Source organism: Falco rusticolus, chromosome 8, assembly GCF_015220075.1.
Source record: "Falco rusticolus isolate bFalRus1 chromosome 8, bFalRus1.pri, whole genome shotgun sequence".
Lineage (NCBI taxonomy): Eukaryota > Metazoa > Chordata > Aves > Falconiformes > Falconidae > Falco > Falco rusticolus.
The window spans coordinates 65,124,022-65,265,771 of NC_051194.1; the positions used below are offsets into that span (position 1 = coordinate 65,124,022).

At 41.2% G+C, this 141,750-nt stretch overlaps 7 protein-coding genes across 34 annotated transcripts in view; 4 read left to right on the forward strand and 3 right to left on the reverse strand.

Moving 5' to 3' along the window:
- The first annotated feature begins 1,832 nt into the window (after positions 1–1,832).
- BZW1 (basic leucine zipper and W2 domains 1) lies at positions 1,833–12,164 on the forward strand. 2 transcript variants are annotated; one of them, XM_037398002.1, is made up of 12 exons: positions 1,833–1,956; positions 2,328–2,401; positions 4,563–4,739; positions 7,115–7,209; positions 7,463–7,528; positions 7,807–7,942; positions 8,527–8,636; positions 8,756–8,926; positions 9,265–9,411; positions 9,710–9,848; positions 10,697–10,819; positions 11,040–12,164. In XM_037398002.1, the coding sequence occupies exons 2-12, from the start codon at positions 2,338–2,340 to the stop codon at positions 11,069–11,071; spliced, it is 1,260 nt and encodes a 419-aa protein (XP_037253899.1). In that variant the 5' UTR covers positions 1,833–1,956; positions 2,328–2,337; the 3' UTR covers positions 11,072–12,164. The 2 variants fall into 2 exon arrangements, with proteins under 2 accessions (XP_037253899.1, XP_037253900.1); XM_037398003.1 differs by lacking the exons at positions 1,833–1,956; positions 2,328–2,401 and having other exon boundaries at positions 4,662–4,739; positions 7,115–7,120.
- Positions 12,165–12,473: 309 nt separating this feature from the next.
- Positions 12,474–22,742, reverse strand: CLK1 (CDC like kinase 1). 8 transcript variants are annotated; one of them, XM_037397996.1, is made up of 14 exons: positions 22,532–22,619; positions 18,994–19,220; positions 17,794–17,951; positions 17,422–17,617; positions 16,191–16,281; positions 15,684–15,750; positions 14,773–14,889; positions 14,471–14,637; positions 14,301–14,395; positions 14,081–14,210; positions 13,866–13,948; positions 13,205–13,284; positions 12,896–12,986; positions 12,474–12,794 (listed from the first exon to the last, which is right to left on the reverse strand). In XM_037397996.1, exons 3-14 carry the CDS (start codon positions 17,949–17,951, stop codon positions 12,582–12,584), a joined length of 1,488 nt encoding a protein of 495 aa, XP_037253893.1. In that variant the 5' UTR covers positions 18,994–19,220; positions 22,532–22,619; the 3' UTR covers positions 12,474–12,581. The 8 variants fall into 8 exon arrangements, with proteins under 8 accessions (XP_037253893.1, XP_037253895.1, XP_037253892.1 ...); XM_037397998.1 differs by lacking the exon at positions 18,994–19,220 and having other exon boundaries at positions 22,532–22,641; XM_037397995.1 differs by lacking the exons at positions 18,994–19,220; positions 22,532–22,619 and adding an exon at positions 18,719–18,813.
- An 81-nt stretch (positions 22,743–22,823) lies between these two features.
- On the reverse strand, positions 22,824–29,140 carry PPIL3 (peptidylprolyl isomerase like 3). 3 transcript variants are annotated; one of them, XM_037398009.1, is made up of 8 exons: positions 29,061–29,135; positions 28,654–28,779; positions 28,269–28,316; positions 26,993–27,067; positions 26,112–26,205; positions 25,380–25,447; positions 24,801–24,919; positions 22,824–23,230 (listed from the first exon to the last, which is right to left on the reverse strand). In XM_037398009.1, exons 3-8 carry the CDS (start codon positions 28,269–28,271, stop codon positions 23,104–23,106), a joined length of 486 nt encoding a protein of 161 aa, XP_037253906.1. In that variant the 5' UTR covers positions 28,272–28,316; positions 28,654–28,779; positions 29,061–29,135; the 3' UTR covers positions 22,824–23,103. The 3 variants fall into 3 exon arrangements, with proteins under 3 accessions (XP_037253906.1, XP_037253907.1, XP_037253905.1); XM_037398010.1 differs by lacking the exon at positions 28,654–28,779 and having other exon boundaries at positions 29,061–29,140; XM_037398008.1 differs by lacking the exon at positions 29,061–29,135 and having other exon boundaries at positions 28,654–28,886.
- A 158-nt stretch (positions 29,141–29,298) lies between these two features.
- Positions 29,299–39,184, forward strand: NIF3L1 (NGG1 interacting factor 3 like 1). Of its 3 annotated transcripts, none has more exons than XM_037398006.1 (6): positions 29,299–29,849; positions 30,574–30,739; positions 31,187–31,313; positions 31,690–31,828; positions 33,168–33,251; positions 39,027–39,184. In XM_037398006.1, the coding sequence occupies exons 1-6, from the start codon at positions 29,426–29,428 to the stop codon at positions 39,122–39,124; spliced, it is 1,038 nt and encodes a 345-aa protein (XP_037253903.1). In that variant the 5' UTR covers positions 29,299–29,425; the 3' UTR covers positions 39,125–39,184. The 3 variants fall into 3 exon arrangements, with proteins under 3 accessions (XP_037253903.1, XP_037253904.1, XP_037253902.1); XM_037398007.1 differs by lacking the exon at positions 39,027–39,184 and adding an exon at positions 33,838–34,233 and having other exon boundaries at positions 29,300–29,849; XM_037398005.1 differs by lacking the exon at positions 39,027–39,184 and adding an exon at positions 34,240–34,631 and having other exon boundaries at positions 29,301–29,849.
- A 1,575-nt stretch (positions 39,185–40,759) lies between these two features.
- On the reverse strand, positions 40,760–114,461 carry LOC119152531 (protein FAM126B-like). 10 transcript variants are annotated; one of them, XM_037397943.1, is made up of 28 exons: positions 114,406–114,461; positions 113,833–113,876; positions 93,075–93,176; positions 90,847–90,925; positions 89,686–89,787; positions 84,015–84,194; positions 81,949–82,029; positions 81,189–81,304; positions 80,322–80,417; positions 78,441–78,557; positions 77,654–77,741; positions 71,974–72,133; positions 70,589–70,756; positions 65,205–65,723; positions 55,987–56,073; positions 54,578–54,667; positions 53,777–53,808; positions 52,472–52,529; positions 51,412–51,596; positions 50,697–50,795; positions 48,969–49,078; positions 47,331–47,463; positions 46,818–46,914; positions 44,529–44,675; positions 43,764–43,935; positions 43,368–43,429; positions 42,538–42,656; positions 40,760–41,899 (listed from the first exon to the last, which is right to left on the reverse strand). In XM_037397943.1, exons 4-28 carry the CDS (start codon positions 90,895–90,897, stop codon positions 41,813–41,815), a joined length of 3,156 nt encoding a protein of 1,051 aa, XP_037253840.1. In that variant the 5' UTR covers positions 90,898–90,925; positions 93,075–93,176; positions 113,833–113,876; positions 114,406–114,461; the 3' UTR covers positions 40,760–41,812. The 10 variants fall into 10 exon arrangements, 9 of the variants coding, with proteins under 9 accessions (XP_037253840.1, XP_037253842.1, XP_037253844.1 ...); XM_037397945.1 differs by having other exon boundaries at positions 113,783–113,876; positions 114,406–114,460; XM_037397947.1 differs by lacking the exon at positions 113,833–113,876.
- Positions 114,462–114,547: 86 nt separating this feature from the next.
- Positions 114,548–119,208, forward strand: NDUFB3 (NADH:ubiquinone oxidoreductase subunit B3). 2 transcript variants are annotated; one of them, XM_037397951.1, is made up of 3 exons: positions 114,548–114,797; positions 116,196–116,331; positions 118,952–119,208. In XM_037397951.1, the coding sequence occupies exons 2-3, from the start codon at positions 116,198–116,200 to the stop codon at positions 119,106–119,108; spliced, it is 291 nt and encodes a 96-aa protein (XP_037253848.1). In that variant the 5' UTR covers positions 114,548–114,797; positions 116,196–116,197; the 3' UTR covers positions 119,109–119,208. The 2 variants fall into 2 exon arrangements, with proteins under 2 accessions (XP_037253848.1, XP_037253849.1); XM_037397952.1 differs by lacking the exon at positions 114,548–114,797 and adding an exon at positions 114,958–115,141.
- Positions 119,209–122,154: 2,946 nt separating this feature from the next.
- CFLAR (CASP8 and FADD like apoptosis regulator) overlaps positions 122,155–141,750 on the forward strand; it is a 22,956-nt gene continuing 3,360 nt past the window's right edge. The window contains exons 1-12 of one of the 6 annotated variants that reach the window (XM_037398175.1): positions 122,159–125,663; positions 126,195–126,601; positions 127,332–128,454; positions 128,536–128,680; positions 131,555–131,986; positions 132,826–132,931; positions 133,367–133,502; positions 133,674–133,771; positions 134,835–134,886; positions 135,639–135,688; positions 136,868–136,946; positions 141,344–141,750. The exon at positions 141,344–141,750 is cut by the window's right edge and continues 107 nt beyond it. In XM_037398175.1, coding sequence (XP_037254072.1) covers positions 131,691–131,986; positions 132,826–132,931; positions 133,367–133,502; positions 133,674–133,771; positions 134,835–134,886; positions 135,639–135,688; positions 136,868–136,946; positions 141,344–141,750 — 1,224 coding nt within the window. In that variant the 5' untranslated portion in view covers positions 122,159–125,663; positions 126,195–126,601; positions 127,332–128,454; positions 128,536–128,680; positions 131,555–131,690. Of the gene's footprint in view, positions 125,664–126,194; positions 126,602–127,331; positions 128,455–128,535; positions 128,681–131,554; positions 131,987–132,814; positions 132,932–133,366; positions 133,503–133,673; positions 133,772–134,834; positions 134,887–135,638; positions 135,689–136,867; positions 136,947–141,343 lie in introns of those variants that run through there. The other 5 variants (XM_037398176.1, XM_037398178.1, XM_037398177.1 and 2 more) reach the window with 5 other exon arrangements.

The window sequence follows — 141,750 nt, forward strand, 5'->3', positions numbered from 1 at the left end:
GTCAGCGTGGAGGGTATAATATTGCACGTTCTCGTATTCAGTCCGATAGACATCACTGGTTACGTGCTGTGTGAGAGTTTGGCACCGTTTATTTTTTAGACAGTAGTTAAAGGACCTATGCTGTCTGCTAATAGACAGACTGCTCTACAGCCTGAAGATAGGATAAGGGCTGTTATTATCATTGCTAGTGAAAGAACTTGTGTTTTAACGGCAGAAGAGAAGGCCTGCACTTCTGGACCCAAGGAACTTTATCCTATGTCAGATGTGAGCAGCTTTTAACTGATAATTCTGTCTGTGCAGACAACGATACTGAAGTATTTATAAGGTTATCATCAGGATCTGAGGAAAGAAGGAATTACTACAACTGTAATAGCAAATCTAGGAGCTAACGGCACAGCAGGTATGGTATTGACAAAGGTGTGAGATTAAAACTGTGAAGCCTCATGAACTTTTATAACTTCCCCAAATAAGAGAAAAAGACACCTAGTAAACATACGGAAGCTCCGACAGTTACTGAAAACCAGGTTTATTTGCAGGAATGCACAAATGAAAGAAGGGTCAAATGTGCCTTTTGGAGTGATCTTTTAATATATATTGTGTATATATATGTGTACAGCACCTAACACAAAGGCTAATCAAGATGATAATAAAACCCAGACATTCTGGGCATAAATTTAACAGAGTCATAATGTTGATGATGTCTCCGATATACATATCAAGTAAATTGTACAAAACGGCTTGTCAAATCTGAATCTGGAATAATCTAATCCATTTGAAAGTGAGAACAGGGTCTGGGCTGGCAGATTTTCTGCCCGTTACTCTGTATTTAAATGAACAAGAATGGCTTGACAGCAGCTTTGTCTAAAGCTGTTCTGTGAGTCTGATTGTTCAAAACTTAATCGATTAAGACATCAGCCCTTCAAAAACAGCCGGTTTACTTCGGCAGGAAGCTGTACAGCTCTCACTAAGTAGCGATGATCGGGGAAGGGATGTAACGTATTGACCGGCGAGTTCCCCTCCAAAAGCCGTGTTTCCTTGCTGAACGAGTGATTCTGAGGCGGGGAGTGAAACCCTACAATACCGAGGCCAGGAGCCACGCTCCCTTCGGTGTCGGCGGGGCCCAGCTCCCACCCCGGATACGGAGCGCGGCCGGCGGTCAGTGCGCCCGGGGCCCGCAGCGCCCGCCTCGGGGAGGCGGGGACGGGCGGCGCCGCTCCCCCGAGCGCCGGGGTGCAGGGGGCCCGGCCGGTCGCGCTTCGCCCGGGCACATCTCACCGCCCGGCGGCGGCGGCAAGCACCTGGCCGGCCCTACCGCGCCGCGGCGGCCTGCGCTAGGGCGGGCGCCGGGAACGCCTTTCCCCTCCGGAGCGGCCTGCGTTCCGTCGCCCGGCTTTTGTGCCCGGGCGGGGCTGAACTCGAGCCCCGCTGAGGGGCTGCGCGCAGCGGGACGGTCCGCGGGCAACCGGCAGCGGCCACAGCACCCCACGCCCCGCCGGAGCAGCGGAGCGGAGCTGGGGTCGCCCCGCCGCCGCCAGAGGGCGCCGCGCTCCCCCGCCGGGTGCACCCACGGGCACCGCCGGCGCGGGGGGGGGCGCCAGGCGGCTACTGGCCCGTGAGGGTAGATGACGAACGCGCCCGCCGGCGGGGAGGCGGATCGGCCGGGCAGCCCCGCCGGCGGGGAGGGGGAGCGCCTCGCCGTGGGCCCGCAGCGCGGGGCCGGCCGCGGGGAGCAAGCGGCACCGGGGAGGGCCGGCCTCCTTCCCCGGCCCCTTTCCCCTCTGTCCTCACGGGCGGGTTGGTGCGTCCCGGGCGGGGCGGAGCGCGCCCTCCCGTCTTCCTCTCGCGTTGGTTCCGCCCGCAGAGCTCTCGTCGTCGCCGCTGCCGCCGCTCCCCGCCGCTGCTCGCGCCCGTCTCCGCTCCGGGCCGCTCGGGCGTTTTCTCTCTGCCTTAAAGTCGGTGAGGAGACGGGCCCCGGGCGGGGGGCGGCTGCGGCGCGCCGCCGGCGGGAGGCGGGGGCTGGCGCGGCCGGATGGGGCCGGCTGCCGCCGGGCCGGGCCTAAGGGCTGCGGCGCGGTCGGGGCGGCGGGGCGCGCTCCCCACCTTCCCCTGCGCGGTCGCGGGGCGCGGCGGCTCCGCGCTGTGCCCGGGCTGGGAGGTGCCGCCGCCGCCCGGGGAGGCCCGTGGCGTTACGGGGGACCGGGACGGGGCGGGCGCCCCCCGCCAGCCGAGCTGTGCCGCGGGGAAGATGGAGGCCGGGGAAGGGGGAGGCCGCGCGGCGGGCGGGCTCCGTCGCCAGCGCCCTGAGGCGTGTTCCTGCTTCCTCGCAGGGTGTCTTTTATGAATAATCAAAAGCCGCAGAAGCCGACGCTATCGGGCCAGCGTTTTAAAACCAGAAAAAGAGGTAAGCGATGGGCGGCGCGCGCCTGCGGCCCCGAGCGCCCTCGGTTTCTGTCGCTAGGCAAGCCGAGGCCTGTATGCTCCCCTGAATCTTTTACCGGAGACCGTGCTAATTGCAAGGGCTTGAGGCTAACTCTGGGTGCCAGAACGTTCTCTGCACTAATAAAAAGTATTTAGCAGTAAGAATTGTAGCTGAATTTACGGTGGTAACCTTGGCCTAATAGATGGTCACGCTAGCACTGTACCGAGTGTGCGCAGCCTGGAGGCAGAAGCTTTTAGTAGCCCCGATGTACGGGCAGCTCCAGCACAGGCTTGTCGCAGGTTAGTACTTGGATCTAAGGAGTATCTAACCTGGTAAGAATTTCAGCCTTAGCCACTGGGTAAAAGTTATATTGTGCCCTTAACGCTCTAAGAATACCTGATTTGAATTTAAAAAACCCTCACAAAACAAGAAACCAAAACCCCACATACCCACCCACTCCTCCATCCGTACAAACAAAAAAAACCCCTTAGTGTGGGATGTGCAAGTGCCTAGCTCTGTATGCACACAGTTATTCCTGTAAGAAGAGTTAATGACTGAAGAGGTGTGATGAGTAATTTGGTTTAGTATCGTGGTGGTGCTTTTCTTAAAGCTAAAGAGGAAGTAGGGACAGCTCTTTACAGTTCTGTTTAACACTGTTTTACTAATATGCTAGCAGTTTTCCAGCTCAAAACTGACAGCATTAAGGATGGCGTACATACCAAATGACTAATGAAGTTGTACAGCAGTACATGTACGTGTTTACCTGCAGAACCTATTATAATGTTAAAGCACAACCACCCTGAGAAACTGTTGAGAGAGTTGGATTTAGTCTGTCCAGCCAATTAAATGTTAGTGTCTCTCTTCTCTGTTTTTGTTTGTTTAAACATTTAACCATAGTTTGGCTTCCAAGCAGCTCTGTGGTAACAGTGAGCTTTGTGGATCTGTCCTGGAAGATAACTGATCGAGTATTTCCAGACTTCCCCCCTTTACCAGCTTGTTGGTACTTGCATTGAGTGTAGTTCCTTACGGAAAGGTTGCTAGCAGATGCTAACCAAGCTGGCTAGGCAATTGTAGACAGCACTCAAAGTAAGGTCAGCAGCCGAGTGCTGTTTCTTTGGAAGTCTTTCTTCTCGTGGCTTACATAGTCCAAGGACAGACTGAGATGAGTGAAGCTGAGGACCTCTTCTATTTAAGGCTTTCTGTTAGTTACATGGGTGGATTTGTTGCGTATTAACTATGCCTTACCTATAGTGAAAACAAGGCTATGAACAACTGATACATCTCAAATGTGAAGAAACGTGTTCTGCTTTAACAACAACAAAGGATGCTAAACAGATCTGTAGTTAATAGTCCATCACTTCATATTTATCTAAAAATAAGAAGTTGGCTCAGATTTCTACTTTTCTTCCAGGCACTTGAGGAAAATCAATTCTTTCAAGCTCATTTTACTCTGTATTTTGAGGAGGGGGTGGTCTTCATAGCCAGAAAGCAAGTAGTGTTGGTTAGCTGTAACATGATGATGGTGTGCAGCCTTTTGGTCAGAATATTTCATCCAAAACAGGGAGAGGCCCAAAGGGCTGGAAAAGGTACATGATTAATGGAGTCAAATGTACAAAACTGTAGGGGCAGGTATTAAGAATTGCCTTCTAGCAATGTAGCTCGGCCTCTGTTTTTGGAGGGAAGGAGTGATCTGACATGTGAACGGGGGTATAAAAATCGAACTGAGAAGTCAGATAAGCTTTATTAGAGCCAACCAATGATCATCACAAACAACTGTTCTCGGTGAAAGTACAGTTAAAAATTTGATTGGAGGTAACTAACAAATGGTTTAGCTTTTGATAGCCTTTCTTCAAGCCTTGAGTGAATAGGGGAGTGAAAGCAGGAAAACTTCTTAATGAATTTCAATGGCCCATATAGCTGTTTCAGCTACACTGTTAAGCCACTGTTTGTGCTCGTTAATACCAGTTGTCAGGCTCGTCAGGGCAAGTTTGGTTTAGGTTGGGGTAGTTTTTGGGGTGGGTTTTTTTTTTTTTTTTGGTTTTGGATGGGGTGTTCTTGGGTTTTTTAGAAGTGAGATTGAAATTACAAACTTTAAAAACTAAACAGCTGTTTATGGCAACTTAATTCAACACTGTCTTTACAGATGAAAAAGAGAGGTTTGACCCTACTCAGTTCCAGGACTGTATTATTCAAGGTTTAACTGAAACTGGCACTGACTTGGAGGCAGTAGCAAAGTTTCTTGATGCTTCTGGTGCAAAACTTGACTATCGCCGCTATGCAGAAACGCTTTTTGACATCCTGGTGGCTGGTGGAATGCTGGGTAAGTCCTGTTGATGGGGTTGCTGTCAGCTTTTATTCACTTGACTCTACAAAAGCTCACTGTTTTCTTTCAGTGCAAATACTCCGCTAAAGAGCCCATTGAGCATGTAGAACAGGGTTTAACTTATCTGTGGTAAAACTACCTGACCATCTTGGTGACTGACTGAGCATTCAGATTCCTGTAAGGAATACTCTGGTGTAGTTTTGCTTGAGTCAGTTTGCATTCTTCGAAGTGTAGACTGTACATATTGGGCTTAAAGGAAAATATATTGGATTTTAGTTTTGTGGGTTTGTTTTTTTTTTTTTTAAACCAGGAGTGGAGCTTGACTCTGTAGTCAGGTTCACTTCTGCTGATGTGAAATGGCTGAGTGCTTGTTTGAGGTGTGAGATCTGTGGTTGGAAGACCAGCAGAGTTGCCCTGAAAGAATCTGACATGATCCTGTGCTTTGTGCACCCTGCCCTGTTATTTTGGAAAGCAGTATTGTTTACAGAAGAATTGGATGCGCTTAGTCTTAGAAATGCTATTACAAATCCTTTGTTGTTGACAATAGTGAAATTGTGGGCTCTAGCAGATATGGGGGAGAGAGAAATGAGAGGGCGGTTGAGTCGGCAGAAAACCGAGGAAGTGAAATGTGTGGTGGAAAGTCTTGTAAACTCACATGCCCGCTGTGTGTAAAGAGCAAAGAGTGGAACAGATGCTCACCAACCAAGTAAGAAGCAGATGAAACTAAACAAGGTAGAAAAGTAAAAAAAAAAAAAAAAAAAAAAAAGTGGTACTTCTAGATTTTAGATTTATACTTTACATTTCCTGCTTGACTAAATGCTGTTTAGTGAGAAGTGGTTCAGATGGCAGGGACCCATTTAAAATGAGGCTGTGAAGAGGACCCTCTGTGGTGTTCGCCTGGACTGGGAGAGGTCTGTCTCAGATTGTAACATTTGTTAGGCAGTAGTTGGGGGTGAGGACTTTAAATGAGAAATTTAGCAGTTGTAGAAGGTTTTCTGTAACCTAGCAGAAATAGAATTCAAATTACCTAAATGCCTGGGGGGAGGAGAGGAAATACCTGACTGTGGGCCACAGTCAGGCTGTGAATGGCAGTTCTGTAGTGGGGGTGGCTGGCTTGGGAGGGTGCATCTGTTGCCTGTTGAGGAGGTTCTTGCACTGATACCATAGAAATGGCAGGGGACTTGCTCAAACAAATGCTGGAAAAGAAGGCTTTCAACATGGTTTAACTTACGTGCCTGCTTATCCCAAAGCTGTGTATTGGAACAGTGTTATGCAGACTGAAGTTAGCTGTGATGTTCCTTTTGGCAAGAGTCTCTTTTGCTGAGCTGGTAGTACAAGTAAGTAAACTTGTCTGACACGTGGAGCATTAGTACTTGAAACTGTCAATGTACAAGTCATTACAATCTGTGGGTTTACATTCAAGAGTCTTAAAGCAGTGCAGACTGTGTTAGGAAGTGTTCCTTCTAGGAGTGAGGCTGAGAAAAAGGGAAAAATGCAATGCTGCACTAATGGAGATACAGAGATCCTTTACTCCATTCCCTGACTGTAACAAGGTAACAAGTAGCTAAGTAACTAGCTTTGATCTTCAGACAAGGCCAAAATAAAAACTGGCATCCTGTTGCCTTACCACCTTTTAATATTATTGCCATTAATGCTTATCTCTATCTTTAAGTTGCATTTCTGGCTAATATATAACAAAAGGATCTCCCTTACATGTAGAATGGCATAGAAATTGGTGATGAGATATTCTGACGCTGGAGTTGGTGACTTGAATTTACCCAAGTTAGTGAAGTAGCCTGGCTACCAGTCAAATGCTTGCATTAAACTAAAGAAGAATGGTGAAATAGCATTTTCTAATTAGCAGCTAAAAAGCTGAAGTGTCTTTCAGGACTAAAGTTTCAAGCTCATCTCTGGGGCACTGAATTTTGAACATGCATGTCTACATGTTTCATCTCTTGTTGTGACTTACTGTTTAAAATACACCTACTAACAAAGCAGCACTATTGCAGCAGGCACTAAAAGGACACTTGCTAGGATTGAGCAGCTTCAGTGGCTTCCTTTAAAAGGGAAGAGGAGCTCATACAGTCATGTTAACTTAATCCATACCTTATACAAGATGTGTTGCCAATCCACTCTAGCAGTAAGTAGGGGAGGCAGGATATTTAAATGTTCATGTCTAAGCTGCTGATTCAAAAGTTCCACTACAGCAGTGGAGCGGATGGAAATGTAGGGTTGTCTTCAGTGATCCAGTCATTCAGTTCACCGCGAAAGGACGATGCATTGCATGTTACAGGTACTGGGATTGTTAATGTGAGGAGCACTCAGTACTCTCACTGGGGAGTAATGCCACTAATGCTGAAACCCTTCTTTAGCCCCAGGTGGTACCCTGGCTGATGACATGACACGCACAAACGTCTGTGTATTTGCAGCACAGGAAGACCTAGAAACCATGCAAGCGTTTGCTCAGGTTAGTTCTGAAATAAGTACTATTTAACTTAAACTCTTCGGTGGTCAAAAATGAAATGTTTGTGTAGTTGGAAGTTTAGATAAAAGTAATGTATGGCTTTAAGCAGCTTACTAGAAGAGGTAGAGTAGCACTGTTGCAAGCTAAAGGTGCTCTAAAGAGTTCACACCAACTTTACTGAACTTGATTTTTTAAAAAAAATTTCTAATGAAATGATAGTTCAGAGCAAAAAATAATATAGTCTGTATCTTTTTAGGTTTTTAACAAGCTAATCAGGCGTTACAAGTACCTGGAGAAAGGCTTTGAAGATGAAGTCAAAAAGGTATGGAGTAGGTTCTTAGCAGCAGACAAAACAAACCTTGAAGTTCTGCTAGTTAATCACTCTGTACAGAAGAATTATATAATACAGTGGGTTATCAAAATACAACGCTTTTAAGGTTGTTAATGGAACAGCAGCTAGCTTGTATGATTAGTGGAGAAGACTACTGTGAACTAGTGCTTCTGCTAGTTGAATAGCTTGCCTGAAAGAAAAGTGTCTTAACATGGAGGCAGTAGCCAGTTTAGTGAGAGGAGGGTGGTTCCTCTTACTTCCTCTTGCAGTTGCTGCTGTTCCTGAAAGGGTTCTCAGAGTCTGAGCGGAACAAGCTGGCCATGCTGACAGGTATTCTGCTAGCCAATGGGACACTCAATGCATCGATTCTCAACAGTCTTTACAACGAGAACTTGGTTAAAGAAGGTAAGTGTTGCCCAGCTCCTCCTTTAGGGAAGGATGGTGGGGGACAGAACTGTGACAAGCGGGTGGAAGATGTGGTGACAGTACATTCTTGCAGCTCAGTAGCTTCATCTCGTGATAGTTACTACAGGATTAGCAGAAGTAAACGTTTTGCCTTGCGGCCTGGAAGGTCTTGCTAAGACTTCAGAGAACTAGCCATTTCCAGAAAGCCTGCGCGTAGGGCTTCTCTGCGTGACACTGGGGGCTGCCATCACTGGCCTTGCCCAGCAGGTACCGTATTTTGGAGAGGTGCCTTGCAGGATGCAGAAGGCGTGTCATGTCTTCAGGCTCCTGCCTAAATTACAGCAAGGAGAGTTGAATTTATTGCCAGGAAGCCTTCGTGATGCTGAGTGGTGGGAAAAGTCCAATGTGCCGGAGTCTGCAGTATCCTCAGGTGGAGGTACCGCAGCTTGTGTCGGGGCTGCCTCTGAGCACAGCTGCTGCTGCTTTGAGCAGGGGTGTGACAAACTAGGTGCCCGGTGCTCTGAGGCCTTATGATTCCCGTTGCTTTGAATTTCAGTAATAATAGTACTGTTCCTGTTACACAGGTGTTTCTGCAGCTTTCGCAGTCAAGCTGTTCAAATCATGGATAAATGAGAAAGATATTAATGCAGTGGCTGTCAGTCTTCGTAAAGTAAACATGGATAACAGGCTGATGGTGAGTACCACCAAAAGCGCTGATTTACTACTTAAGCCAGTTTAGTAAATGGCATTTACCAGGAAAGTACTCAACATGTGTTTCTTTTGTGAAAGAGTTGGTGTAAACTTTGTTTTCAGGAACTCTTCCCAGCCAACAAACAAAGTGTTGAACACTTCTCCAAGTACTTCACTGAAGCAGGACTAAAAGAACTTTCCGAGTATGTTCGAAACCAACAAACCATAGGGGCTCGGAAAGAGCTGCAGAAAGAACTTCAGGAGCAGATGTCACGGGGCGATCCGTTCAAGGATGTAAGTACTTGTAACAAGATGGAGGTGCTTTTTTTTTTTTCTTTTTTTCTGTAGGAATTTGTCTCAAATCATCTGAAATACAATAGCATTTAATACTAATCTGAAGATACATGCCTAATTAAATACTGAACTTAAACACTGAGCTCTCCCTAAGAAGTAAAGTTATGATCAAGGTGTTTCGCTATTGGCTTCATAGTCTTAATGTCGTGAATCCTACTGTATGATCACAGGGGTTGTTTGTGGTTCTGAAGGCTTCTGGGTTACTCTTAGAACAAAGTTTTAATTTGGCTTTGTGTTGTATGTGGTCTGTGTGCTGACTCTTTGGTTCTAACTGCCAGATAATCTTGTACGTGAAGGAGGAGATGAAGAAAAACAACATCTCGGAACAAACTGTGGTAGCCATAATCTGGTCGAGTGTGATGAGCACAGTGGAATGGAACAAAAAGGAGGAGCTGGTAGCAGAGCAAGCCATTAAGCACTTGAAGGTATTGTAACTTGAGTGAGGACTTCAGCACCTGTTGGGTAGGGCTCGGGCTTTCCTCTTGTCGCCAGCTCCCTTTCTGAATGAGTTTGAACATACAGCCCCCCTCACACAGAGACAGCATTAGACAGGGACTACTACTCCTTGTAACGGTGGTATTTATAGTCCATGTTACTGAGGCGAAAGCGGTGTGACTTCTGGAGGGGCGCTCTGAGGGGGGGCAGGCATTGCTACATGAAGCCAGTTTAGGCAGGTGATAAATGTGGTGCTCTGTGTGCGCCAACCTGTCCTTCCTGTTACAGCAATACAGCCCTCTACTCGCTGCCTTTACTACCCAAGGTCAGTCAGAGCTGACTCTTCTGTTGAAGATTCAGGAGTATTGTTATGACAACATTCACTTCATGAAGGCCTTCCAGAAAATAGTGGTGCTCTTCTATAAAGGTAACTTCTGTGTGGGGTTCTGTGGGGTTGCTCTTGTTTGGTCGGGGTTTTTTAAAGCCTGTATTTGCAGAAGGCTTCAGTCCTGCTAAGACCTTTAGGGAAGGTCAGTGCTACACCATTGCACTTCATGGGCTGAAGAATTTTCTACCTCTGGTTTGCAGAGGTGGAGCAGTGGAACACAAAGGTGGATGCAGCTGTCCTTGGCACGTGGGGAAGCACTCCTTTAGACAAGGGTGCTGCCTGTCTCTAGGCTTTAAGAGTTGGGGTAGATCAAAGCTGAACTCGGGTTTTAGAGGCTCTTTGGCCAATCACATAGGGAAAGACGCATGACAGTGTGTTCTTCTTAGTGCGCTCTCTGAACATTGACTGTAAATAGCCAGAGATGGTGGCCACCAAGGTATTGTGGGGTGCTCTAGGCTCTCTTAAATGGCTGTTATAAGGTGTTGGGGCAAAACATGCTGTATGCCGGTGGGAACATCAGGAAACATGTTAAACTGAAGATCATGTTGTACTTGTAAAACTAACCTAAAATGCTTCCTGTGGTGTACTTTGGGCTTCAGAGAATTTGCATCTGTCCTTAACTGTTGCCTGAAGCTTTCCTTACGAGCGTGTTGCTGCAAATGGCTACAAAATACTCGAGCCTGTTAGGGGGCAGTGCTCGGGAAACCCCCAGCAGCCACTCTGAAATGGGTGCCGATTGTATGGGTGCAGGTGTGTCCAGCCGTACCCAGGGAAGGAGCTTGCGGTGCTGCTTCCAGGGGAGGAAGCAGAGGCTGCCAGTCAGGGGCTCTCACCAGCTGGCATTCAGTGGTGCGCTGTGTTAATTCTGCTCTTGGGACATATTACAGCTGAAGTTCTGAGTGAAGAACCCATCCTGAAGTGGTATAAAGATGCACATCTTGCAAAAGGAAAGAGTGTCTTTCTGGAGCAAATGAAGAAGTTTGTTGAATGGCTCAAAAATGCTGAAGAAGGTAAGCAGCAGCTCAGTTTACAAGCTCATTTTGGGAACCTCTGTGTGCTGATGCTTTGTTTTGGGCATGCAGGGTGGGAACTGCCCCTCTGGACTGGGGGGTGGTATCCCCCGCCCCATGCATTGACAGTAGGCGTTGTGCAGGGCAGCAGCTGAGCTGGGGGGGGGGCTGCGGGGGGCTGGGCTGCTGGCTGCCAGTTCCAACCGTCTCTCTGTTCCAGAGTCAGAGTCTGAAGCTGAAGAGGGCGACTGACCTGCAAAGCACTGTCCTCAGTAAAGCAAACAGGAGCTGTAGATAGTGTCATGTCTCACGTGTCCTTCTGATTCTTACATCCTACCTCCCTGTATCAAGCATGATATAAGGGCTCTCATGGCAATTTACATTAACCGTTTTCTATAGTTACTGAAATACTGGGTTTAGTTTTTAAAACTATGTCTTACGTAGCTTACAGGAGCCATTATAGATTTGACTCTTAGTCTGCATTTTGTCCTTTCAGTTATATTCTACCTCCTGTATTTTCTACTGTAATAATGTAATTTAAGGCCTTCCACAAGAAGATTAATTTTACCCTTTGGGTTTTCTATCTATTATTTCAGTAGACATGATATGGTGAATGAGATTTATGGCAGTTCTGTTTGCAAATTAAAACTGTAAAAAGCCTCTGAAGTGAAGAGGCCATGGCTTGTGTGCTAACTTGCTGTGATGCTTGTCTGTGCCACTCGCTCCCCATAACCCCATCCATCGGTGGTTGTCCGTCTCCCCAAGGACTTCATCTCTTACCCTGCTTCCAGCATAAAGCAGTCCTCTCTTCCTCCATTCCAGCTGCCCAGCGAGGCAGCTGCCCTGCTCTAGGGAGCTCTGTGTCCTACCGGAGAGAAGCTGTTCTGGTGGCAGCTAATGGCAATGATGGTGGGGGACAAGGGAGGCATGTCCGAGCCTGCCTTACAGCCAGGGGCAGTTGCGCCACCGCTCTCCTGGAGAGTTCCAGCAGTGCTGCTCCGCAGGCAGCCGCCCAGCAGCTCGCGGGCTGAGCAGCTTGCTTGGGACAGGGCTAGGTGCGTGCTGCTGGGGGCAAGGCAGGCACAATGCCCCCCTCTCCCTGAACTTTACAGGCTCCTTCATGCTGGTAGTTGACACGTCAAACCAAACTGTTTATCTACCCTGAAACTTTTAAGTTCTTAACTGAAATTCTCAGGACAGCTCATAATTCAAGGATAATTCATAATTTGGTAAAAGTAAAGAATATACTGTTGTAAGCTAGTAAATAAGCATTAACTGAATGATGGTAACCAGAATATGCCTACTAAAATTAAAAAAAAAAAACAAAACAAAAACAAAACACACACCCCCCTTGTGATCACAGTGCAATCTGTTCAGTACTACAGTGATCTTCCTTACTTTGTACCTTATTTTTAACCAAATAAAGGCCATCTTTACCCATTAAGGGCTGTGTCTGTTCTCTCACCCAAAAAGGAAGCATCAGCGACACTTAAAAGGGTGTTTGCTATTCCAGTGACAGTTGAATAAAACACAATTGGTAACACTTCCTTGCTGGTAAGTAGGCGTGTTTTCTAGAGGGTGCTCTTTTTCTTCTTTACAAGTGCACATATGCTGAGATCTGTGTTTGCTGAGCAAATGTAACCAGGTGCATCACTACCTTTTTCTTAAATAAGTTTTATGCCAGCAGCTGGATTTAACTTCAGTATCCAAAGAGTTACAATACAAAATAAGGCTCTTACAAAATAAGTGCACAATAAATATTTTAACACTTTTTGTGTTTCTTTGGTGTGCTGACATCTGTGTCAGCCTGTTCCGCTGCAGGAGACAGCGCCCTTTTTCGCTGTTTCAGGGGGGAGAAGAAAGGATGTTTCAGGGCTTCTTCAAGAGTGATGCGCTTGGCTGGATCATACTCAAGCATCTTCTGAATGAGGTCAAAGAGGTTCTCGTGGTCAGAATCATGGCAGGTCATTAATTCCTTCATGAAGAAAACAACAAAATGCATTTATTTTTTAATTTTACCTTTAACTGCACCTAAAGCTCCTCTTCCCCAAAAGCATTTTCCTTCTGTCAGCCTACCTTCAGTGGCTTACAGCGCCTTGCGACGTATCTGCCAGCAGAGCTGTGCTCATCCCAGTCCAGCCGGTCATGACGGAAATACTTGCGTTTCCTTAAACAGACCACAGTTTGTTACTCAGAGATTCTGTTCTGTCCCTTCAATAGAAGTTTATTAGCATGTTCCTTCACAGCTTGGGAACGCTCCTCAAGAGTGGACAGCTTGTTAAATAAAGCAAAAGGATGAATCTGAGCTTATTAAACTTAAAAAATGTGCTACTAAACCAAATCTGAGAGTATTTATAGCAGTCCAGTATGGAAAACCATAATTACCTGGTTTTCTTTATCATATGATTTGGCAAGGGCCCCAGTATTTGCTCCATCATTGCCAGGTGTTCTTTGCTGTCATGGGTCTGCAGGGAAATCAAGACAAAGTTGTAGTAACTTCTAACAGTGAGCAACCACCACACCCTGGCCTTGCTTCATTTTTGACTGTACTCTGCAAAGAGTAATCAATCTCAGATCAAGGAAAGAAGAGAGGCTGTAGTCATCAGTTCCTGAAATAAGTTACAACATACTGGAGGTTTTTTTCCCTTGGCCCTACCTTTTCTTTCTTTGCTAATAAATTTTGAGTTGCAGCAATACGGTCAAGATGACCAAATTCAGGTATTTTGAGTAGTGTTTGCTGGTGGTGACAGATAAAGCTGCATCTGTTACTAGTGTGTAAATTACTGTAAGTTACAAATGCTAACGGGGTGATCCTTCCTGTCAAGCTGCTGCCAAAATGTTTACTGAAATGAACCTGTAGGCACCTGCTGAGAAAGTTCCTTTGGGCCTGCGTCTTCTGTTCTCTTCAACTCAGCATTACAGAGAAATGCAGCTGAATTTCCTGCACAGACCATTCCCCTTAGTCCCCCCCCTCTCCATAGCAGATTTTCACCAACCTGAGGAGCATTACACATGCTGTGTCATTTTGAGGTTCACTGTTACCTACTGGAAATACTGTGAATCCCAGGTAGTACTCTATGAGGATGCATCCTATGCTCCAGACATCGCATGGCTGTGACCATCCCAGTGCTGTGAAAAAGATCCATGTTTGTACTAGACTGCGAACAGTTCAAGCAAGACGCACAACACTTCTGTGGCACGCTTCAATGGCACACAAAAGCATCTCGGGTGAAAAGATCAGCCTAAGAGGCTGCTACTGACCTAGGATCACTTCAGGAGCTCTGTAATGTCTTGTAGACACCAAGGTGCTGTGATACTCGTCATCGTACGTTGCGCTCCCGAAGTCCACAACTTTGATGTCTGGATTTTTTAGTGTGCGTTCATCGCATTTCTGAAATGAAACGCAGTAAGATAGATGCAAGTGACCAAATACACCCAGATAGTGGCTGAGGGGGAGGTGGGGAAGAGGACAGCAATTTACCAGTTTGGGGTTATACTCTTCTACGTAGTCAGATTTCACAAATAAAATGTTTTCTGGTTTGAGATCTGTATGTGTCAGCTTGTTCAAATGCAAAACTGCGAGGTAACAAGAGAAGAGTTAGCCAATTCCACAAAGCGCATTTAACAAAGCAAGGAAAGAAACATACTTACAGTTCACAGATTTGCAGATCTGATACGCCATCTGTCTAATGTGGTCCAGCCGAAACGGCAGAAAGCCATTCTCTTTAATAAAGTCATAGGTGCTGAGCCCCAGTAGCTCAAAAACAATGCAAACATGTCCATAGTACTCAAACCATTCTAACATCTGGACACAGCGACTGCAAAAGCAGGAAAATGCATGAATTGCAACAGGAAGTTGCATAATGCTGAGCTACGTACGACACACGTTACAGAAGGCGATGTCACAGAACTTCTAAAGCCAAAACAAAGTACAGTCAGCTTTATACACTTACTACGTATTGTTGGGATCAGATGCATTTAAATGTGCCAGTACTTGTATTTCTGCATGAGCGGCTTCGGAGTACCTATCAACATTTTTTACAATTTTCACAGCTACATGTCTGCCTTCCCTGCAAAGACAGGTTTCAACAGTCATTAGAACAATGAGTAGTTTTAACTAATGATGTTCAGTAATCACTATATACATTGTTTAAAAGGGCAGCAACCTTACCAGGAAAAGGTCGGGGGGGTGTTTTAAGTACATACTGATGTGATATAACCAAGGTTCGTCAATGCACAAACAGAACTAAAATTTAATCTTTACATTTTTGAAAACATACTTGATGATACCTTATATATATTAGTATTACTCTCACAGGTTAAAAGCCCCATTTACCTCTCCTTTCTATTTACATGTACTGGGCTAATACTGGAGTAACTTCCACACCTCCACACCTCACAGCACAACACGACTGTCAAAAATGACAAGCCGCCTTCAGCCGCTCCAGCAGCACAAACTGAGGTGTCGGATACCCTGTGCAGTGACTACAAAGACAGCCTAGCTTCACACCGTTCTGCACGCAGTGAAACTGCCGTCCAGCACGAAATCCCTTTATTTGCAATATAGTTGCTGCTAGAACCCAAATGGCACAGCACCGTCAGAGATACTTTTAAGGCAAGCCACGGGAGGTCAAGAGACTGTACTGACTGTACAGACTGGGGGTGGTACAGACCCCAGGACCGCCCAGTGTTGGGGGTGCAGCTTCACCCCACGCTGTCTAGGCCACCCCCTCCCCATCAGCCCTTGACCTCTACCAGGCCAGGGGGCACCTGCAAAACCTGATACAATCCAAAAGCACTTCATGAACAACACTATGGTAGCAGCGGTAAGAAGAGTTACACGTGTTTTTAATTAAAGACTTACATTTTGTGATCAATGCATTCCACTACTTTTCCAAAAGCTCCTTCACCCAAAGTAGCAACGATCTCATCTATAAAGACAAGAACTCTCAGTCACAGAAGCTGTGAAGTTACTCAGGTATTTTTTTTTAAAAAAAGCAAACAAACAAAACCAAAACAAACAAAAAGATGAAGGACTATCACTGAAGCTATTCTAGACTGTGCTGCTTTAACTTGTCAATGTCTAGTTTGAGAGGTGTTGCTGGACAACTCTCATCAAGGTACATTTACAGGCATCTCGTTCTAGTAGGTTCATTAACTTCATTTACTACTTGGGGGGGGCAGGGGGGCAGGGCGAGGGAAAAAGAAAAAAGGAGTATGTTTAAGTTCTACAGAAGAAGAGTAACAATCCCCACCCCCAAACAAAACAAGTCAAGACAGAAAGAAAAGACTTCCAAAGCCCCCTCACATCTTATGCTAAAAGAACTTATTCTATCTGAAAAGTTAATAGATTTTGAAAAATATTCTATACATCTTGCACTTAGTACGTCTCCACTCTGACAGATCAGGTGACCCTCCTCATCATCCTCTACACTCCTGGATCTTTTCCTTCGATGACTCTTCTGGAACGGCACCAAGATCGTCCAGCCAATCAATAAACCCGAGTGAATTCAGGTCAGAATACGAAATTCATTCAGCGGGGAGATATTCAGGCATTCAGATACACGCCAGGCCACAAACAGTTGGCAGGAGCAATTTCAAATTCAGTCCCCGGAAATTCACAGGGCACATAGTTTATGTTACAGGAGAAAAACATGGCAAGGAACAGATTTTCAGATGAGATACTCAAAAGTGGCAAGGCAACAAAAAAATTACAACACAATTGTTTTTCTTTTAGAAGATTGGTTCACTGTATTTTACTCTAGGATTTCAGTGCCCGTATTTTCTTTTTTTAAAGCAAAAGGATTTAATAATTATCTTTTTTATATGTATGTATGTATGTATATATATAAAATAGCCTTGTGGCCAAATTAAAATACCCACGTTAAGTAATTGAGATTACATCATTGGTCGGAGTATTTCATACAAATCTTTTTTTTAAAAAATCATAAACAGCTTATACATTTACTTTAGGCTGTCTAAGCCAAAGGTCTTAAAACTATAAACCCTATCTTCAGCTTTTTTAAGAGTTAACATATATTTAACAAAGATCAGAAAAAATGCCCTGTTAGTGGGCAGGTATCATACATAACTGATTCCACAGATTTTTTCAGTGATACTTAACACATCTTACTGTATAAATAAAAAAAATAAGAATAGTAAGAACCTGACACTACCTCCTTGCTATTTCAGTGATACTTAGTCAAAAGCCGGTTTAAAAACTTGTGCTTGAATTTTTCAAGTAGGGCTGAAATAAATGCTTCTTGTAAGAAAAATTTTGAAAGCATCAAAGTGATGCCTGTATTTCAAGTACTCCAATTGATGGTTACGATCGATTGATCTGCTCAAATACACCCAATGAACGTATCACAAGGCTATGTTCTGTGGTACCACAAGCATACCCGCCAACTACGTTTTCACTGAAGGAAATGAAATCCTAGCATAAAGAATTTATCTACTAGTACTAGCTAAAGGAATAAACTATCAATATTATTGACAGAATACCCCAAACCCCCACACTCAATTACTACCACCCAGATAAGAAACTATCTTCTTAAAATAATAATTAAAAAAATTTCCTAAATTAAAATTGGTCACACCACCTGTGAACGATGATGATGACAGGTAGTGTGATGTGTCTTGTATTTCATTTTGTAACTACTCGTCCCACTACGACCTGATGATTTGCTACTGTGATGCCCCATATCGCATCCTTGATTGTACTCGTTTCTGTATTCTTCAACATAGCGTCGTTCACGATGGTCTCTCTCATTTATAGATTTGGTTTCTGAACGTGTACTAGAAACAAAGGACCAAATAAACTTTATTAAAATAATCCTAGTACCCCTATAAGACGGCTTTTTGTTTTAAGCTGTAAGACACCTCCGAATACATTATCAGATGACCTGATGAGAATAACAGAAATCTTAAAAACATGTGTTTGCTGGCATCAGAAATCAAAAAGTTATAGTTACCTGTCAGGAAGCTGGGGAAGATCCCGTTTGCAGTGCCTGTTCTCCTGTGCACGACTGACCGATCTCCTCCGACCCGTATCGGCACTATTGCACCTTCTGTGGTCCGGGCTCTCCCTGTTACCCCAGCCGGGATAGACAGTTCGCCTGGAATGCCGCATCTGTGACAAGGATGTTTTGCTCTTTGAATTATACCCCACAGACAAACGGTTCATTTTCAAAGCCATTAGTTGACAAATTGACACTACAACGAAGGCTGCGTTTTTCCTCAAATACCCGATTGTCGCTTTTCCTCTGCTCGTTCTACCACGCTATTTTTTACACCGCGAGCTTCTCCAGCTCGGTTCCCGCCAAGGGCGCACGGGTCAGCAGCCCGCTCCGTACCGAGGGCCTCACAGCCGCCGCGCCCGGCGCCCCGCGCTCCCGCCTCGTACGGCCCCCGGCCCCGCCCCGTGCGGCGGCCAGCGCCAGGCCGCGGGGCTCCCGCGCGCCCCGCCCCGCCCCGCATCTCGCTCCGCAAGGCACGTAACGTGCTGCGCGCGCCCCCGGGGGCGCCTCCCAGCCCCGCGCCGATCGCAGCTGCTGGGCGCTCCCGTTCCCGCACGCCCCCCGCCCCCCGCCGCAGCCGCGAAGCCATTTTCTCCCCGCGCGCAGCAAGGCGCAGGCAGAGAACATGGCGGCCGCCCGGCGGCAGGAGCGCCCCGGCCGCGCCGCCCGCCTGCTCCGGCGGCGACGGGACGGGACGAGCCGCCGGCCGCCCGGCCACCCCCCACCGGCGGCAGAGAGCGCTCGTGCCCCCGCACCGGGCGGCGCCCCTCGCCCCGCTCCGCTCGGCCCGGCGGCACGGGGCCGCAACAAGCGCGCGGCGCCCCACCTCCACCTCCGCGCCCGGAGGCCGCCGCCGCCGGCCCCGACCGCCGCCCCTCACCCCGCAACCCGCCACAAAATGGCGTTGCCAGGAACGTTCTGGAGCGCGCTGTCGCGTCACAGAGGCGCGTCCGCGGCGTCACCGGGAGGGCGGGGCCGCCAGCGCAGCGCAGCCCTGCCCGCGCCCTGGGGCCCAGCCCTCGGCAGCGGCACCGCACGGCCCTCGCCCCCGGCGCGGCTGCCCCAGCGGGCTGCGCGGGGCTGGGCTGTGTCGGGGGCCAGACGCCGGCCCGCCGTGCCGCCGCTGTTCGCCCTGGGGGGGATGGAGCACCTCACCCCGTGCTTCCCCGCAGGAGCGGCGAGAGGCTTCCAAAGCACGTAGTCGGCTGTAAATCAATAGAGCTTTAAAGGGCCACATGTGACTAAATTTCTTTGTAAATCACCGGCATTAAAAAAATCCAAATGGTTGAATGCCATTTGTCGTGTCATCTCATGTCCTGCCCTCCTGTGTTTTTTCCCCCATGTCTTGTATCTTTTACTAGCTCCCAGTCATGTTTTCAGATCTAAAACAGAACATAAATAAAACCAGACTAAACGCGACTCTTCAACCAAGCGCACATGTTACCAAAACCTCGGAATGAAGAACTTATCGACCCCAATGTGATGTAGATAAGCAGACACTTCTTTATTGACGGCCGGGTGCGTGAGCGAGTCCTCTCAACACACACCAAGCTTCAAAATCAGACACCATATATAGAACTTATTCACGCATATTCAATTAAGTATTCATGCATAATCATAGTATTTCCCGAAAATCATTAACATACTCTCCTCTCGTACCCAATTCTGCGCAGTAAAGGTTAGAAAGGTCCGGAAATGGGTCTGGGGTACGATTTGGGTAGGTGGTATGTGAGTCGGTGGTCGCGATCTCCCCCTGCCGGAATTACCTGCCACTAAAGTTCACGATTTCTTGGCAGGTAACCACAAGCTGTGCCAGTCGACTCTCCCCAGTTCCCATTAATCCTATATTCTGACATTTCAATACACTTCCTACATACGGAAGACTAGTTAACTACAGAGAAACCTTTCAAACCCTAAATTTATTACCTAAGTTTTAAACACTGATTCTAGCCCCTTCTTCTGGCCTTGGTACGGGACTGTACAAAGGATTTCATAATAGCTTTTACTGTGCAACTATAAGTTTCATTAAAATGTTTCTTATCCCTCTATATTTCTATTAAAAATGATTTTATAAAATCAAATAAATTCAATCAATCTTAACTTATTAGCAATCTGTAACACACAGACCAGCCTTCTACACCCACAGAATGAAGAAAAACCAAGCTGCGGACCCTCCCGCAACACTACCGCCCTGCTGCTCACCACCCTGTCGCAGCTGCCCGTGCCACGCCACAGCCACCAGCCACCAGCTCACTCAGATGCAGCTCGAGCCTGCCAGCTGCCTCCAGGCTGTCACCTCTGCCGCCAGCACCACACATTATGCCTGAAGGTCGGCTCCCCAAAAACCCACAGTAAGCAAACATCTCACGTGCACTCCAATTCATGTGGGAAAAGAGCACCCAAGGGTACAGCAGTTCTGAAACACTGCAACAGCCTATACACATCAGTTCCCCCTACAACCCAATGATTTTTTTTTTATTCTGGGAAGGATTAAACCTACTGAAACACTTCCATCCCTGATGAATGACCCTCCTCTCTCTTTGTGCTGTTTTTAAAATCTGTTTCGCCACCTGGCCCTCTGATCAATGTACCTACATTACAACTGCAAGTTTGACACTGCCCATAGATAACGCACCATTATTTTCTTTTTGCCCATTGCTCTCCAGTTGAGATCAAGTACTGCTCCCACCAAAATGTATTTCAAACACTAGCCTTACCTATGTTTTTTCTAATGCCTGCAGAGGTCCGAGAATCTAGAACATACATGACGAGACCCTCCATCGCAGTCATAACGCAGGATTGTTGTGTTAACGTACACAGTTTTCTTTGCATGGGTAGATTTATTTTGCCAGCTCACCTTGTGGCTCTAGTGTTTGTGATAAAGGGCCAAACTGATGGAAGCAAACAGAGGATTTCACCAAGCACAAGCCAACACCACCAAGAGCAGTACTCTGCAACACTTTTGCTACTGGAAGGATTATACACATCACCAGAACTACCTTGCATGTATGCTGTACCCAGTGACTGCCCACAAAAAAAATCACATACTTGTGCAGCTGGGTTACTTCCTACTCTGTTTTGCTTTCTCTTCAACAAGGGCGTGGGACCAACCCCACCATTATTTTTCCTGTTGTATTCCAGGTTGTCAAGGAGATCCTGGGAGAGGTTCAGAGCCACAAACAGGAAAATAGGCATAACAATTTTTAGAAGTTGGGATGTAATCCTGTCCCATAAGATCACTCTCCTTTCATTACACAGCCTTAGATAAAAAAAGAAAGCATCTAAATTTAATGTGTCCTCCAGAGAGCAAATTGCATGGTGTCCCTGTATTTCACACATTGTATGTAATAACCTTCTTTTTGTAGAGAGGAAAAACCCAAATAGACCTGAAACTGTTCCCAGTTCAGTGCTAGATGTCAACATTTAAAAGTATTGGTTCCTTTGCATTGTAGGACAGTTTCCAGTATGTCCTTCTGCACAGAAGTGTCAATGTAACAGTTAAACACGCAGTTGCATGTTTCCGTCTACTTGCTCATTCCACTGGTTATATGGAATAGACAGAAAGCACAGAGATCAAGTAGTTAAATCCTTTACTTAACTGACTGAAGTATTATGGTAAAATGTATTAAGTTTGGAGCAAGGGCTGGGAGCTTTCAGCAACACTCCACGCAGAACACAGAAACTTTGTCCCAGAGAGAGTACTAACTAACTGCTCACTAAAGCCTCAGTAACCTGTACCCGGCGTACCTTCGCCCTTCTCTTGCAAATAAGTTCCCCTCTTTATTTTAAGCAGCGAAGTCTCAAGATGGGAAATATTCGTCTAAAGCAGACGGCAAGTCAGCTGGACCTGGACCTCCCCAGGATTACAAGGCATATATATGAGAACGGACTTCGCTAAGTGATGTTGACAGAGTCCAGAGAGGATTGGGGGAAGAAGTCCAGAATGGTATGAGGTGGATGCAGGAACTGTGGGTACTCTCTCCTGTTTGTCTCTCTCAGGCACAGTTGGGACTAGAAACATATCCTCTCATCTCTACGTATTGTAGTCAAAGTGAACCTCTGTGAAAACGCATAGATTTTTTCCTGCCTTACGAATATAAACTGATACCCAAATGCATTTTTTTCTTAAATTTGCAACAAAGAGAACATTCTTCTTTTCCCAGTACACCCAAAGTGGAGAACGGCTTTTTTGAAGTGTACAAATCACTCTGTTTTCCCTGCCTATGCCAGTTTATTTTATGCTTAGACTTGAGCATAGGATCACACACGTGTATGTAGATATACACGCACGCATTACGTATGCATGCATTCTATTCTTCCTTTTGACCGGTCAATAATCGGTATCTCTGTACCTCCTTGCAAGCTTTCTTATTTGAGTCCAACGATATCTGGTCTCAAACAAAGACCAAACAACGTACCTCTCTCGTTTGTTCAACATCATCGTGGCCACAGTATCTTTTATTATTTTGGGTACACCAGGATATTCTTGATTAGAAGTCTGACCACAGTCTTTTTGTCACTACTTTTTGGTGTGTTTACCCCCTATTGTTTGTGCAATAAAGTGATGAAAAACAACTTACAGTAAAACCATGGTTACCTGGTCTTGATCAACAGCTATGTTAAAGACACAAACACTTACTCTTTCATACCAAAAGCACTGCACCAGTGGCAGAAGCGAGTGTTTCTGACATACCTTTCGGGAAGGCTGAAGAGGTTACCATTCCACCACAGCAGTACAAGAGCAAGCACTCCTCTAAACATGGTCTTTAATCCTCTAGGAGAGAAAGGTTTCATCTATCTATGACACTGCTCCTCTCACCTAGGGGAAAAAATTGTATATCATACTTGGTTTTCTAAAAAACACCCAGGAAAGTAAGGAAGGTTAGGATTTACATGAGAAAGTTCCAGAAAACTGGTAGTATGAAATTGTAGCAAAGGACATTGTTTCAACACAGTATCACTAAGACAGATAAGGCAGAAAAAGATTTGCCAAAACATATGTATTTCTGACTCTCTTCTTATTTTACAAGTATAAAAAACAATGTTAAAAAACCCAAATCCTGGAAGATGCTCTGGAAAAACTGGCTTGTAAAGCACAAGACTCCTCTGTGACAGCTCCCAAACAATGCCAACACCTGAAAATCCTGCATTCAGTGAGCGAAGATATGATCCGGCTCAAGCAATCCTTCTTAACGACACTTTAAACCCCACACCCCAGCAGTTGGTCTGACCAGTCTCTAAAGAATGTGCTGAGGCACTCTGTGGCTACAGAGCAAAAGGGTTGGCATGAATTGTAATATCTTTAATGTGAACATCATTAAGAGGTCGGTAGGTTTTCTCATTCACAGGCAGCTTCTCCAGCTCATCCAGGGTCTCCAAGCCATCAATAACTCTGGAAGAAAAGCAGAAGTGCTAGGAATCTCCTAATAACGACGTAAATTTCACAACTGAGATAGCTCAAAGCTCTTTACCGTTAAGTATCATAGAACGAAGACTTTGCAAGCAAATGATACAAATAAGACAGCCAAAACAATATATACGGTATATAACATGTTTTCAAAGGAAATATTAAGCATCCATTCCAGATTCTGATAGAAAGTACAAATAATTCCCCCTGACCTGACAATACCGTATTTTATACCAGCCATAGCTGTATAAAGACCCTGGCTGCACTTCCTGGCAGGCAGGGCTGACCAGCCATAGGATAGGTGAGATTGTAATTTCTAACCTTCTGACTCAAAGGCAAGACTGGACAGAATAAGTAGTAACTGTGTAAATCTAATGGCACAAACATGTTTAGGCTTTCGGATTTCCTATTCAGGTGGAAGAAGTGGCAAGAGAGATTGTTCTAATGAACCTCTCACTTTTTGTTTAAATAACTAGCTCTGGTAAAACTTGGCAGTTTATTCCCCAGTAACGGACTTGGCAGAAAACATCTGCTGTTCACTGTTCAACTCAGTCACATTCATCAACTCTTTGAATCTAGGATGCCGGGTCGTGGGCCAGAAGGGGCTGCACATGCCATTCTGCTGATTCTGCAACTGAAGCAGGAGTATCTTAAACTGCCACAGAAAAACTGGCAAAGTGCAACTGTCAGAGCCTCTACTCTTTTCTAATAAACATGTCCTAAGAGCCTCCTTTCTATCATATTTGTAAACTAACTCAGAAATGAAAGGCACATCTATACTTAGATGCCTATAAACAATACAATTGCTAGAAAATAGTATTTTCACATTTCGATAGTTTCCTTTGAATATTTAACTTAAAGGCGACTTTTTCTCAGCAGATTCACTTCTACACTAGAGAATTCTTAACAACAAAGTGAAAGAAATTACCATGATTCTGAGATAGAAAAAGCAGCATCCGAAAGACTCAAAATTTAAAACATTTGCTTTAAGGATGATATATTTATTATCAGCAGTAACATAAGAGTGTTTTAAAATACGTGTATTAAACAACTTCATCTGATTTTATAAACTGTCAGTCCCATGAGTTTTATCTGACCAGCAGGAAGGTCCACCCAAACAGAAGCATGACCATGTCAGCACCGCACCCATCTCCATATCCAGTCCCAAATCAGATTCTTGCTTTTCGGTAAATCCTACAACTGTGTATCCAGCTATTCTGGAGTTTGCTTAAAATCGGGCTGCATCTGTTTGGGCATGGATGAAAAGGCAAGCTGGAATAACTGGGCGGGGGGATAAAAAAAGACAGAAAACAGCTCCATTCCTGAGGTGTGACTTTTGCCCGTTTCCACTGAATTCCCCACTAAGAAAAAAGGAGCAGCATTTTGGAGCACCTAATTCTGGTGACAGTGCAAGAGCATACATTTACATATACACATCCAATATTTTAAAGCGTTTTAGAACCAGAAGCTTCTAAATTTGCATTGCATGAGCCCTGAAATATTCAGATCCCTCATACACCAACACTAAAAGGAGGCACGCAGCTGGATCACTTACTTTCCAAACACAGTGTACTTCATGTCTAGGTGCGGTTGCTTGCCATAAGTGATGAAGAACTGCGATCCATTGGTATTCGGACCATTGTTTGCCATTGAAACTACCCCACGGACACTGTGCTGAAAGAGGGGGAAAAACCTCAACCTGAATACACATCTGTGAAAGCAGGACTTTAAACTGTACAAAGTGCTCTGTGACTTAGTACTCTGCCTCAATACCATTATTAAGAACAGATCTTGGTTGCTAATACCTTCCATCACAGTCCATAACTAGCTCCACAGAATTGCTCTTACAGTGAAAAATTACTTCTTTGCCTTCTTCAGTGCATGAAAAATACTTTGTTAAAAATTCTTTCTACTTCAGTTCTCAGTGATGAAAAGCCTCAAACCTAACTTGCCAAGTACAGAAATGCCTGCTCCTATTTGAATAATAATCTTTCTGTCCCTTTACTGCAGCATTATACTTTGCTCACAATTACAAAAGAGATATTCGATACAGTACAGCACAATGCTGGTTTTCTCCAACCTGTAAAGAAAATTCATATGAAAACATAACTGCATACTGAGAGCACAGAAATACCTTTAGGTATTCACTGAATTCATCTTCAAACTTCTTGCCCCAGATGCTGTTACCTCCTTTCCCAGTGCCTGACAAAGAAGTACCACAACAGCTTACTGATTTTTGGACTGAAAAAATCCAGAGATTATGTAGTGTAGCAACATTTTACAACAAAGACCCCAGACAGCCTGTAATTTGTTTGAGGCAGGGATTGGGTTCTCATGTCTTGATACCGAGCAGAGACATAACTCTCTATAAGGTACACCTATTAGGTAGTGTAACAAAACATGACATATCCTCAAATTAAATTCAATACAAGTACAAACAGACACACAGCTGAATAAGATTCTCTCCCAAACAGCTGCCACTGTCTGGGACATTTTCCCCAAATGCTTCAGAGGGAGTGTAGCCTTTCCAGGCAGAAACCAGAGAAACCACAGTAGAAACTGCTACCTGTTCAACAGCTGCTAAGTCAGCAGAACCATTTTACTTAGTGGAAACAGCTGGAAAAACTAAAATTTGCAGAATGCTTTACTGCTGCATGAACTAGGGTAACAGCTGCTCTTCTGCAAGCTCACCACAGAAAACTAATCTCATCACAAAAAACTCTATCAACAATTTCTTTATTTTATTTTTACTTTATTTACGTTTGGGTTTAATATTCAAACTTATAATTTCTTTCTATTTCTATTATATTTATATACTATTTTTACGGACATTTTTCTACAGAGAGTCCTGGAGAGAAGAATTTACCTAATGGATCCCCTGTCTGAACCATGAAGCCTTTTATATTCCGGTGAAATACGCATCCATTGTAGTAGTTACTAGCACAAAGAGCCAGGAAATTCTAAGGAAATGAAGCAAACCATATTAACAAACAATTCAGAAACAGTACCCTTTTACTAAAACGACAGCATCGGCAAGACGAAGACTAACCCTTTTGCCTCTACATTGCACTGTGAGCATGTGAACTCCACAGAGTATTGCCACAAAATAGTCATAAATTATAGTTAATATGCTCCTTTGACACCATCACAGAGACAAAGGATTTTAAATAAAGCTTACAGCACAAAATTGTCTGACATGAGGAACAAACAAGAAGCCTGAGACATGCTCAGAAGTATCACGTCCAGTCAACATTTTTATTTTGTAAATGTAAATTTTTAATCAATAACTTCATGACTCAGCTTTCTTAGTTAAAAAGTAAATTATTTCAATTTAAGCTTAAGTTTACTGCAGAAAGGAAAAACTGGGGCCTCTGACAAACTGGGAGTGATTCTTACTCTTTTAAATTAAAATCAAATCTCTGTGCGTGTGAGCAAACCCAGGGAAATCTAGGAATCCCAGGCCATGTGCCACATTTCTCCTTAGGGGCAAAGGACACTTTGGGAGATGCTGGAACTTGGAGAGAAGTGGCCCCTAACCCTATCTGGTGAGAAACAGGCTGCAGAGCTCTAGGCAGTGTGACAGCGCACAAGCTCCCCAAGCAGAACAGGCACTGTACCAGCTTAACATTAGCATTCCATTATGTGAAAAGAGGAATTGCAAAAGCCACTTCACCCCCTCTGTAGTCTTCACTATTTCTACTCCTTTGTTTCAACGTGAGGCAATACTGCTCCTGTTACTTGACTTACTTCACAAGTCTTTGGTGTACGCTCACAGAACAGTTCAATTTTAATATCTCCTACATCCGTATGCAGTGTGACAGCCTGAGCAGAAGGCAGAAAATAATAAACAAATCAGCAATGATATGCTAACAGAATCAGTTTTATTTCCCAGTCCCACCACGAACATAAGGAAGTTCCCACCATATATAACCACTGTTTCAATACATGGCCATAGGCAAGGCTACTGTCACAACCCTTCCACATATCCTGTGAAATCACCAGAAAGCTCTTGGTTTCATTTAGTTTCAGGACATACAAAGTTTGCTATGGTAATGCAGCAGCTCTGTTTCACACTGTTACACTCCAGAGAGACATTATTCATTTTCAAACTGGACCTACTCAGCCACTTAACTGCAAAGTTGAAGAACCAAGGCTGTATCTGTTTTAGACGACGGCGTGGTGCGCATACCTCACTGGTTTACAACCAGAGGAACAACTGATGCGTGTTACTTGCCTGCTGCCTTTTGAGTGGCAAGGCCAGTTCTGAATGGCACCATACATAATCTGCCTTCACAAACAAGCAAATCTACAAAATCACACACTTCTCTTAAGAACGTATAAATAACCTCCATAAAATTTAAAACTGTAGTTACCCAGCCACCTAAGCAAATCTCTCTCTGTAGGCCAAATATGTCACAGTGCTCCCACGAAAAGTGCTACGTTGCACAAAAACAATTACTGTGAGGCTATACTGGGGATGACTGTATCAGAAAACTAATCAAAATCAGCATCGCATTGATACTGGCATACTGTTCCGTAAGTATACAACTGAAGAAGAGAAGATAGTTGGCTGCGGTGTCCATGAGGATGCTATAAAAGGTGTATGCACGGTTTAAGACACACGGTCTTATCCCTGTTTCCCGATCTGCTAAACTTTCAGAAGCTTGCAAGCATAGGTTACATACACTCAAGCAGAGCTATCTGCTTGCAACTTGAATAATGCTTCTGTGGTAAAAGAATCCAAACTAGATTACGAAATATTTGTCAAGGCAGGATTAAAATTTAGGATCTCAGAACTGAAAGTGTAATTGTATTTTTGACTGATGTAAATGACCTATTTTCCTTTTCAAGGTATCTTGTTAGAAGTTTGAAATGAAAACCTAAACATTTCGTTACAAAGTCTTCACAGCAGAGTAAAACGTGTAACCGTTTGAGATGCAAAGCAGCTATTCACTTTCCATTTCAGTGAATTCTTTCCATTTCAGAAGGGATGAAAATATATAAAAAGGGTTACTGTTCTCACCATGACTGCTTATCAAAAAGCTGAGGTAGATTTGTACACAGCAATTTCCTGCAAAGAAAACATATGAAATTTGTTGGGGTTTTTTCCACAAATTTCCAAATCTTTTCAAAATCTGTTTCTAAAATATTTGTGCGGTTACATGCTTTTGCACCACACAGTTTTACAGTGCCACCCAAGTGACTGCAGATAAAGGTTTCACTCACCTTATCCAACTATGCAGCACGTAAATAACTTGGAAGAGCAAAACAGCTTACAGAAAGGGAGTGGTGACAAAAACCACCATCTTCCCAAGACGAACGGTTATACTAAGCAGTTACAACTTTTCCAAATATTATGGTTTTATAAATGACGGAAATTAACAGGCAAAAAACCCACACGCCCATACCTCCACAGAAGCGAGATCCGGAACCACCTTCTGACAGCTGCCTGCCTGCAACAGCCAGGCACCTGCATCCATGCGCAGAATTAAACTTTTTTTATCTTAGCAACGTTCTCAAGCAAAGCATTCACGCTGAGGAAAACAGAATCGCGGCTGTGTGGGATTGCACAGCGGTACACGCTAGCCCCCTCGCTAGCACCGCCGCCCTCATTCGCGCCCGGGCTGGGCCAGGCCCCTCACTGAAGCCGGGGAAGCCGCCAGCGCCGGCCCGGCCCCGCCCGCTCGAGCGCCCCAGGGGCCGCCTGCGCTCGCTGCCGCCCGCCCGCTCCCGGCAGCCCGGGACCCGCCGCTCCGCCGCGACTTCCACCCCCAACCCCACGGCTGTCGAGCGTGCGCCCCGCCCGCGTACAGACCTGCCGAGGCAGCGGCCTAGCCCCGCCACCGGCCTCGCCCCGCCACCGCGAGGCAGCGCTCCCGCGCCGGCAGGAAGAGGCGGGGCGGCCGCCCCAGCACCGCTCGCGCGGCGGAAGCGGCGCGGCCGCGCGCGGCTCCGCCTTCAGCCCCCGGCGCGGGGCGAGCGCGGCCCGGCCCCGCGGAGGCGCGCGCTTCTCCGGCGGGATCCGGCGGGCGAGGCTGAAGCCGCGTACGGCCCGAGCGGGAGCGCCGGCAGCGCCCCGGGGGAGGCCGGGCCGCGCTCCCCGCCCTGGGCGGGCGGCGCTTCAGCCGGTGAACGCCCGGGCTCGTTCCCGCCTGCTGCCGGCCCCCGGCGGAGTGCCGCATGCTGCGGGGCGCCCGCCGGCCTCTCTGCTGCGTCCGCGCCTGGGGCCGCCTGCCCTCGCGCTCCCTCATGGACCTCGGGGAGCTCGTTACAGCCCTGAACGACTTCGCGTCCCTCTCGCTGGCCGAAAGCTGGGACAACGTGGGGCTGCTGGTGGAACCGAGCCCTCCCCACGCGGTGAGCACCCTTTTCCTCACTAACGATCTCACCGAAGCGGTGATGGAGGAGGCAGTGCAGAAGAAGGCAGACCTCGTTCTTTCCTACCACCCTCCTATATTCGCGCCGCTCAAGCGAGTGACGTGGAAGACCTGGAAGGAACGGCTGGTGGTGCGAGCTCTGGAGCACAGGATCGGGATTTACTCTCCACACACAGCGTACGATGCCGTACCTCACGGAGTCAATAACTGGCTAACGAAGGGACTCGGTGAGATTCTGTTAAACAAACAAAAAAGGTTAAAATTATTCTTAAGTATGTGCTATTTTATGTGGGGACCTTCCCTCATTTCCCTTTCTTCCAGCTTTTACACTTAACGATTTCAGGGCTTTTTCTCTGCCCCCCTCCGTACTTCTAAGTACCCCACAAACACGTCTTTAGGGAATTTATCTTGGCGAGGCATACCGGACACAAACACTAGAGGACAGTTCCAGATGCATGACTGTACAATTGGCTGTAGTCAGAACCGGTGCGGCATATTTATTGGGCATCTTGGATGCAAACTTTAGGCACCTAAGTCACCACCTTTAATTTCTAAAGGGCAAGATCTCATTGTTTGCAAAGGACTTAAGGTATCTGAAAAGCTTTTAGGTTCTTACCCTGTATTGTGGCTCATAAATGAAAACAGCGATGTCTTTTCCAGCCTGATTTACAAACCAGACGCTATTTTGGTTTCATACAATTCTTAGGATAAAACGGATGGCGTTAAGAATGACAAATGTTATGTATCCATCAGCTTCTTTGCTATTTTAGTCTATTTTAGACTGTGCCTAATGGAGACAACAGAGCAGCAAGTCCTCAGTCCTGATAAGGGAAAATGGATTCAAGTGCAGCATTTGCATCTTTTTGTTGCATCTCTTTAGGATATGTGCTAAATCAGTATTAGGACACTTACCAAGCTTTATAAAACTGCAGTCTTGTACTTTTTTCTCAGGTGCCTGTACTTCCGTCCCACTGCATCCATCAATGGCGCCAAGCTATCCAGCTGAGGGCAGTCACCGGGTAGAATTCTGCACAGACAACACTGAGCATCTGGACATGGTGCTGGCCAAAATCAAAGACATCCAAGAGATCTTCTGTCTCACCACTCTCCCTGCCAGGTATCTGCTTCACTCTCTTAATGTTGGATTCTTTCTGTCATTTGACACACTAAGTCGCTGGAATGGTATTTTACTGTTGCAGTCACTTTATTTCTCTGTGTGTTGCTGTTGTTTCTTTTCAGCAACAGATCTAGAAATGCAGGGAATAATCATCCCTTTCTGATCAGTCTTTGTCATACTAAATGGTAACAGGAACTCAGTACAGCATCACGTAGATTAGGGGTAGTAAGGAAGAGTATTAACAGGAAATTTGATGAGGACAGTGGAGTTAAATTCCCCTAGGTTCCTTTCCTCCAAGAACCTAGACTAGACTAGGCTATTACAATGCTTTCTTTTTTCTTTCTCTGTGGTAGAATAGCCACTGGGATGGAATAACTTTGTTTATATTAATACAATGCTGAAATTTTATCTAGTTTCTTAGGAAGCACCAAGCATATCTTTCCTCAGGGTTGATGGTGAGGAGCAAACACGAGTCAGTTTGAATTGCTCTCAGAAAGCACTGTTGGAGGTGGTGGCATTATTGTCCCAGAACAGCCTTCTTTATCGCAAGACCGAGATTCTCCTATTACAAAAGGTAATATAATCATATATTACATCCAGTGAATGTATTGCTTGTGTGACCCAAGTGCCCCAAATGCTGGAATCCAGTAGTCAGTAGCATCACAGGTTTTCTATGCTACCCCATCAGTGCTCTGAAATACTGGCCTGTGGGGATTTGAAGCCACGCACCTTTTCCAGAACAATGCAGCAAATAGCTGTGTGGCCTGTACTAACTTTTGAATCAATTCCAATAGCTAGTATACTTAGTATGTTATATTCGAGATGTATTTTTTTTGTAAAGTTCAGAGCCATTCCTGAATGCCCAGCATACTCATCTTTGTACAGTATGAAAAACAATGCAAACTTCTGGGGTCAGCTTTCTCACAGTAATTTTAAATTTTTTTTTTCAGCCTCTTCTTCCCCATAATGGTATGGGACGTCTGTGCACACTGAGCGAGCCAGTCTCCTTGTCAGACATAATTGAGCGTATCAAAAGCCACCTAAAATTACCCCACATCCGCTTAGCCGTGGGAGCGAGCAAGACACTAGGTAAACAGGCCTTCAAGTGAGACTGTCCATTAGAACTAGTATTCCAGGAAGCCAAGGGGCGTGAGTGGGTACATGAGTGTGTGAAATACTGCTGCCTTGGATGTGTTTACTTCCAGGTAGTGTGAAGCACTGTTAAGAAACAGCATTTTAGAATTTACATGATAAAATCACGCAAAAAGAATCTCATCTTTATTTTTAACTGGAAGTTCTATATTATGCTGGTTATCACTGCGGAGCAGGGAGAGCGTAAGTTGAATATGAGACGTACTTTTTCATAATTTGTGTAACGACTAAGATTCCCCCACCAGATATCAGACACAAATGCGTACCATTTCACTGTACACTCCCTTTTGCAACTGAATGTTAAATTTCAAAGCATCTTAAAACAGTAAGACACTTCATGGTATCCTTATGAACATACAACTAGACATGTTTTGATGCAAGAGAAATAGTGGCAAGGAAGGTGAACTATCCTAGTACAAACAGTGGGTCACTAGTAAAATGTGGAACAAGCATCCTCTTATGCCTGTTACCTATCCTAATGTCCAGGAAGCACAACTATTAGTATTTTTGAGAGCAAATGTTGAGAACTCTTCAGAGCTTATGAGACAGAAGTCTTTTTAGAAGCCTCTGACACTATCAGTTGCACTAAAAAAACCCCCAAACTATTTTGAAGCCTCTCATTGTGGTGCAGGATTGTAGTGGTGTGACTCCACTTAAATTATCAGCAGTAATTACATGGCAATATACTGTAAAACCTTAACAGATATTTGAAACTCTGTTGTGTGTCCCCTCACTAGTGAAGTAATATATATGAAGAATTAAATTTCCTGTCACCATCACATGTGTAATAGCTTAGAATCAGCAATAATAGCAAATGGGCAGATTTTTAATGGCATGGACCAGCTCTCAGCTTGCACCAGGACTGGCCACTTGAGAGCTAAAAGTTAGGAACTAGTGTATCTCAGAGGCAAAACACTGCCTTAAGTGGCATCATTAGTTGGAAAACTGGAACATGAGGGTCCTGGAAAGAGTAGCAGCCTATTAAAGGGTTCAGAAACCTAAGTTAACACCTCACCAGGAGTGACTACCTAGCAGCCAGCCTCTGTGCTGTCGTTTTCTGCAAACCTTCTACCCCTTGAAGAAAAAAAATCTACACGTCTATTTTTGTTATAGGCCTATGACTCTTTCAAACTGACAGATGTGTCTTTTCCTCCAGCAAATTTACACTGAGCCTAAAATCAAGGTAGTAGTTACTGCAAAACAATTTAACAGCAATACTGACACGAGGGCTGAGCACAGGGAAGGGAGTTTAACTGTGGCACCTTGCATCCTGCAGAATCACCAGTGAGGAAAGCTGCTCTGTGTGCTGGTTCTGGGAGCAGCATCCTGAAGGGAACAGAAGCTGACCTCTATCTCACAGGTAAAATACTATGTCGCTGTTTTGTTACCTTTATAAAAATAGTCACTAGGGGGAAAAAAAAGCAGGAGGGGGGGAGAAAGGAGAAAAAAAAAAAAAAAAAGTTGACTGGCTGTTGAAAGATTTGGCCAGAAAGAATTACCTGCCATCATCGAGAAACAAGCAGTTAGTTATTGGAATGATAAAAGAGTAACATTACAGTAGAGAGAACGTGGATCGATGGCTGCATGGCATAGTGAAGGTTATTTGAATGAAAGCATGGCTATACGTGCATTATTCCAGCACAAAATCGGTGTTGATGGCAGGCTATCGCAACCTTCAGTGTGTTTCTCTTTTGGCAAGATAAGAGTTCAGTTCCCTACAGAATTCCTTCATGGAAAATGGAATATAATGTAGTCTACAGAATCTTCCAAAGGAATGCCATGGTGTATCTGACCAAGGAGACACTTGGTTCATTATCCTCTTTCCTGACAATGGGACAGCTACTCCTTACAGCTTGCCAACAATGTGAAGGCTGCCTTGCATTCTGTAATACTTAATTCAGGCAAGTTCTTTGGTAAGGCATGCCCCATCTCCCCCTTGCATACAGCCCTGCAGAGCTGACCCTCAGACAGCTTCTTCGCAAGGCTTCCCAACTGCTATCCTCCGTCACAGCAATGCACGACACCCACGGTCTGCTTCCAAACCACTGCATACTCTTTATTTCCTGCCCAAAGTGGTAGAATCTACCACTATTTGAGGGCAAGGAATTTCTGAGGTTTTGTCTCAAGTTACACATGGGACGTCAGCTGGATGTCCTTCAAGGGGAACGGGAGCAGAAGCATTACATATTCTTATACCAAGCAGATGGTGTTGCATTCTCCCTTATGGGAGATAATCCTGTTACGTCTTCCCAGCTTGTAGCTAAGGTTCTGCATACGTTACAAAAAAACCTGGTTACCTAAACTGTACTGTTGGCGATCTACATGGCGTTTCTTTCTCAAAATGGCAGGAGAGATGTCCCACCATGATGTTCTGGATGCAGTTGCCAATGGGATAAGTGTTATTCTGTGTGAGCACAGCAACACTGAGCGAGGCTTCTTGTCAGAGTTGCGTGACATGCTAGCTGTCCACCTACAGAACAAAATCAACATAATCGTGTCTGAGAAGGATAGAGATCCCCTCCAGGTAGCATAGGAAACAAAAACAGTGGGGAGAGAATTCTGTCAAGAATTTCATGGTATCTTGCACAGACCTATCCAACTGCAAGCTTAATAGAGATGCTCTGAACTGGATCAGTACAGAATGATTGTATTGTATGTTCCCTCAAAGTCTGGGATATGTTTTGTCATCTGCCAGATAAATAAATGCTTGTTTTGGGCTACAGAGGGCCGATGTACTCAATTACTGGGCTGCGCTTAAATAAGTTACTGCGTCTTGTTAGATGACTTCTCTTCTAACAAGAATTTTTGTTAGATAAATTCAGTAACCGTGATACTCAAGGATTGGTTTGGGTAAAATATAAAATCTCGATTTATCTCCAGATTTAAGCTTACACAGCAGTTCCACCTACTGCAGTTATGTTGAATCACGTCCGTACAAGTCACTGATATTTTAGCTAATAAACCTCCTGATAACAGTTTATGAAAGGGTGTGGAGCATCCATTTGCCTTAACAGTTTTATTAAAGACACCACTGGTATGCAAATAGAGACCACAATTCAGGTACTCGGTTCTAGTACTCAACTGCACAATCTACCATTAATGCAGCTTTATGGCTTGTTAATAGAGGGACTCTCAATTAAATAAAAGCTTTGGAAGGTTAAAACTCAAAACAAAGCTGTAAATGAATTTAATGTGCTTTTATTACTTTCCTTTTTAAAACAGTTTATATAACTATGACTCAATTACAGGATTACTGAAACTGAACAAGTAGCATTTTCATCACTGGTAATGCCCGGGGTTTATTTTCTTGTGGGTTGTTTTTTTAATAAAAAAACCCAACATACCACGTCTGGATTATGTGCACACCAGAGTATTTGAACAAAATTAAAATATATCCATGGCAAATTGGTAGAGAACTTGGCACCATCCTTTTCAGTTAATAAAACTGGCTCAACAAGCAATGTCTCCACCACATAATTGCCAATGTCTTGTTCCACTTACATTTAAGTGGAAAGAGAAGACTGCGGTATTACCAGAAGCTACTGAGGCTATCACAGCCTATAATGGCCACCGTTCTTAGCGGTACCATGAAGACCTCTCAGTAAGCTGAGGAACAGGAAGTAGAAGGAAATTTCTTCTTTCCCCAGTAAAGGATTGTAGAAGCGACCCCTCCAAATCAAACAGTTCTGTGTTGCTACAGAAGACATTACCCTGCTACTGCTTTAGTACATACACAGAATTCAAGACACAGAAAATGAATGCATAGATGGGGTAAATGAAATTGGGATAAAATCCTTTTCACACACACACACACCGCCCCCTGGAATCAATTCACAGTCGTTCTCTTTAGCTTGCACCACAGAATCGGCAGCAGCCAAAAAATTATTCAAACTTAACCTTCTCTTAGCAGATGTGTGGTCTCCCCTGCAGCCCTCCTCTTGGCCTGTCTGGGCATCTGGTAGTCTGCTGTTAGTGGCTGACTCTGGACTCAGGATGATTAGAGCACTTCATTAAAGTAAATTTCACATCTAGAAAACCAGATCCAGTTGCACTGAAAACGCACCATGGTATCACTGGTTATAAACACATTAGGCGGTGTCTTCCACACGTACTCAGAATGTAATTTAAACCAACATCTTGAGTTTCACAAGAACTGGGGAAAGTCAAAGGACTGCAAAATAGGATATGGCTGCTGCTTAGCTAGAATACTTTTAAAATTTTTTCCAGAACACATCTTTTTCAAGTGGCAGAGTGTTGGGGTCTGCAGACAAATTAGTTGACTTCAAAGACTTAGCCGTGTGCCGTTAAGACAGCCACAAATTGTCAGGTATGTAAACAGGGTGTGAAGAATCGGAACTTAGAACCGAACCGCAGCATACGGGCACCTACAGCAACAGCAAACAAAAACCTCTCAGGGTCTGACACCTGCACTGTCTAAGATATATAAATAGTTTGTATAATCAATAAAGGCCATTTTGTCCGAACCCAGCCACGCAGACGTAGTGTTTCCTTTCAGTCCGCCTCGACTTGCGTCACCACATTTGGTGACCCCCACGTGCCTGTATGATCCCAGTAAGGGGTATCAAAAAGAGATTGTGAGACGGTGCCGATGTGACCCCGGTAAGGGGTGTCAGGAGCGATCCCGAGACCGTGACCGGCGGGTTGCTGGGGAGGCGGAGCCTGGTGAAGCGGAGGAGCGCAGCGAGCGGCTGCCAGATCCCGGGAGAACTGACACCGGTAAGGTGAGCCACCAGGGACAGCACGGGGAGTAAGTTATCTAAAGAAGATACCATGGTGCTATCTATGTGGAAATTAGTACTAGAGAAGCGTGGAATTACTTTAGATGGGCTTCGGTTAAAAAATATGTTATTGTGGGCCAAAACACATGGAGTGGAAATGTCCCCCGCGACTGCTCTTGGTGTGTCGACCTGGGACAATTTAGGATCAACACTGTCAGAAGCTCTGGAGAAAGGGGGCAAAAAGGCGTCAGGGCTTTTGCCTACATGGGGACTGCTTAGACATGTTGTAGGGAGCTTCAAAAATCCACAAGACGCAAATGGGGGCTTGCAAAATCAGCAAAATGTGACTGGGGGCTTGCAAAATCAGCAAAATGCGAGTGGAGACTTGCAGAGTCCACAAGACGCGAGTGGGAGCTTAAAAAGTCAGCAAAATGCGAATGAGGGTACATCGTTCAAACCTCCCCTGTATCCCCCTCCAGAATACAGACAGGAGGATGAGGGGGTGGGGGAGGGGGAGAGTCCGTGTCCCTTAGCAGGCGCCACTCCCCAATGCCCCGAATCCCCTAAATCTCTCCGACTGTATCGACTTACACACGATACCGATTCCAGTTCCGAGGACGGCAGGCAGAAACCTCGGCGGACCGAGCCCAGCCCCCCTGACCCCCCCAACGTTTGTGCCAGCCCACACTCCTGCCTCCCGCGGCCGCTCCCGCCCCGCGCCCGCCCCCTCGGCTCCGGGTGGAAATGCCGAAAACCCGGACTCGGGTCCAGCTACGCCACCGTTATCAGTCCCAGGCAGTGAAGAAGCTGGAGGTGGTAAAAATCCAGTTTCCAGTGGTACAGTAATGACGCGCGACCCTCGCCGATTTTGGCAGGCTGAGAGGTGGGGCTTTAAGAGACGGGAACTGGGATTTAGTAGAGCAGATAGGCGGAGCGCTCCTTGATCCTCCTAGCCTTCCACCGATGCACCGCACACATATCCTGTTGTATTGGGAGATGCGGCTGCTGGTAATCCTCACCTTCACACACCGTTTGCTTGGAAAGTAGTACAGGACTTGCAAAAAACTGTTTCGCAGTACAGGGTGACTGTGTTCTGTCACGCGGAAAAGCCGTCTATAATCTACTGTATTACAGCGGTTGAAATGTATTTTGCTGTTAAAACAAACAAACAAAAAACCCAAAACAAACCCAAAACAGAACAAACCACACCCCGCCCCCCCCCAAAAAAAAAAGGGAATTGTAGAATTGTACAGAACAACGGAACAGAGACAGTGGGTTGGTTTGACATTGATGATGTGCAGTTTTGGCCTTGCTTTGAATGATGTGCAGCTGAGATGCTGCAGCAAAGAGTTAAATAACTTTAAGGGAGTATGAGAAGAAACTAGGATGAGACAGAAACAAAGGAGGAATGTGATCTCGCCTCTAGAAGATAAGGAAATGGCATGAACAGTAGAGAGTAGCCTAGAGTGAACAGCACCAAGGGAAGTGTTGCATGAATTTGACTGATCACTCTAACTCTATTCATGAGCAGCTCGCTGAGTTAAGAAAAAATGTACAGGCCATAAAGATTGAGAACGGGTTAACAGACTGGCTACAGAGTTTAGGAATTACTGGATGGTTAAAAGATTTGTTTCTGCACAGGACAACGGTATTAATTGCCACTGTAATCTTTTTAATGATATTGATCTGTGTGTGGAATTGCTTTATAAGAATTATGAACAGAATAATAAAAGGGGTCTGGATCGCTCAAAAACAAAAAGGGGGATTTGTGGAATGGCTGGAAGACAACGGACATATTATGAGCAATGCAGACCAAGTAACTGCTGTAATAGCAGGCCGAAGCTGTAACAAGCTGCAGGTGTTGTGAAGGACATACGCAAGGCCAAGGGAGACAAACAAACTGTATTCGCAGAGAGGTAAGAGAGTTGGACAGAAAGATGAGAAAAAACAGGATGCCTGCACAAGGGGGGAGCAGCGGGTAGGCACCACACCGGGACCAACCTTAGGGGAGATGGGAGTGTGTGAACGAGTAGTTTTAACTGATCACCTTTTAAATAACAAAGTCTGCTTAGCGTGTGTATTTTTAGCTGGGGGTATAAATTGGTGTGAGTCTATTAATAAAGTGGCACTAACTTTAAAAAAAAAAAAAGGGGGGGGGGGGAATGAAGGGAATGACCCCAGAGGCACGATTAGAGAAAACATGTTATGTTTTGAACTTTCTGAAAATCTCTGCTGACCATACGGTGCCTCCCATTGTCCAACATTTTGTGTCAATTGGTGACAGCAGCAAAAGCATGAAGGTGTCTTAGTACGCATAAAAGACCCTCCTACCGGGCATTGGTCGGGACCGCATGAATTATTAACTTGGGGGAGAGGTGACGCTTGTGTTTCTACAGATGAAGGTCCACAATGGATGCCTGCTCGCTGTGTGCGGCCTGAGCTTAGCGTGCCGGATCGTGGGAGCGCTGCTGCCGCCAGTCAACCCAACAACTGATGTGTGGCCTCCTTACTGAACCAGTCCTTGTTTGGTGTGCCCTTCCTTGAAACTGACTTGCAGAAATTGTTGCAAGAAAGTGAATGTATGTGGGGAATGAAGAATCTTACTAAAAGCCTTGATATTTGGGATAATTGATTACCTCTGTATAATGTTAATCCAAAAGTTGATATCGTTTGCAATTTGAATGTCGATAATTGTCTTTCTGTAGATGCTAATGTAGTAGGAGGCTATGATGGGACCATGACACCTGCATAAATCAACACGTGGTAATGATGGAGTTGATTTATGGAACTGATGGGAACGTATTGCAGCACTTCTTCTCTTATTCGAACTAACAGCAGGGAAAGCATTACAAAGTCAAATCACCTTGTTTGGTAGGCAGTTAAGAATGTGAGTCAAATTTGCCACCATTACATACAAAACAGAGCAACTATTGGCTTTTTGTTGTTGGTTCAAGGACACGGCTGTGAGGATTTGGATGGTATGTGCTGCGTGGATTTTAGGCGCCCCATTGCAGCAACATGTTACCAAAATCTGAGGAAATGTCAGCCTTTTTGGCATCCATTCACTCAATTGGCAGTATTGTTTGTTTGCTATTACCTTGGTTGCTGTCATGTTTGCAAGGGCCCTGCAGAACATGGCAAACCTGGTACTAGCTGTTCAAAAACAAAAAGGGGGAATTGTTAGGGTCTGCAGACAAATTAGTTGACTTCAAAGACTTAGCCGTGTACCTTTAAGACAGCCACAAATTGTCAGGTATGTAAACAGGGTGTGAAGAATCGGAACTTAGAACCGAACCGCAGCATACGGGCACCTACAGCAACAGCAAATAGCAAGCAAGAAGGACACAAAAACCTCTCAGGGTCTGACACCTGCACTGTCTAAGATATATAAATAGTTTGTATAAACAATAAAGGCCATTTTGTCCAAACCCAGCCACGCAGACATAGTGTTTCTTTTCAGTCCGCCTCGACTTGCGTCACCACAGCAGAGTTCTTGAACTCTACACCTAACTTGGAGAACTCAAGAAAGACACAATGCCTTGATCTGTTTTAGTGATTGTGGTGGTAGCCTAAGTGGCAATAGGCAGGATCTGATGCATTTTGCAAAGTTTCAGAATTGCAGCCTGTAAAATGCAGATGCCACCAGAAGAGAATGTTAGTTGGAAAAAGTTCTGTGGGAGGAATCTGGAGAGTACTGCTGGCATGTACCAGTTTCCCCCATCAGGCTCTCCCACAAAGCTAGTTAGGTCCTATATTTGAAAGGTCAACTTGTCAACGGGCTAAGCAGATACCCTGTCTTTTCAAAACAAACAAAGGTCAGGCTGTAAACCTCTGTTGCTTCTCTCAGCGAGTGAGACCAGGTAACTATTATTCCATGTGATGTTTTGTTTCTCTTCAAAAGCTATATACTGGTATTAAAATGCAGGCAAACTATTTTTAATTTTTATACCTTATAAGAAACAATATAAAATACTTTTCAAACTAATAAGTTACTTTATTAACATGTTAGTAAAATCTTCTGCAAACCACATGAGGATCTGTACAGGTATTTGACATAGTAATGAAAGTGCCACAAGGATCTCTTATCTTCCTATAGCATAAAAAGGTTGTGGAAGACCAGACAAGCTAATGAAAATTAATAAAGTACTTTATTTATTATTGATTTGAACTATTACAACATTGAGCTGTAACACAGCTACCGAATATTAGACACAGAGTCCCTGAAGTCTGGCTGGCAGACTACAGTTGACGGAACTACAGGCCTTACCCCCACATACCTGAGAAAAAAAGTGAAGAAAAGCTGTCACACTTCAGCAGTCTCCCAACCTCTAAGGGCTTAAAAAAAGGGAGAGCTTATTAAGTGGCATTTAAGGCCTCCTCCAGGATCAGTGGACACTCCTGATGTAAAAAATACATATATACACTCAAGCTTTTAAAAAAATAAACCAAAAAACCTCACAGCCTCTTCATAGTCCTGGATGGCAGCTTGGAAAGTAGATAAAAGAAGCCCTCACCAACAGGTAATGACTTGAGTCTACCACAGTTTTGAGTATCTGGATCTTGTTATAAAAGGATCTGGGTTTGGGGCAAGTCCTTCCGTTCTACTGAGAGTTTAGTAAGTTACCCACAGCATCCCAAACCCACTAGTATTCTTCTCTCGTGCAGTCAAGGCAGGTCTCTTAGCATTATAAATCTTGGCTTCTTCATACACTGGAAGCTAGTCTTGTCTAACTGGCAGAGGAGTACTGGAAAGCACTCAGCTGAGAAAAGCTGCACCACAAGTACAAACTAAAGCTCTGACCATCTAGTGATTTGCACTTCCCAAGTAAACTGCTCCAATCAAACTGTCATGTCTGGTGGGGCAGAGAGCAGAAGGCACGATCTTACCAAGTTTGGTTTTCTGGCTTTTAAGGTTGGCTGCATAGATTATGAAGAAGGCAGCATCTGAGCTAAGAAACAAAGCAGACAAACCTGACTACAGAGCAACAGATGCCTCGCTTACAGAAGTCATCATTCCAAACTACCTGAAGCAGCTGAACAATGAGCATCATTCATTACCATTGTTACATTTCAGTAAGTAGTCCAGCAGCCTTGGGGCTGGAGGGAGAGAGATCTGAGTATAGGCCCCTCTCCAGCAGCCCTTGAGAGCAGTTGCTGTAGATGCTTTGAGAACAGAGACACGTTATACATCTTCATCCTCTTTCTCCAAGAAGTCGGTCAAGGTACTGTCATCTACAGGAATTAGTAAGTATTCCACACCATCAGCTCCCTGAGGACAGACATGCATACACATTCTGTTAACACCAGAGCACAGTGCAACGCAAGCCACTAGACAGCACTGCAATGCTAACATTTGCGGTCTGGGTGAGAGCTGGCTGGCATTCAGAAGGACTACATTGCCAAAACCCAGGAATATTTCACTAGAGCAACACGAAATGCACAAATACCAAGAAGAGTCAGTGTATGTGAAGTCTTCTGGTGGGCTATGCTAGTCTGACACCACACAGCTCCTCAGCATAGTGCTCCCACATCTGCTTCCATACTGCATTATTAGGGCTTAGCCCGCATTCTGCTCTTGTGCAAACACAGGTGACTACTGGAAGCAGACTGGCAGGCTCCAGAGTCTGTTACTTCTCAAGGTCTTCAGGAAGAAGAGACCTGCAGGTTGCAGAGTGACCAAAGCACACTGCGTTTTTACAGCCCCCTATGCACGTAAAGGGTGTTGAGAAATCAGAGGCATGGAAAGACCTGCAATTAACAGAATTTCAGCCTCTTGCTAGTTTCTAGGTGCTTCAACCAACATAGCCTTGCTGTGAGCTGTGAGTCTTGGGGATACTTAGCAGCAAGTAAGCATCTTTTTTGTTTAAGGTGGCTAATACCCAGAATTACCTTCTTCCCCCAACTCACCCGCTTGGTCCGGATGAGCTTGTGGTCCCTGAACTCTGTCAGCTGTGCCCTGAGTGTCAGGTCACTGTTCACAAGGAAAGCCTCTCGACACTGCTGGTAGAAGTCTTGGAAAGACAGCCCTGGGCATAGGAAAAGGCGAGAGCAAGAAAGAGAAGTGGTAAGATTGTCAGATTTTTCCAGGTCTAACAACATGTATCATCTCCACCTACAAACCTTGCTTTGGCTTAGACCACAGTGGCTACAGTAACGTCACTTCTTTCAAGTACACAGCCAAGCTAATATTTCAGTAATTAATGCCAAACAGCTGAACTAACATTCCACTCACCCTGTCTGCCTAACGGAATTTCAATAGCACTTTAAATGCACTTCCCAGCATGGTTCCTCTCAATTTCTAACTCCTCTATCTTACTTCCAACTTTCTTTACCATTAACGTGTTATTCATACCCCCTGCAACACCTGTTTAGAGACAGTGACAGGATATTCCACACATATCCTAGACAGCAGGGACACATCAGAAGTCACTTGGGAGCAGCATGGGAACAGAATCTCCTGTCTTTCCCTGGTCCTTTAAGTGCTAGTCATGAAAATTCATATTCTTCCTTATTTTAATTTTTTAACTCCGCAGTCCCCCATGAATGGTGTCAGTCATGTCTAAACATCAAAGGAGACAACAGGAAGGCGAGGTCCTTCAGAACCAGCCTGCCTATTGACTTCCTGTCCGTCAGACAGTACCTCTACAAAGACAGTCTATGCTACTGAAGCCAGTGCTGCTGTGACCAAGCTGGCAATGGCAAACACCCCACACAGATGAGAAAAAGTAGGTACATACCTGGATAAGATGTGTTGTCCTTGTTCTCCAGCTGGTACCGAGCAAGCAGTCTGAATATCCCCCTAAGCGAGAGGAGGAAGACAGGGGAAAATGAACAGGAAAAAAAGAAACAGAAAACAAACCAAACCCCAAACTGAAAAAAACCCCACCATTAGGAAGTATTGATTTTTCCCTCAAGCACAAAGTTCCGGTCGTGAATCTCATCACTGGACAAGGCTTGCTATCCAAACACTGTTAATTTCAAGTAACCAATCAATTGGAATCCAGGTCCTACCATCTCCATCTTGAACACTGTTGTCAGAAAACAGGAATTGCTTCCTGCTAGGTGTAGACCAGAGTAACCCATTAAGAACTGGATCCTCAGCAAGTGCTGCTATGAAGTTTTAACAGTCTTACCTAGCATTGAGAGTGAGACTGCGCAGGACATGCGTTAGGGAGCTCAAAGCCAAAGATCCGGACTGTTGTCCTAAAAGTGAGTTCTCATAAGATGTTTCTTCCACGTAAGGATTAAATGTGGTTGTTTCATACCAAAGCCAGTTGTAGAGCCTTAGCTTTGCCTGATCCCACACTAGACAGAGGGAAAAGAAGAGCAGACAGAATTGGGAGATTCAGCTCTTCTAAGGTGTTAAATAACCAACATTAAAATGTGCTTAGTTCTACTGTAGGATTGGGGAAACAAGATATGCTTGTGAAATTCACAGTACATACAGCCACATACTTGCAGTTCAAGGAAGACAAATTCTGTGCAACAAAACATTTACATGCATCCCTTTTTCATACCAGCTTCATGGATATACTCTAAATCCTTCCAGAGTCAGTTGTGTGCAAAGCATTTCTGGCTAATAAACAGAACTGTTTAGATGCAATGACAGACATAACATTCAATCTCCATTTCAGTAAGCCCCTAAATCGAAGGGTGCCAGAAGCTTGGAGTCTATTTGTATATTATGATCAGTGACTGGTAGTTCTTAGTATCTATGGTTTTGGTTCAACACAGCCAGAGCCCCAGCTGGGCCTTCTAGCTGCTACCACCACACACACATTACCAGATCTGTTTTGCACAGTAACGGTACTAATACATGAGCTTATGAAACATGCTCAACAGCCCAAAGTAAAACACAGATTTTTCTCTCTTTGCTACATCGGCCCAAGGGGACTCACTGAGAGGAGCATTGATGTGATCGATAGAAGCAATGAGGTAAACACCAGGCAGAGAGGATAACTGTGCAAGGATCTGCTGACTTCTTTCTCCTCTCAACATCTGGCTGTCCAGGTTATGAATGAGCACATAGAGCTCTAAAGATGCATCTGCAAGATCAGAAAAAAACAGCAGAGAACCAATCAAAGAAACTGCACACAAAGTGGTTTTCCATTCCCAGTGCAGCCTAGAACAAGCTTATTCCATCAAGCCCCATATTAATCACTCCAGTATCAAATCACTTTCCCTGTACAGCTTACTTTGATGTCTATCCCACACGTAAGTGTTTCTGAGCACCTGAAAGGCTTTTTCTCAATTCACTATATTGCATTTCTCATCACAGTTACAGTTCTTTTTGCAGTTTAAGCTTTTCTCTTGTAATCCACTGTCCACTTGCTCATAGCTTTACCAGGAATTGCCGTTTTAGCTATGACTTTTAGTCCTGCAATTCAAGGTCACTGAAATGTATTTTAGGATGAAAATCTTAAACAGTTTGTTCAGCTTCTTTTCAGTTACATGACTAAGATCCTTAAGTTCCTCCTCACACAATGAAAATGCATTTTCTATTCAGGGTTGGATCCAAAGCATACCAACTTCATTGGAAATCTTTCCCACTCATTCCTCAAAGGAAGTTACGAAGACTTAGCTTGGATAATGAAAATGGTAGATGTTAAAATTTCCAGCTAACTCATTGCTGCTCTACTTATCCCTTGGAACAGCTATTTCCTGAATCCAAAAACAAATCTGGAATGGTAGCCAGTTTTTGTGCGAATGAATACATACTTGGCTGCCAATGGAAACCAGAGGTTCTTCAGACTCCCAGTCAGATCAGCTGTACTACGCAAGACTGATTTGTGTAGATTCAGGTGGGTACAGCCGTTAATCAGTCTTTTTCATTTATTCACACCAGAAACACTCATAAGGTAATGATGGAAAACAGAACATAAACACCAATGCCATGCACAATTTGTGGCAATTTGTGTACAGTTACACAAGTGGTAAAGGGATATTCAAAAAGAATCCAGCAAGCATTCCATGTGCCACACACACCTGTTTAATTTTGCTTTTGAACCCAGTTCTAACCTGCTTGTTTGACACTGCTGTCCTTTATTTCGTCCTAACGTATGTGCATATATCAAGACGCTCAATACGAGTTATGCATCTTGCTCAACTTTATTAGTTTCTAACACTACTTATATAGAACCGATACACATGCATATTCGTAAAGCAGAAATATAATTGGTTATTAGTCTCTAAACACGCGCGGTTCTCACACCCCTAATTATCATGACTAAAATAAGCATTCTATCCATGTAGCTAATTGTGTTGCTGTGCTTCAGCCTTGTAGTTTGTTACTCCCTATTTTCCTATACTGGGCCCTATCTTTCTTGGCCCTGCACCTGCTTTCCCAGCAGCTGTAGCTTGTTACAGCCACGGCCTGTTGGCATAACATTACTTGGTCTCAGGATTCAAGAATAGCTCAAGGCTACCTTTCTTGCTAACTTCAGCACAGCAACTTCAGTACAATTCTGATTACAGGCCTATTCTAATACCAGGCCTGGATTGTGCAGATCTTCAGAGATTCTAAGGCCATGCTTCTGCAGCCATTCTTCTACACATACATTAAGTTTAAATGGCCATTTCACCGAACCATGTACATTTAAGCCTTAATCCAGCCTATACTGAAATTTATGGAAACAATCCTCAGGCCACGATCTTCCAGGAGGAGCTTAAAGGACTTGGAATCTGTCAGCAACTGTCATGCCAATCGTTTGAGAGTTCTTTGTTCTGTTGATTTCAGTGAGGTTTGTATCAGGTCCTCTAGGAGCCACTAAGAACCATCCCGCATATAGCTGGAGTTTACCTATGCTGTCTTCCAGGGAATGCATGGCTACAGAAACACCATGTGAAAAAAGTCCAAAAGCACTATGCTAAGTGCAAGAGAGATGAGCATTTCAGTTTGCCAAAAGGTTCAGGAACCTCTGTCTTGTTAGAACACTCATGTCTTCCTCAGTCTCCTTCTAGTGTGTGAAATAGTGACTGAGGTTAACAGCTTGGGATCACGTACACATATATTCCTAGTGCATATATATATTTTCATATGCGGTATAAATTACAAGCAAGAAAGTACACTAGTATAATAAACTATGAAACTAACTGCACACATGAAAGCTATGAGGAAAGATTATGTCCAAGCTCTCCTAACAGTAAGCGGACTCTAATGTTTTTATGTGTAAAGTTAGTCGTTTTACCTTCTTTAAACCTTTTATGGATGAATTCAAGTTGGCCAAGGGGGCTGCGGAAGCTCCCTATATGGTCCAGTACCTCCTCTGTGATGGAGTTGAGAATCTGAAAAAGAAGACAGCAGACCCTTCTGAGGGGCTCTGGCACTGAAGGACCTAGTGCAGAAAATCTGAAACTGAACCCTTGGCTGTCATGAGGGAGTTAACTGATTTTTACCATCAAATCCCCAAAACCGTCAACACAAACCAAAAATTTCTACCCTTTTTCAAAACAGTGACATAAAATAACAAATAAGGCTTTAGACTATATCTATTAGCAATGGGAATTACTGCAATTCCTTTGAAAATACACGGGCTAATTTATTTAAACTTTTAAAGGAGAGACAGGAACTGCTCTTCATTCAAGAGTCTGCTGCTATAGGATGCGGCAGGTTTCCTTAACATTTTGCACTGAAAGACTTCAGAGGTATCTGTAGTGCAGAATGATCAGATAAACCCATAAGCTTTTTTCCCCACACTTACAGATCTCACAGTGATGCTGGGGAAGTATCCATTAACCACAAGGTGAGCAGAATCCTGGAGCACAGAGGTACGAAACTTCTCTAACAAATCACGCTTTGAACCCAGTCCATAAAGAATGATATTGAAACCCAAGCTGCAGAAAAGTGAGCAAATGTACTTTTATGATTCAGTGTAACTCCCTTTTTGTGTTCATACGTTCATTAAGCAAAACGATCCACTGCAATCTTGCCTGTAAAAATTTCATGTTTCATCAATACCAGGCTTACTTTCAGCTCACAGCTGACAAATAAGTTTAGCCGCAAGGAATCTGAAATATGGATGTGGCACACGCATCCTAGTAAAAGCGTTTTAGCAGTCTGGAGGCCCATGAATTTAGCAAAACATCTAGGGACAAAAATGGTGTAGTCCAAGAATATGAGACTAGATCTGCAACTTCAGATAATGAAGAGAGTAGCCAGCGTTCATGTTCACCCCCTCACCAGTGACTAGATTAAATGTTTACCATGGGTCAAAGCAGTTAAAAGGAAAAAAAGTAAGCCTTCACAGTGGTTTTGTACTCTGATCCACAGGCACAATTTCAAAACAAAATTATTCTCATGTCTCTTTCTTATCCTAACTGTTGCACAGAGAAAGAGGCAGGAAAGCATAAAGAGAACATGGTAGGGAATCACAAAGCTTTATTTTTGAGAAGCAAGAAAAGCATCATCTTGACCAGAAAGAAGAACGTCAGGTCACTCAAATAGCACTGGGCAAGGGTAAGGTGTTCAAGAACTGTCACTGACTTCAGTCGCCTACAGATTTGTTCCTTCTACCCTGCCACATACATCTCTAACCACTTGCCCACATCACTGGGTCATGGCTAACTCCTCTTGCAGCTCTTCAACTTGCAAAGCTAATGTCTTTTTCATATACTCTGTCACGCTCCATGGACCTGAAATTTCTTTATATTCCACTCCCTCGCAAAGCCTCGGAGGGCCTTTCTCCTCGTCAACATCTACACTTGACTTCAGAGTTGGTGGCCTGCCTTCTCTAAGGCACTTCAGAATCTTGCAGTTCTCTATAGTTCCCCATTTGCTCTCCTGGATGCTTACTCTTTTCGCCTTTCTACGAAGATACACACAAACCCCAATAAAAGTTACACTGCTAACGTTTCCAACAGCAGTAAGGTTTCTTCGTGCCTAGGTCATTAGGTACTGTAGGCATTCAAAGTTAACAGCTACGACACTGGGGATAGCCACATACTGAAGAAATTGGCGGTGGGCTACTCACTGCCAACTACACTGCTGTAAGCAAAACAGATTGTTCACAAAAGACAAAGGACATTCTCATCGTTCACATTCCCCGTTTTCTTGTTATTCATGTTCCCTGTTTGCGACTGCCCTTCTAGCTTCGTTTGCATAGGCACAGAAAAACTAGCCAGGCAGAATGCAACTTCATCTCATTGCAGGCATTCAGTTCACAGTCAGCCAGGTATGATTTGATGCACAGGAAACATTGCGCTAAATTAATGCCACCTAATTTTAAACTTAAGTAATCAACCAAAGAAAAAAAACAAAGTCGCTCCTTAACATGATGTTGTGGACATGAGGGTAGTGTCTGTTTACTAGGCTTCTTCAATGACTCTCACTGGATACTTACTGTAATTGCAGCATCCACTTGGAAAACAGGGATTCATGTTGCTGGCTTAGCTTTTTCATTTCAGCAGCATAGGCAAGGGGAGCTTTTTTCAAAAGGTCATGCAGTGTTTTCTGTGTTGAGAAAGAGATAAGAGAACAGCTGAGAAAAAGCAAGACATTCACCTGGAGTCCTTACAAATATCCCTCTAGTATGCTCTCCAGCTAGGAAGCAGAATAGATTTCACTGCTGGTGCACTCATTTTGTGTTTTTTTCCCATGAAGACCCCTCTAAGCACAGTTTTGCTACTGGAGAAAAAAGCAGAGATTAAGTAACCTTGTTATGGGCAACTGCAGCCAGACTAGGGCTAGAAATGGCATCACACTGTGTTTTATCTCTTCCTGCCAAGTATGGGAAAACCACTACTGAAATAACGAACACACTAAGAGCTTACACAGCACCAAGCACTGTACCAGGAAGATACCAACATCACAGCCCTGCTCACAGGAGCAAGTGCTGCAATCACCGTGCTTAGCAATGGCTCAGGTGTTTGTCACTGCAAAAGAATGCTCACAAGCATCATCTTAAAAAAGAAATACAGCAGAAAAGAAATAATTTGCAGCTGACACCTAAATGTAGTAGTATTTCAAAAGCATCAAGAATCAGAAGATTAATTCAGCTTTAAAGATATGCTGGGATGTTGATGTTTAAACTGCACAGTAATGCATGACAAATGGCATCACGTCTACACTGGCCTCCCTGGCTCTTCAATTTTAACAGCTTTGCTTTCCACTCCCTTGCAGAAGATGACAGTTTACTCTGGAAAGCACACAGGCAACTGCAATGTATCAGACAAACATAAAGCACCAAGAGACAACATTTCTTTGGAGCCAGCAGTAGATTTAATACTGAAAGCCTTGATTTCCTTCCAGAGCTGTTATGAAAGAACTTGTTAAGAATCCAGATGTTTTTCTGGGTAGCAATTCCAGACAACAGCAGGCATCAGGCAATCTGCATATACGCCACCTTTCAAAACACAGATGGGTGCAAAAAGCAGTGATAGACATGAGAGCTCCAAGTATTTTACATGCTTCCCCAGCACCTGTCCTTGTGTACATGTCTCTGGAGGGTGCAACTGCTCACTTTGAGCTGTCTTCTAGAAAAGGTATACAGGAAAAAAAACAAATATGATCACCACAATTAGACCACTCCTGTCTCCTAGGAACTGGAAGAGGACAAAGTGCATTTCACAAACTAGGTGACAACATTTAGAGCTGTCCTAGTCCTGCACGTGGCTTGACCCAGTAATGCTCAGATGAAAAGGGCTCTCTCTATTTCCTGTACACATAAATAGCCAAGACAGCTTGTAATTCCCCTAAGCCTTTCTTTGACAAAAATGCTGGTTTGGTGGTAATTTTTTAAGGCAGGTCTCTACAACTCGACTTCTCCCTCTTTTCCTCCCCCAAAAGCAAACTTCAACCTGTTCTGGTAACTGCAGCTTTCAACGATCTGCTTACCTGATACCTTCTCCCTGCATTTTCCCTACTGTTGGAGGTTCAAACAACTGGGCACTGTCCCTGCTCAGAGCAGCAGAAAACTTAATGCTCAAAATGCTACCTAAATCAGCATCGCCACCAAGTATGTAATCAACAGAAAGAAAGTGAAAATAACAACATCAGGAAATTTTGAAGAAAATTTCTTCATCAAAGAATCAAAAACTCCAAGAGTTGTATACTTCACTGTGAGGCGTACCTGATTCAGTCTTCTTGTCTGCAACTTCTGCAGTGTTCGGTTCGAAGTGAGCACCTTGGAACTACTGTGAGCTTCAAAGTATTCCTCCACCAGATTGCTCTAAAAAGGGACAGCAAGATCAGCCACACTCCTCCTGCTGTCCAGTTACCCCTCTCCCTTTGCACCCACAAACATATCTGAAGATGGCTGATATGAGACATAGAGCAAGGCTCAACAGAAAGTCAGAAGATATTTGCAAAAATGGCTTCTACAGAAGCATTCTGCCAAAGTTAACCTAGTCAAATGGTTCTTTCCTTAAGACAGGAGACAGAAAAGAGATTCTGAGAGAGCAAAACATAGCAATAATTCTAAGGGGGTGCAGGGATCCCTGGTGCTGGAAGGAAACCAGACAATGCAGCTGAACACCAAGACGGAGAGTGCATGCTTCTTTTGGTGCTACAGGAGTCAATTTCTTCATCCTTTCTCAATACCAGGTCTCCTGCTTCATGGACATCTTAGAATTTCTGGAGCTGCTGAGGACACAGACTGGATTAGCCCACATGATGCCTGTCCAACAGGAATTGCCCCGAGGTACAGCAAAAGCCAAGCCAGCTGGTTTGATTTGAAATGAGTCTCGCAGATCTTCCCCATAGTTAGGTGTGGTCAGTGACAACCTACTGTCATGATGTATCCCATCATTCTTGCTAGCTCAGGGGTGTATTTTCTGCACACTCACCATCTTTTCCTCCTTAATTTTTTTGGCTAGGGTGTTTCTGGGAGGAGATGTAGCTGCAGCTGCAGCTTTGGCTGGGGTCTTTTGACCTGATAAAACAGTGCTGACTTCTTGCTGGTCTTCCTCATCATCCTCCTCTGAGCAGGAAGCAGAATATTCACTCTCACTTTCTAAACAGGAATCTGGAGCTAGAGCGTAAATTTAAGGTTAAGCTAGTAACCACACCTTCTACAGAACACATTTTTCACCATCTTGCTCTCTCACATACATTCTCTAGATGTTTTTCAAGCATATGATTCCTAAATGTATCTCACAGAAAAGTAAAATCAATGCTTAAGAGGACCACAGACACGCATAGCTATTCCTTTCCCAGTTCTAGGCTCAGGAACTACAGTTTAATAAAGCTTGCTCCTTGATACCAACTAAGAAACATATCCTACCATAAAAAGTGACTAAAAATGGACAGTGGAATTCCCTGTTTCTCTTAGCATCTCTATGTCAGTTTTCCCAAACACCAATTGTGCAAGCCAAGTATCTTTTGGGTCATACTGCAAAAAAAGGTTTTGTAAGACTTCTGTTAGCAACGTTGATTGAAAAGCACAGACAGAATCTGGCTCAGTCTCAGTGTCTCAACATAAAAGAAGAAACAGAACACAAAATGCCATACACTGATCTGCATTCGACGTGAGCCAACCAGTTATTGGAAATACTTTACCATGAATGTCCCAGCCATCATCAAAAAGTTTTATGCCTTGGTTCAAGCAATTGGGCCAGACTTAAGTGTCAGTATAGGTTAAGATTACTGAAAGTTTTGTCTCTTTTGATCACGTTACTGAAGTTTAACAACTTGGTGCTTCTAACCCTTCCACTCCTTATATAAGCAGGAATCTGTTGTAGGGAAAAGGACTACACAGACCTAAGGACATTTCTGCACTCTGCAGGATGAATCAGATTACTTCAGTCAGATTGCCTACTACAGGCAGAAGCCCACCAGCAGAAACACTCTCCTCTGAACACAGCGTCTCACTGACTGTGGAAGCTGACTGCAAAGGTTGACCTTTACCTGCTAGCCTCTTTCTGAGTCTGTAAGGTGTGGTCGACAGAAATTCTTTCTTTTTACTCTGTAACAGCAAAGAAAAAACATACATTAGAAGAAGAAACACATATATCCTCAAAACAGCCTTCTGCCAAGCAAAAAGTAGAATCAGGTTACATTTCCAAGCTCTTTCAGCCACAAGAAACTGGGAAAGCAGAGGCAGTAAGCATGGAGACCTCTTGTTTTGCCTTTTAGAGCTAGAGGGGGGCAGGATCAAGTTCCAAAAGGGGCTTAATTCTTTCAACTAATGTCCCGAGAGGGAGGGTAGAAAATCATGAAATCTCCAAACAAGATGCCAATCTTGGCCACTCAGGAAGAGTCAAACTGAAGCAATGACAAACTGAAAATGCTTTGGCTCCCCAGAGCAGTCATCTTCCACATCACACTGTCTACTCAAAGCAATTTGGAAGTTCACTATAAGAACAACTACTGGAATGACAGAAGACCACTCAGAATAAGTACAGCAAAGGGAAGCCAGGCTGCCTGGGCTCATCAAGCTGTACTGGTGTATCTTCCTTACATATGTGTAAGGCACACACCTGACTTGGACACCAGATCAAGTCTGCAATACTTGGGAAACACTTTTGTTAATCCTGCCAAAAGAGATGTGAAATCATCAAGGAGTGAACACAGCATCCCCAAACAGCATCTCTTACAGGCATACCTCATCCTGGAAAAGCTGTGCACACATTTCTAGTATGAAATGGCTTTTCATGGGTTTTAGAAAGCCAACTGTTTCACAGCACCCCCTTTATAAGCACCACAACTGGCAATTCTGGACTGTATCTCTCTGTAGCATCACAAGAGACAACATCAAGTTACAACCCCCCATTATCACAGATTATTTTTTACAAGCCAATGCTAAAGTAAAAAACCAACCAGCACCACAGTTCTTGAATTCCTGTTCTAACAGCACTCCTTATGATTAAGGCTGTTTCCTCCTTCGATGAGACACAGAAAGCTATGAGTTTAACTGATTTGTGTGATGCATGGAATTAGTCTCCACCTGTGCTAATTAAGCTGTCAAACCCACTATTTGCCCACTGACTCTAAATCCCACAGGCTTGATTAATGGTAGCTCTGGTTCTCACTTGATTTACTCCTGCCTGGTCAGATTAGGAGAGACATATGTATTGCAAATGAGGCTTTGCAAGGTCCTTCCTTTCCAGAACTGTAGTTAATGGCTAGTTCCAAGTTTTAAAAGTGGGGGGTGGGGGTGGGTGCGTGTGGATGTGTCAAAAAACTGCCAAGCAAAGCAGAGACATTACTTACCCTCTGCTGCACTTTGTTTGAACCCGAGCGTTCTGCAAAGCAAGAAAAAGCATCGTTCAAAGTACTGCACATTTTCAACAGTGGCACAAGATGGTCCACTAGAAAAACAGGCATTCACTATTCAAAGGTACACTGCACTAGAATAACAACTCCCTGGGTGTTAATCCTATGAGGGAAGCCTCTAGTTTTGCACAGGTAGGCAAGGAGAGCACAATGACAGTCGATGTCATTGCCACAAAAGGCAGCTTTTAATTCTGGTCACAGCTTTGGGAGGCCATCAGCAGGAGGGAAAAGGCTGAAAAAATGAGCTAACACCCTCTCCCTGAGCACATCTGACCATTGCTGAAGTGCAGAGTAGCATGCTCTTGCCAATGTTGACCTGCATTGACTCCTCCCACCTGTATTTCTCCCTACAGCATTGGGTGCTTGAATATTATTATATAAATAGCCTGAATTTACACATGAACATCCACACAATCCTATCCATTTGGTGCTGCTCAGCACATCATCCCAGCTCATAACTCTCTCAAGTGCAAGCACTTCCATTGAGCGCGGAGGAAATCATGGAGGAAAACAGGAAAGTTCCTGTTTTCTCATCTGTTGCTGGGCAGAATAAAAGATCTCATGCCAGGCAAACCAGAGGCCATGCACACAAAGCAGTTCAGTCTACAAGGTTAAGCTGACTAGAATACTGAAGCATGACAGAAGCAGGCACTCAAGCATCCACTCCACCACCCAAACAGAAACATAACGCCCCGCCATTCACTCAGCTTCAGTTCCCCAAAGCATCACAGGACTTACTGCTGCTTTGAGGAGTTTTGGCTGTCTTCTCAGGGCACTTGAAGTGATCAGGTGCAACACTCTGTCCTGGTGTCTGAGCTAATTCAGAGGCTGTAGGAAATAGGGTCAAGGGAACAAGGGAAGAAGTTTCGTATACCAGGTATAAAACATCCAGCTCTGGCTAGCCAGCCATGGAGCCATGCACCTGAAACACTAAGTATTAATTTCCTAGCTATTTCAGGAAGTGGACCAGACACTTCCATTTTTTTTTTCCTAACTCTAATGGTGAATGTATTCCTCAATAAAGTTTTCAAAGCCTGAACTCCTCAGTTAATTCGTTTTACAAGTATAGCTGAGGCAATGGCAGAGCACGCTTTGCTTCCTGGGAGAACACTTCAAATCAGAGCAATGGTTGGTCATGCTCACTTAGTCCTTTAAAATTGCTCAAGTGGACATAGTAGAGCATCAGGTATAGCAAACACACCAGTTCCCCAGGAGGTGTGTTTTGGTATTCTATTTACCTCTTTTTACTACTTAACAGCACAAGCTGAAGTGGAATCACTGATCTGAATATGGAAGACCTCCATATCCTGCTAAAAGTCCCTCAAGAAAACCAGCCTTCCACTGTATGACTTGTCTCAGTTTTCAAACTGAATCACAGCTCTGGGAAGGAGCACCAGTGAAACCCACCCTGCTGCAGGAGGAGGTATAAGAAACACTTAACTTCCCAAGACACAGAAGGCCAGAGAAGTAAAGAGGTACAGAAACCAATTTCTCTATAGCGAGCGACACAGAAGGATGACTCCTCTCCCTTGGATCATCCTTTGTAGGATATATCAGTAGCTGTGACAGCTAAACACTAATGAAGTTCAGATGATGCTGGGCACACAAAGATTCATTCGAGTGAAGCAAAACATAGAGGCAGGAGGGCTCAAGAGCTCTTATTTGAACCACTACAGCTAACAGAACTCTCCAGAACTGCCCCTTTCTGCTTGCTTCTCCTAAATTCACAGTTAGCCTAGCAAGCACAGTCACAACTTTGCGAAGGAGAAATCCCCTGACATGCAAAGGTAATACTTACCGCCTTTTTTTGACTCTTTGCTCCATAATGAGCTATTCTCACATACTTTTAAGTTACACAAGTAAAACTTCTGCCAGCCTTTGGCACTTCCATGCAGACTTTCTCCCAGCATTAAGAAACTCTCTTACATGTTAGTTTGTTATCCGTATTGCTTACCCCCATCAAGCCTTTGCTTTGTCCTAGCCCTGTACTTTGTTTCTGAGGAAGGCTGATTCAGAGGCAGATAAAAGCTACTGAAATACTGCAAACATATCTTTCGAATAAACAGAAGTCACAAATCACATTAATAGAGCACTCAAGAAGAGACCATAGCCACAGCAAGAATGAAAGAAAAAAGGGGAAAACATACCCAGCTCTGCCATTTTGCTGGAGCATTTCGGGGTCTGGAATGAGTAAACTTCCCCACCGCTTACACCTGAGCCGTTTCCCACCGGATCTGTGAAAAGAAGCGTTACTTGTAGCTATTTGAAAAGCACTGGTATGTTCCCAACCCAAGGAAGAGGGAATGCAACATTTCACTATTTGGCTCAAAGCACTCTTCATCTTGCAGGTGTTAGAAAATAAACATCACAATGAAACCCTAGAATCATTATTCTCTCCTCTACCTGTTACCGCAAGCACAGCCAGAGCTGGTCAGCCCTGAGATGCAATTTCATCAACACTGTACAACCTCAGCGCTGCAAGAATCTCCTGAAGTGACAGCTGTGTTAGGTTTTCCCACGCCAATACCTTGGGCACATGTTCCAAGAGCAGCAACATAGTTCTCCTCTGCCAGGATCTCCTGAGCTTTGTCATCTGAAATATTCTCAAGCTTCTTCGCAAATCTCTTCACACTGACTGCCAGTTGAGCCTTGTCCTTCCGTACTTTAATACCTGGGATTGCAATAGAAGCTTTAACCGCCCCCCACTTTGTTATTTCTATCTCAGTAGTACACAGACACCCCATTCAGCGGCCAAGTTCCATTTGTGCAAATCACTGAACAAACACGAAGTGAGAAAAGGTGTCTCGCTAACGACGGCCAGCTGACCCCACAGCCGTTCGGCCCTCCCTCACCGCCGAAGCCGGCCCCTCGGTTCTGCCGAGGGTGCGCACACGCACCGGCTCCCGCGGTCTGGGAGCAGCGGCAGCGCCCCGCGCAGCAGGCATCGAGCGGCGTGCAGGCGGCGGCGGGCGGCGTTCGGCCTCCGCAGCGACGGGGAGCGAGCGGCACAGACCGCGCGCAACCGCCCGCGCGCCGCGGCGGGGGCAGGGCCGCACCTCGGGGGAGGCAGCCGGCGGCCAGCGAGGGCCCGGCCCGCCGGGGCCCGCCTCGGGCGCGGCAGAGGGGGTCCCTGCGCGGGGGGCGCCGGGGCGGACGCTGCCCCAGGCCGGCCGTACCTGCGTCGTCAGCAATGTGGCTCAGCACCGCCTCGTCGGGGACGAACTTTACCTCCAGGGCGCCGCTGACCTTCCCCTCCGGCTGGCTCATGGCGGGCGCCCCGCCAGCGCCCGCGGCTCCCTCACGTATCACACACCGCCAGGGGGCGCTGCCGTTGGCGCGCGCGCGCGCGCGCACGAACAGACGGAACCGCCCGCCTCCTCACCGCGCCGCCCCCTCGTACCCGGGCCCGAGCCTCGGGCTCCTACAGCCCCACGCCGCGCCGCCGGCTCGCCGCGGGCTCCCGGGCACCCTCTGCGCCAGTGCGGGGCGGCAGCGGGGTCACGCGCCGGAGGCAAGCATCTCCGTCGCCCTCCCCGATGGCGAGCGGGAGAAGGAGGTGACGACGACGACGCGGAGCCTTGAGTGACGTGTACCCCCGCCAATCCGCGACCCTGTTTTCTGCCCCACCGCCCGAAGTGGGAGCGGCGAGGGGGCGGGACTTCCGCTGCCAGTGAGGCGCGCCCACGCCGGGAGGGCGCCCGCGGTTGCCGTGGCGACACTAGGCCGCCGCGAGCACCGCGCCGGAGCCGCCCGCCCCGCCCCTCGCGCTACCCCCGCCTCCCGCCCACGCACCCTGACGCTGCGCCGCGCCTTGCACGCCCCATCGGCGTAAGGCAGCGTGTAAAACAAACCCCAAAACCAAACTCGGTGATTTGCTTTTCTGTTTAGAAACAGCACAATATTTATTTAACATCTTTATATATTTATATTCTTTCTTCTGCATTGCAGATTGTGTCGAGTTTTATACATCTCTATTTACAACGATTTAAAATAATCATCTTTCATCTCTGGCAGGTATTTACAGAGTCAATAGTAACTACATTTCACATTTCAACAAGTCAACAGCGTTAACCAGCTCGGCAAGACGGTCCAGCTAATGGCTTACATGCACCAGTAACGCCACCTCCAGCACCTGCCGCCTCCGCCCCCAGGGCGGACCCGCCCCACGGCAGCGCGCGGGCCGCCGCCCCTTACCCCCCCGGCCGGCCCCCGCGGCGGGCCGCTCGCCGCCGGCGCTCTCCGGCGGCAGAGGTAACGGCACACAATGCTGGCGCAGTGAAAATCCTCAGAAACCTTAGTTCAGAGAAACAAACCTGGTATGACAGAAAAAAGTAAGAAAATAATCTCTCGACCGTTGCGGAGTGTTTCTTTTTGCTAGTAAAACTGACGGCATATCCTGTATTCTTACAAGGACGAAAACTGATCAAAAAATTCATTGTAAAGTACAGGAACCACAAATTTTAAAAAATGCAGCATGGGGTACCTCAATTTAGTTGTTGGGGTTTGTTGTGGGTTTTTTTTAATAGCAAATAAAAGCTACCATAGTAAATCTAGGAGCATCTGATTTTATAATTAAAAACCTTTATTAGCTTTTTCCTGGAATCTTCAATACGGAAGCAATACTAAATGACTCCATTTTATTCAATCATGTGGTACTTTTCCCATAAATAACCAGCTAGCAATAGCTATCCCAGAAGTGTTCACTATCTGCAAGAAACCTATAAGAAGTCTTGTTTCAAAGTAACGGTTGAACACTGACACACAGACACAGACACCCCAGGTACAAGGAATCTATTAACACTTCAACAAGGTGGGTTTATCCTGAGTGATCATTAACTCACATCTACTGTATACGTGAAGCCACAAAGTTTTTACTACTTGCATTTCTCATAACCTAGTAACACAAAAGTCTAGCACAATAACAAAGCCCGAACAGAAAGAACAGCGTCAATAGCCAGTACTTCTGTCACTCCTGAGTCCTCCTCATTTTAGAACAGACAGTAAATGGTTGCTTCATTCACACTGCTTTTCGTTTCGTGATCAGTTCGGGGGAGGATGAAGACACACACAGGCAGGATCCCATCTGTATGGAAGTCTCCTTGACAAAGCACCACGGAGTCACTTTACTAGGGGGATAACTCCTGAACAGAAGTCTCCCCTGAACATTTCACGCTCTAAAACCAAAAACCTGTGTGAACTCTAAACCCCGTTTTAATGAGTGATTAATCGTCAGAAAGCAAAGACACTCCACTCTAAATTGCTTACATCTCACTGACTGTAAAACACTGGGAGCTCACAACCAAGGAACTGGTTAATACAACTTGATCTCATCGTTTTGCTCATCATGCACAAGCTAAAATATAGGACAAGGTTTTACTGTACAGACACAAAGTTTTACTATACATCTGTTCCCATCAACAGCTCCTCACAGGAATAGCTTAATAATCCTTTGTGAAAGGAGGGACAATTTATGGACCCATTTTAAATTCATTTGGTCCCTCAGATGCTACCTTTGGCAAAATCTGATGAACACATTGAAAAAAACCCAACACCTCCCCCCCCCCCCCCCCCAAAAAAAAACCCCAAAAAGCCCATCAACCAAAGAAACACATGGGGGGGGGGGGGGCGCAGCCTAGAGGAAAACTAATAAAAGAATGGAAGCAAAAATTGTTAATTTTTTTACCCCACTAAATCTCAAATGCAGACAAATGGGTCAGATTTTTACTAAATCTATTTCTGGAAGCTGTAAGGTATCCTTAAGACTTCTACAGCTTGCTTCTGAACTTTTAAAAGTCACAGTCCTTGACACTTGCCAAAATTACTAGGCAAGTTTATCTGAAATGGCCAGCTGTTTTGTTTTGAAACCTTGTTCCAAGATTTGTTTTATTTTAAATAAAATTTTGTAATGACTATGTGGAAGTCCTCAAACGTATTGGTCCTGCAAAATCCACTTATTACTTGTTTTCTGGAACCACTGACAAACCAAGTCTCGCTCACAGCTCTCCATCATCCTTCCACCACTGCGTCAGAGGCAGGTGAGGTTTTGGCTCTTCAGCTGGTCATGACATGCAAATTTTGACACACTGATACATGTATTCACCAACACAAACACCCATGTCATGATCTGTTACCCTGAATGACCTATATAGAAAAGCTTTCCACAGCAAAGTTTATCCAAGTGCCAGTGGGAAAACAAACTAAAAAAAAAAAATCACGAGAGATTAAGGCCCATATGCTAGAAACAAACGGCATTTAAAATACTGGAGAAAATATAAAATATTGAACAATTTGATATAACCAAGAATGCAATGCAAGTACAGAGGATCTGGCTTCTTTGCTTACCATGCTTGGAACTGAGTGGTATTTTTCCAATTTAGTCCTGCAATTACTGCAAACAAAAAATTTAAATAAAAAAGGGGCATGTTTACTTTTCTGATGCAAACTATTCCTAGGCTGTAAATGGTTTTTACAAATGAGACCTAGCTAATGGCTTTAATGCTATATAATATTAAACACGCCAAGGTAGCAGTATCTTTGGCAATGAGAACCGCAGAATTTAAGGATGATATTATTAGATTTACTAATATCAGAAACATCTTTTTCCTTTTGTGTGCAGTATGTACATTTCATTCAAACATATTCCATTATATTTTCCACACCTCCTCCAGGATTATGAGTACAATACCTCATCTGCCTCCAGGATTATGACTACAATACCTTATCTGTACTGCTTGATTTTTATGATTTTACTCAAAAGGTTACTTCTTGGTTCTTCTCACTTAGTCTTCAACTTAATTTTGTAAGCCAAGATAAACAAAAATTTCTGGTTTGTGACTGAAGTTACAATGCTGAACACTTAAGAGAGAGCCACTGGTTCATCATAAAATAGGACAAGTTCAAACTCTCAGGTTAAAATACAGCCATAGCATAGAATTATCTATTCAAAAATTAATTTTCCAAAATATAATTCTCTGAACATGTTATACATTAAATATTGAGGACAATTTCCCTGGAGTGAAAATTTTTCAAATACTAATAATCTTCATTAAAGGAGTAAAACAAACTACATTCTATCTGGAGATGAAAAGGGGTTAGAGTTGGGGTCATCTTACTACAGAGTATCTTTACCACCACCAAGATGCAGGTTTCTCCTTTAATCTTGAAAAATATGTTCATATTTACATACAGTATACACACAGTTGAGGCAACTGATTGTCAACACGTGACAAATGTACCTCCCCACACACAAGTAAACCTCACATGGTGAGAAAAAACCCTGTCCCAGTAAACTCCAGTATTCATAAGTAGTGCAAATAAATACTTCATCAGAAAACTATTTTCTTCTCACTATTTTGATGTTAAAACAGATACATTTAAATTACGTTAAAGCTAGCAGAAGTATGTTGGAAATGTTGTATTTAAGACCAACACACTTGCAAACTACAAATATCAGATCTAATGCTTACTGGCTGCAACATCATGTTCAGCATCACAGAACGAAGTATGCTGTTAAAGTTTTCCGAATTCACATCAGAAAGGGTGTTCAAAGAAATCTGCATTTAGAACAGACAGCTGACATACAAAGTCTCCAAATGAAAACTAAAAGGATAATACAGCAATTTAAACTTCCATCTTGCAACTCTCATTTAAATAGATATTTTTACTTCATGACTTTGCTGCCTGCAGGATGAAAAACTGGCTCACTGATCAAACAAAAGGCTGCTCACAATAAATCCCTGAAAAGGACAAACAAGTTGCAGTTAGCAATTCCAACATTTCCTATTTCTTAAAATTATAAAGCCCAACAAAACAGAGTTGCAAAATGGCAGCATATTGTGACGTGGTAAAAATTGTATCAAGGAATAATTCATTTATCCCTACTTAAACGTATATATACACACACACATCAAAACACAGTACCCACAGTTCCTCACCTAAGAATTACATGAATGTGCATGCATGTGCACATACACAGGAAAAAAACCATAGTGTTCGTGCCTTTCGACCTTTCTATTACAATGCTGCAGTTGCACTGAAATACTGCAGAAGTCTAAATCTAGCGCCTCGTGTCAAGTACCAAATGTTCTAAAACAAGACACAGCAGAGTGAATTCAGGATAAAGAGATTTTAAGTCTAAATATTTGTCACAGGCGTCAGAAAATTTAAGTATGTTTTGCACTTTGTTTAGTACTTAGCATAAATCAACAGAAAGCCTGCAGATTATTCCCTCAACCCACATCCCAGACACTTTTTAATTTTATTTCTGCCACCATACTTTGAAGTGTAATGAACTTTAGTGTATAAAATTTTGCTACAATCTTAATGCACCTTGGCATAGTCTGAGACACATCTAGAAGCACTGATGATAAGACACGATACACAGCACTGGCAAAGCCTGTTACCACAGCTGGTTTGCAGTTATTTATGGTGACTCATTTTGTAAGATAGATGTTGAACAGTACTTGTCTGAAAAAATGACAAAACAAGCTCCCACAACCAAAACATTGCACTAAAAAAGTAATTGAGAAGTTAGAGATGTACCACATCCGCACATAGCAAAAACTCTCCCCCCCCCCCCCCCCCCCCCCCCAGTATGAAATCAAACTCTTTAAAAAGCCTTATATGTGGTAGGTACATATACACAAGAACCAACCAAAATACAATGGATGAAACAGTAACAAAAGGCACATCATCAAAATGAGAACTGTAAAAATATCTTAAAAAGGTAGTCTGAAGTTTTAACCAATTTGAATTTATGCACATACATTTTACTTCCCTAACTGAAGTCACTGAACTGTCTCACTCTCCTGAAACAGTTTAATAGTGCGGGACCCCACAGATAAGAGTGTTTAAAAATAAAAAACACAAAAAAAATTTTTAAAAATCAGATTACATAAAAAGGGGCTTAAAATCTGGCCTGATACCAATTTAAGTATCCTAAAACTTCTGAAGGAATGCTTATAAAGGCAAACGTAGAAAGTAGAGAACCTTGCTAATGAAGAACTCTACTTTTTAAAATACTATAATAAAGTCATTCTTAGCTGACACTCCTGACCTTTTCTTTCCCAAAGGTTTAAGCAAATTATTTGGTCCTTTTCAATCTACAGTGACAGCTCTTTAATAGAATTTCCTTTGTGATGTCTCTACAAAATATAAACTTTGTACTTTCAGCCACTACTTACCAATTGTCTCCACTAGCAAAACTTTAAAAAACAGAGTCCAGTCATATACAGCTTTTGACATTTTTACAGAAAATGTCTTTTAGCTTAATCTCAACTTTGCCGTAGTTCCATCTGCGTGTAACTGATGGTCCTTAAAAGATTAAATTCAGTTTAGAAACTGTATGGTTTTCTTTCCGATGATGATTCCATTTACTCTTCAATCGAATATCTGCATCAGTCCAGATACCACTTAATTCACTTCATGGATGTAAGATACAAAGACTAGACTACTAAAGTGACTCGTCGAACCACAAAAAAACCCCTTCAAATATTTCAATGAATTTTAACATAACTTTGGGAAAAAAGTTCTATTTGAAATAAAGAGATTCAAACCACCAAACTCCAAACCAGCTACCAGCTATGCAACACCATGTCATTGTCCTGAATTTCTTAAAGACTATCATTCAAAGATAGCCTGCTATTTATAACTGCTTATGTTTATCCTTCACAGTGACAACGAAACCAAAGTGCCCACATAAAAATTGTAACTCTTTCCTGTGCGTTTACAATCTGTAAACATCCAGGATATCATATAGAACTTAAGCACAGAGGATGAACTTTCCCGTTTTCCCTCTAACAATCCAAAAAGAGAGAGAGAGAGAGAGAGAGATGGAGAGAAAACGACATTTCCTTGCATAACCAGAAATGTGCCTCTAAGCAGTGTTCTTTAGCATCAGTACCAGTCAGTGGCCATACACCAGTCATACACATTCAAGGCTTGGCTCAATGCCACAAATTCTGAGTTTTCTAGAGTAGGGCCAATCCACTAAAATAAAGAGTTAAAAAACCCTCAATGGATTATATATATCAAGGCAATGAAGTGTGATCCTTCATGGAACAAGGACTGTCAGTACCCCTTTGCACAAACCATGCTTCCAGAAAAGCATCTCACATTGAAGCTTCAGTCTTTCTAATAAACTATTGTTGCTTTCCCCAAGACAGCCCCTTAAGAGTATGGTCTGTCTGGGCTGCAGGATTCTCCAAACGACTCCATGACTGAATTCAGGGATACTGAGAAAGCAGCGAGAGGGGTGGCGGTGTCCAACAGCCATGATACCATATAGAAAGCAGCCTGAGAAATACTCTACCTGAATACACCTTTCAATTCAGTGATCAGCACCTCACAAGAACAACAACAAAAGAGGAGCAGAGCTAGCATTAGTTCCTGGGAAAGTAGTGCTTCCCTCCCACTTACAAACCAAATTGCTTTAACAGCAGCGCGTGATCTAAATTTTAGTCTATGTCCAGAATGACCCTGTGTCCTGGAGAGGAAGACATGTAACATTATGTATGGCTACAACACCATTAGAAGTGCATTGTAACCTACATTATCCACTTCGAATCCTCTCTCTGAGGGGAAAACCCCAACTTGTTAATATGCATGTCTTGGTTGCTGAACATCACAAGATTCTGGGATGAGAGACTGGGGGCAGGCAAAAAAAACCAACTACTCTCATATTTTAACCGAAAAGAAAAAAAAAAAAAAAAAAAAAAAGTGCTGTAGGCAGCCAGGAGCAGCAACAACAATCCCCTCCCCAGAACTGATTGCACAAACTCAGAGAGGTCCAAAGTCACACTAGAATCTCTGAGGCACTCCTGGTTCTGAGAAAGAAAAGTCATGATCCAGTAGTCTTGCAGTACTGTACACTAAGAAAACAAACCCGTTTCTATTTCTTAACAAAGCCAAAGCATCTTCTCATAGGGATCACATTCACCATTTCCGCCGGTGTCTCCAGTCTCACAGTGTTGAAATGGGACTGATCAGCCTACGATGGATTGCACATCACCCAAGGAGAAAGGAAGGCATGGAAAAAGGCATACAGTACATTATATACTGCTTCACAACCATGTTTACGGGGGAAGGGGGGGGGGGGAAGGATGAAGGTGAGGGAAGAATTATTGCTGTTTCAGTAATACAATATGATAGCCAAACCAAATCAAACAAGATCACAACAGTCAGTATTTTCACACTGCGGGAAGATGGCTCATGTTTTGCCTAAGGATGAACTTGCCTGGGGATTAAGGGGAAAGAAGGAGTCCCAAGGAAGGAAGTCAAAGTTACACCTGGGAAATCAGCTGCATATTGAAACTTGGAGATCGAGACTGTTTGGTTAGGGGAGCTCCTGGAGGAAGGAGATCTTTACCTTCCCCAGCTTGGCCTAGTCGGTCCTCCTGTAGGCTGATAGTTGAAAACCGATTGGTGTTGCCAGCTGCTAGATTGGTGACAGACTCCGAACCTGCTCCAACACTGGAGCCTGTCTGACTGCCATTCACGTAGTCAAATGATTTACTGGAGGAAGCACTGGCGGTCCTGATCAGGCTCAGACTGTTGGCTTTTGACACCGCCTGCCCAGCAGGCAAGCTGAGGTGTTTCTTAGTAGGTGTCATCTCAATTATGTCTGCACCAAGGTCAGTGGATTGGTGCACGTACTGCTTCCGAGCTACTGAATCGCGAGGGCTCTCATTAGATTTTGCTGTACAAGAGGTTTCTTTATCCTTAGCAGAACGCCCACTTGCCGTTTTCCTTAAGCTGCTCTTCTGGGACACAGATGGTAGAGGTTTGGTCCCAATTGGCTGGCTGCTGAGGGAAGCTCCTGATGAAAATCCTTCATCAGCATCATTAAGGGTCACAGATTCCTCTCTTCCATTTATACCTTCAGTATCTATTAAGAAACAACCAAAAAAAAGCCCAAACCAATCAGAACACACAGTAAGCATTCCAGCTGCATGAAGATGATGTGCACAGAATGTTAAACCTCGTTTGCTAATCCACCCGGTTTCCACTTGCTTAAAAACTTCTGATTCTCAGCCAATGATCTTCCCATCATATTTAACGCAATAGTGGAATCTAACAATAAGTACTCCCTGAGCTTGATTTGCCTTTCTTCTACATAACTTTTATCAGCCAGAATATCTCCCAAACTTTGTCTATAAACAAGAAAAATTAGGCCCCATTTGGTTAATTTGTTTCAATTCTGTTGGCAGGTACTGGTGCCCATTCTCCTCCTACACATGGTTTTTCAGAAAAAGTTAAGGGGAAAAAAAAAAAAAAAAGGCTTTCAGACTATTTTTTATCCTATTTTGAGGCAAGACCTAAGCATGTTCAGGATCTCTTCCAATCAGAGTAAGTTCCAGCAAGTGCTTGGTAAGCTTCAGAATTAGGCTACTTCCTAGGCCAGCAATCACAACACTGCCACAAGAGAGAAAAGGCTTCTGTTGTGTGTAGCTGGCACTTCAAACAATGTGACTGTATTTTCTGTTGCAGATTAACCTAATTCCTAGATGTCTCTCCTCCAGAGCTCAATCCTCCCTGCATTTCCAGCAATCCTATCCAGGTACTTCCACCATATTTCCTTTTATCTCAGCGTCTAGATTTTTCAGAGAAAAAACCCCAACCATTTCATTAAGAGAAATTTAACCTCTGAAACACTTCATGTTGTAGAAGAGGCACTGTGTTTTTGACTTGGAATCTCAAATAGAAAAAAACCTGACAAACTGCTTTCTTAAATCCTTGTTTTCAGGCCTATAATATGGTTAGGGTTGTAACAGACTTTTTTCTTCTTCTTCTTTTTTTTTTAATCTTTCTCCAGTACTTTTTCTAAGCTCTAGGTACTCAAAAAAAGTTATCATTTTAGTAGAAAACTGAACAGCATTCAAATTTCAATGGAGCTTGAGTTTTTGCTCCATATATCTAATTTCAGTGGGAAAAGGCCATAAAGTTTAACAACGCTACCAAAAAAGGAGACATCCAGGCTGTAAGAATTTTGTTTTTCTTTATAAGAGCGGTGGATTAATTGCTGGATAAAAGCTGATTATTTGAGAGAAATCTGCAAAGCCTGTGGGTCTGTCCCAGCTAAAGCCACTGTACTGCTCCACCGGCAGTTCGTTCAACCCAGCTTTCCACCAACCAAACATGTTTAAATCTCTTGTGGAATGGGAAAAAAGTGGTGGCAAGGATCTAAGAGATTCTAACATCTGAGCGGAAGCTCATCCTTTCATGCTCATTGTTAGCAGAGCACTAAGGAACATATTACATCATGACAAGCAGAACAAACACAAAGCTTTCAGTGTTGCCACCTCTGTGTAGCAGGAATATAGCCTGATCTGACTTCACGTTTCTGAAGCGTAAAGCAAAAAGAAAAATTTACAGGGAGTTTTTATTGTTCTGTTTTAAACTTACTACTTCTTTTCAGGACAGGCCTTGGAATTATCATTACTGTGTATCAGCCTACAAAGGATGTTTAGCCATCTCCAAATCAAAACCACTCTCAGGCCTCTCTCAGAACAATGCAATGTGAGATTATTCTGTATTTTTGTATTGTTCTTTTTGACTCATCAGTCTCCCTGAAGCAGAAAGGTAATATAGTTCACATTACTGCACTTCCCTGGTAAAGACTGTAGCCTTAGAAAAAGAAGCTTCCTAGGTTTCAAGGAAGGGCTGTTATTAAAATCAGAGTGTGTTACTTGCTTTAACTTCCTGTAACCGTATTTGAAATACATACACTTTCCCTCTCTTCTGCCCACCCCATTTGGTCAATGTAGGCCTTCCATCTTCTCATTGAGACATAAGTGTATTTCCTCACACTAGACAGCCATACATTTTATTCACAACCCACCACATCTCCATTCCCTCCGCCCCCAACCTTCCCACACATAATCAAAGATGCTAATAAAAACATGACATAACTGGAACATACTGAAAAGCAAGAGCACTTTTTCAATAAACCAACATTTATGTTTCTTTATATAATCATGCAAAGCTGGATGAAAGCATGTTTGGTTACAAGCAGCAATAGCAGCAGCTGAAGTCCCCTCTCAAGCCCTTCTTAATTCAAACAAAAGATGTGTCTTGCAAGTATGTCTCTCCAGACAATACTGCTAAGCTTTTTATTATTACAAGAACATTAGTTGTCTTCAAAGTTTATGTTAAAACGCTGCGGAGTAATAGGATGCTAAAACAGATATTCCTATTCAGGGACAGCGAAGCAAGAGAGTCATGCTGAAAAAGTGGCATTTTATCCACAGAATTTAATGGCAAGACTGAGAGGGGTTGTTGCAAGCTTTTGGATGCTGCAACTATACAGAGGCCTAAGCAGCTCAGCAGTGCTCAAAAATTAAGAAGATAGAGAAGACAACATGCAAGAGAATTTCTGTTTAGTCAGACCTATATACCTATAGGAGTTCTCAGTGGGACTGATTTCAGCAAACATTCTTTTCCCAACACACATTCTTCCTCCTCTAAAAACTGCCCTCAGAAACAAAAAATATTTGAGTCCTTACATATTCTGTTTTGGGGGAAAACCAGAATGAAGTCATAAAGCTTTCTCCCTGTAATAGACCAGTAACACAATTAAAAAAGAAAACTAAAACTAGAAACCTACTCCTCCCAAGCACTCTTCTACTGTAAGGTCAGAAGTGAAAGAGACAGTGCAACCTGACAGAAACCGTACAATTGCACTACAGCGTGTATTCAGGACTCTCACTGTTCCTTGTCAGCGTAAGTCTGTCCCCAAGTAATTATTTATGCCTGTATGTGATTAATCCAGTAGACATGGATACAGGATCCTCGACTAACACAAAATGGCGCACATAACCACAGCTGCTACCACCCAAGTGGAAATCTTTGTAAAGCATTACTGAGTCATGCTTGAAATGTCTTTTTCTACTTATTGGCTCAAAACACAGATCTGAAGAAAGAGGTTTATACCACTTTTTAAAGTTACTTTTATTCTGTTTATCCTTCCCATACTTGAAGGTTGAAAAGTCACTAGAAATGATCAGTCTCTCATAGTATTTGGTATCAAAAATATATTTGTGAGAGAGAATTTGCTAGCTGAAACTTTCTGTGAAATCAGCATCAGTAAAGTAATAGACCACTATGCATACACACACAACTCTATACTGATAATCAAGCCAAACTCCATTCCTTGGTCTTCTCTCAGATGCTGTCAACTGGCAGAATTCAGTTTGCCCAAGCATGTAATTATATATTGCTACTGTTACAGAAGTAAAGGGTATTCAACCCACTTCAACAGAAGTAAAGCATGTGGAGTGACGCCTTATCCAAAACCCATGCCAAATTATATAGATGTCTTAAAATCAATTAAGAGTAGGAGGCCAAATTTTATCAACTTTTTTCCCCCCTTCCTGTCTCTCCCAGAAGGTTCTCTGCAGCTGAGGACCTCTTCCATATCCTTCAGGTCATGCACATGCAAAGTTTAGTAAAATGGAGTAAGACCAACTGAACAAGTGAATATAGAAGACAGGACTCATTTACGGAGCATGCTCAAATTGAATATGCACCAAGAAGTACGTTATAAACCACACTAAACATTTTTATGCAACTATCTTCTACAGAAGGATGATGTCTTAATCACTGTTTGTTAGCAACTCTGATTAAGGGTAAGGATTCTGTGATAACACTACATTAAATCTCCAAATTCTCCTGATTATTGTTTCCAGAAGACCAAATCTGAAACCTATGTATGTCATATCCAAATGTGTAAATAAATCTCATTTATGATCAGCTGATATGCTTATAGAGGCTGGAAATACCAAAGGAATGTTCAGATAGAAAAGATGACTCAAGATAGGAGAATACTTGAAAATATGTTTAACTAAATTTACAAGAAATTGGTTCTCATCTCCAAGGAGAAATCATGATTCAAATTCAGTACTCAAAACCACATCTTTTATACAGTAAAGATGAGAAAATTAATAGATGAACTTAAGTGAAATAAATTTCTACCAGCTACTCTACCTGCCATTCTTGGCTGCAGAGCGACATACAAAGTCCTGCAGCATTTGTGGGGACAGCATGACTGAGAAAGAAAGCAGTAACTGTTTTTAAAGTTTTTAGAAACATGACAACTTGATTTCTTCTTGAAAACAACACGTGCTTTTTTGGTACTTGTCTTTAGAGCAGCCAACTCGTTCATATAAATGAGTTGTATGTGTATGAATTTTCAATTAAAGGATGACTGGCAAATAATATCAGCAGTTGTATATCTGTCTTAGATATGCTTGACTTTTAACGGGAACAGGAAACTTCATTCTTGGAAATTTAAAGACTGCAGAGTAACAAGACACTATTGTAACTAAGTTGTAGCCAATCAATTTATAGAGTCTGCTTTTCAGGACTAGATTCATATTAGTCTGGTGCATTTTTTCTGTCTGAATATTAAACATGCTCAGTAATAGAAAGTTTCCAAGCAATCCCAAAGCTCTTGGTTATTACCCCATCATTCGGGGGGGGGGGTGTTTTTTTATTTCTTCCCTTTTTTGCCATGCCAAGCAGTCTTTCACCACACAAATGCAAGCCCCAGGCCAGCCCACATGATAACAAAAGGTAGTACCTGACCTGATGTTAAGTATATAGGGGATGCGTGTATTGCAAAGAGAAGCTAATACACCCTGGGATAGCGGAAACAGACACTAGAATGGAAAGAAGTTCTGCTTGGGGATAGGGAGCCAGGATCCTCCTCCAGCAACTGCCTCACTGACTTCTGCCTCCTCATCTCTGTCCTACCCTCTGTTGTGGCTGCTGCCAAGGTGGGCTCCGGGAAGCCATGCTCAGGGGTCCTGCGCATCGGCACCTCCCCCTCTTGCTCACGTTTGATCCCTAGGTCTGTGGAGCCGTGTTGGATCGGTGAGCCAGGTATGCTTGAGTCAGCCTCGTTTGAGAAGTCAAAGCCATCTGGGATTCAACATATAACATTTTAGTGCTTTTCTATTCCATTCTTGGCATTCCAACCCAGGCAGGGAAAATAGAATATTTACGTGGACATGGAACAGACACAAAACACTACCCATGCTTAGTTAAAAGTCGTGAGAACATCCACAGAGAGGGACAGGTGGGCTACACTGTAGACCAGACCAGTAAACAAATATAATGGCAACTATAGTGAAGACAAACATGACCCACAGTCCTGAAAACAGAAGACAGCTACTTGTCCTGGACATCCTAATTCAGCTGAAGACCAGAGGCCGTCAAATCCTTTTGTTCATGCGTCAGGGGGAGGGTGGGTGGTGTGGTGCACGCAGTGGAAGAGAGTACCATAGGAAAATATGCAATTCTTGTTTTCAGACTCTTTTACCCTCAGTTTAATTTTAGGTTATTCTACTTTTTACTTTCAGCCATTAATGCAGCTTGTTTTAGTCAATGTTTTGTACATGCAGCAACAAAGCTTTACAAGTATGACAAACTGATTTCAAAGCAAGCTTTTTGTTAACACCTACACTGAAGATGTTATCATATCAAGGTGAATATTTATTATATACTTTTCCTTCATAGTCAGGCACACTTCCATACAACCTAAGTACTCACAGAGGAAAAATATGGACTAATTCTAACCTATCCAAAGATATTTTATAACATGGCCCATCTCTAAATTGGGCCATATGGTGGTAGGAGTCTGATGTTCAGCTAGTCCCTCTCCCACTGCCTTCAGCAGCTTTAGGTATCTGGAACCCTATCAAGGTCTGGATAGTAACATTCATTCTCTGAGCTATTTATGATAGGAGGCAGTTGAGTTTTAATGTGTATTAAAGAAAGCACTCAAATTCTAAGCCAAACTATCTCTACAATGTCATGCCACGTTACATGGAGGAAAAAAAAAAAAAAAGCAGACTTATTCAACATTTTCCAGCTTTTCCATTTTCTCACCTACCTCATGGGTTATCACCAAATCAAAAACAAAACAAACACTCCAAATGTTCATGTTCATGCAATGCTCTGAAGATGTAAAATACTATACATAGTTATGGAGTATCACTTTTCAAAAAACAAACTAAAAAAAAAACAACACAAACCCAACCAACTGTTCTGCAAACATTCAAACTCAAAGGCCAGATCACAGTGATGATGATGAATACAGTCCACTACAGTACTTGCTCTTGGCAGAGAAAGCTCACCTTCTCTTCTCCAGCGATGACGACGGATTGAAGCTGTTGTAATAGCAGTCCGAGAAATCCTCGGCACTGTCGGGGTAACTTCTACTTTTAGTACCTTCTGGCCTTCTTGTGATGCATCAGGAGCATCAAAGGGCAGTGAGTTCTTCATGGCATTTGCAACCTAAGATAAAAGTAAAATGCTGTACCTCTAACTGTCCTTGATTGCGCTAATGGCAATATTAGATCTCTGGCTGAATACAGAAAGGGAAATAACCAGGAATTGTTAATTATGCCAAATCCCCTCCAGACGGACGGCCCAATCCCCATGAATCACAGTTGATAACTCCATTGAAAAGTTCATCACAAACCTACTCCCAAAAATATAGCTGAATTGTCTCCCCTTTTTTTTTTTTTTTTTTTTTTTTGAAGTAATTTATTTTGTCCTATGTTTGCCACCTGTACCGACAGAGGTAACAACCTACACAGGAAGGTGTCCATCCAAAAGAGACTGCAAAACTACAAGAAAAATACCATTTATGTTTTATGACAAGAGTGTCATAAAACTAAGTCACAGGCCAAGCCAATGTGAACAGCATATAGCCTTGTGCATGGGGGAGACAGGGCCAGTTTCCAGCCCACTCTACCCCGTACTAACACACCCCCCGCACCAAAAAAAAAAAAAAAAAAAAAAAAAAAAAAAAAAAGCCACCACCAAAAAAAAAAAAAAACCAACCAAAAAACTAACCAAGGGGGATTAGCCTGCAGGTACCTGCAAGATTTAAAAAATAAAAACTGCAACCTAGCCAACGAGCATAAAATTATTAAAATGCATTCATCTTTATTATATCTGATTTTTTATTGTAATAGCCTATTATAAAGTCAGAAGTTTTGCTTTGCAGCTTTGAGAAGAACAAGTGACTTCTTTTGGCTTTGATGTTTTAACTACTTCTTTAAATTTCCTATAAAATGCCGTTGTCAGATTAGAGGCTTGCTTTAAAAAAAAATAAATAATGAAAAGCAACTTTCAGTTAAATGTTTCATAGTTTACAACTAAACTGTTCAAAAAGTGAACTTGTGTACCAGCTCTTGAAAAGCAAGTTGAGTCTCTGTCATGTACAGTACTGAACAATAACAAAGTTGCTGCACAGAACATACGACTTAAAATGTAAAAAATAAAAAGTAAAAAAAAAATAAATAAAAGGAATACACCATGATTTTCCAAAATCTTATAAATGTATACAACCAACCAGCAATAAAAATTAGACACATTTTAAATTTAACATCACAACTTCATAGGTCTGTTTCACAGACATCTGACTTCCTATATGCTCTTTACTCCCCCAGTAATGAAGACAGTAGTTAGAAGTGTCAGAGAGATTTAGACTTAAAACACCTACTGAAAACGTAACCTGCTAATCTCTAAAATTAGCAACAGTTCCCACCATAATTTGGGCAGGCTATTCTCTCCACTACAGTTTCCAAGAAACACTGTGAAAAGCAATTTTACATTGCCTTCTAACGGATTTTCTCTCGTATCACAAAAAACTTGATTCTGCAACTTGAGAGAACAGAGTTCACTATGTGGCAAGAGAAACATATTTACTTAAAAATACATGTGGTCTGCATGTCTTAAATCCATTCAGTCTACTTGTTAGCTCAAGGCAAAGGCATGTAAACCCTATTCTAAGCCACAGATAAAACTGTAAGGTTGACTGTTCTGTCCACTCAAATAAAATACAGATCTGCTTTAGAGTATGTATCTTTGCAAGATAATCCACTTTCCTGACAATGCATATATACATTTTTCTTCCTTTAAGACCATTTTCTTTTTCTAAGAACAGGCATTTTGTTTATTGTATAAAGACTTGTGGCTAGCTGATGGAGTAGTATCAACTGTTTAGCACATGATTACAATCAAGCACTTCCTAGGTTTATGCTCTAAGCAGCATTTTCGTATGTTCCCCTCAACCTAGTAACAGAACTACCACGCTTTTAAACCTCATCAATGTTGTCTTGATAGTCTTAGGTTGCCAGAGGACTTGGAAATGTAAAGGACAACCAACAAATTCCTTGAACTTCCAAAGCCCACAGATACCAAACCAGTTTAACTAATTAAGCTGTCTTTTGTTAGCATTCACAAAAACACAAACTACAAGAAATCTACTAAACCACTGGAACAGACCCTATTAGCAGAACTTCGTATCACTTGTCCTGTGAAGATCTCAGATAACATTTGATAAAAAGACTATATCAATGCATATGGCATGCCATAAAAGCTCCATGAATTAAAGGTGCTTATTCACATTACAATAAAGTAAAAGTGACTCTTCTACAAGTTATAGCAGGCAAATCACCCAGCAACCATGAGAAGAAATTAAACCATTTCAAACAGTAAAGCCACAGATCACAGCACATTAACTAAATCAAACACTTTCCATTACCTGAGGGGCTGGAATGGCTGCCACATAGCTGATCCTGATCTCCAGCTACTGTTGCAACCCTGTAACTCCCCATTAAACATCTTCTACACCACCTTCCTGTCTGACTTCTAACCAGCACAAAAGATTATTGGCACCATCACAGAAATGCTCCTTATCATTCTACCTTCCACTTGCCCAACACCAATTTACCCTTTGCTAGCCAATTCTCTCAGCCTCACTTGTATTCACACACAGGCCTTTTCCTACACCATCCTCTTGAAATGGTACAAACTGCATTCACCCTACCCTTGATCACGTTAAAGACTTCAGAAGATCATTTGCGCTGTACTGTGGCAAAGCAGATAGAAGTTCAACAATGGTTTGCCTTCCCACTGTCCACTCACTGGAGTTGCACCCTCTTTTGAATAGGTACCCTTCTCAGTATACAGGACTAAAAACTAAAAATTAGTAGGAAAAAGCTTCTGCAACAGGGCCAGAAAAGTGACAGAGCATTTCTGCTTGTTGAACCTTTTAACAGCTGGCCCTTTCTAACAGCACAAATTGCACTTCTCAGGACTGAGGAGAACCATATGGAGACAAAAATCAACACAACAGTCAAACTTTGAAACAACCTAAACAACCAGTTTGAGTCACAGCCCTTCTCCACCAGAAAAAAAAAAAACCAACAAACCAACAACCTGCAACCCTTTGGGATGCAAAAAAGATTTCCTCACTGTGTCTAACCCAGCACAGCAGGAAAACAAACAGCACGATTCAGACTTGGCACGCCAAGTCTGCAACTATTGATGGCAAGGGAGGGCTGGTTTCAGGCCAGACATCCACTCTTGCCTACCCGAAAGGAGCTCTAACAAAAAGCATCCAACAAAACCAGCAAGTACATCAATAAAATACACTGGATAAAGGTGCTGTCACAACAGGGACTTGCTGATCCATACTTCTTGTGTACTAGGCTAAGGAAGCCTGTGCATCTCTGCACTGAAGACAAGGATTTCTGTCTGAAACAAGTGCAGAAGTTCAGAGAAAAAGACTGACCGGAATGGAGCTACTCCCCAGGTCCAGGCTAGCTTGGTAGTAACACTGAGTCTTGAGGATTAGTTTCCCTCTACAGAAACTCCCAGTTTTCATGTCTATGAAACCAATACACAGTGTTTGTTAATAGAGATACTTTTCCCAGGAAAAAAAAAAAAAACACCTTTCCCTTGCAGTCTCTGGGTAACAGTGAAACACTGCTTCTACATGACAGATATTTCATAGCTTTCTGATGCTGCTATTTCGGATTTTTTCTTCTTTTTAAGTCCACAGGCAATATAAACCTAATTAAACAAAAGCATGGATCTACCATAACGTCAAAAATATTTTTTCAAGAGATACACCCAAACACAGGGTCTGTGATGTTTCTCATTGTAATGCTGACTGATGGTATTCCTATAAATATACAAACACCTCGAGTACAGATATCTAAAAATAATTCTAATGTGGGGGTTTGCCTGAATATTAAATGGACTTCAAAGAATTTGCTGCTGTTAGGAAATCCTACGCTTACCTGGGATGCTGCAGAGACGGTATTTTATTTTGTGTCAGTATCGTTGAGTTTAAAATAAAAAAAATTATAATACTGCTAAATAACATACAAGTCCTGGAAAATGCAACAAGGTGAAAGGACTCCAACCTTTAAAAAAGTCAAATCACTTGAATATGTAGCACAAGGCCAAGGACATGCAGCTCATTTTTTAATAAAGCTGACAATTTCTGAAAGCTGTTTTTTGAAAATTGTAGAGAAACATGAGAGGAAGCAAGGCAATGATCAGAGTATTAAAAAACCCCCACAGATGTGCCTGCACACATACGCATGAAAAAAACCCAAAAAACCAGATGTGACTGTATGCATATGCACAAAAAACCTGACAACTGGGGAAGAGGGAAAACTGGTGATGTCATCCCACCACTGACACCAGAGAGGCTGGGGGGAGTAGCTTTGGAAAAAAACTAAAGATATTCCAGATGATTCTTACAATTAGAAGTAATCTCTAAGGACAAATTGATTAAAAATGAACAAAAAGGACTGAAAATTGTCATATCATCAAGTTTCAGATCCTCCCACACACCTTTTAAATGTAGTAGTTTAATAGGGTGGCCCAATTCAGCAGGCTAAATATTTAATTTAAAGCTTTCAATCTGATACAGCGATGAGTCATTTCCAAAAAGAACTATTATAATAATTCAATGGGTACCAAGCATTTAAAATGCAGCAGTGTCAGAAAGCCTGCGGATAAATTTTATAGCCAATATTAATTCATCAAGAGAATAATTTTACGTAATTTATTGCAGAAGAGAGGGAGCTCTGACTGCCACATAAAAAGATTTTTCCCAATCCACTCCTTTCTCAGTTATGTAAAAAGCAGTGAAATTTTACTGCCATTAGTTCAAGAGAGCACTGAAGGCTTCTAGCCACAATTCTGATGCAGAAACCGAGACAAGCCTATTTTACTTTATTCTCCTTAATCTTCCCTCTTATTTTGATCCTGATTCCTACACCTGACAAAAAATAAAATCCCTCCAATCCTTTCTCTCTGTCAGCCTCCTCATCCTTCCCAATCACATCCACCTGCATCCAGCAGAGTTTCACTACTTTCCCCATTTCATTTCTCTCCTCTTATGATCAGAACAGCAAGTATAGTGGAAACTGAAGAAACCCCATTCAGTCAGAACTCCTCCTTTCTATTGCTGTTCCTCTGAAGAAGGTCAAGATTAAGACCTCTGTGACTTCGATCAATCAAAACCTGACATTGACTCTGTAGATGAAGCGCCTTTTCACTTTCAGCTCTGTCCTGTTGTTGCTTTTTCTCCTCTGTTACCAGTTAAACCACACAGCATATTCTCAGCCCTGCTGAAGGTCTAGAAGCAAAGAAAACACCTTTTTTGCAACCAAAGTCCTATGTCATATAACCCTCTGATTAAGCTTCTTTGAATAACTCATTGGTAGCTTATGCCAAAACAACAACATTTTGATCCGACTGTAATACATCAGAAAACCCTGGCTTTCAGCATCAATGAGTCCTAGGAGATCCCAACACCCTAGCTTAATATGCAAGCAGAAAAAAGCATGGTATAAACTGCTATGTTGAAACACCAGCTGTTAACAACCGCTTGCATTTGGAGTGCAGTAAATGGCCACAAATGCTTTCATTACCAGTCCACTTCAGAAACACATCCATACTCCTCTTAACTAAGACCACAAACTTCAATGGATTGTTTCTTACCAGCAGAGGCTGTGAGTAGAGTTCAAGCTGTGCTCTGTAAATTATGTCCTCCAGTACCTCCTGGCCAAGATCCCACTGACCATTATATCTAAAAAGTAAAGATACATATTTATCTTTCATATCTTATGAACTCAAACTTTTTTTCTGCCCAAATCCAACTCTTCACTTCTTTGCTTATGTAGAAAGTTTAACTGTATATACACCCCAGCCCCTTCACTTGTTTTAGAAGTATAGACAAAGCATTATTTTTTTACTAATCTTGTGGGTATAACAAAAAAGCTGCTCCCCGTCACCTTCAAGCAAGACCAAGTTGATGCCATAATCAGGACAAACTGAACGAATTTTTAAAATAGGGTCAAGATGTAAAGGTTAACACTACCCCCAGAACTGAATTTCCATCAGAAATTTATTTTTGCTACCTCAGAAGCTACTGACATTCAAGAGGTCTGCATTTCATTAGATTATCTTGGCATCCAAGCTCATTACACTTGTGAACAGAAGGTATCTGGTGGTAGTGGAAATTTGGGGAAAAAAAAGAAATGAGAAGCCCAACTCTCTTCAGCACCTGCTGCTGGCCCTTCTTCACCTAATTCAATGCTGACAAACATGTTTTCAAATTATCAGTTGGCCAAGTGAGCAAGTAACAGGAAATATACTAATCAAATTACAAGCTTGTGTTACGAGTTTAAATATTTTTTTCAATCATAAACCAACTAGCATTTATATTTTAAACCGTGTAAAACCAGACATTTCTCTTTATAAAAAAAAACCCAACACATCCACTTACATGGCATAATAGACACCTGTGAGCAGCTGCACCATGAAATCGGGGTCTAATACCACTCTACCGCAGCGTTCTTTCCAGCGTTTCTCATGCTGCCGTGGAAATCCACTCACACACAGCCTGAAAAAACAGAGCATTGTAACAGAACATTAACTCCACAAACACTACATATGTCTTTACATCACAGATATTTTAATTTTTAAAATATAAGTACACAACATCGAACATTCTTATGTTGCTCTCCCAGTCATGAAAGCAGTTTTATGGGATGTGGCTTGCTGATAATCCCATGTTATTCCCATATAGCCACCATTAATTCCATCTGTTTTCTTCAAATCATAACCCACTTCTGAAGAATAAGGGTGGCAAGATGTTCTCTACTGCCAGCCGCCAAGTAGCAGACTCTCCCCAAAATACAGTAACCAAAACCAACCTTCTTTAAAGGAAACATTTCAGTGGTATAAAAGAACTGTGACATCTCTAATCTAATGTATGACGACAGCATGCGATCACCTTTTACCTGAAACTGGGTAACACAGATACTGTATTCCTGAGAACCGCTCTCAGCTGCCCGCTGAAAAAAACTTTTGACCCTTGAAAAAAGGCCTGCCTTCCCATATACTGCATTGCACTGAGTCTCCACAAAACCCAGAATAGTTTATTCGTAACTTTAATATCTGTATCTATCATGGAAACAACAAATGATCACTAATACATAATAGCTGCTGCACTGTTTCAAAAACAATATAAAAATCCCTTGCCTACAAAATGTTGTCTCTTCTCTACCCAAAGAATGGGTCTAATTTACAGATGCAGGAAAACTGAACACATTTGGCAAATTTTGCATAGCTACAACTCAAGTGAAGATAATGGAAGCACAGCAACAAATAACCCATTCCCATTAGAAAATATAGGAAAAAAAATAGGCTATAATCTTAGCTGCATATCTGTGTTACTACAGAATATATGTTGTTAGAAGGTAGTTAATTTCTTCTTTGCTATGTAACCAAATTGCATGTAATGCTTTTCTTTCATGGCAGTATCACGCTGAAGCAAACAGGCTACAAATCATAACATTTAAAGACATTCCTCTGGGAGTAGCAGGAAAGAGAATTTATTTCATTTTAGACAAAAATGCTGGTAAAAACCAGGCATATGGGAATATCAGATATACTAGAGATTTTTCAGAACAAAAAGCAGGGATCTTTGCCAGCCAGAAGCTTCTAAGACTATTCAAGTAGAACGTTATATAAAGGGCACATATAAGACTTTGAGAAATCACAGTACTGAATTCTCCAGAATGTGGGATGTTATTATGGGGGGGGGGGGGGGGGGGGGGGGGGGCGCGGGGGAGAAAGGAAGGAAAAAACCCCACAAAAAAATCCCACCAAAAAAAACAAAGAAAAACCCAAACAAACCACTAAACCCCAGAACATTGTACAAGCACTTCATATAAACCATCCTCAGAAGCAAGACATTAATATTTGGATGTAAAGGAAAGTGGTGGTATTCCTGACAGGATTTTTTTAGCTAACCAAACTGAAAAATGTCTAAAAGACAGAAATAAAAAAAAAACAAACCAAAAAAAACCCCAAAACACACCAACCACAAATCAGTCTGAACAGCTTCAATTAATTTTCAAAAAAAATTGCCTCTTTTTTTCTTCTTTCCAAGTTACATAAAGTTATTTATCTATAACTAGAATGAAAGCCCACACAGCAGTAACATCACCCATGTGTTTTATCTGTATGCAAGCACAGGTTCAAATTTCCAATTAAACTGTACGAATGACCGGTGGTTCAATATTATAAGTTATTAAACACAACAAGTAAATTAATTCTTTCTTATTTAGAAGTCTAGATGCACCCTGCAAGAGTCTCTCACCTGGAACCCATCCTACAAAGTGATTGGTAAGAAGAGGCAGGCATATAGACAATAGCAGAATTGTAGCACAGCATAAGAAAGCTCAGCACCTCAAACCTGAAAAGAGATAAGAGCAAAATCTTGCATGGTTTAAGTTCTTCATATTTTATCAGAATTTAACACAATCTACAACTTGGTCTCAAAAAACACCCCACAGGAAAAATTTTAGAAGTAAACACATAAATCCCAAAATCCTCTTTCATTATAATTCACTAACTTGAAACAGGCTACTAAAGGTTCGGTATTAAACACTTAAGATTATTATTACTGAAATTTATTAGTATATCCAGGAACTATGGAGGAAATGGCATAATATTTGGACAAAGTTACAGAACTGGACAAGCCTGCAATGCATTCAAAATTATTTTATCAGTTTTCTCAGAGCTGGCTTTAGGTAAAGTTGGCAGTCACTAGAACAGCAGGGTAATTTCTCTCATCCTTAGTTCTGTCTGTCCACTCAACTGCATTCCCCTTTTCCTGTGGAAAAAGCAGTCACAGCCTCAGAGCCAAAGCTGAATTTTGTTACACTTTCAGGAGAATTTGAGTTGACAGACATAAACCCAAAGATATTCCTGATGGACACAGAAATGACAGAGAAGCTAGTCTCTGCTAAATTAACTAGCAAAAGAACATACAAAACTGGGACAAACAAGAAAAATACTATACCTCAAGATTACCAAGACTTCTACCAAGAACTACCAAGTTCTCCAGATTTATTTCCAAGCAGTCAATGGAAAGGACTGAATACTTCATATATTCAGTCTTAATGTTTAAGGACTTGTTAAATGCCTAGTGAAGCACATCCAGTATTAGAATACATCCACCTACCGGTTCTGTGCTGTGAAGGTTTCTCTTTGAGGATGAAGATCACTATAAACTACTCTGATGAGATCATGCTGACATAGAGCTCCTTCAGTTAAAGCCATGGATCCAATAGTAGAGGGCTACAAGTAGGTGCCAGAAGGAAGAAGGAAGGACAGGGGAGAAATCAAGTCATAAGTAAAAGGTCTCCAAAAACATTAAAACTCCTACCCACCCATGCCAAAAGACATGCTTGTCTTGTGATCTGTAAAAATTAAGATTATTCCAGAATACAGTAAATCTAAAAAGATTACCTAATTTCATTACTATAAACAGCTTCCACACTTAAAATAGACCAGGTGAGAGCAATTTTCAACTTTTATTCTTACATATCCATTTACAGTAAGTCTGTCCTAATTGCATAAACCTTTTGTGCAGCAACAGTAGAGAAAGAAAAACACAATACCAAGTTCAAACCATACTAAGGAGGAATTAGAAGAATGAAGGCTACTTTTATACTAACGAATAAAGAGGCAAAAAACCACACAGTTGCAACTACAACACAACTGAGCTCTGTTCAAAATGGGCACTGTCAGCAAAAACATTTCAACATTTACATTCCTTTTCTTCTACTAATGCTATTGAATTCGATTAGACTAATTGCAAGCTACTGACACTGAAAACTTACTGCAACAAGATGCATCTAAAATGGCCTGTTGTGTCAAATGGATCCAGTTTTCACTTCTCTAATAGATCCAATTCTAATTTACCACAGCAGCTCTCTTACCTCATGATATATGGAGGGTTTTGATAACGAAGGGATCGTGAAAGATAGAACTTTGTTGTTTCCGTCTTTGTCAGCAATTTCCTGCATTAAAAAAACCAGAACCAAAACCCAAAGAGAAGTAAGGAGACAGGACTCTGAATCATTTTCATCTCTTAAAAGGCGTTTAACAAATAAGAACAGGAAGCAGTCAGATGTCCTGATCTAGTAAGACTATTAACACCCCAAAGGTCTCTGCACCTTTGCAGAATATCAGCAAATTTGCATACCTATTTAAAAAGTGGAAAAGACCTCTATCACAGACTGTTTTGCAGTACTGGTCTGCAACATTTAAAAAACACAGCACTGGCTCCTTGATCAGTGTGACTTCATCAAAACCAAAACTGAACAAAAAGCTTTTCTAGCCCACCTTTATAACATTTATTTATAATAGAATTGCGTAGTAGAGCAAGTTTACACTTTAAGCCCAATTGATCTAGAAGCACGAGGGCTGATGAGTCACTTGCTGACAATGGGCAGTACTTCATAATAAATGCACCATAGAGAAAAAAGTGAAATCAAGCGGACTGGCAGAGTTTCTTCAGGCATTCTATCTGTAAGAAATACACAAAGTTTTTTCAAAAGACTTTTAAAGCAGTCAGATTTTATATTTGCTAGGCTACTAATAAGCAAACCCAGCAGTTTTTAAAGCAAATATACCAAGAGCAATTACAGACGACTGTACCAAAAAGGAATCTAAACCCCTGCCTTTTCACTTTGTACAGCAAATTTCCAAACAATGACCTCTAGTCATTCCAGTTTATGTGAAAACTCAGTCCAAGGTAGCACAGCACTTGTAGCAGGCTTTAGGGATCACAGCAGGAGGACTGTTGATAGGATTTAGCAGAATGCAAAAGGTTTATCCTCATCTTACACTTCTTAAGTGTTGAGACAATAACTTCACTCCTTCAGTCTCAGTATATGTGCAGAAAAAATATCAACAATTTGATCAAAGGGAAAAGTAAGTGGGAGCCACTGTCCATTTTGAGGCCCCTTTCTTCCTTAATCTGGAGAGAATGGAGAAATTGCTGTCCTTAAAGAACATAAATGACCAACATGACTTTCAAAGGAACTATAAAAGGACCTTTATGAGAAAGCCATCGACAAAGATAAACATGCTACTTCTTACAGAGTAAACTACCAAAAATCAGCAAGCAGTTTCCAATTTTTTTCCTAAAAGAACTGAATCTTCCAGTTAAGAGTTGATGTAGAGACACATAACAAGAATTATATTTTTTTTAACAATCAGTTTGATTGTTCTGTGTTTTCTCATGTGTAGAAACATGCAATTTAAAGGAGGGGTTTACTATGATAGTAAAGACAAGGACGATGTTTCAGTGTAATATGTTTTAAAGTCCTGTACACAAAAATCCCCATGAGAGAATGCCTATCTTGGCAGTATTGCTAAATTTATCAAACCACTCCATAACGTTACAAGAGTAACCATTTCCAGGCCAAGGTAAGGATATAAAAAACTACTTTTACATCCAACAGCCAAACTTCATGTACAGTTACTTTTACGTATTCTTAAAATCACAGTTCCACTCAAGACAACTGTGCCTCAAATGTACACATACATGCATCCAAGTTCTAACACGCAGAGTGGTTCAGCTTCAAATTACCCCGAAAAAGACATATTCAGAGCAAGCAGGGGGTGGGGTGGGGGGCAGTGACACATATTAACCAAGCATGTTGCCCTGACAATCATCTCCATAGAAAGCTGTACTTTTCAGCACTGAGGACTACTTAATTACCTTACAAACACAAGTTTATAACAGTTCAAGAAAGCCCATGAGCTGATCCTTTTCAAATGTTTGTCACAAAAAGATTATTATAAAAGAAGTATTTTTTGCAATACTTCTTACTAAATCTTCATTATCTTATGCTATCCTGCAGATTAAATATGATTTCATGTAAGCATATTACAATTTTAAATATGTTGTTCCAATAATTTACTTTATTCCTAGTGGTCAGTGACACAAAACCTCAGAGCAAAGCTTTCCTCAGCCATTCCCACTCATCTCACTCACCAAATTGTAAATGCCAAGTAGCAATGCTTCAATGCAGCCATTACTCTGCCTATCCCTGCTGGCAGTAAGACGCAGATATACCCAGATCAACTCTGGCAAAAACTGCAGTGTGAACCTCTTGAGCCGAACTTCAGAACTACGATAAAGTTCAAAGAGCTGGTGGCAAACAGGCTCCAGGAGCTGTGGAAAGGCAAAAAGGCTAATGAATTAAAGAGAGAACAAAATAGCAAATATAGGGGCTATATCATATAGCCACTGCAGGCAGTAAAAATTGCACTCCTCAATGGCAAGCAAGTGAATGAACCAAAGTGATAACTACATTCCTTTGAAGGACACCTGCAAGGACAGACCTGAGGGGCACTGGCATGCAGTATTGGGAAATGTGGCCTTACTATAGCCACCACCATCTTGTGCTTTGAGAACATTACTCTCCAAGACTGTCCGTACAAGATTCACTTTATACACAGGTACTAATTTAAGGCATGTGAGAGACACATGGCTTGAACTATGAGCACCATAAAACTTTAATGGTGCAGTTGTAAGGTTTATATTAGTACAAAGGTTAAAAATGAGCTGCTAATGACAAGTCTATTGACAGAAATAGGAATTAATTTCTTACCTAGAGCTTTTTAGTCTCAAAACTGACAAGTATGCATTTGTTGATCACAATGCAAACTGATTTTTCTGTCTTGAGCTGCCCTTTGGGTTTCAGTACACGAATCAAAAAAGATCCTTTCCAAGTCGGTGTCATACAAGCATAAGAAAACCCCTGCCATTTTTAAGAGTCTACCATGTCAAACCAATAATTAAAATGCATCCACAGAACTGTTAAAACTGTTAATGAACAGGAAAAGAGAAGAAAAAGAACCCCATCAAACTGTCTCCCCTTTATTCATGACTAATCATATCAGAAACTAGAACAACTAAACAAAGTCAGAAATGGGGGAAAGGGGGGGGGGGGGGGGAGGCGTGGAATTCCAAGAGGAATTTTTATAAGGTCTGTGACCTATCTAGCCTTACATCTAAGCAAGTAGTAAGTAACACAATTAGTATTACACTCCAGGAAATGGGATGATCTGACCTAAGGTAAATACTTGTAGGATTCAACATCCAAAAAGATGGAGGCATCCGTGTAACCTAAAGCTTCTATACTCCTATAGAAGAGTTACAGAGTTAGAGGCCAGAACCTTAAGTAGGTCTTCTTTCTAACCATACATGCTTTATGCAGCTCTCATATACATATATGATATTAAACATTGAAAATACATATATATAATTTTTTTTGAGCAATAAAAGCCCTACATTTGACCAACATAATAGCAGCTGTGCTGGTGAGACAAAAAGCCTTAAGTAGGAAATGCCCAGTGCAGAGCTGATCAGGTAAGGCATGTAAGACTCCTCTTTCAGTATGCATTCTCACTCACAGGTACACGAAGCTTAGGACTTTCATACCATTAGCAGTATGTTTCATAGACTTTGATGTATTCTTCTCTTATTAATTTGTCTGTTCACCAAAAATCTTGGTACCAAGAATTTCCTGTAGCATTCACTGTCACTCTTCTGCTGTGCTGTCTGAAGATGTACTTCAGTGGTTTGTTGTGAACCATCCCTCCTCTTAAAATTTTGGGAAGTCCCTTGTTATCATCAGAGGGACTGACATTTCTACAAGTGACTCGTTTGACTGTTTGATAAATGTGCAACGCCATGAATCTGTATTGACTGTACAACTTCACATACTTAGACTTAAGATATTTTACTCTAGTATATCACTAACGCAAAACACAAATTTGACAGAATTTTCTACCCATACACATAGCTGCCTTAAGAGAGCATCACCCAAGAAAGGGTGAACACGTTAGTTTCATTGCTAACACACAGTATTCTGTCCAATGAAGCACACCATTTTTAAACCACTGATTGCATAAGCCATAACATGACATCTACATAAAATAAAATTTTGCTATCAGACAAATCTCTTCTTATACAAGAGTCTGGTGTAAGTACCTTGTGTAACAAGGCTTCTGATTGACAGCCCAGCTACTTTAAGCTAAAATCCTGCTTTTACAGGAGAAGCAAAGAGACTCCACAAGAGAGGGAGGGAAGAAAGCTGACACTAACAATGTTGATACGAGAGAAGTCCATTCATTTGCAGCACACAGATTTTTACAAGCCATACAGCTAAAATACCTCACCACTTAATTTTTGTTTTGGGATCTAAATGAAATTAGAAGTCCACAAGGCTTCTATTGCAATCACTTTAATAAAACAACCCTAGGGCTTTCTCTATCAAGTTGAGCATATATTATCTACCTTATTTATTCCAGTATTTCATATATACACGGTACTTTATGTTCAAAAGATGCATAAGTATACTTTTTCTTAATTTTTACTTAGTAGAAACTCCTATCTAAAAGTGACACTAATTATTAAAGCCATCTGTTACAGTAAATGTTCAAATCCTCAGAGACAGAAATGTACTCTTATTTTATGAAAGGCCTAACACATTTCAGATGTTCAAATAAAAATAGTGTTTACTAAATAATTCCGAAATCACGGAATAAATTTGTAGGTTTTCTTTACAAGAAAATTAAGCATGATGCTAGCATAAAGAAGAAAGAGAAGAAATCTCTGAAAACAATAAATACAAGTGTATCTGCAAGGAGATAACACATGCAAGAAAAGCTAAACAAATATTATCAGAAACCAGATATATATAGCAGCATAGCAATAAAGAGTGTTTCTACTAGATCAGAGATGACAGCAGCCCAAAGCTGCTTCCTATTTGAAATTAGCTAGTCTAATTCAAGTCCCATTATAAACAGTGGGAAAAAATAATTTACTTCAGCATAAGTCAGATGAGACTCAATCAGAGCAGTTACTGAGTTTATTCTACTTTCTTCCAAATGAATATTTTAGAATATTAGTCTTCTAAGTGAAACCATGCTCCCTAGAAAGATACAAGATATATCCAGTCACTGGTGCTGCAACCATGTAAATAATCCTAATTCCTAGTAGTTGTCATATTAGTTGTGCAAAAGGTTTAACAACTGTAAAATTCTTAGGTGAAAACCTGAAAGTTTTTTGTGGCAACCACGCTTTTGGTGTGTTCAGAGCTTTAAGTCCATAAGAAAAAGCTGCCAACACGAAGGCACTACAACACAAATATTTTCAAATGCACAAACACCTAAGTTTTTCCTATCAAAGTATACTACGATTGCCTCCCACCTGAAAACACGAAACTTGACACTGTAAGAAAGAACAAATATCTTCCTTGCATCCTAGTTTTCTGGCTTTTCAGAGAACCAGCTTTTTCCAATTAGCTCTCTGAATATAAATATTGAGAAGGCACTGGATAAACAGAGGAAATGGAGCTTTTGTCACCAGTAGTGGGTATATCCATGAAGCAGCAGACACTAATTCCAAAGATCTTTCAGGCAAAAGTCAAAGGAAACTGAGTAGCACAGCAGCCAGCCCAAAAAATCCAAAGAAAAAAGTATTTTATAACGTATCTCTTTTCCAATAAATTGAAAACTTATATTAAACAGCATTCCTATTAGCATAACAATTACAAATTTAGCTTTTACTGGTTTAAATATACAGTAAGTGAGAATGATATAATTTGCAGATTTCATTTTTACACCTCACAGAGATGCAACTAGTCATGTTTTAAGGAAGCTGATGAATAGCTTTAGTTTGACTTATTTTACAAATTTGCCACATCTTGAAGTGAAATATAATGTATTATAATACGCAGGACAAAGAGTGGAAATGCTTGCCTTTTTGAAGAATTCAATTGTGGTAGAAAATAACGTGCTCATTTTAAGCTTAACTATAACATAATGGGTGAAATTAGTTATTATTTGAAGAGTAATGGGTTTGGGCAGTGCTTGGCATTGCAAAGGTGATGTCATTTTGTTTCAAGGCTGAGCTTTCCAAGTTAAACCTAAACCGACCAACATGAATATTCAGTATTTACATTTCAGTACTGTATTAGCTTAAAATCCATACAGTATTCATGTCTAAAACCATAAACCAACTCAAAAAATTGCAAAACTAAAAAAACCTAACAGTACTTCAAACAGCACTTTAGTTTAGAATTCAAATGATGCAAAAATCAATATATTATACAGTTAAATAAGCTGTTTATGAGCAAGATTAACTTTATGACTAAGTTGTACAAAAAAATTACTTGTCCATCAAGTTTAAGAATCCAGCAAGTAAATTTTGATAAGTCTACCACTTAAGCTTTATCTTCATAAGCTATCAGTTGTCCTTCTAACAAATAAACCCCTGTAAAGCGTATTTTTAAAACCTCTCAAGAGCCAAGTACTACCACAGGATTATGTAGAGTAATGAATTTACTATGGTTATACTCCTCACATGCAAATAAGTTTGGAGGACGTGCAACAAGGAAATACAAACTGCCTTAACAAGCAGAACCTGAAGTTAGTCATCTTTGAGTTTGGGATTGCTTATCTTATACCCGATATCACAATCAGGCCCAAACGGCAGAAGCAGTTCCAAAGAGCAGTATTTGGCAGGCTTCAGTGTACAGTAACATAAGATTACTGTCACACCCTTAAGAAGATACTCTTTTTGCAAATCTGGTTCTTTGCATCATTAAAAAAATAAATCAAATGCTTATTCTCAAAGCAAGGAAAGATTTTACATTTTCAGAAGTACACATACACAGATACATATATACTAAAAGACAATCGCAGCAATGGTGGCTTGAGGTTGGAGACATAATACCAATGGCTTCAGTACAAAGAAAATGGCCACTACGCAAGTTATTTGTTACACTGAAATGAAGTTGGCAGCTACAAAGCTTTATTTTTTTTAACTGCATGAGCATTATGCAATCTCCTTTAAGCTCAATCAAGCATTCAGCTTCCAAAAGCAGTACTTAGGAAAATTAAGAACTTACTTGCCATACAGTTGCCATTTAATTTATAAATACACAAGAGATCACAGATAAGAAATCAAGTATTTTGAAGCATTTTATCTAAAGTAGTTTACACAGCAGTGAATAGTATGCAGAAGTTGTATTTCACACACTTTCCCAGAAATGCTCATTGCAGAAGCCAACAGAATAGAAAGCTCAGTTTAACGTCATTTACAAAATTAATTATGTACAAGAGTAAGCTAAGTTTTCATTGCATATAATTATATTTTGAGGCCCCAGTCCTGCTCTTGTTTACAGCAGTGTAAACCGAATTACAGAAACATGATACTACTATAAGCAAAAGAAGATGTGGTTAATTTAAGAGGGTTTAATAAACTGACTCCATCTTCCACTGTAATAAGCTACCAGGTAAGAAGCACATTGATCTACTGAGTTTCACTGTAAGGCCTACTTTGCCTCTGTGATGACCTAAAGGTGGTTTAAAACATGCCAAATCCAGTGTAACAGTCAGCTGTGGCAAGTAAAATCTAGCAGACAGCATAAACTGTATTTTTGGGAGCAGACAGTGTTGTGTTTTATCAGAAAGGCATTAAAGTAACTGTCAAAAAACAGGAGAGTAAAAAGAGGTGATACCATGTTAGACTACATTAGAAAGAAGAATCAAAGACCCTTCCTCTCTCTCTCCACTTCTCAATTATGCTAGCTGTAGTTGTAGAGGTAGAAGATAGAAGAATATGAACAAAAATCTTTTTTAAAGTCTCCTACCTCATTATTTGGGTCTTGAATGATCTTATAAAGAGCTGGTACCAGTGTTTTTTTTCGGTGCAATGTAGCTGCATAGCTGGAAATTTGCGTTTCAGGTAATGCCTAAAGAAAAAGGGGGAAAAAAGGCAAAAAAAGCATTACCCTGATAAATCAATGCTTCCAAGTATTAAAGATCTCCACAAAAGGATTCAGTTTCATCTCAACAGCAAGAAAAATTCTTGAAGTTTAGTAAGTTTTCAGACTCAAAATCTATTCATTAAGTACAAGTTCTTCTCCAAATGAATAGCATTTGGGGACACTTTCAGGGTTAAATCAAAAAGCAGTTTCAGATTTATCTTTCATAAAATCACTTCCTCCAGCCTGACATGAGGACTCTCTTTCTTGATATTCTATTTAATAGGCATTTTTCAAAGTCTTTATCAAATCAACTGGAATTATTTAAGAGGTATGAATAATCTAGAATGAGCATGGACAGACTCAAGTCCCATCAAGCAACCACATTTGGGGATTTTGTATCCTTGGCTCCTCAAGAAATGTCCAACAATAGCTCATAATGGCTTACTGTGTATCACCAATTACACGAGGAATTACTAATTCTTAATTTAAGTAACAGAATTGTTTCATCAGTCATGAAATCCAGTTTTCTTGTTTATGCATTATCCTGTATTTTACTCATTGTTAATTATCAAAGGCAAAACAGCTTAAAATTACTCTGGATTCTTCAAGATAAAACAATTAATTTTTACCCCTCTATGGTCTGGATAAAAACAGAGCCAAATATTTTTCTTTAATATTTTTTCAACTCCAAATTTAAAAATAATAAACTTGCCCCATCAGAAATTGGGGCAGCATTATCCAGCTATCAGTTAAATTCTAACAGCTTGATCTACATAGAAATATACACTTTAAAAAAACACGTTGCTATAGCAGTGTTCTGCTCTATAATAATAAACAATAAACTATTAAAACCATGCATTGCATATTATGTACCAGCTGGCTCTTTTGCTGAGACCTTTGCATGCTTTATGCATTAGAAGAATTTGAGAGATCAGGTAATAGATACTTAAAGCGTTGATTATTGGATATTAAAAAAAAAAATAATAATCAATGGTCTGTGGCGTAAAGCCAATGGTATAGCTATCATTTGTCTTCTTAGCTGACCTTGAATTCTGACAGCCATTCTTCCACAACACCTCGTTCTGATCCCAACATTTTCTTACTTCCTTTGCTTCTCTCTTACCTTTATAAGAGACAGAATAAAAGAAATTAAATAAGAGTTCTAGCAGCAAAACTTAAGTTTTGTAAAATCCTATGCCAATGAACAGCTGTTACTATATAATTCTATTGGAAATATGTAATCAAACAAAAGGAAAAGTTGCATTTTGGACAACTGGTTCTATTTCCTAACAATGTTTAAACTGTTCTCTCAGACTTGCAGTGGAAAGTACTGCACATTAATAGAGGAGGAAAAAGGATGATTCAGTGCTTCAGGCCAAAATGTATATTATTAAAGAGAAACATATCATCTCATTCTTGCTCCCTTACCAAATATAGTACAAAGAAAAGACAAATGGAACAAAGTAAAGAGCATCATGGAGCAAACCATGTGAGAGATTGTAATGACAGTTCTAGATACAGCTTGGAGTCAAGCAGCTTCGTAGCACCTAAGTTATTAGAAATTCTAATAGCAGAACTTTACTCCTTAAACCTTGTTGTTAAAGAATTTTGAGGTGTCTCATTCCAACGGCAAAATTTAGCTCTTCTAGAAGTATGTTGGAATTCTCAGAAACAAAACAAAAAAACCACCAAACAAACATGCAAGGACAACTTGTTATTCATATTCTAACATCTTTTGAATTCTCATAAAATTAATTCTTAAGGGAACAGCAAAAATGTTATAAACACAAGGCATCACTAGATACTTTTGCTTGATGTTTAAATAGGTCTAAAGCAGTAAAGGGTCATTTTGTCTTTCTGCATGATCTCAGTACAGGTTGGCAATACCTGGAAGTCATTAAGATCCCAGAAAATTTTAGTTTGATGAAGTGAAATGAAACTGTAGCCTAATACTAGAGGCTAAGACCTAAGAATAGTGACTTGGAAAGGGATACATTGAGGAGACAGTAAAATATAAGAGCTGTTTGAAGCCATACTAGATATATGAAGACAGTGATTCTTAAAGCTAAGGTTTCAACAAAAGTTTATTTTTTACAGGACTGGAAGGTTAAAAGCTGCCTGAACAGAAACAAGAAACAGAAAATCTGTGAAGGGACATTGTATTTTAAGAGATACTTTGGTCACTTTTTTTTTTAAGAAGTTGATATTGCTATATAACAATTATATGCAACAAAGCTGCCACGTACTGTCATGTATCTTTACCGCATTTTCCCTAAAACCTACAAATAGCCATCAGATTCAAAGCTTCCCCCCCCCCCCCCTTGGTTTTTTTGTCCTTCATAACAGTTGAGTTTTTCTGAAGTTCTTTTAGCCTGGGAAGGGATGGGGCGGTGGGGGAAGAGAAACATTTCCACAGCCAGATGACAATAAGATGAAGACTGCTACAATCATCTTTAATCCTACAAACACTTATGCTCACCAACTTCATACAAGTAATGTCAAAAACACATTAAATGCTACTATTTTCAGAATTTGTTGTAAAATTTGTAAGATAAAGGCAGGTAAACATGAACTGAATTATTTAATTTCCACAATTTTCTTTCAGATGCGTTTTGAAAATTGTTTAGACTCAACCAAAAATTAGAAGTTTGATATACAAGTTACATCATGAAAGTGCTATGATTAATGGCTTTTAAATAGCCAGGCTACATGACTGGGATCACCTACTCTGGTCTCAGAACACTGGTATTTAAGAACACATCAGTATTTGTTAAACAGAAAATGAAGTGAAATAAGATACAAAAATTGTGCTGGGAAGCTGTAAGTTCAATGTTAGCAATTTCATATGAAAAGGGCTACATACAGCTTTTCACATGGCTGTTGGCAGCAAGTCATTCAAAGAATATAAACTCCTGTGGGTAAGGAACTGTCTCAGATTTATAAAGTGTGTTTAAATACCCTAATAGGTATCAGAATCAGAAATAACATTAGATTAATTTAAATTCAACAAACACTTCGGTGACTTACTTCAGAAAAAGCGCTGACAAATAATTCTATAAAATAATACAACACAACTCAATAGACCCTAGTAAACAAAGATTTCCAAAACCATACTTTTCAATAGATAGGGAAACAGCTATCAGTCACCAGAATTAGACTGGATACAAGTTAATTTAAAACACCACAGGACATGCAACAGAAGAAGCTGCGATTTAGTTCACTTTGCCTTGAAAAAAAGTATTTTCTACAGAAAGTGCAACATTCAACTTTACCTCTTCAAAAAGTCAGTTTTCTAGAGGAGGAAGAGGAGGAGGAATGCAGCAGTTTTTCAATCTGGGATGCATTTGTCAAGCCTTCAAGTACTGCCCTGTTTTCTGAAAAGTGAAAAGAAATTCCGATGATCACAAAATAAAGAGGAATACAGTAAAGCAAACAGTAATATATTCTGACCTTACAAAATGAAGTTTATCAAATCCACTAAAGCTGGGTGGGTCCTTCTGTATCAAAGCAATTTGCCATTAAAAAAAAAAAAAAAAAAAAAAAGCTCAACAGTTTTGCAGTGGGGAGAAGGGAGAAATTGCCTTCATCCAAAAAGGCGGCTTTGTCACCTATGTGGAAAAACCTTACTTATTAATGGTGCATAGTACTACAAGCACCGTAGAAAGGAAAACTGAAGCACTATTTATTAATGAACAACAGTGCAAGAAAGATGTAAGATGAAAGAGTAGTATTTTTATAAAAATGTGAGCTGAATCAATACCCTGACTTTGAAGAACACATACCTCTTAAACAGAATATACTCAAGACTCTTCCTTACTATCATTGCTCTTAATACATGTTCCTTATAGAGCCAAAATTTCAATGTCATTGCAAAAATTATGTATTACACTGAAGTTCACCTTTGACTGCAGGATCCCTTCATGCTGAGCATGAGGTAAACAACACGCAAATGAGACCACTCTAGCTAAATTAGAGGATTTCAGTATCTAGAGCACTCTAATAGGAAATTGAAGTATATGAACAATGGGTGTTTTCCATTCCATACTGCTTATTAAATTAATTCCTCTTCCAAATTACTGAATTACTGAAAGGTGCCCCCTCTTTTTTTTTTTTTCCACCTCCTCTGCACTAACTAGAGATAGACTAACAGTAGGTACCATCCTTTTCAGGCTAAATTGCAAGTGAATGCTTTTATCGTGAGATGATATACACAAACCCATGTCCCTTACAAATTTCCTAAAATCAACTCTTTAAAAAAAAAAAAAAAAAAAAAAAAAAAAGCCAATTCCTTGCAGAAACCTTAAATACACTTCCGAATGAATGGAATTCAAATCCTCCTCTTCTTTCCCCGACAGTATTTATGAGGGGTTTGAAAAAATAAACAAATTCTACCCTACAGGCACACTGTAGCTGATTATGTACAGATTTTTAAACATGCACAGGAGACTTGAAAGATAAATATACATATGTATTTAACTTATTATCAGTTGTTCCTCATAATCATCAGGCACGCATCTTCAAGACATAGTATCAGATCATAAGAGCTGATTCAGGACTTCTAGAAGCTTCCCAAGTTTTACAACACGCTAGGAACACCCTTTACGTCCAGGCATGATACCTGATATACACTAGTCTCTAGAAACATCATGTGATCCCATCTAGCTCTATGTTATTATGCTTGCTACCTAGATGTTCAGTTGTACCTAACCTGCTATCTCTAGCGTTAAAACCAAAGATACAGATCCTGGACGTTCAGAAGGTGGACCTTTCCAGAGCTGCATTAAGTTAGACTTTTTTTTTTTTTCTGCATAGGAACTAGAGTTATTTTAGCCCCAAAGCATGAATCACAGTTATATAGCAGCAAACCAGACAAGGGCATTTCTATTTCTGTACGGTTTTCCACACAAAAAAACCAAACACAAGCAGATGTGCAGAGACCTGGTTGGAGAATCTGACTGTAACAGTTCAAATTTTTTCATTCGTTTGTCAGTTTGCTTACAAACCAAATCTCAGGTCTTCTAGAACTAAATTTAAGTAGAGGGTAATTTTTTGAAAAACAATTTACACAGCATCACAAATGGGGCATAGGGGTTCAAACAGTTTTACACACAGAAAGTAGTAGATATCTGAGCAAACATCAGCTGTAACTCATGGCCAAAAATTCTCCTCTCCCCCAAATGATTACTTCAGCTCAGATGATCCTGTTAAAAACTGGAGGCAAGTGGCTGCTCTCCTCTAGCAATTATATCAATTTGAGATTACATCAACTCTGTATGAAGTTGACTAGTTCCTTGGAGAAACCTTGGAAGGGGGAATTAAGATTACGCTTAAAAACAAGCTAACAAAACCCCAAAAAAAGAACAACAAAAAACCCCATGCAAAACACAAATCCCCCTTCTCTTTACACTCCAGTGAACATCAATGTGTATGAAACTACAGCACAGCTCCAACAGGAAAGCAAAACATATTCGATAAAGCCACACTGAGCAAAGCACCAAATACTACTGTATATTTTAAGTAACAACAAGCATTCTTTGCCCTATAGCACTACAATTCAGAGCAAGACTGCAAGGAGAACACTAAGCAAGCTAACTGTCGCAGAGATAAGGAAAATCATGAGGCTATCAAGAAACACATGCATCAGGCCAGTAAAAACATAGTAGTCTGGAGAAAGAGAAGAATATGACAAATAAGTGAAATCACTGAATTGAAAAATTAGCAATTCTCCTGAGTCAGGATTTAGCCTGGCGTATCTAAAGAAATTACAAAACCACCAGGAATCACAAGAATGATTCAAGTGTCTTACTGTGAATGCTATACAGATGCCAATGTTCCTACAATGGTAAGTCAAAAATTTCAAGTGTCATAATGGCCTAACACCTAACCCACCTAAGAAATTAAGTTGTCTTACAGAAGGCTATTGCATGTTAGAGAAAGTCCACATAAAGCAGTTTGTCTAACAAGTCAACTCACATAAAGCTAACAACTGAACCTGTGCTTGTGTCAAAATTTGGGTGCAGGCTAATATTATAGTTAAGCCCATCTAGTGGCTAGCTACCATGAAAAAGAAAAAGGGACCTTCCCCTCCAGTATGCCATGTACTTCTCTCCCGATGTTTGTGCCATGCTCTGATGTTCAAGCAAGCCCTGTCTGGGGATGTTTTCCAGTATAAGTCAGCTTCAGAACCAAAGCCATACCTGCTGCCTAGGAAAGTAGCTACCTTGAGAACAACTGCTGAAGCACGGAGCTTATACTACGCCCTTTAAGAACAACACAAGAAAAACTCCATTGCACAGTGTTTTCTTACATATGGTACAGTAAGAGTTTAACAGTTCTACTTTGAACAAACACAAGATTTTTTTGTTGAGGCTGCATGTGATTATCTCCAGAGTATGCAAAGGATTAGAATGCGGGGCACCTACACAGGAATCCTGTACTTTTTCATCCCTGAAGAAGAGAACAACATACAGTGCTTGTTGTGTATTTGTTAAAAGAGTGAGGGGAAGTGAGCTTTACATAACAGATCTCTTTGGGCCATCTCTACTGTACAATCTATCCATTTTCACTCAATGAAAATTCCAAGTGCAGCTTTGTGTGATTGTTTATATAAATACAGCTAGTTATTCTGATGCTTTCAGCACATTTTTGACAGGGTGTACATTAAAACAGGGTGTACATTAAAGACCAATAATATGAACTATATCCCAGGAGGAAAAGGACCTTATCTACATGTCAGTCTTGCACCACATTTACAGAAAAATATAAACACAAAATATTCATTTCTCCAATGCTATGTTTGCATTTTTCCCAGAAGGCTTTTTCAGATGTTAAAGCTTGATTTGCTCACGTGGCTTAAAAGAGATGTAGACACATAGCTCTGCTGTATCAATACAGAGGGAGCCCACACCTAGGGTAATCCAGCTAGGATTACTCTACTAGCTTCGTTTTAGGGCAAATCACCTCTCCCTTTCAAATTATCTGCCTGGATATTAACAACATTTTTAAGGACTCATACAAACAGGCAACATAGTCACGTCATGGTACACTAACTCAGCACTGACACCCTACACGAACACTTAACAAAAGCACAGCGAGCATCTTGGCCCGGTGCCTGGTGGCTGTGCCTGCCCACCATGCCCATGCTCCAAGCCTCCTGTCAGAGCAGGGAGCGCTGCCCTGTCCTGCATCCCACCAGCCAGGCTCCTCCCAACACACCCTGCCGCGTCTGTCGAAGAGGAACACAAGCACAAGAGCTGCATGACTGTCTCAGCCTGGCACACAGACTGTATTCTGGGATTTTCGCATGAGCGTCTGGTCTGTAAAGCACACCTTGTGCTTATGTTCATTTCCCTGGTTTGCTGTACCTTTGGGGAGAAGCAAAAACAATAAATCAAGCACCATGTGGGTGTATCTCTAAAATCAACTGGTTCAACTGCATTAAATCCTGTGCATACTTACTGAAGTGGCCTGAACTAAGAGCACTGAATTTCATTTCCAGAGTGTTCACTTCTCTCCCAAAGCAAATAAAATACAGAGAATATAAGTGATTTCTCATGTTTACTGTAAAAAGACTAGATTTTTTTTTTCTATTATGGCTCAAACATTCTTATAATCTATAGGGACTGTAACAGTTAAACTGAAATCTAGTTATTAGCAACAGCAATATTTAAATATACTAAAAATATTGTTACACATGGACTGATTGTTAGGATTCCTTAAATACCAAACAAGCAAGGAAGTTTAAATTCCCACTAACAGACAGAACAGAGAAGTTACAGTTGGGACCACAGTCACTCAACATTAAAATCAAATATAAAAATCAATTACTCAAAAGCTTCCCCAAAAAAGCATTTAAAATAAAAATAATTTTAAAAATTCTCCTAAACATACTCATTTGGCATAAAGTGGCAAAATGAGATATAAGGCTGTTAAATCATTAGACCTGGAATCTTTATGCTTAAAATTAATGCTACAATACTCTGTCCTCAAAGGAAGTCACAGTCTTGCATTGTGTACCTGCCAATTACAGTTGAGATCTAAACAGAATTTTACTAAGCAAAAACACTCTCCTAGCTCATGCTAATATGAGACAGCACTTCACAACTCTGACTTTCCAAATGCACTTAGAATGACAGTTTGGGGGGGATTGTGGCATGTAGTGATAGGATAATGGCTTTAAGCTGAGAGAAGGCAGATTCAGGTTAGATATAAGGAAGAAATTCTTCACGGTGAGGGTGGCAAGGCACTGGCACAGGCTGGCCAGAGCAGCTGTGGGTGCCCCGTCCCTGGGAGGGTTCAAGGCCAGGCTGGACGGGGCTGGGAGCACCCTGCTCTAGCAGAAGGTCTCCCTGCCCAGGGCAGGGGGTGGGACTAGGTGGTCTTTAAGGTTCCTTCCAACCCAAACCATTCTATGATTCAACTAGTTATAAAATACGTATAAACCTATACTTTTTACATGTATATGTAACGGAAGTTACAAACAGACTGAAATACCATGACCTTACATTCAAATGACAATCCTTTTATTCACTACCTAGAAATAGATTCCCATTTTAAAGATATCATTCATATAATTCACCATTCTCTGTATCATTGTCTTTGAAAATACCAGTCTGAAATAAAACTTACTACAGTAATATACTATCAAAACAGTGAAATGTAAAACTCTGAAAACTCATAGAATCATAGGATGGTTTGGGTTCAAAGGTCCCTTCCAACCCCCCCTGCCCTGGGCAGGGAGACCTTCCACTGGAGCAGGGTGCTCCCAAGGGACGGGGCACCCACAGCTGCTCTGGGCAGCCTGTGCCAGTGCCTCATTACCCTCTCCCTCCTTAACTGCTCAGTATATACAGCTTCATCCAGCTACTGTCAAACGACATGCTAGACCATATTAAACACCCATGGTATGTTCTGATTTCTACAGTGGAAAAAGGATTGACTCTTCAGCTAATCTAATCCCAAGAGAAAAATAAGACCTGCCTTGGGAATGTTCAATTTTGGTAGATGACTTCTTGTACTTATTTAAAAGTACATGTATTACAATACATGTTTCTTATAATAAACATATCACAAACTCCACTGTGATTCCCTTCTATCCATCTACAGAAACATATTATTCTATCACAGTCATATTTAATGAACACTTACATAAGCTCCCATTTTGGTAAGGACATAAAAAATGAATTAGAAAACCGCTGTCCTCAAAAAATCAGAACTACAACTGCAACTGGGCGTTAGAAACAGGTACAAGTATTTTGCCAGAACGCTCTTGGCTGCACAGCTCCACAGTACAGAGAAACAGAAACTTCTACAAGGTACAAAACTGACAGACAGAAAGAAACAAAACACTGTCTGGACAGTGATTAATTTACATCATCAGCTCAAGCAGAGCCTTCTTCCAATTCCAGTTCTTGGGTAATTTAATTGCAAGCTTAAGCAGCCAGACATGCATTCCAACATTAAAACATAAATGCTGACATATTCTATATGTGGGATTTAGGTTGCCAGCCTTATTAGACAAACTTTAGTCATGCAGAACAACTTGGGTAACATACTTCTTCCCTGCCCACTCTGGCTCACTAGTAATAACCAGTCTAAAAAAACCCTTTTTTTTTTTAGATACCAGCAACAAAGTTAGTTATGTGAAAATGATGGGAGAAAGCCTTACCACGGTGAAGTCAAACATGATTGACAAAACTCTCGTAAATTTTCATTATACCATATGTGCACAGTGAGCTCGTTCCTTATCGAAAAGGTCACATCCATTTCAGTTGCTGTCAAAAAAAGGTAAAAGACATAGCACATCTGCTCCAAAAAGCCTCCTCTAAGTCATTTTAAGCCTTAAATTATCTTCTGTGCCTTTTCAAGCATCAGAAAGGTCAGCTGACAAGCATTCTTTCTGCAATTACTACAGTGAAACTGTGCTTTGCAGATACAAAATTGCTGAAGACAAACAATTAGGGCAGTGTGAATGAAAATACAACACTGAAAATAGACACTAAAGTTTTGAAAAATATTTTACAGCTGATGTTTTCATTGTATTGCACAGAGAAGTTGTAGAGAGCTATAGAAGTCAGGTGACTAGAGAAAAATTTAAGTCCTGTTTGCCTCACAGTGTCTAAGAACTAGAATAAACCACAATTGTACACTTGTAGCTAAATTCTCCTGTTAGCAGTTCATGCAATGAATGAAACAGAAGAGTTAAGATGATCAAGAATGTGGAAGGAGACATTTATCTTCTGTATAGGAAAAAAGTACTCCTCTACTTTACTTACAGGATTTGGGAAACAATAGAGAAATTATCATGCAGCCCTAAATACAGCAAAACACATGTTATTTTTTCTATTCTAAAGACTCACCACACTTAAAAATATATATATACACACACACACACACACAGAGACTAGCCATAGAAACGTTACCTTAGTCTCTCAGCACCAGTCTCCTTATAAACAACTTCATGTAGTCATCCTACACTAAACCTAAAACATTCTCTTGTCAGGATCCTGTGTGATAACCCACTCTAGTGTAAACAATAGTCTTGTCCTCCTTTTGCATCAGTTCATATGCAGGAACTCTTCCTATGCTAGTTTGTCTGCAACTCATTTCTTTACTTACAAAAACATTTCCATGCAAAGTACTTTCCATGTAACCCTACCTCTCCCAAACTCCTTGGTTCACAGTTTTCGTTTGTGAAGTAAATTAAATCTAGAAAGACTTAATTAAAGCTAGAAAATGCATAGTAAAAAATGGAGCATAAAACAAAACCAAACCAAAACAAATCTAACAGGAAACTAACACTTGCAAAATCACAACTAAGGGACACTCAGTGCTAAGTACTAAAAATGAGCAGCAAGGAGTAATCTTGAAACAGAATTTGTGTGAGAAGAAAACCAAACCTACCAAACAAACCATCAAAAAAAAAAACCACCACACTACCAAAAGACCCTCAAGCACACACTATAGAACACAACTGCCTATGTTCTACTGAGAAAGATCGCTACCTTACCTGCAAAGGAAAGAAATGCATATGGGAACAGTTCTAGAAATACAAACTGTAGATTCTAAGCAGCTTCTCATTTTCAAGCTCTAAAATCGTCACTTGATAGAAATAAATGTCTGTTATATTATGAAAAAAGCCATTAAAAAAATTAAGTCCTCTATCAAATCCAGACTGATAGAACACCAGTATTACGTATTTCTCATTGCACTGTCTCCTACAACTGTAATTCACACAAAAGGTTAATTAATTAATTATGTAACCTAAATTTCCAAACTTCCTTTCTTCTACCCTAAATACTGCCAAAGAGCTGTAACCTAAAGGATCTTCTGCTGAAGTAATGAAATCATCATTCTAATTTTTCCAACTTCCAGACAGTAAAGCCTTCATCTCCGGAAAGTAAAGTCTAAGTTAATGAAACTGAGGTGACAGATTCCTGCCCCCCCTCCATACACTTACTTAAACATCCACAAACTCTTACATGCGTAGAATTTTCAAATTTATCTCAATGTACTTCAATTTCAGCTAAAATTGTGTCATATTGCTGATTTTTTTAAAATGTTACAGAAGAATACAAAGTTCCACTGTAAACTTACAAAATGCCAGTGTTAAAATTTTAAAAAAAATAATTATGAGCATTAGGATATATTCCTTTATTGCAAGATGCCATAGATTTCGTATGTGTGACTCAGATGCATCATTCACATTTAAGATGTATGGTTTTCAAGGATAAAGTTAATTCTGATTGATATTCTGGTCTTGCTTTTCCAATGCAAGTTCCTAGACTTAAAAAAGCAAATTGAACAATAAATACAGTTACAGGAATCATCACTGATCTCACCACTACTCATCAAGATGGCACAACTTCAGAACACATCTGTTCTGCTTGATCTAGTGTAGTACAGGGGGCAATCAAGCCCTGCACACAAAACATGAAAAGGACTCAAGCCACACACAGAGGCTACTTGCTATTCACAGGTAAAGCAAAGTAGCATCAGGAATCCAGAAACAAGATCTGCTTCAACTTACAGAGTCAAAACTGCTCGTACTATAGCTGCCTTTACTACTTCTGCCTGTCACTTTATGGGAAACAACTTGCCTTATTCCATGTTGTGCATCACAGCATTATTTCAGTATCAATCATTTTCAATCTCACACTTGCTTTCTGAAAGTTAGAAAGGGATTTTAAGAACTGCAATGAACAATCTCAGCAAATGAGAAGAAAACACTGTTATTTTATATTGAGATTAGACAGACCATGCAAGTCAAAATTTCTACACGTAAGAAATAACACATGATCTTGACCACCATAATTCTGTACAACACAGTTCACTAAGAGCTACCTTAACATCAGCTATCCATAGTTGACCCAATTGATTAAGGTAACTATGCTATAAAAACCTATGCTCATAACCAATCCTACTAACTTCACTAGGATTCCTCCAGAGCAAGAAGTTACATGGCCTTTGTTGGACCATCTCCTCTGCAGAAAACCAGCAAAGAAACAGTGCATCTAAAGAAAGCACAACCCTTTTTAATCACCTTTTTAGAAGCTCTCATGAAATTCTGAAATTCACCTTACCATATAACTGGCATTCTGTGGCCTATCACATGGAAGTATATGTTACTTCCCTGTGAAATAACTATGAGAATTAGAACATTAGTAAACTACTGTAACTACCACCCCAGGTTCCCCTTTTGTCTTGATATGAGTTTAATAATTAACCTTTTACTGTTGAATAGTTAAACACGGTGCATATAGTTTACACAGTCCTTATTCTGCTATTAAACCAATTTTAAAACAGAATAGGGACTGTCCAGTTTTAAGGAATAACTAGTTAATATTTTAGTGTAAAGTGGTGAATTTTTCATGCAATTTTAAGTAGTGAGGAGCACTAATTTACTAACATATGGGGGAATGTTTCTTGCAGGGATGGTGGTGGGGCTTTTTTTTACCTGAAATTTAAAGTCTTTTTCTGGGGCTAAACTTTGCACACTATCTCTTTAGGAATATAACGCAAACCTAGCACAAGTAACTTAAATGCACCATATCTTTTATGCACCCTGTTAGACAAGACCTTCCACAATCATTTTCAGTTATCTAAGCTACAGCTCAGTAAACCCACTCACCCACAAACAACAACAAAAACAAGAACAGCGTTCCGTAGGTATAGCAACTGAAATGCACAGCCCTGTATCCCCTCCCCAACAACACAGAAACAAGAGCAAGATGTTAAAACGCATACTACTTTTTTCATGCATATTTTATACTAATAGCCTGAACAAAATTCGAAGGTTTTTATCAAATACTGCCCTAATGTACCTTCAGAAAGCAGGAGTCTTTCACAACTACGAAGAATTACAGAATTAGCAGGCAGTACTGAAAAAATCCATGCAGATAGCTTCATGGGTACCCTTCCTCCAGTTTGTTTGGTGTGGAGGGAGGAACGGAATTATTTATACATGGTCAATTTTACAATGTTCTAGATTTTCTTACATACTTTCTTACACTCAACAAAACAACTGCAGAAATTCTCACCAAGGACTTCAGCCATAATCTCATCGTAAACAGAGAAACTCTGAGGTTTCATTTGTAATACTAAATAGTTTTCCTGCTATAAAAACAAACTTCAAAATCAGTTGGTAGAACGGCGTTTTTCCTTCCCTCAAGTCTCCCAAGTAAATTTACCTTTGGAAAAAGTTCAGAGATAGCCTTATATGCAAATATGTCAAAGCCTTACATTAATGCTTTTTGCAATATTCATCTTCTTCAGCAAATACTATATATTATGTCAAACTGAAATAGATCCACATGAATTATACTAAATATAAATGGCTTCCTTACTCTTTTACAGGTAAGTCACACTGCCCATCTAAGTAACAGTTATGATCTTATACTTTTTCCTTATATTGGCAATACAGCAAGTTCAGTTCATTCTCTTCAAACACATTATCAAAAATTTTTAATCAAAACCTGAGTTCAATTAAACAGCCTGTTAAAAGCATCACTCTCCCTATGTAATTGTGCTGATAGGAATCAGCAGCATTTACCAAAGTTCAAGCACCAGGCACCTGAAATTGTTAGATTACACATTTTTGATGTAAGGAATATATTTATCTAATGCCTTTCATACAGCATGCTTCACAAAACACGTGCGATCCTTCAAGAGCAACTTAGAAGGTTTAGAAATATGGAGGTTATTGGAATGCAGACAGCGGACCTACAGAGAGAGCACTGAGTAACTTCTCAAAAAGTAGGGCTGATCAGGTATAAAGCCAAAACAAAACAAACCCCAAAACCACCACAACAACAAAACACCAGCAAACCAAAACCAATCCACATGTCCACATGTGACTACTTCTGTACACGAGAAAACTTTTCTGAACAAAACACAAATCCAGACCTAACACCCTGGTACTTGCAATTATGTGCAGATTTGCAAGTTAAGATGCTTATGCAATAATTGTTTCTTATCAGTGAGCAGCAGGAGTTTCATACTCGAGGGGAAATCCTCATGCTTTTTGCCTTATCTGCCAGCTATCCAATTGGCACACTGAAAAGACTTTTGTAACCAGATTTTAACAAATTTGTTTCCTAGTCAGTTCTGTTTTATTTTAATAACTAAAACAAAAATTTTGTAACTTCATTCTCCTGCAATAAAAAGTAAATGCTAATAAAAACCTTTTTCCATAGATGTGATGCATATGCTTAAACATGCAGAATTTACTTATAGCAACATTATGCATTTCAGAAAGCTATAAAGTCTGCATTCACAAAGAGATAATTATCACAATCTATTCAAAGTCAACACACATTACTAAAGCAGAATGGCAAAATGCCCCAATAGTTCATAGAAATAGCAATAAAGTAACTGCTACTGGAATTCTGCACAAAGTCAGTATATGCAGGAAAAATACTCTATCAAAAGCTACGCATTGGCATATGAATTTGAAATACCTCAAAACTTGATAAAGCTGAAAACTCTTTTAATGGTGATTAAGGTACCCTCATCAGCATGATAGTGTTAATTTAAGATCTGTTTCCTCCTCTCTCACAAGACCAAAAATTTATTAACAAAATAATTTATCAAATACAGTCTCTGGTGAGTTACAGTCACAGAAGTATCATCAGTAGAGAAAAGCAGATGACCATCATACCCATGCACATCTCCACCACCCAAATGTGGTAATGTTCCTACAAAGTGTTTCAGTAAAATGACAAGCAGCAGTGCTGAAGAAGCTCTCTCCTAGCAGCTGGCAAAAAACCCCAACAAAACTCCCACACCCCCACTGACCAACAGATCATTTTAAAGCTTTCTGCATTTATTAGATGAAATTAGAGGCAGCCCACTCTTTACTTCAGTTTCCTTGAACTTCCTCTTACTTGTCTTATGAGCCCAGTGTTCTCCTTTAGCATGGACCAATACCTGCAAGTCTGAGAAAAAGGGCACAAAGGAAATAAAAAACAACCTTTGAACATTTGGTTAATTATACATTGCTAAATAAAGGGGGTGGGGGGAACAACACACAAAACACCCTGTGACAATCAGCACAATACTTGATTACACAATTTCAGCAACATCAATGCCAATCAGTATTGGCTGCTAACCCCTAACTCAGTCTGCAGTCCTTAATCCAATTAAGACTGTGCACAACAAATGTGCAATACCACTCTTGCGCATTTATTTTTCTGCCTTAACATCATGAGTTTTATGCAATTTAAATATTTAAGTAGCTAGGGGAAAAAAGAGTAAAGTCATGAACAAAGTTAATTTATAAACATTATTATGGAATTTATTAGAGCATCTTCAACCATTTTCCTAAAAATTCCAGTTTGGGAATTAAGTTTGGGCTAACTTGCCAAGCTAAAAAATGGACATGAAACGCTAACATTTTAATTTCAGTTAAAAAGGGCAATTAGCCCTTTTTTTTCAGTTTTGCAACGTAAACTGTAAAAATTAAGTGCTAGAAACCATAGTAGACTTCTAGCTAACTGAAAGGAATTAACCTATAAAGATGAAAAAAGCAAAGCATGTACTCTCTCACAAAGTTTAGTGCAGTGCTTGATAGAACACAAGGTATGTGTGTATAATGCATCTGCCATTTGAATGATTTAAACACCCAGATGCTTCAAAAACATTTTTCCATGGTTGAAGTGACTGTAACAATCTACTAAAGTTTCATTTCTGTATGTACAAAGAATGACTGCATACGTATTTTCACCACTGATGCAGAAAACGTGCACATTCTGTGATGGTCAGTTATTCTCACTAGGACTACTATAAATCTTAAAAGAACTACAATGCATATCCCAAGACCACTCAGCACCTGCACAAGCAAAAGGGCATCTCAGTTATTTCTGCAATTGGTCCCTTGGAGACTTGTCAACAATAAGCTGCGCCTAGACTGTTCACATTCCAGCAATTGGCTGGATGGACCAGGCAAATATTCAGCGCAAATTATTTAAAAATTTTTATTTGCTGTCTCAAGTTCTAACGCTGATTATGGTGAGGAGAAAGAAAATCTTGTTCTCTCCTTCTCTCCCAAACAAAAAAAAAGAAAGCTAGGAAGTTCTTTTATTCCCCAGATAATGAGAGGCTTCCCAAACTCACCTGGCATTTACAGTAACCTGGGTGAAGGCAAAGTTGAAAAGTCACAGCACATGAAACAAGCCTTGGCAGGTGCACAGATGTAAGCAAACAGAAGAGGTAGTAGCCTGCTACTAGCCATCCTGTTCACTAGAGAATCATGAAATGCATGTGACAGTTATGATTTAAAGGAAGGACTGCTGTCACAGAATGTCTATGAAAATAAAGAGCACAGAAATAGAGCTTATGAATGCTTAGCTTAAATGAGTTCGCTATTTTAGGTATTCCTTTCCTACTTATATTCAACTTAGCCTCCAGCTCAGGATTCCCATCTCTGTACTTCCATAGGTAACACTGAACTGTTTAAGAGATGTTTCATTAAGCTCTTGCTACTCTGACATGGCAAGAATCATGCTGCAAGTTGCTTATGTGAAGTAAGCTACTAGAATGGCTCAGGTGAAGTCCGACTAAAACACCACTTTGTTCTGTGATCTTCCCAAGAAATTGCCACAAATACGGTTTAATAACTTCCAGAAACTTAAGGATGTTACTATTTGAAACTATTGCACAGGTGCAACGTTGAAGACAGACTATCAGGTATGGTGGCTTGTCAGTTACATAATTATCAAATAGAGGGGACGCATAATTAACAATCTAGAAGCAGCTCTGGAACCTCAGCAATTTTGTCTAAGGCCTGCTCTATGGTAAGAAGAGGAAACAAGCAGCTAAAAAAAAATATTTAAAATCCATGCACATAAGGAGCTAGTCATTTTTCCATTCCACATCCAAACCCCCTTCACTCTCCTCTGTGCCCGTATTTAGCTCACATCTCTATGCTGTTCTGGCTCAACCGACCATCTTTAAGAGAAAAAAGAAAAAAGCAATGGAAAGTTCTCCACCGTCACACACAGAGAAACATGAGCTTTTACTAGGATAAAGTCTTTGTCAGCATGCCTTAAATTTCTATGTACAAGGGCACATTATTATAACTTAAACTCCTCCATTCTTGTGGAATTTCACTACAGTAAATGGACTTTAACCAACGATCTATCTCACTGCTGTTACTAAAATATAAGACTTGAAAAAAATATTAACACCCTCTTTTACTCTTATACTATCACTGTTGTACAAAGACAGACTTGTACTGTCAAGACTGGGTTCAACTACAAACACATTAGTTCTGTCTACTTGAAGTACACATACATATTTTAGCAAAGCAACATGGTTATAACAGAAGCCTGGAAATTCAGACTTTATCCCGAATTCTGCAGAATATAAATCTTAGCACTGACTTTGCTGCCTAAACTCCCAAATTACCAAACTCTGATTTAGTGTTTAACTATACGTTAAACAAGTACATACACAAAGTTTAGGTCAAGCTGACCCACCCTCTCCAGTCATCAGAACTGATGAATTAACAGACTTCTAATCAAGGGAGTCAACCTTGGGAAACAAAGAACAGATAACGATAAGAACACCATTACCTAAATTATGCAGAAAGAAGCCTTCAAGTGAGAAAGTTCTGGCTGCAAGAGAAGACAAGCTGATAAGGTGTTGCAATCCACAGAAAATTAGTTCAAAGCAGGAGAAAGATAATTGTGGTAACGGGATATCAAAACCTCCAACTCAAACAATAACCAACCTATGCGAATAAAAAGGAAATAAATGAAGCCATGAAGGAAAAAAACCCATACAGATTTTACACATATTTCACCTCATTATCTTTCAACCCAATAGCTTCTCAGCTAAATAATCGTTAAAAATCAGATCATTCTTTTAAACTTTCTCACTATCTTTCCAGATAGATGTAGAATAATTCCCCCACCGAAAATGGGTCCAGGAAAGACAGAAGAGGGAAGACCCTAAATATGATTACATTTTAAAGCTCAAACTACTAAACATAGAGAATAGAAATGGAAAAAAATCCCAGAAGTATCAACATTGCCCTGCATGATTCAGCAAACTGCAGTCATGTAGCCTGCACAAATGTCCACGTCATACATTTAACTTAAATATTCACAGGAACAGTAACGTATAACTATTTAAAGAATCCATTAACCATATACAAACGCAGACACTAATATGGAAGATCTAACCTGATCAGTTTTCTGAAGAATCACAGTAAGTAAAACAAAAACATAGCAAGATTGGCTAAATTATGGAGATTACACACAAGAACACAGACGACTTATTTCTGGATTGCAAAATTCACTGCTAGTCTAACATGTGTATAATTTATACAATATAAAATGAGATGTCATTAATTAATCTGTCCTGTAGAAAAATAATGCAGATTATGCAGAAAGCAGGAATTCCTGAAATAGTGTTTTAAACAGGTTTGAATGCTCCAACTATCACCATCAGATCCTGTGCTGAACAGTATTATGCAGCCAGGGAACTTGGCATTTTCAAAGTAATGGTATTCAGTATTGAGAGAAAAATAAACAAATAGTTACCACTTTGCAATAATTATTCACTTGACATTTTGTGTCACTACCCTAGTGGGATCTCCTTCCAAATGTCTCTGGCTCTCTATTTTCACACAAAAAGAAGTTAAGAATTTTGAACCATAAAATCCGTATTGCTCTACAGAACCACACTAGGAGGTGAAAGTGGCAGATCTGACATAGACAGCGGGCAGCAGGGGCAAGCTGGACTGTCTGCAGAAGAACAGAAAACAATCAAGACCAAAAAGGTCACTTGACAATGATAGGTCTGTCTTTTACAAATCATCTGAATTGTGATTATGAATAAAATACCTGCTGAAGTAGATAACCATAAGTCATTTTTATTCCCATGAACATTTTCAAATAGAATCCATAGCATGGGAAACACAGGATCTCAGAGGAAAAGGGTATCTCACAGTGACAGAGTAATGTTGCTGTGGAGTTCAGCCTAGTCCTTCATCAGGGTACATGAGATCCAAATTACGCTACACTGGCATTAAATGAAAAGACACAGATTATAGTTTAAAAGTAGCAACACAGTTTGTTAGACAAATATGTTATATGTTCCATGACCACATAATGTATTATTCTTAAAACACTATAAATGAAAATAAATGTCACACATTAAACATCTGTAGCACACCACCTCTATCTTCTTTGGCTCTACCGAAAGCAGAATATAAAAGAGTCTGTGCCCAAATTCATTATATTTGACAAAAAACCTAACACTAACACAAGAATGACTAATGGCCACACAGCAGTTTCCCTTGCAATACAAAACTTTTACTATGATTGACAGCCTGCAGTATGTGTTGGAACAGTTTGCAAACTCTATACTATTTTACCAAGCTCCTGATCAAGGCTTACATGTTCTCCTCTCTGTGGTATTGCTGGCAATACAGAATTTTGTTTTACAGTAGGGTTTTACTAGATAACTATATTTTATTTCATCAGAAGTGCCCCTCTACCTCTTGACCTTATATTTCTAGTTTAGAAACTGCAGTCCGAGTACAAAATACAAAAAAGGAGACCAAGTCATGCTATACATCTGTCCTGTGGCTAAAGCTTTTTCTTAAAAAAAAGTTGTATTATTTGTTTTGTTATTAGAACCATGAATTATCCAAGCCAAGGCGCAGAGAGAAAAATTCAACCAGCTTGCTGGTTTAGCTACACTTAGTTAAACAAACATGAACTCAGAATACTTTCTTACTCTTAAAAAAAACTTTGCACCCATCTGGACACATAGTGAAATGTAAGAAATTCCATTTAAATGTAAGAAAAAACTTGTTCAGCATGAGGGCGTTTGAACATTAGAACAATTACTCAGTGAGGTTGCAAAGTCTCCATCTTTGAATATGCTCAAAATCTAACTGGACAACATCTCAAGGTGCCTGCTCTAGTTGGCCCTGCTTTGAGCAAAGGGGTTAGATCACCAGAGGTCCCTTTCAACCTCAACCATCCCGCAATTCAGGTTTTCTTAAATGTCTACTTTTGCCAAAGATGATGACAAAAAAAAGGTTCAAGAAGAAACAGATCATTGGGATAATACCTGACACCTGCAAATCTTTCTTAAAAGTCATCATCTCTATTTTTTAGTTTTACAGCCTACATGAAACATGTGAACAATTTACACAACCCAGAAACTAATGTTTTCTTGAAAACAACTCTGCATGAAATTTTAGCTACTACAAGCAAATAACTGCAAAGGAAACACTGTGGAAAACAGCATTAAATAAGAATTACTTCTCACAACTATTCTATTTAGAAATGAAAATAACTGACTGAAGTAGCAAGTCAAACTGTACTACTGATGACTATCTCTGCTCAAATGAATTTCCTGTGAGAAGAGTCACAGAACTTCTTAAAGGACCATTCCTATGGCACAGATGTCCTTCACTAGGAGTCAGCTGGAGAAGCCTCCAGTTTCCCTTCCTGATACTAGTTCATATCTTAATGTAAGGGAACAAGCATAAGGAAAATTAATGGAAGCTAAAATTAGTTTTCTGTCCAGACAAGTGTTTGAGTGAACACATCACCCTGGTCTTTAAAGATTCTAAACTCCTGTAAAACTGCTCAGGAAGGAGCCAAACAACTCTGTCCCTCCTCATACAGAAAACAAGGAGTATCACAGGAAGTTTGCAGGTAACAGGCTCAAAAACAGAACAGAGGCATGATTTATTCACACAGCACATAAAGCATGGTGCTTATTGCCAAAAAACACGGCAGATGCAAAAACCATACACAGGCTCAAAGGCTTTTAAAAATTAAGTATAGCCATGCAATAAAAATCCATCCAAAACATCATCCCCACTGAGAGACTGGGAGAGCTGACCTAAGGAGTAACCCTATACGCTTGCCTAGAAGAGAGTGTAATAATAAAGCACCTGCTGTCAAATACTGCTTAGCTGTGGGAAATAAGCAGGACTTGAAACAATGGTCCTGTCACCTACCAGGATCCAAGAGCTTTAGGCTTCAAGAGAGAATTGCAGATTAGCCCAGTATGGCTGTTCCTGTGAAAAACATGTCTTTGCACTGCCCCAAAAAACAAAACCCCAAACCAAACAGAAACAGTAAACTAAGATGACTGCTCCAGCACATCACTTCTACAAAATAGAGGTGAAACTATCCATATAATATAATATCCATATAATAAAATATCCATATACTATCCATAAAATATTTAGCTCCCTAATGCTGCCTGAGAAGATAATCTGCTTCTCCACCTTTCATAGCCTTTTTTTTAAAACCATGCAAAGAAACCAATGTGGACTAAAGACAGATCTTTCCCATCATTACTGTAATTTAAGCAGGACTGACTTTTTTATTTAAATGACAAAAGGCTTCCAATGACTTATAAATGGCTACTAATACAAAGCTGGAAGAAAAGTAACCTACAATTTCTGGAAAAAAAAGATGCAGTATTTCAGTATTTCAAATATGTATTAAGATATTGAGCCAAGAAACAAGCAAACAACCAGCCCCAAAATCACACCAAACCCAAAACAACCCCACAACCCTTTCCTGTAATCTCAAACCTGAAAATAGTTCACGTAACTGTCAGTCACACAGCTCCCTACTCCAAAAAACAATCATGAAGAGCATACCACTATAAATACAGTTCAACACTAGAAAGGATATTATATACGCTGGCACAGAAGAGCAGTACCTATAATGCATCTCACAATCTGATAATCCAAAACGCTTATCAACAAATTTCTGGAAACATGGGCTTCTCAAAGCTGTTCAAGAAAATCCTGCCACCTTCCTCTAACCTAGCAACATAAGCAGGAATCCCAGCAAATCATAACTAGGATGGCTAGATACAGACTAGCATAACTGTACCCTTGAACACTTAATCTTTTCAGTAATTATCACCACTATTAATAGTACAAAAAAACCCCCAACCAAACGCAGCAATTGAATAAACCACAAAAAGTACTTATTATTTGTACATGGAGCCACAATGACCTTCCCTTCCTAAAGGGCATACCACATTTTTTACACAAGATACAAAATTAATTTTCTTTACGTTTGTTCTTTCTGCATACTATTCATTTCTTCAGACTGACACTGTCATTATGGTGAAGTTTCCATCTCAAAAAACAGGTTGCAGCAAGACTGTAAGCCCCCTCGAAATTATGCAGACTCACTTATTTGGTGAAGATACAGCTTCAAAAAGCTTCCTATATTCCCAAAACATCACATCCCTCATATCTGCAGTCTTGTTTTTAAAAGAAAGAGTATGGTCCATGCTGAAAGACAAGGAAATTTAGGAAGCAAAACATTAAGCAGCCTCACGGTAGAGTGAGTCTATCAACTGCACACAGTTTTTCCTACTTGGTAGTTTTGACGTACTTGGCAGGGGGGAAAACAGCTACCCAAAACCTTGCTAAAACTTGAAAGCAATAGCATATTTGGAAACAAATCCTGCCAAGTGCACTCTTCTGCTACAAATCTGTTTGACTGCAGTAGGTCACACAAAGTCCATATTCTGTGATCAGAACTGAATGCTCATGTTGACAGACTCAGCAATTCCAGTAAAGTATGGCTTCATGCATAAATAATCAAGGCATGCTTCCAAGCACCACAAAGAAAAGAAAACAAACAACAACCAAAAAAAGTAAACCCAGGACTTTATATTTGTCCTTCAAAAAACAAAACCAAGGTGTCTGGTACCAAACACATCCATGGGTCCCCAATTTTTTTTTTTTCTGAGGAAAACAGAAACAACCTTCAGCAACACCAGACTCTGAACGCATACCCATTAACTTTCAGTCACAATAAGAAAGAAGAAATACTTCACAGGTATCTATCTGACAGAACTTCATCCTCTATAGGACAGAGATTTAGGCACCTCACAAATAAAGAAGCCCTCCTGCAATTCCACCCTGCATACATTACAGAAACAAAGGTGTCTCCCCTCAACCTGACACTGCATCTGCAGAGAAGACACTGCTCTGAGTCTTGCAGACTATCTCACAGTGAAAAACACTGACTGCTGAAACCAGACAGAGGCAGTCTGGATTAAACAGATGGCACTCCATTTAGAACAGTTTCACTGTTAGCAACATGATAATGGCATTCCTCCTGGAACTCTTCTCATGCGCTCCCTATAAAAAAGCCCTGAAAACCAGAAGCAGCTTTACATCAGGGTATTAAAATAAAAAAAGGCACTACAGCCTGTCCTAAAAATCTGTCAGCATAACGCCATAACCCAGTGTTTTTTTCTCATTCTTGTAAGAGATCTAAGAATTCAAGCCTTCATAACTCACTGAGCAGTTAACTTTTACCAGTCTCTTTTCGGGTGAAGGGGACCACGTACTCAACCTTGAGGAACAGAAAAAATAATTACCCAGACACCAACGCAATCGACCCTTCACAATTACACAGCCACACCAGGAGAAACGCCGACCCCCCCGCGGCAGGTACTCCACGGCCCCAAGCACCTGGCTCGCGCAAATCGCGGCTGCCCGTAGGACTCCGAACTGCCGCTCACCGTGCAGCGCCGTTCCAGGGTCCCGGGGCGCCCCTCCGCCGCGCCTGCGGAAACAAACAGCGAGGCCCTTTTACGATGTGTCCGCTGAACGCCAGCGAGCTGCTCCCGGTGCCCGTCGGGCCTGCCAGCACCTCCGGCTCCCCCCACGGCTTCTTCCCCGCGGGAGGCAAGCCCCGCGACAGGCAACGGGAGGGCACTGCCCCGGGCCCCGCCGCCGCTCCGCCGCTCCTCGCCGCCAGGGCCGGGGCCGCGCGGGGCCGGGGATTACATAACGGCTAGGTACGGGATGCTGCCCCCGCCCGCCCCTCCGCGGCGCCGGGAGAGCCGCCGGCCGGGGTGTGGGGGAAGGGGAGGCCGAGCGGCAGCGGCGGCGAGGGCGGGAGGAGGTAGCGGCGACTCGCGCCCCCGCACACGCAGACCCTGCGGGATTCCGTCCCTGCTCGCGCACCCGGCAACGACCGGCGGGCAGCAGCCCACCAGCGAAAGCGGGAGCGCTTGGTGTCGGCCTAGGCCCCGCCCGCCGCCGCCACCCAACGGCTCCGGTACCGACTGCTATTGCCGCCGCCCCCTCACCCTTGTCTCCTCTGCTGCCACCTCCAGCCACTGCCAACCCCACAGCTCAACAACGCACCCGCCCATTGGGCCGCTCCCGCCCCCAACAAGCCCCGCGCTGATTGGCCACTTTCTCCTCCGCCTCTCCCTCCTCCTACCGTCCCCAGCTTCCCCGCCAGAGCTGGCGGTATCGCTCCGTGTGCGGGACCTGCTTGCCTGGCGACAGGAGGGCAGTGAGCCGCGGAGGGCTGGGGGGCGCACGCGCTGCCTTCCGCAAGCCAGCGGGAGCAACCGGAACGGAAGCTGCCTGGAACCCTCGTGGCTGGCTACGCTTCCTGGAGCGGCCGGTCCCTAGCGAGACTTCCGCTTCCGGGTGGCCGCTGCGTCCTGAAGGAGGGTCACGGAGCGGGCAGGTGTGGTGGGTCTGTCGGCGGGAGGGGCGGGGGCCGGGCGTCCTCTGGGACTCGTCGGCGCCGTTGCCCACCCTGGGAGCGCCTATGTGCGGGCTGGGCTCGGGAGGGGAGGGGGTGGTGGGGATGGTCGCCGCTCCGGCGGGTGCTGCTGAGCGTTTCTCCGCGCGCCGTTAGCCGAGCTTGCGCGCGCCCCGCCTTCCCCGCGGCCTCGGAGTGCCCTTTCGGCCCTTTTTTTGCCGGTCGCGCTGGCGGAGGGTTCTCGGCTGGTGCTGCAGGGCAGCCCGCTGGTCCTGACCCGCGGGCGCCAGTGTGCATGTGCGCATAAGCGCCTTTCTTGTAGGAAGGTAAGTACTGGTAGGAGAGAGGCCTTGGGGTTTTATGGTAAGGCTGTAGACCGGGGTGTGGGTTTGGGTAATGACCGCATTAGAGTTCTTCAGGTTTGCTTCTGCAAGAGAATCCTCTTTGCTGGCCTCTGCAGCTTGAGGTCTTCCAGAGTTACAGGCTTCAAAGCTGTGTTCTTTGCACCATTGCATTCCAGTCAATTCTTCTAAAAGTTAAGGACTTTAAATCTCTTCTTTGCTACCAGATATGTGTTAAAGTGGGAAAACTTGGCTCAAAGTCTCAGCAGCTTTGTGAAAACAGAGAATTAAAAGCCATCATGATTTTCTTCCAGTCACTCCTGATCTCACTGAAAATGCTCGCCTTCCCGCCTGCCTTGATCACTGTTTTTAATAAGAACCTTAACATTTTCATAGTTCTTTCAAGAGTGTATCTAAATAACGCCTATGTTTCCCAGCCTCATGAAATGAGTAGTAAGGTGCATCTCCTTGTCCACTCATCTGCCTTGTACCTGTTTATCGCTACAGTTATGTTTGACTGAATAGGAGGCAACTTAAAAGGAGCTGTGGAGCTAAGTCTTTGTTTTTCATTTTTTTCTTCAGAGCTTCGTCATCATAGTTCTGCCATACCTAAATCAGAAATTTCAAAACTGGACTGTGAGCTTTTTGAGCTACTTTGAAAAGCCTGCAAGTTGACGGGCTCTGATGTTGTTAAAGTGCATTTATAGACATTGGAAACAATTGCTTTTCTGGCACAAAAAAATTACGTAACTGCTCATTAATGTAATGGTGGTGGTGACTTAAAACACAGTAATGCTTAAGTCTGCACGGTTTGCCTGTTGTGCTTAATCACCAGCTTCTGAAATGCAGCACAAAGTCTCTTAGCTCTTTGTTCTGCATTGTACTGTGTACAATGGAGAAGATGCTTCATGTGAAGTGTTATGTACTCTGGAATACCTCTTGTAACCTCCCTGTTTTTCCTGTACAGGGTATTGTTCTCTGCAAGTGTGTGAAAATAAGCTGATACTGTCCAAGAAATAAAAAAACTCTTTTCCTGTAGGTATGGGGCATGGAAATGAACATGGCCATGGCAAAATGGAACTCCCTGACTACAGGCAATGGAAGATAGAGGGTACTCCACTAGAGGAAGTCCAAGAGAGGCTAGCTAAACGGGGTCTTAGGGATCCGTGGGCTCGGTAAGTCCAAGAGCCTCAGAAACAGTCTGGATATCTCATCTTGTAGCATCAACCAGGCCTTGTCATTGCAGATTATTCTTTCTTCAATGAAACTAGTGAAAATGCATCTGGAATATACTAGACAGATTTTCAGTTAAGTCTTTGTTTACTTTTTTGCATGGAGGTCATGCCTTGCATTGCCTTGACCAGTCTTCGCATTTTGTAAGGCACTCTTGCACTTTGTGATGTTTGTGCCAGATCTGTTTCAGCATGAATGACCAATACCTCATCCACCAAAACACATAAGTAATATTACAAATTGACACATAAGTAAGCCTACCCCTTCTCAGGGAAGAGATTGTGTGCTCAGATCTTGCTGAAGTTGCTGGAACTTACATTGACTTTGAGAGTAGGAATAGCATTCCTCATATACAACAGGAGGCCTTTACTTGAAAAGAAGAAATGTACTAGCATACAATGTGGATTTTGATTCAACAGAGCATTTAATTTTGCTAAGCAGTGAATGATATAATGGAAGATAAGGTGAATGACATAATGGAAGATCAGATTTTTACCTCTTCAGTTGTCCCACTCAACAATGAAGAACACCACCTCTTTCTTCAGCTAGAGCAAATCTGGATCATTTAGGCAGATGTTAAAACAGGGCTTAAAGTATTTCTCCCACATAGTGAGTTGTGTAATACTTTGCTCAAGTAGTCTTTAATCTTGGGGAATAAAAACGCTAAATGATTTGTGCTGTGTAGTCTGGTTCTTCTGTAAGGGAAAAGCTGTATGAGGAAACTGTTCCAGAGGCCTTCATAGAAAAGGCTCTACTTCAAATAACTACAAGAAAAATGTAAGAGCAAACAGGTAACCTGTTAAAAAGTTGTTAACGTGCTATAACCTCTAGGTGGCTTTGGGTTTCACAGCACTTTTCCCCCTCCTTTGAAGCAGTTTTAAGGCTGTAAGCATGGAGTAAAACAGTTTTGATGATGACAAGAAGCATTTGACGTATGAGTCCTTAGGATTATCGTTACTGTTAAACTTTACAGGCCTGTGGCACATTTATTTTGCTTCTGTTTCTGTGGAGTGCAAGCCGTGTTAGCTTTTCTTGTTTTTCCCCTTTGCTTCAGACAAAATTGTTTACAGCAAGCAATAGGCTTATTCCCATTTTTAAAAAGGACACAGTTTAATATCACAAATTTAAACTAACCTTTTAGTGCATACAATTCCAAGTTCAGGTAGTGCTGGAAAACAGCAAACTGGAAAAGAGCTTGTTTAGTATTTTTTGCCCCTCCTAGATGAAAAAAATTAACAATTTTCTGGTGAAAGAAGGGGATTGAGCCAATTATTTGAGCAGTTGAAATAAGGAACAAAACCAAGCTCTTTAAGCATGAGATGATTCCTCCTGAACTTTCAAAATTTTATGTAAGGTAATACTTCAGTTCCGTAGAACAAGTATCAAGACAGTCTTTCTTAACAAAGGAGAAATTAAAGTATCAAGTTATTTGCTTCAGTAACCAGGAAGAAGATTCCATTGTTAATACCTTGCACTAGAATTCTTGAAAAACTAAACCTCTCTAGGGCTTCCCTCTTTGGTGTGTTAAGTTCCTTTTAACAGGGGATCAGCTTTCCACCTTTGTAGCAAATGCACATTAATGTACATATTCAATACAGCTCAAGTTGTGTGAGAGATGTCGTATTTGGAAACCTAAGCTTTTATCAATTAGCACCCTATACTAGCATCTAGAAGATGCTTTTCTGTGCCAATATGCCTTCATTGTGAGTCACAGAAACCACCTGCAGAAGGGGATTATCTATAAACATAAATACCTGACACCCCTCCTGGTTTAAAAAAAAATCTTCTCCTGAAATAACGATTCTGAATTTATTGCTTATTTCTGTGCAAATGTTTTTTTTCCTTCTCTTAAGGACTTTAAATTCTTAGAAGAAACATACTGTAGCTACCTGTAGAGATTACACTGGTTGTGCTACACATAAATACAGTCAGTTATAGCAATGGCTAACATTTCACTAATAACATAGGTTGAAAGCAGTAAGGCAAAACAATATAAATATTCTGTAAATTTTTAGCTAAACACAATCCTCTCAGCTTTTTTTTTTAATTGGTTTTAGTAGGTTTTTCTGACCCTAATATAGTTACATGTCATATTGTAAAACAGAAAGTGGGATGAGTTTTCTATGGCTGGAAAAACTTACCCTTTTAAGATCTAACTATGCTAGGTACTGTCTAGCACAGTGACTAGCCTTTGTAGTTACTCCATCCCGTGCATATGGTAGCGGGTTTTGATTTTGTTTCAGAGTGTGAACAGAAGACAACAATTACATAGGTTAGGGGAGGTGATTCTGCTACTATAGTTATGTTGTTGCCTAGTATTACTTGTGTCTCAAATTATATACACAAAGGGTTAGAGTTAGTATCACAAACTTCACTTGTGGCAACTCCTGTTACTTAAATGATACTGAAGTGATAGAAATGTTACAGTCTCAATGTATATCTAGCTGAAATACCTTCATCTTCCCCCTGCCCCCACCTCCCCAAACAAGAAGTTCCTGTTAATGTTTATCACAGTGGCTCCGCTGATCTTGTTTTATTCTTTTTGTTTTGTTTTTCTTCTAGTAATGAAGCCTGGAGATACATGGGTGGCTTTGCAAAACCTGTCACCTTAACAGAAGTCTTTACTAGGGGACTCAAGTGGGGATTTGCAGCTTTTGTCATAGCTCTTGGCATCGAATACACACTATTTCCTCCAAAGAAGAATGGAGGCCATCACTGAAGATCAAATATGACTACTTACTAATTAGTAAGCTGAAACATAGATAAGCCTGCTCACTCTGTACTTACATGCATATTAAAGTCTATCACAGGCAAAAACATGTTTCTTTGATTTTATTATACTTTTGTGGAAGGATCAAAACACATAGCCAGAGCAATTTACCTGACTTCAGTCTGGGGGGGAAAAAAAAAACAAAACAAGACAGACATAGGCTCTTGGTTTTACTGTACCATCCTTAAAAGAACAGGGGAACCTGTCAGCCCAGCTTTTTCAAGCTCTGCCAACATTCTATTAAATGAAAGTGTGAAGTGTGTTGCTTTTAAGAGAAATTGTATTAATTACACATTTGATAATTATTATTTGCTAGTAAGTGGTAATGAATGACTTGTCATTCTTAAAAGTATGGTTTGTTACTATTCACTCTTGCATCTCTAAATAAAAAGAACTATTACCTTACAGCTTTAAAAAGTATCCAAAACTGGTCCAAAGTGTATGAAAACAGCAAAGTTTATAATCATATTGAAGATTTAATTATTTTGGTGCATAGCGTCTGCCAAATTAATCTGCTGCATAATATCCACAAATTAAAAAGTACATTGCTGCCACATTTACTAGCAAAGTAGAATGTTTCACTCAGCAATAACTACCTAATCCTAATATGACTTCCAATATACTTGAATGTAACATGAAAAGAGAAAGAACAATCGTTTTTTTCTTTGTCCTAGTGTACTGAGTTGTAAATTTGTAGTCGTACAATTTATTTATTTTTTGCCCATAGTCTCTTCTAATAATTTGTTTCAGATTTTCTAATTTTTCCTTAAATTATCTAACAGCTTCTGGATTGAGGACTATAGTAGAAAAGGGCCTGTTGGCAGTGTACATCCTCTGCAGTGCTAGTGATTAGAATTGATCTAATACCCTATTGTAAATTTTATATACCATTAGCGACATAAGCTAAGGAGGGTATGCTGTCTCATTTTTCAGTGCAAGCAACAGGATATCTGTGACACTAAACAGAAAAACAAAATTAGACAATTGAGAAACTGTAAATGCCACTAGGCAATTACATAAGTGTACTTCCACAGTGAAGAAACTGGAAAGTTTAAATATTAATCAGGTCACAAATTGCAGGTTTACAAAAAACTTGAAGGTCCTACCAAAATACGTCTAAAATAATATACATATATATTCATATACAACCTTTTGGAGTGAGATTATAACAGCTTTATTTTCAGAGCCAGTAACAATCCGTTGTGGGAGTGTAGCTGTACTGTTCCATGGAGTTTGTCATCTCCGTATGGCATTGCTCAAGGCACTGTTCACAGGGCAAGCATTTTTCTCCTAAACTTTTCTTGCCTAATTCTTTCTCAAGCATCCCTATCCAGTTGCATCATTCCCTGAAAAGCAAAATCAAGAGCCTGCTGCAGAAGGTCTGTTGCACAAAACATTTCTGTGCTGTCCCTTGGGCCCCTCCGCCCAGAATGCACATATTCAAAGGCTGGCATTCACTGCCTGTTTTCTATCTGGGTCCAAGAGTAAACCTCTTGGATAACTGAATTTTAGATGGTTGTTCAGAAAAACAACACAGCTAGCATTACATGCAGGATTGGTGAATCCTGCAGTTGAGATACTTGCTTCTTACTTTAGCTGCTCTTTAATTTTAATTTAGTGTGTGGTACTTGTGTGCCAGCAGGCTGCTCCTTCCTCCCTCTCCACCCCTCAGCTCCAACTCTGTTGCAGCTGTCCCAGAAGCATAAGCCTTAAAAAAACCCCAACCAAACCAAAACACCAAAAACTTTTAAGCAGTAGTTCCTATCCCATTCAGTTTCCTGTTGGAAGTTTGTTTCCTTGTTCTTCTGTATGTACACATTGTGGTTTAACTCCAGCCAGCAACAAAGTACCACGCAGCTGCCCACTTTGCCTGCTCCTGCCCCAGTGGGGAGGAGGCTCAGGAACAAGGTGAAACTTGTGGGTTGAGATAAGAACAGTTTAATAATAAAATAGATACAAATAAAATAAAATAGTAACAACAACAATCGTAATGAAGAGAAAGAGAGGAATAAAACCCAGAGGGAAAGAACCCCAAGTGATGCACAAGACAGTTGCTCACCCCCAGCGATCAGCCCCTCCCAGCCAACTCCCCCCTAACCCTGTTTATATACCCAGCACGATGTTCTGTGGCATGGAACAGCCCTTCGGCTAGTTCGGGTCAGCTGTCCTGGCCTTACTCTGTCCTGCCTTCACTCCATCCCGGCTTCTTGTGCATCTCCTCACTGGCCCAGCATGGGAAGCTGAAGAGTCCTTGACTTAGAGTAAGCACTACTTGGCAACAACTAAAACAGTGTGTTATCAACATTAATCTCGTACTAAACCCAAAACACAGCACTGCAGCAGCTACTAAGAAAATTAACACTAGCTGAAGGGATATTCATACATTATTTTCTTTTCAAGGACTAGCAGATGAACACAGATTTAAAAGTTACTGTATTCATATTTTAAGCATACATAACCTTGGTATGTTGCTTATTTAGACCAATGCAAAATACATACAAAGGTAGTTTGGCTGCTGCATTCCTCAATGACTTTTAAAAACAGATCACTTTGTTTACCAAGACTTTATTGTATATGGAGAACATTAAGACAATCAAAATGTTGTGTCTTCTACTTTCAGCCAGTTTCCAGAAGTTACATGCAAGCAAGTAATCTCAATTAAATTTAATTTCCACACTGGCTCTACTTTAAAGATTTAAAAATCAAATTAATGCATAAGTGCTGCCCTGTATAGGGATGATCATAAGCATCAGCCCTACCAACATTCTACATAAGCAAATATACTGGGCATATTCACTGTTACACTGGACTAGTTTAGGCAAAATTCATTAATTTATGAATTAAGGTAGTATCATTCAATAGCTAAATAGCCAGATGGCAGCCACTGCCCTAAACAACTGCCTTAATTTATGATAAACATATTTTGCCAATATTGTGGAATATAAAAATGTCTCATCATATATACAATACTAAAAAGATTTTTATTTCACAGGTAGTGTAATACTAATCCTGCCTGGGGGTGGAGTATTTCCTGTGTATTAAAATAAAGTACCAAATCTGACTTCACCATAACCATAGCAATGGCTGTCCCTATGTTAAAACACCCTTTCTACCAGCACAGCTATTTTACAGTGCAAACAACAGGGTCACAAACAGCAGCGGCACTGGCAGGTGAGGAACACACGTGACTGTAACACCACAGTGCTCTGTGTATCTTAAGCTCTGAAAAACAGAACTGATGATGCTCCATTTTCTGAAATCCAGGTGGAAATCCCATCTCCACCAGCAGTCAAAGATCTGCTCACCTGGAAAGATACTTGTGATTTATCTGTTGGTTTTGCCAATACTGAAACAAAAATGTGACTCAACATCACTTTGATGATACTGTTAAGCAGGTATTGTTTATTAGCAGCGCTGGGGTCGCACTGGGGATTTTCCACTCTAAGTGCTCCCACAATCTGGCAAACTTCTAAAGACTATATACCATAAGGATATACATATTCACAAGATTTCTGAGAACTCATTTACATATATATGAGATTTCCTGAGATCATTAACATATGCAAATGTATGGTCCGCATGCGCAGTCACAGTTGTATTCCCTGGTGGTATTTGGGCAGTAGTCAGGGTCTTCAGATGAAGACTTGTAGTATTCTTCACTGCGCCCACCGATTGACCTTTACTTCGGTGCAAACTCCGTTCTGGGATCAGTACACCGTATCTTTCCAGGCTATTGTGATACTATTCTCTTGTAAGTTTCTTATCTTTAAGGTCCCACGTATCCATAATGGAATAGCTGTTCTCATGATGTGAGGCAGTTCCAGTTTAAATAGCAGATTATAACTGTGAGTTTGTGTTTTTAGCTTGCCTTGAAATCTCTCCTGAAAACCTTCTGACAAAAAGCCTCTTTTTTGAGCTCTCAAACTAGGAGCTTCTATCCTGCAATTAGGTCTTTGCCAGATCAGCGTTTATTAGATAGGCTTTTTACATCAATGCATTTTTTACATGCAGCTAACTGAAGTTAAGAATGTTTGCTTCAAGGGGTTTTACAAGGAGCGTGCATAGGACCCCTGTTTGTCTTCCAATTGAGTTTCTTGATTTCATCATGGGTATCAAAACACTCAGGGACTGATTCAAACTGTTTTACATGTATGACAGGGCACTAATTTCACAGATGCTCTGTATGTTCTCTACTCCCAGCTGCAGGCCAATAGGAATCTGGAAATCTGAAGTCAAATAATCATTTTACCATTGTTCCACTGGAGGAGAAAAACTCTCAAAAATGGTCTCTTCCCTTAGTGACTTAGCCATTTAAAAAATAATAATAATAAAAGCAACACCAAGATGTAACTAATTAAACTCGTGACACCATTTATATATACAGATAGAATGCACTCACACAGACCATACCAAGTCTGATTTTGAAACATACAGCATAAATACAAGTTCATAGTATTTTAGGAGGCATAAATCCTTAAAAGATTTTTTTTGTTTTACATAACTCTACAAAATTAAATAGATCAAACCTGTTATGAAAACAAATGAAAAGAAGTATGTCCAAGCTGGAGATTTATACCCAAAGCCTGCTAAATTGAAATATATAGGACCAGCTCTTTTCAGTCGTATCTGATCTTAAGTGTTATGCCCTATGTGCTATATTTACACTGATTTACAGTTCCAGTTTACATGACAACGTATCAATGAAGACAAAGTAGTATTTTAACTTCAAAAAGGGGGGGGGGGGGGAATGAAAAAAACTTGCATACAACTCATTAATGCAACCATACAAATGTGAAAACTCTTTAATAAGAATATAAAAATTAGATAAATTACGGAAAAGTGGAGTAAGTAAACAAAAGAGTATTTTGGAAGCTTAAGTAATGACAGTGTTAAATTGGTAGATCATTCATAGAATCATTTTCGAAAAAAAAAAACCCCATTCTTTCATAAGCCTGCAGCCATACCATCTCCTTAAAATCTCTATTAGCCTGTACAAGTCTTTAGGTGTTTGTACAGAACAGATCCATGGTCCAAGTGTGCATATTAATTCACAACAGGCAGCTGGTTTCCTTTTGAATCAGCACCGATCCAATGCTATGTCTTAATAGCAGCGACACCGCGATACCCTTGAATGACTGATTTTAAAGTGAGAGCCTGATCATACAATTTCAGTAAGAACCCTGGTATTTTTTCAGAACAGCGCAGTTGCTTGGTACTTCACAAAATTGTAGTCTGGGTGATGACTTTCTGCCTCCATGTTCCCTGCAGTTCCAAAGCAAGTGTGACTCTGCACAACAGCGTGCTATCCTAGAGTACTGTGCTTCCACTCCTGTATTTTTAGCAGCATAAAAACTGACTGTATTGTAAATGCTTTGAAATCCATTGAGCTGGGAGTTAAATATAATGTGTCTTAATTTCACCACACATGGAGGTGGCTTTTGTCTATTTCAGCAGATAAAACATCCCAGTATTTTAGATTTTAGGCCTTCAAGAAAGCAGGTCCATCCACCATAACCAGCACCTCAGAACAAGTCATTCATGAAAGTTGCTGGGATTATAGCAAGGGAATGACAACACCCAGTTTACAGGGACAAGGCATTACTTAAAATTTATCGAAGATTATACAATAACGGGAAGCATGCAAGTTTCACACACCTGTACAACATTATCCTCACTATGAACAAACCCAGCGATAGAGCAAGACGCGAACCAAGGGCTTACTTCTGTTCAAGCTCCCACCAAAACACAGGCCCGCACCAACCCCGAGCCTGTAACTGCTCACTGATCAACGGTCTGTTAACACTGAACGGCTACCGAGGACAACACAAAGTTCCTTCGTCTGCCCTCATACCAGCAGCCAGTAAAAATGCAGAGTCCCGTAAACATCTACACACGCACTGAACTGAAGCCCACCCTGCTATCGGCCCCTTCTCCTCACGGCGCTGCCAGGACCCCGGCGAGTCGGAAGCCATTTCATACGCAACCGACAGCCAGAGGCAGCAGCGGGAAGCGGCGCGCGGGAGGAGACGTCCCTTCCGCCACAGCCCCACCGCCATCTTATGAGGCAGGGACCGGGGCAGCCTTGCTCGCGCCGCTTGCGAGTTTCACCTCCGGAAATAGACTGTAAAACAACACGCAAAGCATAATGCTTCCCTCGCCTCACCCCAAACACCTAACGGCCGGACTCACGATAAAATCGTGAGGGTTAGCGAACGTGGCTCGGCAGATGCAGCGATGGTAAGGCGGCCAGTTCCCTCGTCCTTCAGCGAGGGAAGACGTCTGCCTTGAACAGCGCTGCTGCCGACACGTAGAGGCGGCTCAGGTTGCTCTGATAGCTGTAAGAGCTACGAGCGCAAAGCGCTCCGCGCGTCTCACAAACGGAAAGAGAAGAAGAAGCGATACTCGAAACCACGCCCGGAGCCTGTTGCCAGGCCGGTACCACCCCCTTTCCGCCCCGCTCCCAGCGCCGGACGTGGCCCTGCTGCTGTAGATGAGACGTTCACGGTGCGTTACACTTTTTCTTCTTCCTTTCCCCTCACGCCTCTCTTCCCAGCCTGCGCCTTCAGTATAGGTGCCCCAACACTCCGTGCGCCGGGACCGAGTCGTCTTCCCTGTCTAGGCCCGGTCCTCGCCGGGGGCGGAGAGCCGGCGCGTCCGGCGCTGCTGGCGCCTGAGCTTGACCTTCCTCGTGAGGAGGAACGGAACCCGACGCAGCCCGTCCGCCCGAAACTATTTTATCTTGCAGCGCGGAGGTTCCTCGTGCTTCGTTTTCCGAGTGTGATTTAAAATGGCGTGGTTAATTGTATGGAAATCTACATAAATTCCCTACGGTAAAACCAGTTGTAGTTTGGTTTATTGTATTAGGAGGACTGGGGTGTGAAATTCGTGCGTCTCTAAAAAATTAGCGTGGTCGCTACTAGTTTACACCGAGAACGAACTATTTAAGCCTAATACGGTAATGAGGAATGTGTAAGTTATTGAGGGATTTCCCTGTTTTCCCTAAGTATTTCGTACCAAATCCTCTTTCTTTTATAGGGAAGCGTGAAAATTCTGGAGCATGCTCCAAGTAATTCAGCACTTTGGAAAATGCCAGATGATACAGACTCAAAATGCAGTTACCTCTGGTTTCACCACCTCTACCTCTTCAAGCAAAGCAGAGCAGAGGAAGCACAAAAGGCAGCTAGTGCCTCCTGTAGCAAAGTAACCTACCTAACTCTCTCCCTTTAGCGCAGGGGCTTCCACGTGAGCTGATCTTGTGAAACAAATATCATATTCCAAATCAGATTACACCCACTGATGTTATATCCTGGTTTTGCTGCTGCAGAGATTGTTGTGAAACGTTAAAGAAACAAATTCTGTCAGGAATGACAGACACTAATTGTAGACCATGTCTGGAGCGTGAAATGTTTCCTTGCTTCTATTGAAATATCTTCCCTCTTAATGTGAGTCCTCATATGTTGACTTAACATTTTTAATACGGGACACTTCTCTTTTACCTTGTTAATCACATTGGTATTTGTATATTGTGCAACGTTTGTGTTGCAATCATGGGAACAAGGTTTCATGCATGGTATTAAACAATGGAGAGTAAAATCACTTGAGCCTTGTAGGCGCATACCAGTTTCCACCTGTTAACTGCCATCAAGGAGTTAACTGGAGCCTTGTGCGTCATTGTGTGTGGATTTTTAGTATGTTGTTATTTCTTGCTCCTTGGGGAAGGAAAAGGGGGGGATCTATCCCTGATTTTGGTTGTGTTCTGTATGGACTGGGGGTGGTGTGAAATAGTTAAAAAATAGGAGTATAATCCATTTTACTAGCTTCGCAGAAGCTAATGAACATACAGATGTTTTTCTACCTGTTTGAGTGTAGAATGGAGATGATATGTGGTCTGGAATAAATATGCTTGCTGATATTCTCAGGTGTTTACCTTAAAAAAAAATATTCTTTTTGTGAACCTTGCTTACAGTGTAATTACCTGGGGTTGAAAGTCAGGGCAGACTTAGACAAAAATGCCTGTGATAGAGGTGGTTTTCCTGTGCAGTATGTGACAAATTTCACCAGCTTTAAAATCTTAGTTTGTTCAGTATAATCTGAAAGTTAAATAAACCCAGAAACTTGTATTTAAATGCACTCACTTTGGTACTATCTGCTTGACATGTGTTTTCTTTCCAGTGTATTTTGGGGACAGGAGGACAGATGAGTCACCCTAGAATTGGTGATTTTCTTACCAGAGACCCTAAAACTGTTTCCCAGAAGAGCCCTTCCTCTGTGAAAATTTGGGGTGATAGTGAGCTAAAATAGCCAGACTTTCAGAAAATTCTCCCCTCACCAGTCACTTTCCCCCAGCATGCCAGGGGTTTTTCTTGTTCTTTGAATGTGGGAGGAAAAGAGATATCATTGTTTGTGTGTGGGCCTGCCCCTTTCTCTTGCTCTGCATTGAATGTTACTGAGGTGATCTTGCAGTATCCTTTCACCTGTCAGTGGTGGTTATCGTGTTAGACTTCACCTACTTGGAATAATTCTGGGTTTCTTCTAAATCGGGATTGTAAATGAGAATGTGTAGCACTTTAGGTTTCTTTTTTTCAACCATCTTCATGCTCCTTAAGCTTTGCATTGAAATCTTTACTCAATGCATGAAACACTGAACTGAAGAGGAAAATCTTGAGTGTTTTCTTGCAGCAATACTGGCAAATTGCACATGCATGTGAACGCACAAACTATTGGGGCAGTTTCATCTCTGATGACTGTGAACCTTTTTCTTTCCTCTGAAGAAGATAATCTGTGTTTCTTTCCTTCCTTGTAAAGAAATCATATTCAGTAACTTTTCCTTGCAGGGCCCAGGTAACCTAAAATGAAAGCCAGGCTGCTGAGTTTTACCTTGTCACAGGTTTTCTCTTTTTTTTTTTTTTTTAATTGTTGCAGCTATGATAACTGTATGATGTTTGCAAAACTGGTCATATGAGGTGAAAGGGTGAAGTATGATGCCATTCACCTTTCATAGTGAAGTGGATCTGGCTCAGATGTATGCAGATGGGAATGTATCGGGCTTGCGCTAGCAGCGTGACATTTCCTGCTATCAAAATACAGTGACATAGTTTTTGGATGCAAAGTTATAAACTGTTTTAGTTTATACTGAATACTTACTTCATGTTGCTCTTACTCATTCACTCTGGGGGAATGAATGTTACTGACATCACTATATGTGCACAGTTGTTTTTCCTTTAATTTGGACCATCATTCCTGGTTCAGTAGACCAGTGGAAGTGGAATCATACAGAAGAATGCATAGATCCTAGGTCATTTTTCCTTCCCCCCCCGCCCCCAAATTAGGAAGTAGCCCCCAGTAGTAATTTGTGATGTTGTTATTTGTCCAACAGAAAACAAGCTGATGTAATCAGCTTTGCCTATGGACCATCATCGGAAAATGCTGGATGGAACCAGTGTGTACTGGATCTGGATCAGTGATTTAGCAATGGTCAGATGCCAGTCTTCCAATGTTCTTGTGGACAGACTTGCATACAGGTAAGGGAGTTTCAGCACTGGAAGTATTGATCAGCATTTTTTTATAATGAATGTGTGTTTTATGTTATATAAGGAAGTTCGCAAAATAAATAATTTGTATGTGTTTTTTAAAGGCAGATTATTTTTAAGATAACATATAAATAGTAATTTTGCGTGTCTCAAATGTTACCTCTGTAGGAGATTCCTCCCTATCACACACGCATAGCTTTTTTTTTTTTAAACTAGTTTTAAAAGATAACATAAAAATCAACTAAAGTAGTTTAAAAAAAAAAAAAGTTTATCTGAAATTTCTGAAAATGGCCAAAAGCTGTTAAATTCCCATCTCCCTTTAGAGTGAGTCATAAATATGACTTCCTCAAGCTCTTTTGAAAGTCCCATTGGTGTGTACCTGGGAAGTGTTGTCATACGAGACAGCGTTTTGTGCCTCCTTCTTGACTGCATTATTCAGGAAAAGTTTTTGTCTTTCTGCAGAATTCTTCCTAATGTTTGATGCTAGATTGCAAATAAGAAGTTTGCAATAAATATGCTTTTCCTCTTGATAGAAAACAGTAGAAAATGCATTCCAGTTCATGAAGTGTTCCTCTGCTTATTAGAGGCCTGAACATTTTCCCACCCTGCCCCTTCCACCCAAGCTGTACAAGTGGTAGTATTACAAGTCCATGTGTGAACTAGAACAGGTTCAAAAGAACAAGTATTTTGCCTACCCAGTTTGTTTTTGTTGGAAACAAAACTTGTCAGCTTGCTGTATTAAAAATACTGTGGTCCCAGCTCTTTGAAAGAAGCAGCTTCTACTGATGTTTCATTTCTGTTTGTGAGTTTCTTTGCTATTGGTACTATTTACATTAGGGTTAAATGCTGTTGTATTTAGAGCAAACAGTGCATTTAATTCTCTGAAGTTCCTAAATGGTGTGATGTGATAAGAGAAAAAAACGTGTTTGTGCCTGACCCTTTTGGGTTCTGAAGAACAGAACTGTATCAGAGAGGACTGGCTTTGCTTTTTTCTGGTTGTGTGCTGTAGCAGGAGTATTATAATTGTGTGTTTTCTTTAGGTATTTAGCATAGTCTGTTTAAAACTGTTGAGTGCTCTGTGCTTCTGAAAATGAGCCAAAGTGGCCTCAGTGCCATTTTGAGGATTCTGTGGCATATACATTAGGTATCATTTACACTGTGGTATGGAAGTGCAGGAGTACTTGAGTAATGCTTGCATCTTCTAATGTGGTGGCTTTATGATACTCTACAGCTTGCCCTTCCTTACCTCCCCCTTCTATTTTTCTTCTGAAGGTGGGACATTGAGGTCATAGCAGCTACTTGTGTTCTAACGCCCTAGTGATTCAGATACTATCAGCAAGATTAACAGTGCTTGTTTTTTTGTTGTTTTTTTTTTTAAGACTGATGACTTGCCATTGTGAGGAGAAAGCCACTGCAGTCTTTGACACCATAGAAAATAGGGCTCACTGGGATAGATGTAGATAAAGGAGACTTTGCCTTAGGAATTTAAATTTGATAGCTCTGTTTTAGTCGGCGTTGGAACCCAATCCATGGATTTAATCAAATCCAACTTTTACTCCCTTTCTGAGGAAAGGCAGGTGGATGTATAGAGTTATTTTAAATTTAAACAGCATTGGAATGGGGGGGCGGATGGAGAAGCTTGTAGATGAGTTTATCTTCTCTCCTTAATGCATGGACACTGTGTGACATTGTTGATTGTAACTTCAGGAATGTGTAACAAAGGCAGAAAATGCTTTAAACAATGTTATCCAGATGCTAGAATCTTTCAGTGTATGAGGCTTTGAAGTCAAATTGGCGTTTGCTTTTCAGAATGGTTTAAACATAGCTATGCAGTATAGTGACTGCATTCCTTGTAAAAGGGCTGAGAGGCTAAGATTTGTCTTGAGGCTGCTCATTTCACCTTTCTCCATGTAGGTAATTGGGATCAGAGAAGGTTAGATTGAATTTCGATATTGGTGGCAGTGGAAATTGAGCATAGCACCCTACTTATTTTGTTAATCAAAAGGGTAGGGTTTTTCCTAGGTTTGAATTTTTATTTCAGTTTTCAGTATGGTGAAACATGAATGTCACATGAAAAAAGGGCAGTCTTTGGCTTATCTGTACCTTCAGAGTTAAACAGTTTGCATACTTAAGGCTGGAAATTTTTGTTTGTGTGGTTCTTCAGTGTTTTTGCGCATGGAGAGTGTGTGTTGGGAATCTTTAAAACTCCAATAACTCATTCAGATTGGAATCACTTTAAATTATGTTAGTAAGTAAGAAAATCCACACATTCCTGAATTTATAGATAATTAACATTTTAAAATATTACATATTGTGAATATTTATTTTGACTGCATTTAAGGCAAAGTGCCTGCCTGATAGCACTGGTTTTATAGGGTGTGTGTGTGAGTTAATTGTTTTGTCTACAATGTGCTACGCTGCTACTTAACCCCCAAAACTCTTCCTGAAAAATACCTTGAGACTTCTAGGGGAGAAAAGGTGGTGGTGAGCAGAGGGGTGGAGGGCTGCTGGGAAGAGGTATGATCTTTAGACTGAAATTGCTGTGGAATTTAACTCTTACTTCCAGAAGCACTTGAAATATTACTCATCAGCAAGCTGATGACTTTTGTTTCACTTCCCACGGAATTTACAGACTTGTGTTAAGGTAATTTTACTTTAAAAAGAACTTCATTTTTTTCATATCAGTATGACCTACCAAGTACTTTTTGTTCTATAATGAACAGCTGGGAGAACCCCATGAGAACAGCAGGTATGTGTAGACTACATTAGTGTTTTAGTTGTGAGTGAGGTATATCAGATAGGAGAGTTAACTGTGAACTTGTGCAGCAGATCACTGATTTAGTACCTTTTAATTCTTTCCCACAGAACTGCTTATATAAAAATGCATCTAGTTAAGAATGAACGCCAGAAAAGTGCTGTGATAGACACGGGCTTCATGTTGTGTTGGCTTTCTGTTTAAAAAACAGTAGGCTGGCAATTTTTAAGGCACAGCAACAAAGTGATGACCAGGTGCCAAGTGCCAGCTGCCCTTATTTACCAGATTGAACAAGAATTGGATAAAGAAGAAGAAGAGATGATGGTTTTCCTATGCCGAGACCTTGCTCCTGATTTGGCCACTGGCAACCTTAGAGAGGTCTTGGTGGCTTTGAATGAGAGGGAGAAGTTGTCTTTCCTTGGCTTGTCTGAACTGTTGTACAGAGTTAAGAGGTTTGACTTGCTGAGGAGGATTTTGAAGACTGAGAAAGGAACAGTGGAAGCTAACCTTGCGAGGAGTCTCAGATTTGTCCCTGATTACAGGTAATATGTCTATTTCAGATTTCATGGCTACTCTGTTTTGTTCAAAATGGGTGCGGGTTGGTTTTGGTTTTTTTGGGAGGGGTTTTGTTGCTTTCTTAAATGGGCCTTGAAGGTAAAAGGAAAGCAGAAAATGGCATTGTCTTGAGTTACAGTGAGAAGAATATGTCTAGTTTAGTCCCTAAAATAAGACTTAGCTTCTTCCGTGTCATGGCATTAGAAGCATCTGTCTTTAAGGAGTTTGTGTATGTTAATCCTTAAAACCAGTGATGTTTGTACAGTTCTAGATTAGCAGATAGAAATGACATTTTAGAGGAACATTAGTTAGAGATACTTTCTTTCCTAGTTTGCTTTGGGCACGTAGCCTTGTGGTATAGCTTTTCTCAGAGGACCTGCCCCTTACTACTTTTCCCTTTGTAGTTTTAAGAGGCTTAAATTAAGAAGCTCCAGTTATTTTCTTTGAGAGTCTTCAGAAAGAAATATATTTACTGATATGAAAGATTTCCCAGTGTTAACTTCTCACTGAAATAAAACCCCTGTAACAACTAGGTAAAAAAGTTAGATGGATTTTCTGTCTCATTCTCTCACTTCATCTCTATAGAAATATTAAGGAGACTTCTGTTTTCCTAGCAGTGGTTATTACATGGCCAGTCTGAGTAACACAGGTGCTGATTAGGAAGAAGTAGGTATTTTGTAATTGGATCTTGGAGCAGGGTAGGTGTTTTTCCTGTTGTTTATTTGGGGATGGTACATTAAGACTGGAACATGGGAGATGGGTTGTTGGGCAAGAGTGGGATTTTGCTGAAAGCCAATCCTTCAGAAACATCTCAGTTTTATTTCAGGGTACTAATGGTAGAGATTAATGAGAATCTGGAAAAAGAAGAAGTGGGTTCTCTTGTTTTTCTACTCAGAGATTATGCACCTCGTATGAAAATGGCAAAAGATAAGGTATGTTTGTCTGCTGGTCTTCTCTGGAGCAATAAGAGATTAAAGTAAAAAGGGAAGTAGCTAGACAGCAAAAGAGGGGAGACAGTACTGCAAGGGGTAGTGAGGCAGGAGTAGACAGAAGTCAGAGAGAAGGAGTAGTGGCTTCTATTTCAACTTTTGTTTTCTAATTCAAGGAAAGAAGGATGAGAAACAGTGAGAGGGAACTGTGAAGACTTGCTGTAGTGAATGGTATTGGCATGAACCTCACAAGCAGAAGCAATTAAAAAAATATATCTTCAGTATTACTGATCTGAAAGTTCATATATGAAGGATCTCAAACCAATAATCATACGAAATATTGCTTTATGACCTCCCCACATTATTTTCTGGATTGCTTTGTTACTGATGGAGAAGAAATTACTGATATGACAGCTTGGTTTTCTGTTGCTATTCTAGAGTTTTCTAGCTCTTGTGATTGACCTGGAGAAACTAAATTTGGTGACTCCTAATCAACTGGATTTGATAGAAAATTGTTTTCAGAATATTCACAGGATAGACCTGATCAGGAAGATTCAGAAGTACAAACATGAAGGTAAGATGCTATTTTTGCACCAGTTACTCTTTATAGCAAGGATCAGATATGCTTTTACTGAAGATAAAATTGAGTTACAAGTTTGAGAATTTGCATGCTTTACAGATTTAGGTTTTTAAACTGTTGATACATCATGGTGTATTTCTCTGTGTGTTTCTGTTAAATTTTCAGCTTTAATGCCCTCCGTTCATACTCAGCCAGTATATGTAAATGCACTTCAGGCATCTCTCCCTAATCTCACTCTGATTGATCCTCCTTATAGTTCAGGGGTAAGTATACAATAAATCAGACAGATCCTTTATTTCTAAATATCACCAGACATTGAAAGGGGATTCATCTTTGCAGAGCTTAAGGAATGAGAGATCGCTAATAAGTAAAATACTACTTGGTTTATTTCTCTTATTCTTGTTACTTGCTAGGTTTAGGGTCTGGTTTAAATCTTCTGACTTAGAGAAATCCCCTTTAAAGAACATACAAATTCTGTATCTCCAAAGTACTTTCTGCTACTCTGGGAAGTGAACAGACTTGCTTTGACTGTTCTTTGGAAAACATCTTTGTTGTTTGTAGTTCTGGACTTTGCAGCAAAAGTAGCTTTCTAACTTTGGCAGCTGAAGGTTATGGCTTTTTAAGGAGAGCTTTTCAGTTGTGGGGTTTTCTTGTGCGGTTTGTTTTAATCTCATTTTAACAAAGATATTTCAGTATGTGAAAGGTCCGTCAAATCCTACTGCATGCAGTATTCTCTATATTTGGGTTAGGTCTGATATTGTAATAGTATGAACTTACTTAAAGTTTTTAGCCTTGCTAAATGAATTTGATTATTTCTGTCACGTGTTCGGTAAATATGTGTGTATAAAGCTTCCATACAAGACACTGGTGATGTGGCTTTGTTAGTTAAAACAAATTGCAAGAGCTTTGTTTTCCGGACTACTGATAGGAAAGAGTTTGCATCAAGTTTCCATATTATGTTAATATTGTTAAAAATTCCTTTTTAATTCAGTGAAAGTTCCTTCCTGCTACTCTATAGGAAATAAAATTTACATCTTCAGAGGTTTTTTGTTTTACTCCATTAGGGAATAAGCTGTTCTTTGCTGTTCGTGGCAAGCTGGTAATTTTTTTCTGAGGAGGAATAGTTTTGAGTTTTCTGTGTTTGTGGTTTTGGCAGGATTCTTGTTTTACTTGTTATTTTCTAATTTAATTAGCTGATAGATGTACATCTAAAATATGTAATCCTTTTTATAGAGGAAGAAAAATACTGTTGTGTTGTATTTTGGAACACATGATTATTAATTCTGGAAGGAGAGAGGGGAAAATAGACCTTTTTCTTCATTTTAGATCCAGAATGTGAACAAAGAAAACTCACAAAATGGACAAAGTCTTACTCTGGGTAAGAGCATTTTCTCTGAGTGTTGATAATCTAAAAGAGCCAAATGATGAATTTCATTATATCAAAAGGACTGTTGTTTGATAGTTGTGTTTGTCTAATCCAGCTGTTAGCACCAGGAGCAGAGAGTATTTGGTACTTCTGAAAACTGAGCATTGGCGTATTGTTTGCTGTTGTATTTGCTTTGCTTGTGCTGCCAGATCTTAAAGCTTTATTGAAATTTTTGGGGGCTTCCACTGTCACAACTTATAAACAGAATAAATAGTTTATTAATAAAATCATGGAAATGGTTGACTAGCTGGCTCTGGAGGCCCATGTAGTGCAGCTGTGCCCATTAAGTCTTGCAAGGGAAGTTCCTTTGTCAGTTCAGTGGTGAACTTGCCACCAGGTCAATGAGGAAGTTGTCCAGTGAGTACCAGGTTATTACCATGTGTGTTGTGTTCTTTCTAGAAACCCAAAATAACTCTCACATGTGGTGATTTTTAAAAGAGTAGATGGCTGAATTCTGTCAGCGTAGGAGAGATTGTTTGTTTATTCTAGTCACAATCAATGTAGAATGCAATCCAAATATCATTTTAGAGGTGAAAATTTGGGGGGGGGGGGGGTTTGGACTTCAATAGGATACATAGACACTAAGATGTCCAGGTGAGTAAGAACTTGGTTGAACTGGAGCGGTTCCTCTTTAACTGATCTGGCATCAGAGAAATGTCACTGGTTCCTACATTCAAGATTACTTCTGTGTGTTTTTACTGCAGCAGAACCAGTCCACATGTCCGTTCAGGAATCAGGATCAGTGTCCCATAAGGTATGTGCTTGTGCTTATGTATGCGTGTAAATATAAAAAAACCTTCTGCAGGTATTTACCTTAGTTATCTTTGTGTTTCATTTTGAGATTTCCTGTAGTTGCATGCAAACAGAACAGTGTGTATGTCCATATCTTCCTCAGCCATAAACAGGTTCTATGAATTACTTTTGAAGAACATATTTTTAATATAAAATATCTGCTGTAACTCGGAAGCAGCAGTGTGCAAAATGCACATGCATGTGGTGTACACGGCGAACTTGTGTATTTATTGGTGGAGGCTAAGTCAAAACCTGTTGGAAGTCAGACCTCTTGTCATTGGCATTAGAAATTGTGGGGTTTCTTTGCATGCAGTAAATTTTGTCCTTTATTCTCTTCCTGTCCCTGACTCTTCAGGTAGAAGACAGACATGCTTTGGGTATTAATAATAAGAATGGACACAAGCTCCCCTATAGGCCAGGAACCAGGGAGTTACCTATAGCCGATTAATTGTAATCTTTTTGAAGGGGAGAGGAATTGTGATAAAGTCATTACAGATTATTTAGGAACAAGGAGGTTGTTCCATTAAACAAAAGAATTAAATGTTCTGATGGGCAGTGCTTGCTTGCTCACCTGAAGAACACACTTCTCTACATTTATTGTGTTGGCAATATGAAGCTTGTAGCTCCCAACATCTCAGCTGCAGTTACACATAAAGAAATCAGTTTGGAAGTACTATAGAAGGATCATTGCTGTCATAGTCCAGGTCTTTAAAAAGCCCCTTCACCCCATAAAACTGCTTTCTTTGCTTTTGTTTTGAGGGGTTTTTTTACACATTTGAATATCTGTCCAGAGTTGAGGTTCAGTCTCAAACTTGCTTCTCATTTCTGGTACAGTCTTAGCCTTTGTTTAAAGGATCATTATGGTAGTAAGATTGCATAACAAGGATGCAAAAATTAAACCTGTACTAGAAATAGGGAGAAAAAAGTCATTAGTCCATGTATTCTGATTTTTTGGTTTTGTTTCTGTTGTGCAGATATGACATACTACATACCAGTAGACAGACTTCACCTAGCTACTCTACATTCTGTTGTTTTTTTCATAATTGAATAGGTCTGAGGTGGTTATATTTGAGAAAAGAATCAAGTCTGTAAGTTAAGAGAATGACATATTAACTCAGAATTTGTCCTTCATGTTCCTCAGGTGTTTGATGATCAGTACAGAATGCAAAGTCAACCTTTAGGAGTATGCCTGATAATAGACTGTATTGGCAATGACACGGGTAAGTCTCTGGAATTTCAAGTTCCTTATCTTGTTAATCTCTGATAACTGGAACAATTTAGTATAAAGAATATGATGTACATTTACCAGACAGACTAGGGTAGTGTTGGTCCCAGTCAGTTGGTCTATCAGTTCTAGTCAGTCTTATAAAGCCAGCTGTCCTAACTATTGCAAACAATTTTGGTTTGTTCTTTGGTGCAGAATCTTTGAATGAACAAACTTGGAAGGGGGTGGCCTGAATTTTGGGCAGGAGAAAAAGGAGACCAACAGAATAGTTAATCTACAGTCATACAGCAGATTATTGGCAGAGGTGGTAAAGACAGTGTTTCCTAACAGCTAATAAAAGCAAAACTGTTGTGGATTTGAAATGAAATCATATCGGACACCATAGATTTTGAACAGCTGAATGCACATGGTCCTTTATCAATAATGTGTGTAGGCCTCTGTCACGTCTGACACAGTCTAACTAAATCATCACCATAGCTTTATAGGGAAAGGTATTCTCTTTGTTTCCTCTTGGTTTAGTTAAAAAAACCCACGACTCAACAACCAGCAACAAAAAGCAAAAAAAACCCAGTTTGCACATAGAATTCAAGGTAGTCGGTGCCATGGTTAAAATGTGGGGGTTTCCTGATTGCCTTTGTAGAATACAGAAAAACCCACGCCACTCTAATCATTGTAATAGGAGGCTAAAAACAAAAATGTTTGGGTTTTTTTTTTTAATTTAAAAAAATTTAAAAAATAGTACTGCAGACAGTTCTGTAATAGGCTAGTAGGTGTAAGGGAAGAAGAGGGTTTGTGGGCATATCTTTTCTCATAACTAATGGTCCAACAGATGGACCAACTTAGAATTACAGATGTAGTTGTTGAAGAGCAATGGATGTAGAGCACAGACCATAAAATTTTTGTCTTTGCTTGACAGTAGTATTTTAAGTAAATGATATAAAACAAGACACTTAGTTTACCATTAGGGTAACAGAAACTAGAACTGATTCACAATCCTGCTGTGCATGGAGAAGAGCGACTAGGAAGGCACTTAACTCCGTTACATGCAACAGGGAGGCATCCTTGGGATCTGATTTTGGTCTGTCCTGCCAAGGTTATTGATGACCTCTGGTCAAAAAAAACCCCAACCCAAAAAGCCAAAGATAAAACAAGGATGCAATTGCTGGATGTAGAAATCAATTTGTTCAATCTGAAGCACTTGTTCATTTCTGCTCTTACACCCCATACCCCACCACCACCACTCCCTGAAATACTGACTTTGCCCCAAGAGGAAGGTAAGACAGCCTGGCAAGAAGTGAAAGACTGGGGAGTTGGGGCAGCTCTTGGGATCAAACATCCTGCTCTGTTCTGTTGCCTGCTGCTTTACTTTCCTGTTCTTTTCTCTTTCATGGTAGCTTTAGAGAACAAATGACCCTTCTGGTGCAAGAAACTTACTATGCAGCCTTAATCTGGAAGGTAGCATGATCATCTGTTCTAGTACCAAAATAATTACTTGCTACTTGGAGTTCTGTTTCTTAAAAGCAAATGCAAAAAGGGTTGCTGGAGAAATTTCAGTGTGGACAGCTAAAGAAAGCATGAGGTGTGAAAATAGCCTTGTTTACTTAAAAAACCTCTTTAAATTTCCTTGCCTCTAATGGGATATGGCATGTGCTGACCTGATGTATCGAACAAGAGTGGTTTACTCTGTCAGGTCTGAGTTTTCTAAATTAAACAGTATAAAAGCAAGTAAGGCCCATACACTAGAGAAAATGGGAACTAAAGAAGGAACTGCTATGTCAGTTCATAGTCAGATACATAAATTTAGATCTTCCCTTTCTTAGAAGGCACAAATTTTTTGCACTGGCAATATACTTTGTCGTAATAATTGCTACTAAATACAAAGATGTGCGTATAATAAATAATCAATGCATGTGCTCTTCATGAGCTCATATGGTCATTTCAGTACTTGTACAAGAACAGAAAGTGCAAACGTGATGGAGGGTGTCTGCTGACTGGAAAGGACAAGAAAGGGTTAAGTGTTTAGCAGTTGGCATGTTAGATGGCTCTGTTGCTGTTGTTCCAAACTTCCAAAGCAAGTCTTAGTGTGCCTCAGTCTCCATACACGTGTGCATTGGATACAGAAGCAATTAAAACTTGTAGTGTGTCTTAGATGTTTAATGTGACCAGCACATCAGCATTTTAACATGTTAGAAAGCCAGACTTTTACTAAAATACATTACTGTGCTAATGAGATTCAGGAGAGGCAAGACATACAACACTGCATTTTGTTAGAAAGGCATTCACTATTCTAAAGAGTCGTGCCACACTACTTCTGAAGTCTGAAAATACCAAAGAAAGAGAAGAGAGCAGGGAGAGCATTAGGAATTGTATCTGTGGTTAGATTCTGTAGAATGAGAAAACATTAGAATCTGTAGCTATCCTGTAATTTAATCTGAGGAAGTTGAACCAATGATAGGTACTGTAGGATCAAGGTTTACAACAATTAAAATGGCCAGTGTAAACAACGTGAATTCATCAGATGCTGATAAAACTAAAACTGAACTGCACCTTGCTGCTTTGTAAGTACAGTCTTGCTGTTTTGTAAATAGCTGCTTTTGACTTTTTAATTTGGAAGCCAATTCTTATCCTTATGTTGTAAACAATCAGGAGAAGAAAAAGGGTATTTTTTTATGTTGAGTGGAAGTGCTCAGTAGTCAGTGGAGGTTTGTTGGGAGCTAATTACTGTTGAAGAAACGTGTTTTCTAATTACAGGTTGCATCATTTGATGCTGCATTTTGTCTTGCCCTAAAATTGCTGTATCCAAAGTTTACCATGTGTAATTTCTGATTCATTGTTAAACCAAGGTATCAGCTCTAAGTTTTTTGGGTTTAATGTTTTGTAATTGTGGCACTTAGAGTGTGTGTATGGTCTAAGGTGATGCCAAGTTTTGTATCTTTGTGTGTGTATATGGTAGTGAGGTAAGTGAATTACAGAAAAAGCACTCTGGCTGTAACTCTCGTTTTTCCTCTGTACTACTGCCCTCTGATGGATGAAGTGCTTCATCGAGTGTGTTAACTGCTAAACGGTATTAATACTGCATCTTCCATCTGAATTTTGAGAGTATGTTTCAGTGCCTAAAATAGAGGGGATTTTCCTGTCTATTAAAAAAAAAAAAAAAGGTCTGGAAAGTGTTTGTATTGTTTTACAAAATTTAATCAAACCAACAGAACTGGAATAAAACCCTATAGTTCCCATTTATCATCTTGCTATAGTATACAGTTTGTATCTACCCTGTATCTTGCTGAGAAAACTTACAACTTCTGTTCCCTGTTTTCACTATAGGCTTTTTGAGGAAAACAGTGTGGTAGTACACATCCTGCTTTGCTACCAGTTAGCTCTGAAATAGCCTGTGCTAATTAGGGATTGTTAAATTTTTGAAGCCAGGGAACAGTCTAGCTTTCTGTGCCTGTAAGGCATTTTACATAAACATGGCACTTGATATGTCCTGTCAGATCAGAAACCGTGCATGGGCAATGTGTATGTGGTTTGTACTAAAGATGCGATGCTACAAATGGGTCATAGTAGTAGCTTGTGGTTCTCTGAACACTTAAAAAATACCTGTGGCTTTAGCCACTATGTATCTGGCTTCACTCCCATATTAATAAACATCCAAAGTAGTTATTCAGAGCATAGCACATTTTCCTGCAGCACAGGTTAACACAAATGCAATAGAGTTAAATCTTGATTTTTGGTTATCTGCAGCTTTAATTTCTAACACATTTGAAAGCGTTCATTGTTCAGTTTACCCCCCAAAAAATGCTGTTGTCACAGTTAAAGACCCAATGTCCATTTTCCACCTGGAACTCACGACTTAAAGTCCATTTTATATAATATGAAGCATAAATGACTGCAGCAGGTTCCTTTTTGACTGATGAAAGGGAGCCTGTGTGTTTCCTGTGCAGTTCTGTATATGTATAGTGACCATTCAGAGTAATTCAGAGACAAGCTTAAAGGTGAAACAGAATTCCCGTGCTATCCAGATCACTACCATTTCAGGAACATTCCATGTGAAGCATTTCCTAATGTTTTCTCTTGCCTAGTATTTTAAACCCTAGGAACTTGGGATACTGGCTCTGAATGAAAGCATACAAGTGTCTTGGAGTTTGGAACAGATCACATGCCAAATAATAGTATCTTGCTATCGTGAAACGTATCAGTCATATTAAACACAGCATGCATAGAGCACTATAAATATGTAATGTACTGTGATCGACATCAAGTACTCCCTATTTTTTAATTGTGATAAAATAAACATCTTATTTCCAGTAGCAAAATATTGTAAATATTGTAATTCAAGATAGCTGAGATTGAGTCCTGATGTGCTCTGACTTAATTACATCTTGCTTTTTTCAGATGTGTTGGAAGAGACCTTCAGAGGCTTAGGCTATGATGTTCGTTGTCACAGATATTTAAATATTAACACCATGAATCAAACATTGCTTAAAGTTGCAAGGTTGCAGGAGCATAGAAGTTGTGACAGCTTCGTTTGCATATTGGTCAGCCATGGAAGTCCTCAGAGCATCTTCTGTACAGACCATACCTTTTCTGGATTCCCTTTGGAACAAATAAAGAAATATTTTACAGCAGACTCATGTCCTGAACTCCTAGGAAAACCAAAGCTTTTTTTTATTCAGACCTACATTGTGCCAGAAAATGAGCAAGAATGTACTAGTCTGTTGGAAGTAGATGGAAATGATGAGAAAGTCATTGCCAGTGCAAAAATCCCTTGGAAAGTCACTATCCCCCAAGTGGCAGATATC

What these genes read in the sequence shown, in the direction of transcription:
- NIF3L1 (XM_037398005.1), top strand. Translation starts at nt 29,426, where the DNA reads ATGCTGCGGGGCGCCCGCCGGCCTCTCTGCTGCGTCCGCGCCTGGGGC. An exon ending in GGGAGCGAGCAAGACACTAG is followed by an intron (nt 31,829 to 33,167) that starts GTAAACAGGCCT and finishes TGCATCCTGCAG; the next exon opens with AATCACCAGTGAGGAAAGCT. An exon ending in AGCTGACCTCTATCTCACAG is followed by an intron (nt 33,252 to 34,239) that starts GTAAAATACTAT and finishes TCAAAATGGCAG; the next exon opens with GAGAGATGTCCCACCATGAT.
- NDUFB3 (XM_037397951.1), top strand. Translation starts at nt 116,198, where the DNA reads ATGGGGCATGGAAATGAACATGGCCATGGCAAAATGGAACTCCCTGAC. An exon ending in CTTAGGGATCCGTGGGCTCG is followed by an intron (nt 116,332 to 118,951) that starts GTAAGTCCAAGA and finishes TTTTTCTTCTAG; the next exon opens with TAATGAAGCCTGGAGATACA.
- CLK1 (XM_037397993.1), bottom strand. Translation starts at nt 18,017, where the DNA reads ATGGCTTTGAAAATGAACCGTTTGTCTGTGGGGTATAATTCAAAGAGC. An exon ending in GATCTGCAAATCTGTGAACT is followed by an intron (nt 14,396 to 14,470) that starts GTAAGTATGTTT and finishes GTTACCTCGCAG; the next exon opens with TTTTGCATTTGAACAAGCTG. An exon ending in AAGAGTATAACCCCAAACTG is followed by an intron (nt 14,211 to 14,300) that starts GTAAATTGCTGT and finishes GTTTCATTTCAG; the next exon opens with AAATGCGATGAACGCACACT.
- LOC119152531 (XM_037397947.1), bottom strand. Translation starts at nt 90,897, where the DNA reads ATGTTGGGATCAGAACGAGGTGTTGTGGAAGAATGGCTGTCAGAATTC. An exon ending in GGCAGCAGCCACAACAGAGG is followed by an intron (nt 65,724 to 70,588) that starts GTAGGACAGAGA and finishes GTTTCTTAATAG; the next exon opens with ATACTGAAGGTATAAATGGA. An exon ending in CCATAAAAGGTTTAAAGAAG is followed by an intron (nt 44,676 to 46,817) that starts GTAAAACGACTA and finishes CTGATCTTGCAG; the next exon opens with ATGCATCTTTAGAGCTCTAT.
- PPIL3 (XM_037398010.1), bottom strand. An exon ending in AATTCAGTGAATACCTAAAG is followed by an intron (nt 24,920 to 25,379) that starts GTATTTCTGTGC and finishes CCCCTCTTTCAG; the next exon opens with CACAGTGTCCGTGGGGTAGT. An exon ending in AAGTACACTGTGTTTGGAAA is followed by an intron (nt 23,231 to 24,800) that starts GTAAGTGATCCA and finishes CTTTTCTTCCAG; the next exon opens with AGTTATTGATGGCTTGGAGA.
- BZW1 (XM_037398002.1), top strand. Translation starts at nt 2,338, where the DNA reads ATGAATAATCAAAAGCCGCAGAAGCCGACGCTATCGGGCCAGCGTTTT. An exon ending in CGAGAACTTGGTTAAAGAAG is followed by an intron (nt 7,943 to 8,526) that starts GTAAGTGTTGCC and finishes CCTGTTACACAG; the next exon opens with GTGTTTCTGCAGCTTTCGCA. An exon ending in GCTCAAAAATGCTGAAGAAG is followed by an intron (nt 10,820 to 11,039) that starts GTAAGCAGCAGC and finishes TCTCTGTTCCAG; the next exon opens with AGTCAGAGTCTGAAGCTGAA.